At 50.2% G+C, this 125929-nt stretch overlaps 2 protein-coding genes across 9 annotated transcripts; both read left to right on the top strand.

Annotated features, from left to right (window-relative positions):
• The first annotated feature begins 572 nt into the window (after positions 1-572).
• Arfgap3 (ARF GTPase activating protein 3) lies at positions 573-61489 on the top strand. 8 transcript variants are annotated; one of them, XM_087213761.1, is made up of 19 exons: positions 657-848; positions 7273-7391; positions 18073-18145; positions 21132-21263; positions 22706-22789; positions 25887-25974; positions 27166-27225; positions 28789-28835; positions 29421-29563; positions 33470-33598; positions 34199-34321; positions 38403-38537; positions 40361-40484; positions 41691-41781; positions 42646-42767; positions 44999-55246; positions 58239-58316; positions 58650-59409; positions 60909-61489. In XM_087213761.1, the coding sequence occupies exons 1-16, from the start codon at positions 780-782 to the stop codon at positions 45014-45016; spliced, it is 1557 nt and encodes a 518-aa protein (XP_087069887.1). In that variant the 5' UTR covers positions 657-779; the 3' UTR covers positions 45017-55246; positions 58239-58316; positions 58650-59409; positions 60909-61489. The 8 variants fall into 8 exon arrangements, with proteins under 8 accessions (XP_004845511.1, XP_087069887.1, XP_087069888.1 ...); XM_087213762.1 differs by having other exon boundaries at positions 58650-58846; XM_087213760.1 differs by having other exon boundaries at positions 44999-48038; positions 51115-55246; positions 58650-61489.
• Positions 61490-71605: 10116 nt separating this feature from the next.
• Positions 71606-94403, top strand: A4galt (alpha 1,4-galactosyltransferase (P1PK blood group)). The gene is made up of 3 exons (XM_021258850.2): positions 71606-75214; positions 88576-88738; positions 89824-94403. The coding sequence occupies exons 1-3, from the start codon at positions 75075-75077 to the stop codon at positions 90973-90975; spliced, it is 1455 nt and encodes a 484-aa protein (XP_021114509.1). The 5' UTR covers positions 71606-75074; the 3' UTR covers positions 90976-94403.
• The last annotated feature ends 31526 nt before the right edge of the window (positions 94404-125929 follow it).

Consider the following 125929-nt stretch of genomic DNA (forward strand, 5'->3'; position numbering starts at 1 on the left):
GGGGGACCATTGATTGGATCCTCGCCCCTGACCGTCCGCGTGTGATCCTGGCCCCCGTGCACCGATCTCAGGCCGTGTTCCCCGAGTCCAGGCCTTGGGCTAGCAATGTCCCGGCGGCTGGCATGGCACCCAGGCGGTGACAACTGTGATCCAGCTTCTGGCCTGGCGGATCGTCGGTTCTGATAAAGCTGTTCTCCCCAACTCTGTCTGTTCCTCTTCGCGCTGAATGATAGATACTCAGACTACACTTAAGGAAAACCGATTTCCCAGCAGTATTTCAGTCAGGGCGCGGCCATTGCTGAAGGTGAGATTCCAAAAGGAAGGCGACAAGCGGCAATCCGGGCGAGGGCTTCGTGCTGTCGGTCAGTATGTGGAGCTCCCTTCTCAGGGCTCCTCCTTATTTGGAGTGGCTGGTTCTGAGCCAGCAGAGCAGGCTGTGAGAGGACCTTTGCCATGGAATTCCGCGCTCACCAGCCTGACCTCACGGTGCAGCAGGAAGGCGAGCTCCAGGAGATGCAGGCTACTCCTTTAAGACGCGCGGGAATACTGCGCACGCGTCTGCCGCCCGGAGGACAAGGCTGTAGCGGGGCGGGGACAGCGGCGAGAAGAGCGAGAGCCCCACTGAAGGATAACTACGCGTGCGTTTTGGCTGTGGGCGGGGCTTGGCGAGGCGAGGCGGGGCCGTCAGCCGTCACGCGCAGCCCCGCCCCCTGGGCGCTGTTGGCCTCCTCCCGAAGGCAACCGATTCTTGGCGCTGTCTCGGGTTAGCCTCGGTGACAATGGGGGACCCCAGCAAGCAGGACATCCTGACCATCTTCAAGCGCCTCCGCTCGGTGCCGACCAACAAGGTAACAGCGCCGAGCCTTCAGGGCTGCCTCCCGCACGGGACTCCGAGGGCGCGGTGGCCGCGGCCTGGGGGGAGGAGCCGGCCCAGCCGGGCCCGGGTGTGACACGTCGCACTGTGGGGCCGCGGCGGCGGGGCCTCCCGTGTCAAAGCTGCCCGCATCCCGGGCCGAGAGGGCGGGGGAGGGACAGCGCCCTGGGTTCGAGGGGAGGGGCCGGAGCGCCTGGGGGCGCCAGGCACCCGGAAGGGGTCTCTGGGGACAGGAGACAGAGCACCTGTGAGCTCCAGACACCTGGCGACCAGGCAAACACGGGCGAGGAGGGACTTGCGTGGGTTCCCGGGGGCTACGAATGGGTGGGCGGCCTAGGGCACCGGGAGCAATGAGAAGCAGGTAGCACAAGGTGCTGGAGGACGCGGCTCCCCCTCCCCATTCACCTCTAAAGTTCCAGCTGGGAGCTGAGGGCCAGGAGGTTGGAGTCTGGTTGGTTCTCTTTGTCCTTTAGTGGCAGCCTCAGCGTCCCTTACTAAACCTGTTAAAGTGGGCTCTGAGATGGCCTCCAGGTTTTGCCCTCCAGACCCTCAGTCTTCCCTGGCCATGGCTCTGTTTAGGTGCCCTCCCCCCCAGGATCGTTCAGCCCCTCTAACTTTTACAACTTTTGTGTGAGGTGTTGTGATGATGCACGGGGCTAAAGTGACAACCTGACTGAGGGTCACAAGGTAGTGTGGAGCCTACCTAGTGTGGAGAGCAAAGGGCTGCCTTGTCCCTGTAGGCTCTCCCCACCCTTCCTGGGACAGGAGTCCTGTCTGGTCACCTCCAGCATGCTCTTGGGGCCTGATGAGATGGCACAGAAAGTGTTCCAAAATTTAAGTGCTTTAAGTGGCGATGGTGGAAGGGAGCCTTTATTTCAACTGGAAGAAAGTGAGGTCGACTGAAGGGAAGTTAGCAGGGAAAGGCTTCAGGTTCCATTTCCTTACTGTTTTCTTTTTTTTTTTTTTGGTACCGGGGATCGAACTCGGGACCTTGGGCTTTCGAGGCAGGCGCTGGAACCACTGAGCTAAATCCCCGGCCCACCTTACTGTTTTCTTGATTTTCCATATGAGATGGATCTGTTTTCTAGAACATGGTCACTGTACTACTAGACAAGATTGGGCCTGCAGTTAGCTTTTTTCAGTTAGTATTTCAGTTAGTATTTTTCATCTTAGAACCATATCAACAACATGGTGGTCTCAGCTGCTTTTTTTTTTTGGTAGGTAGTGATACTGAGGTACTGAGGATTGAATCCCCAGCCTTCCACTGAGTAACATCACCCACCCTTTTAATTTATTTATTTAGAGACGAGGTCTCACTGTGTTGCACAGGCTCACCTGGAGCTCAAGATCCTTCTATTTCAGCTTCCCAGGTAGCTGGAATTACAGATGGGCATCATGGTGCCTGGCTCAATCTTTATTGTCTATGATTGAATTAACCAAAGGGAAGGTGTCTCTTGTCATTATATCAAGAGACACTTGAGGGACATGTGAGGGCTTCTTTGGAAATTATAATCATTATCCATGTGTGCTACTTTCTAGCTATGTCACCCTTGGGCAATGTCTTAAGTACTTTCTCATTGCTGAAACACAATACCTGACACTCAAAACTCTAAGGAGGAGAGGTTTATTTTGGGCCACAGTTTATAGAGGTTTTAGTCCATAGTCGGCTGGCTCCAAAGCAGGGGAGCCTGGCAGAGGGGTGTCACAGAGGACAAAGAGCTCATGGCATGGTGGTGGGAAGCAGAGAGAGAAATCAAGGGAGGCCGAGGAGATGCACCCTTCCAGGCTACACCCCCAGTGACCCACGCCTCCCACCAAGCTTCACCTCCCAAATCATATTTGGCTATAAACTCAGCCATGGACTAATCCACTGATATGTATCAAAACCCCATGAGCCAGTCACCTGCCAGAAGCTCCACCTAAGAGCACCTGAGGCTTTGAAGGGACATCCAGATATAAACCATTACATGGAGGTTACTTGATAGCTTTGTGCCTTACTTTCTTGTCTGAAGGTGGTGGTAGTGAACCAGACCTAGCTCCCAGGAACAGTGTGAGGATTAGATGAGATGGTCCAAGAAAAGCATTTAGAGAAGTATTTACATGTACTTGTTTTCCATATATTTCAGCTACTTTTGTTACTTTTATTATGAAGAACACAGCTGTGGGAAATTTTATATCCTTTAACAGGATTAACGAAGCAGTGTCCAAAAATGTTTTCTAATGGTGTTTACAGAAATTTGCTGTCTGTCCTGATTATCAGCTTGCAACCATTTAGCCCTTGCTTTGAAACCATTATCTGAACAAAGATCACAGCTTGCTTCGGACAACAATACACATTTTTTAAATGTCATAAAAAAGTACTCTGGGATACTTAAGACAGGAAAGGTAATTAAAGAAAAACAACTTCATTTCCTTTTAAAATAAGGTATACAATTTCATCCTGTTATATATAATGATGATTTATTCTGGGTCAAAGATTTTAACTCATGAGGGTCATTTTTCTGGTTTGTGAAATCCTTTGTGGCTATCCTATTCCTTAGTCTTATGTAGATTGCTCATGTTATTCATTAAACCACTGCAGCATGTTGGGCTAAGGGCATTCACAGTGATGAGTAAAGTTGGCCTTGCCTTCTGGAGCTTCTGGTCTCGAGGATGAGGAGTAGGTACAGCACTGCATGGCCCTGCTTTCTGCAGTGTGGCAAAGGAGTGAAGGGTGGGCACCAGGAGCACACTGCCTGGGTCCACTTTCCACGTTTAACTGATTCCTCAGTTGTCTCTAGGATGGGGATCAAGCCCAGCTACATAATTTATGAAGTGTAAAAAATGGAAGTATGAGGCCCTTATTTGAAAAGTATCAAGAATTTTTCTTTTGTTGTTACCGGGGATCAAACTTGGGTCCTTGCGCTTTCAAGGCAGGCACTGGAACCACTGAGCTAAATCCCCGACCCATTATCAAGAATTTCAAAGTGAAGCAGCAGAGCGTTAAATCCACTGGGAGCCCTGCTACATTGGGAGCCCTGTGAGTCCTTTCAGATCACACACAGGCCTGGCAGGCTGGCCCTGATTGGTGGTAATAATGCCTTTTTAGAGGTTATTATGAAGACATAAACCTGTAGTGTTAGCTGTTAGCTTTTCTATAATCATTACTCTCATCATCAGGCAAAATAAATTGTCAGTAAAAGCCATTTATTTTTCCTGTGTATAACTTTGATACTCTGCTTGGAAAACCTAATCTCCTTTGGTTTGGGATCATGTGTCAAAACACAGTGCAGTCTGTGCTCTCAGAGCCCAGTTTCCTGCCCCAGCAGGCCCATCAGAACCACATTGTGTGAGCCAGACGTGTGTTTCTTTTTTTTTTTTTTTTGGTACCAGGGATCAAACTCGGGTCCTTGCGCTTTCAAGGCAGGCACCGGAACCACTGAGCTAAATCCCTGGCCCAGACTTGTGTTTCTGACAGCCTCAGCCCTTTGAACTGTTCCCTGCCTTGGACTGCATGAGTGAAGGCCCGCTTTGTGCTTGTCACCTGAACAAGACTGGATGTGCTCTGCCCCACAATCCCTCAGCTTGGTTGGTGGATCAGGGATGATGCTGAAGCTGCTAGGCTGGAAACCCACTGCTGTCTTCTTGTCGCTGGCCTTGTGACCACCTCAGAAGTGACTGTCAAACTGCCCTGCTCTGGGCTGTGTTCACCAAATCTCTGCTGTCACCTCCACTGCCAAGGATGTTTCCTGCACAGGCCCTTGCCACTCATTGTCTTCCTTGACCCCACTCGTGAGATAGCAGATGCCTCTTTGGCCCTGTCTAGAAGAGTTTGGGAACCCCGTCCTTACTTGCTAGTAACTGTCTTGCCCTCTACGCTGAGGGCTGCATGGGGCAGACTGATCCTGGCCACCACTGTGGACCCACTCTCTGTGGGCCCACACAGTACCAAATGCCAAGTGCCCAGCAATTGCCAGATGAGTGACCAAGGAGAGTCACCACCGACAATGAGAGGCCTCCTCACCCTGCTTGGTGTCCCATGGAAGACCCTCCCTCCTGTGATGGCTCTTACCCTCAGGATGTATTGATGTCAGGGTCTGACTGCCCCACGCACAGTGCTCCTCAGAGACCAGGGAATAAGGCTCAGTATGAACTGGTGGGATCCGTAGCACTGTCTATTGCTGTGTCCTTCAGCACCCATCATTGTGCCTGGAACAGAGCAGGCAGGCAGTAGACACTGAAGCGAGTCCCTTTCACCCCCATTGTCACTCCATCCTCACTACTCATGACCATCATCCTGAGCCTGAAATGGTGACACTTGTATATTGCCCTCAGAGGCCAGAAGCCGTGTCTTTCTTGAGGGGGATAACGAGGACAAGCTTCACATAGGTGGCTCTGCCTTATAAAGTGTATCTAAAACTTTTTTAATTTTTTTATTTTTTGAGACATGGTCTTGCTATGAAGTTCAGTCTGGTTTTTTTAGGGGTTTTTTGGTTTTGGGGGGGTTTTTTTTGGTACTGGGGATTGAACTTGGGTCCTTGCACTTGAGGGCCAGGTGGTGGAACCACTGAGCTAAATCCCCGGCCCGGTTCAGGCTGGTTTTGAACTCACTGTGTAGGCCAGGCTAGCCTTGAACTCATGGGATCTTCCTACCTCAGCCTCCCAAGTGCTGGGATTACAGGCATGCAGCATCACTCCCAGTTTAAAACTCTTTTTTTTTTTCTGAAAAATTAAAAAAAAAATTCTCCTACTTTTAGAGTTTTAACAATTGTTCTGATTTTAATTAACTATACATCTTACTTTCTGTGATGAGACCTGTGTATTCTAAAATACACTTATGTTCTAGTTATCAGATAAAGAGCATTTGACTTCAGTGACAGTGTTGAAGGGATTACTGATAACTTTCAGCCGGCACTAAATTTCGTAGATTCTTAACTTGATTAACAAATATTTACTGAGCATTTATTATAAGGAAAGTACTGTTTTGTTTTGGTTTGGTTTTTTTGTACCGGGGATGGAACTCGGGACCTTGCAGTTGTGAGGCAGGTGGTGGCACCACTGAGCTAAATCCCCGGCAGGAGAGTCCTGTTTTTTCAGACTCTGAAAATATCTAGGTCTTCTTACCGAGCACTGGCTGTGCTTTTCCGTACTGCGTGTGGTAGCAGGGAAAGGAAGCAAGGTGACAGGGACAAGGCCAGACCCGTGGGGCTCTCAGGAAGCTTGGGGGGCAGAGGACACGTTCCTTGGTTGCGCACCATGTGCCTGACGGTGTTCAGAGTGACCTGGACAGATGGCGAGAGGGACACGGCGTCTCATAGAGGACCACAACTCTGCAGTAGTTACCTATTGTTTCATATCAGATTACCCCGAATTGAGCATCTTAGGGCCACAGATGTATGTCCTCTCACACATATGTGCGTGGGTCTTGTGGGCATCAGGATGGGAGTGCGCTGGTGACTGGTTTGGCCTCCACGTCTTAAAGAGGCTGCAGTCGCCTGAGTGGTGTGGGCAGGTGTCCACTCCCCACTGGCTGTCATCAAGAGCCTCACCCCCATATCCTGCCACCAGAGCCTCTCTGCAAGGCTGTCTGGCTCTCCTTGGGAGGTGGTATCTGGCTTCCCCCAGAGCCAGTAATCAGATGGACACACAGGGAGACAGAGAGGCAGCCACAATGTTTTTTATAACCGAATCTCGGAAGTGAGGTTCCATCACTTCTACCATATTCTCTTGGTCACTCAGCCCACACTGTTGAAGTTGGGCAGAAGTCACATAAGTATGTGAAAACCGGGAGTTGGGGGCTGGGGATTTATTTAGCTCAGTGGTTCCACCTCCTGCCTTGCAAGCGCAAGGTCCCGAGGTTGATCCCCTGTACCAAAAAAAGAAAAAAAAGAAAACCCGGAGTTGGGGGGATAGCTAGGGCCATCCGGCTGGCACATCACCTCCTCCTCCAGCTCAGGAGAGAGGAAATATGCCTGAGAGCTGCCATGTGGGACAAGCCACTGCCCAGGCCTGGGGTGAAAGAGCTGGGGTGTTCCCAGTAGGGCCGCATCCCTGCAGGGTCCTGCTGAGCCTTTAGGACAAGGAATGTCTAAGATGACTCATAGACTCCAGTCCCCTCCCTGGGGACAGTGCATAGTGTCCTGATAGATACATAACGATCAGAAAGTTAATATGATACAGTAATCTATGTTAATAACTTAGAGCTGATAATATATCATTATCATGAGAAGTAATATTCAGTATCATAATAAAAGATATGTCAACTTGAAGTTTTATAAAACCTACCTGAGATATTTTGTAATAGCCAAAGTTTAAGTTGTAAAGGTTAAGCAGTGTTCGAGCCAGTCAAGTACTGTGTCCCATGACTCATCCAGCTCATATAAATTAATTAATAACTGAATTTCGCATTTTTCTTTTAGGTATGCTTTGATTGTGGTGCCAAAAACCCCAGCTGGGCAAGCATAACCTATGGGGTGTTTCTTTGTATCGACTGCTCAGGATCGCACCGGTCACTCGGGGTTCACCTGAGTTTTATTCGGTAAGTGCGTCTTCCCACCCTGGGTGGGAGCCTCTGCTGTCACATGGTGTCCTCCCCCTTTCTCATTGTGTTTGCTTGGACATCACATAACATACTGGGTCACTTGTGAGGTATGGAGATTGGAGTCTTAGTATGTAGGCTGTGAAGTGAGGTATCTCCTATTCCGACCCTGTCTACAGAGATCTCGCCAGAGACTGGAGGCGCTAATGTTGAAAACAAAGTCAGAATGGAGTTTTCTTTCTTTCTTTCCAAGGGCCTTCACACTGAGCTACATCCTCAGTCATTTTTAATTTTTTATTTATTTTTGGTACCTGGGATTGAACTCAGGACCTTGGGCTTGCGAGGCAGGCGTGGGCACCACGGAGCCAAATCCGCAGCCCAGCCATTTTTTATTTTGAGTCAGACTCTCAGTCACTAAATTGCCTACGCTGGGCTTGAACTTGTGATCTTCCTGCCTCAGCCGCCCAGAGTGGTGGGGTTACAGGTGTGCACCACCACACCTAGGTAGAATGGAGGGTTTTGAGGCAGTGTTTCCTTTCCCTTCAATGTTTTCTCTTAAATTAGGGTACACAGCACCCACTCCAGGGAGAAGGGGCTCTGAGGTGTTGTGGGTCCCTCCTACACCCCATGTGGGTGGGGAGTTGATGTGACAGGGAAAGCCTTCCATGTAGCTGGTGTCACCTGTGGCATAAACCTCCAGTGCTGACTCCCACAGACAGCAGCAGTGCACACCCTGAGTAAATGACTTTGGTTTGATTTTTAGTGGCACTTTCAAATGTTCATAATATCAAGGTCTTCTCTCTTCCTCTGATGACCTGGGCAGCAAGTGAACTCTTCCACTTTTGACACCGTGGGGCTCAGTGGGCATCACAGAAGGTCACGCCCATGAATAGACAGTTCCCCCAAGGGAGGTGGAAAGGGTCCTCCGTGAAGTAAGAGAGATTGAAATCATAAATGGTCAGGGATCCCGAGTCAGGCTCAGGGCTTAGGAGCCCAGCAGGGCCTGTACACTGTTCCTCCCGTCCTTGCCAGGCCCTCCTGTGGGTCACCAGGAACAGCCTTACAGAGGTGTGGTATTCTGCCTCGTCTGTCCAACTCACCTATATCCTGGCCACTGCTTTTCCAGGGAAGAAACCCACTAGGCAGGCTATTTGGCACTGTGGCAAGCAGTTTATTCATATCATGACTTTAGGAAGATTGACGCAGATTAAAGAAGCAGGCTGGGGATTACCTCAGTAGCACTGCACCTGCCTTGCAAGTGCAAGGTCCTGAGTTCTATCCCTGGTACCAAAAACACACATACAAAAAAAAGACAAAAAACAGAAGCATCATTTCTATTGATAACATTGGTTACAGTTCATAAGGAGACATTTTGTATGGTAGTACAAAAACTATATAGTTGGACAGGGGATTTAGCTCAGTGGCATCACACCTGCCTTGCAAACACAAGGTCCTGAGTTCGATCCTCAGTACCAAACTATATAGTAATACTTACAGCACAGTTTTCTTTTTTGAATATTTTTAAAACTTCCTTGATGGGCTGGGGATTTAGCTCAGTGGTTTCGCTACCTGCTGCACAAGTGCAAGGACCCAAGTTCAATTCCCAGTACCAAAAAAAAAAAACTTCCTTGATACAGGGAGTTTTTTGGAAATCAGTTTATAAAGGCATGGTAGGCTAAATATTGATAACCGTATTATTCTGTCATTCCAAAGGGAACTATGTTGTGTCTCCTTCCTGGTTCCAGATCATGTGTCATTTTCTTCTTTCTTTTCCTTCTTTTGTTGCTGACTCTGGCCTCGGAACATTTTTTGTTTTGGTTTTGTTTTTGTTTTGGTACCAGTGATCGAACTCGGAACCTTGTGCTTACGAGGCAGGTGGCAGAACCACTGAACTAAACCCCCGGCCCTTGGAATGTTTTTAATACACTGTTCTGTCCTTGTTTGTTTGTTTTTTTAAGTTGAGGGATCTAGTTACACAGGCAAGTTTATTTATTTCAATTCTTTTTCTTATGGTAAAATTTACCATCTTAACCATTTTCTAGTAAATAGTTCAGTTTTACCGAATCCATTCATGATTTCTGTGACCATCACTACCATCCACTTCATGACTCTTTTCATCTCGTAAAACTGTAACTCTGTGCCCGTTACGTAAGAGCTCAGGGTGTCCTGTTCCCATCTCCATGGGCCCCACTAGTAGAACTATCTACTAATGATAGTAGAGCTAACATGCATATATATAAATATGCAGTCCTGCTTTAATGACCCAGTTCTGTTCCTGGAACTAAGTTGTTGAGTGAATTGGTTGCTCCCTGAGGAATTGTGTGTAGTATGTGCATTACAATATTCAGAGCAAAGAAATGGTCAAAGGACACTCCAACTTGATACCTTTGCTTTTACTTGCATAGCTCTTACATGCAGCACTGTAATGTATAACAACATCAAACTACAGAACTGTACTGAGCAGTGCAATCAGCAAAAATTACAAGACTGTATGAACACAGTGTACTGTATAAAAAAAAGACATTAAGGCTCTATCAACAAGATGTACAGATTTGTACAACAAAAAAGATGGGTCGTAAGTTGAAGCAGCAGGTCGTAAGTCCAAACAGCATGCCTCAGTCTAAGTCCAAACAGTCATTAAACAAGTAGGTCGTTAAACAAGGAGTATCTATATATATGTCTTGTTTTTTGGGGGGTTTTTGGTACTGGGGATTGAACTTGGGACCTCTTGCTTGTGAGGCAGGAGAGGTAACCACTGAGCTACATCCCCGGGCCTTTATTTGTTTTTGTTTTTGTTTTTGCAGTACTGAGGATCATACCCAGGGCCTTTGTGCTGAGCTACATCCCCAAACCCCTGCCCTTTTTTTCACTTTAAAAAAATTACTATTATTTAGAATTTGGTTTTTTTGGTACCGGGGATCAAACTCGGGTCCTTGCAGTTTCAAGACAGGTGGTGAAACCACAGAGCTAAGTTCCCAACCCAGTTATTATTATTTAGAAACAGGCTCTTGCTATGTAGTCCAGGCTGGCCTTGAACTCAGCAATCCTGCCTCAGTGTAATCCCTCCCGAGTGCTGGGATTACAGAGTTTACCACCCCAGCTTTTACTTTTTTTTTTTTTCCAGTGCCAGGGATCGAACTCAGGACATTGCACCTGCCAGGCAGGCGGGGCGCCACTAAACTATATCCCCAGGCCCCTTTACTTTTTATTTTTGAGACAGCGTCTTGCTAAATTGCCCAGTCTGGCTTCGAAATTTTGAATCCTCCACCTCAGGCTTGCAGAGTGCTGGAATTACAGACATGCACCACCATGGCTGATTTACCATTCTGTTTTCTGTACCTATGATTTTCATGTCTCTAAGTACCTTGCATGAATGGAATCATAAAGTCTTTTTGTCCCTGGCTTCACATAATGCCCTCAAGGTTCATCCACAGTGTGGCATAGGCTGGAATGTCCTTAAGATAAGCAACATCCCCTTGTGTCCATATATTACATCTGCTGCCCCTCACCCACTGGGAAATGTGTGGGCAGCTTCTGCACCCTGACCTTGGTGAATAGTGCTCCTTTGGATGCACCTATTCAAATGCTTCTTGGAGAACCTGTTTTGAATTTTTCTGGGGATATACCCAGAGTGGGATTACTGGGTCAGATGGTAATTCTGGTTTTAGTATTTTGAGGAGCCACACACTCTTTTTCACAGTGGCTGTACCGTTTTACATTCCACCAGCAACACACAGACTTCCTGTCTCGCTACATCCTCACTACCACTCATCCCTCCTTCCTTTCTCCCTCCCTCCCTTCTTCCCTTCTTCCTTCTTTCCTTCCTTCTATCCTTCTCTTCTTTGTGGTCCTGGAGATACGACCAAGGGCAAGTACTCTAAGCCTGAGCAACATCCCCAGCCCTGTTCTTTTTATTTTTTAACTTTTTGGTAACAGCCCTCCCAGTGGGTATGACTATGTATGATTAGTGAAGTTGATGTTTTCATCTTCTTATCACCATCTGTATATCTCTTTTGAAAAATATCTCTTCAGGTTCTTTGCCCATTTTTTAATCTAGTTGTTTGAATTTTTGTTGTTAAATTTTAGAAATTCTATACATTTTCTAGATATTTAATCCTCATCAAATATATGATTTGCAATATTTTCTGTATTTTGTGGGTTCCCTTTTTACTCTGTTGATAAGTCTTTTAATGTACAGACTTTGTTGGGAGTTCTTTTTGAGACAGGGCCTCTCTGTAGTCCAGGCTGGCCTTGAACCCACTATGTACCCTCAGCTGGCCTTGAACTCACAGCAATCCTCCTGCCTCAGCCTCCTGAGGGCTGGGAATTACAGGCACATGCCACCACGCCCACCACTGAGCAAACTTAAAATTTTTCATGAAGTTCATTTTCTCCATTTTTCTTTCTTTCTTTCTTTTTTTTTTTGGTACCAGGAATTGAACTCAGGACCTTGCGCTTGCCAGACAGGCGCCGTGCCACTGAGCTAAATCCCTGGCCCTCCATTTTTCTTTTGTTGCCTATTTTGGTGCAGTATTCAAGAAATCATTGCCATGTCTAATGTCATGAAGATTTTACCTGCCGCAGACCAGCTGCAGTCGATGTCGATGTAGGGTAGGAAGGGGAGATGTCCTGGGCCGGCGATGAGAAAAGAACCTTCACAAGCAATGTTCAGGCTCCCTCTGAGAAGTCTCAGGGTCTGATTTATTTTTATATCTTTAAGCAATAGCTAGGAGGCATTGGGCGGAGCATGTTTACATTTTAGGTTGCCTTAGCAATATCTATTGAAGTAAAGGTTATTTTTTGCTAAACAGAGTATATTTTTTCTAAGCGGATTCATTTCATTGAACATCATGAATACATTTTTAAAAATTACAATTGTCCCCTTATTTTCCCATACCTAAGCAGAACAGAAGGTAACTTAATCAAAATCTCTATATCAGTGGGGGTATAAGCAAGATTTATTTAATTAAATGTCAAACTTGTGGTCGCCAGCTGGCCCTTGAGAAACTGAACAGTGGTTAATATAGTTTACTATTAGCTCTCTATTTTTCTATACCTCTATTCATCTTAACTAAATGTCATTTAGGTTCATAGTCCATGAGCAGGAGATATTTACAGCACTTTGAGAAATATTGAGTAACTTGCCTCCTTAATGCATTTACCTGTCTTAACGTTCTTTCTATTTCCCATTTTCCACTATTTCTTACATCTAAAGTCTGTCCTTCCAATCTCTTTATAAGACTCCTTTAGTAAAAAGAATGTCAGCAACAAGACAGGGGAGTCATAGTAGTGGGGGAAACAGAGGGGGCTTTAGGAGAGGTTTCTTTAGGAGTGGATGTGGCAATAGAACTAAGAGAAACTGGAATTTGGGACTTGTGAGCCAGATCAGATTTCAGTGTATCATTACCAATTTGCCTCATGGAGAGTTTGTTGTTAGTCACAAACACAGTGACTCCTGTGATCAGAGTAACAATTGTAAACATTATGGCAAGAAAAAACATGAGGGTTCGATGTGTTCCACCCTTTCTTTCCCCCAGCTGGAACTTTGTCAGGCAGCATTGGAGGTCGGTTGGGCTTCGCCATTTACCTCATTTTCTTCTCTTTATTTACAGTTTTAGGCCTGCAATCTATGTCTGATCTATTTTCAGTTGATATTTGTTTGTGCTGTGCAATTTAAGAGTACAGCTTCATTTTCTGGCGTGTGGGTATCTAGTTTTCCCTGTGCTGTGTGTTGAAACACTATTCTTTCCTGTTTAGTTAGTTTTATTTATTCATTTTTGGGGCTGGGAATGGAACCCAGGGCCTCGCACATGCACAGCTACCGCTGGGCTGCACACTGGTCCGGATTATTTGTTACTTTTAATGCCCTTTTTCCCTGTGTTGATCAGTGAGTCAGCATATGGGAGCTTCCCGCAGGGCGTCTGAAGCCAGCTTGGGCCACACACCTGACGGGTGCTCTCCTTTCTGCTGGTGCTGTGCTCTTCCCTTTCTCTGGGCCAAGTCCCTCTCAGGAAAACCTGGCCCACCCTCTTCCTCCCCTCTCCCTTGCAGGAAATGGGGTGTTTTTCTGCCTTTTCCTTGTTGAGGGGAGGACTGGCCTAGAGCCTGAGAGGGCTGAACAGCAGGATCAGTTTGGGCCGGGGTGGTTTAACCACTAGACTTTTAAAAGTCAAGTAAATAAAACTGTATGACTCACAGTGCTTGTAAATGATTCAAACACAGCAATTAAAATTTGCTGTACAACTAGAGGGCCACAGTACAGATGTGAACAAGAGAAGGAGAGGTTGGAAAGGTATTCAGAGCTGGGTACAAGCGCACGCCTGTCATCCCAGCACTGAGGAGACTGAGTCAGGCGCCTTAGCAGCTTGAGGCCAGCCTGGGCGGCATAGGAAGTTCAAGGCCTGCCTGCAATACACAGTCTCTGGCTAAAAAAATACTCAGTATGGGTTTTTGTTTTTAGTGGAGAAGGGTTCCTCTTTAAAGTTTTTACTAGGAAGCATTACAAACTCTAGCTTATTGGAAAAAGTATATAAAGTAAGATAAAGTCCCTCCTCAAACCGCCTTTACCCTCCTCTCCCAAGTGCCTGCCTGCCCTGCAAACATCATCTCCCTTCCCAGCAGGGGCCCTGTTAACAGCAGAGTATAGATTGGATGTATTTAAGTGGAGTTTATGTTTTCTTCAGTAGAATTTCAAGGCAACAGTTTTACAAAGGAAAAAAAGTAACTATAAACTATGGCTTCTGCCAGTGAACGAGGGGAAGGCAGGTTAGGAGTGTGTGGAAATGCAGGCTGCTCTGGGAGCCCACTGCTTGTAAGCCTGATTTAGAAATGGCCCTGGCAACACCTCTGAAGGCCCAGCTCTTCTTCATGCTGCTAGGAAGTCGCCTGTCACACTGCACCTCGACCTCTGGCTGTTTCTTCTCAAGTTCCTGTTAAGTATTTCTTGAGCTTAGGGTCTTGTGGGAATGGGGCTAGGAACAAGCTCAAATACAGCAGACAGATGGGGCAGAATGTAAAGTTCTGCATGCAAGAAGGAAGCTAAGGTCTGCGTTTACGCCCCACCCCCACCCCCATTAAGAAACTCAGGAAATCAGGCAGAGTTTAAAAGCTGAGGTGTCATTTGCAGTGAACTTTAAAGATTGGTAAGATCTGACGGCAGAGAAAAGGAAAGTCTGCACTGAGACTCTGAGAAGAGATGTAGAGTTAGGAAAGGTTGAAATGCTTTGTAGTTGATTCTTTTCTTTCTCCCTCTCTCTGTCCCTCCCTTCTTTCCTTCCTCTTCCTTTCTTGGGTTTTTGAGACAGAGTCTCACTATACAGTTCAAATTGCCCTTGAACCCAGCATGCAGCCCAGGCTGGCCTCAAACTCACAGGGATCCTCCTGCCTCAGCCTCCCAAATGCTGGGATTAGGGGCGAGCACCAACACTCTTGGCTGCTGGTAAATGTTTAACCCTTCTCTCTTTGGGAAAGAAGGCCTGATGTAGAGCCAGGCTTCCTAGCTGATTCTTTTTTTTTTTTTTTTTTTTTGATACTGGGGATTGAACTGAGGACCTTGCGCTTTCGAGGCAGGCAGCACCACCTAGCTAAATCCTCAGCCCTCCTAGCTGATTCTTGTACACTGATGAAAGTGAGAAGAGATAAGTTTCCATGGGGAAGGTTTGTGTGATGTTCGGTGTCGAATTAACTGCCAGGCTGGAGCTCTCACTTCCCTCCTGAGGCCCTCCTGGGTGACACATGGGACAGGTGACCTGGCCTGGGCAGCTCAGGGGAGGGAGGCTGCCGGCACCGTTGTCTGGTTCATCCCTGAACCATCTGGGCTGCGCCTCTCCGTCTCTGCCCGTCGTGAAATCCTGTAAGCCCAACCGTGACCAGATGGGGTCCTCTGATGCCTGCTCAGGGCACACAACCCACCGAGGAGGAGCAAGGAGACAGGCGCGCCTTCAAGGGGTCCCGTTTTGTGACCTTGTATGATGCAGTCCGAAAGTTAGAAGTAAACAGCTGCCCAGAGCTGCCCTGAGCTTGTCTTGGGGAGGATTAACTGTGATGGGATTTATTTCATTTTAAATTTTAATTCCATGAAAACTTTGTTTTGTTGACTTAGTGAGATTCATTCTGGTTTCCTAAGTTTCTGAAATCTATTTAAAGCCTCTAACTACAAAACACATGCTGGGCCGGGGATTTAGCTTAGTGGTTCCAGCACTTGCCTTGAAAGCGCAAGGTCCTGAGTTTGATCCCCGGTACCAACAATATATATATATAGAAAGCATGCTGGGCTGGGGATTTAGCTCAGTGGTTCCGGTGCCTGCCTCAAAAGCCCAAGGACCTGAGTTCGATCCCCAGTACCAAAAAAAAGCATGCTGACTTTGGCAAAGCTGATTCATGGTATTTTGAAGGAGGTTGCGTTCAACACATAGATTTACGGAGGTTTGGGGAAACCCGTCTTCTCATTTACCTTACTGGTTAAGGGAGCTACTTTGTTAAAGGGACACTAACTCATCCCTTAGCTTTTCTTACCTTCTTTGCTTTATTTTTTTTCTCAGCACTCTCAGTTTTCACATATCCCTTAATCTGAGTGAACGGTAGAGCTGGGTGCAAAGCTCAGCGGTAGAGTGCTTGCCTGGCATTCGCAGGGCTCTGGGTTCGATTCCCAGTGCAGAAACAAAACCCTGGACTGAAGGCAGAACTCACCTGTGGAACACATCTCCTTGGCAGATGCAAGTCCAGGGATCTGAGAGAATTCCTAGAGCTCAGTTTGGGAACAAATTCCTGTCTAGTTCTTACCTTCATTTCTACAAAATGCACAGAGGACTCTCTGGCTTTCCTTTTGTAAAGGTTTGAATGAAGTCTGGGAAGGCAGATGGCCTATCTCAGTGGGTAGGCCCCCATGTTAGGATGCAGAGCCCCATTCAGGAACCCGCAGTGTGCCAGGCATTGTGCCAGGAACTCGAGGGACTTTGGTGCAGTGTGTAGGGTCACACCGTGATGAGTGCGACTTCTAGCCCTGTGGGGTCTACTGTGAGCCAGGCAGCATTCCCTGTACTCTTCAGATGTTAACTAATTCACTTTCTTCAATAAAACACCTGTCGTGCCTGTACTTCCCCAAGGAGGAAAGTAAGACACCAGAGGTGAAGTCACTTTTCTAAGATCGTACACCTGGTAAATGGCAGAGTTGGGACTTCCATGCTCTCAGTCTGTCCCCGAGAGCCTGCTGCCAGCCCCTACCCTGGGACAGAACTGGCTGGGGATGGCACATGACCGGGGGCGCCGAGGCGGTGGTAGCTGGTGAGACCGGCAGAGCGAGGGTCTCGTTATAGCCAGCTGCTCACCCTGAGCCATCGTATCCTTATCTTGCTGGTGGTCAGAAATTCTGACCAGAGAAGGTGTTGTTTTGTTTTGTTTTTCTTTTCAGGAAATGTTTTTCTTATAGAGTGTGGTTAAATCTCTACTTTGCGTACATCACTATGAAGTGGATTTGTCATTGTATTAGCATTAATCTGAAGTTAGTTTTACTTTCAAAATAGCTGCTTTTGGGCCGGGATTTAGCTCAGTGGTCCTGCCGCCTGCCTAGAAAGTGCAAGCAAGGTCCCAAGTTCAATCCCCAGTACCCCCCCCCCCAAAGCTGCTTAACATTTACAAAGACTGCCAGGGATGGTGGTGCACACCTGTAATCCCAGCACTCGGAAGGCTGAGGCAGGAGGATTGCCGTGAGCTTGAGGCCACCCTGGGCTACATGGTGAGTTCAAGGCCTGAACTAAGTAGTGAGCCACTGTCTCAAAAAACAACTAAAACGGCTGGGGATTTAGCTCAGTGGTTTCGCCACCTGCTGCACAAGTGCAAGGACCCCAGTTCGATCCCTGGTACCAAAAAACAACAACAATAACAAAAACAAAAGAAAAAAAATTTTTTTTAAATGTACAAAGGCTGAATGATACCAAGAGGCATAGAAACAAGTCAGTGGAGGGACAGCTTGAAAGGAAAATCTTTGTGAGTCTGAAGCCTCTTCTTGCCTTTCACTTTGTAAAGTGCATCCTGCCCATGGTTGTTCTGGACGTCCGGGTCGTTCAGGGCTGGCATGGGGCCGGCTGCTGTGTTTGAAGGAGCAGTGATGCTCTTTGCTTCTTCCTGGGACTCAGGAGAGGGGCCCAGGCTTGCACCAAAGTCCTGTCTGTCCTGTCCTCCCTGGTGGAGGTGGTGTGGGGCGGGACCCTCCTGTCCCATGACAGCAGCAGAACTTCTGCAGGCCCCTCATGAGCTCATGCTGTGGGAGTGCTTGCCTAGCCTGAGGGAATTCCAGACAGAACCTCCATCTTGAGCGCAGTCATGTCACCAGATTCTAGCTCAAAACCCACTAGGATGAGAGGCAGAGCCGGGCACCCCTATAGAGACCTAGAGGAGATGGTGACAGGAGCTAGAGTGACACAGGCGCTGCTGGCCTGGCATGCCTGCCCCCCAGCTGGGCACAGGAGAATAGGCCATTTGGCCATCGAGGCCTCAGCTGCCAGGAGGGACAAGAAGGGCTAGGGGCCACTTGTGCCAACTGTCACCCACCCAGAAGCCCGAGCATCCCAGAAGCCACAACTCCTTGGGATCCTAAAGCCCAAGGAAACCTGGTTTTTGGAAGCTCAGTGCTTTGGTTCTGGAGAACAAAGGTGTTAATATGAGGAACATTCTTTCCTTCCAGATCTACAGAGCTGGATTCCAATTGGTCATGGTTCCAGCTGCGATGCATGCAAGTGGGAGGAAACGCCAATGCTGTAAGTGCATCCCGGACGTCTGTGCCTTCTGCTCAGCACTGGGTTCCTCTCGGAAGAGTGGCCCACCCTGTGCCTTTGGAGCCCCATTGTAGGGAACAGGGGAAGGGGACGTTACCAGAACCTCTGCAGTAAGTCCTAGTCTCCTGTGAGCCACGGCAGCACACGGCGAATGACAGGAAAGGTAGACAAATGAGACTGAGAAGAAGCTGAGCTTTGGGTCTGACCAGTGCTGCTCTGGGCAGCAAAGACAAAGCCCCCCTAGCTTGCAGCACCTTTTATTCAGTACATGGGGAAACAAAAGTAACAAGTGAAATATAGAGTTCAGTACTTCACATTGGGATAAACAAGGTTTAACAAAAGGCTGGGGGCAGTGGAAATCTAAGAACAATGAGGATCTATGCAGATGAAGATTTGGTTCCTCCCTGGCCTCTCCGGCAGGTGTGGTCTTGTCCTGGAGATTATAGCATGGGCGGGGGGGAATCACTGAGGTCTCAGTTGTGACCGGAGGCCAAAATGCAATTATGTCTGGAAGGTCCTAGCTGGGCTGTAGGCAGGAGAACTAGGCCTACTCAAATGATTTTTCCCTAGAATTATGTAGCATTGCTCCCAACACCCCATGGGGCTGCTTTACAAATGAGACCTCTCTTGGGCCAGGGATTTAGCTCAGTGGTTTTGCCGCCTGCTGTGCAAGCGCAAGGACCTGGTTCAATCCCCGGTACCAAAACAAAAAAAACAAGTGAGACCTCTCCAGCAGGCAGAGAGGGTCAGAGTGTGGTTACAGAAGTAAACTAACCAGAAAATAGCATGATAGATGCTTTAAGAAAATTCAAGCACTGGGGATGTAGCTCAGTGCAAAGGCCTTGGGTTCAATCCCCAGTACTACCAAAAACAAACAGACAAACAAGATATGGCACCCATGTCCAACGTGTAGACCATCTTTTTTGCCTTCTTTTTATGTTATATATTTTACCTACAGCCCAAGATAATTCTTCATTCAAAAAAGAGGTAAAAAAGAAAAGACAAGGACAGTCTGCAGGCTTAACATGGCTGATAGAGGAACCAGAAGTATCTTTATGACCATAGAATTTTTCTACTAAATGTCCCTTTTATTCTTAGAAGGCATCATATGTATTTGAATTAGTATTTAATTTATTAAATCTGCAAATTTCAGAAAAACCTGTTCTTCAAATACAGCAGACAAGTGTCACATATTATAAAATAAGTGATTTTAATACACAAGTGACTTTGAAATGCTGGGTGAGCCAGGTGTGGTAGTTGCACCCAAGAGGCTGAGGCCGGAGGATCTCATCAAGTTCAAGGCAAGACCCTGTCTCAAAAAAAAAAAAAGTTGGATGAATTTACAAGTTTGAAGAGAAGATTTCCTTAACTGCATTTACAAACATACTTAACCATACACAAACATGTAAGCTTTAGGGCCGGGGATTTAGCTCAGTGGTGCTGCCGCCTGCTTCACAAGCACAAGGTTCTGAGTTCAATTCCCAGTACTAAAAACACAAACACAACATGTAAGCTTTATTTATAAATTCAATATATCTGATTCTCTCAAACATGGCCAGCAAAACCTTGTGAAACACTATTTATAATGCCAAGATAGCAGATCTTAAGCAAATGGAATTTCCTTAGACATGCTGTTAAAGTATAAGACACCCTGTTTGTATACATTTCAAATCAAAATAATGTCTAGCATCAATTATTTAAAATTGTAATTGTGAGTCTAAAGTGGTAGTTTTGGAATTACCAGATTCCCAGGTCAGCTTTTCTTTTCTGTTCTGTTCTTTTCTTTTTTTAACTTCAGTCGGGTTTAATATTTCCTAATGAGAGAAATTGAGTACTGAGGTTTGCAGTTCTGTGAGGTCCATTTTGGAGAGCCATAAACCATTGCAATAATGAAGGGAGTTTTTTCCTTCCATTTTCTTTCTTTCTTTTTTTTTTTTGTTACCGGGGATTGAACTCGGGACCTTGAGATTGTAAGGCAGGCAGCAGAACCACTGAGCTAAATCCTCAGCCCTTTCCTTCCATTTTCTGAGAAAGCATTTACTCTCCTCCTAAGAATGTGTGCCTTAGAGTTAGATGTGCTGAGCATCTTATTAGAAACCCTTGCCATTATCCTGATTCTCGCAGACTCGGCACGGCTCCCCTTCACACTGTGAGTCTGATCTCACTGTCCTTAGAGCTCAGCCTTCCCAGCATTTCAGAGCCCCCTCAGGACCTTTGCCAGTGGGGCAGGGCCAGGGCTCAGCTTGAGCAGCGAGTGGCTTCTTCTGGCCTTGAGCAAGCGCTGCTGCTCCTTACTCTCTGGGTGACCTTGGCCAACAGGTCCAATCTCTGTTCTTCCATTTCCTGATCTGTTCAGTGAGACGCCAGTCGTGGCTGGTAGTGTTGCTGTGAGGTGCTACCCATGAGGAGCACTGACCAGGCTCTGACACATGTGGGTGACTGATGCTATAACTGATCAGTTTAGGTTCAGCAAAGACTTCTTGTGCAAGCCCTGGAATTCGTGTCAGTGGGCGGATGGGTAGGCGGTTTAAGGCAGTTTCTTCTAATTGTTTGCAATTTGCTCTATCATCTTACTTTGTAAGATTGTTACTATCTGTGTTAATGGAGACAGTGTTCAACAAGGTAACAGCGTAGCTCCTAACTGGATTATCGAAAATCTCTAATTTTCTGTAATGCAAATGGAAAATGATTGCTCATGAATTCAAAACAGTCCTTAACTCAGAAGTGAGGGCCAGGTAATGCATTTCCTAATGGGAGTCTCTATCTAGTCTTACCAAAATGTGCTGTTATATTTATGTAGGGAATTCCCTCCTTGCAAGGGAAAAACTTACATTTCAACCTTTCATGGTGTTTAAATTATGTTAGTTTTCACTGAGATTGTAAAGATCCTGCGTTCTGGGTGGTTCGTTTTGGGCCAGGATGTCTGTGCCATGCAGTACCCTACCGACCTGCACGCTTTCCTCTGCAGTTGTCCTTTTTCCACCAGCACGGCTGTGCCACCAGCGACACCAACGCGAAGTACAACAGTCGCGCCGCCCAGCTCTACAGGGAAAAGGTCAAGTCAAGGGCGTCCCAGGCTGCACGGAAGCACGGCACTGACGTGAGTCTCCCAGGGTCCTGTTGCCTCAGGTGCATGTTCATCCAGTACAAACCATGCATGCTTTTATCCTGAACTTCCTGCCGCGCTCTCTCGTAAGGAGAAAGCTGACACTCAGACTTCCAAGTGGTTTCTGTCACCTCTCCCTGAACATGGAGTTAGGGAACCCTGAAGCATTGCTCCTTGAGGACCATCGGGGTAGGGTCTTTTATCCCGTGGTCACATTTTCCTCAAGTGACCAATACACAATCTTAGTTCATGTGTGTTTCTGTAGAAAGATACCTTATTTAAGAGGTAGAGCTGTACCTTGTGCTGCAGCGCTTGCCTAACTTGTGCAAGGGCCTACATTTGATCCCCAGCACTGGAGAAGAATGAATGAGAGTGAGTGAATGAATGGACCTCATATGATGTAATAGCAGTGACTCATGAACACTGAGCGGCTGCCTCAGTGCGGCCTCTGTAACACCCATGTCTGTATGGTAAATCACATCACGGCCTCCTGAGGTGAGGAAGTGTGTGGCATTTTACACAGCGAAATTACCTGCTAACAGCATAAATGTGGAAAATGTGGCACCAATAGTCTGAAAAGAGGACGCTTGTTGATACGTGTGAGAACTTACACCAGAAAGCAGAGTGTGCTCCACCAAGCCTGGGTGAGCGCTTGGTGCACACTTCACCTATAGGTCCATGCATATCTGGGAACCAGAGTGAAAACACCATGGGGACGGACTAGGGGCTGAAGGAAATTCAGCACTCAGGTGAATGCACAGGTGTGGAATCCATGAACAGCGAGGGCTGGGTGTGGGCTTGGAATCTGGACTTACAAATGAAGCTTTAAATTTTCCTTTTCAGAAAAGGTTTCTGGGGAGGGAGGAGGAAGGGAAAAGAGGGGGGCTGAAAAATGAATCAAGATGTGTTATGTGTCTGTACCGGCTCCCCACGATGAACATCAGCATTAGGTACTGCAAGTATGTACTAATAAAAATTTAAGCGGGCATAGTGGTGGATGCTTGTAATACCAGCACTCAGGAGGCTGAGGCAGGAGGATCACCATGAGTTCGAGGCCAGCCTGGGCTACATAGCGAGACCCTGTCTCAAAAAACCAAAACAAGGGGCTGGGGATTCAGCTCAGTGGTTCCCCTGCCTGCCTTGCAAGCGCAAGGTCCCGAGTTCAATTCCCAGTACCAAAAAAAACAGAAAAAAGGGAAAAAAACCAAAACAAAATTTTTAAATAGAAAGTATTTCTGAAAAAGAAAAAAAAAGTATTTGGATACTTGACTCCCTAAAGGTTTGGAAACAAAATGTACTGGACCAATGGGTTCCTGCACCACAGAGCCCTGAGGCTATAGTTACAAAAGCCCCAATTGCCAGGAATTAGGCCTCTATGGTGTGAGAGCCCCATGTAGGCCTGTAGAATGCTGAGCACAGCTTTGTTTCTGTTCCAGCTGTGGCTTGACAGCTGTGTGCTTCCACCTTCATCCCCTCCACCAAAGGAGGAAGACTTTTTTGCCTCTCATGTCTCTCCTGAGGTATGTATTATGCTTTACTTCATTTTAAAGTGTGCTTTTCTGAAAATTATGTAAGGTATATATTTAACATGTTTCAGTTAGGGTACAGGCTACGCTGTAGGAATAAGTGATTTTCAAAAGATAGGAATTAACTTATCACCATCCATTCAGAGGTGCCTGCCCAGGGTTGCCTGATATCTTAGTTATTTTCTCATTGCTGGGACAAAATACCCAACACCCACAAGTAAAGGAGAGGTTTATTTTGGCGCATGATTTGTAGAGGTTTTAGTCCATAGTTAGCTGGCTCCAAGGCAGGGTGGCCTGGCAGAGGAGAAACAGTTCATGGCACGGCAGGCAGGAAGCAGAGAGGCATCAAGGGAGGAGGAGGGAGATGCACTTCTAGGCTACACACCCTGTGATCCACCTCTTCCCATCAGGCTTCACCTCCCAACATCACAGCCCACTGTAAACTCATCAGTGGACTAATCCAGTGATGACTGTCATGCACCCATGACCCAGTCACCTCCCAAAAGCACCACCTACAAGCACATGAGGCTTTGGTGGGACATGCAGATGTAAACCATAACACCCAGTGAGTTTACTTTGCTGTCCCCTACATGTGACTTCCATGTCAGGGTCTAACATGACTCCTCCAGTCTAAGACCTTTCCCAGTGCACAGAAGAGGGTGAACATCTGGGAAAGCAAGCCCTGCCTCCCCTTTTACAGAAGCAGTCTAGAGACAGCACACACCACTTCTGCTGGGGACCTCTGACTGGAATGTGGTCGCCTGTCAGTTCTTAGCACCTAGGAAACTGGGATGTTAATTCTGGCAGTGCCACAGGGGACTCAGAGCTTTGTGTCTGACAGTTTCAGTAGGGGTTAGGATCTCAGCGCCCTGATTCTGCTGTGTGCAGAGTATTTATCTCCAGACTGTGGGAGAAGGCAGAGAGCTCACACAGGCAAATATGCTTAGTGCCCAGCACAGAGTGAGCTTTTAGCAGATGCTGTGAGGATCATGTTCCCTGCTGCTATGGTCTGACGGCAGCAGTGACAGTAGGCCTGGTGCCTCGGTGGGTCTTCCCACTTTCCCTTGCTAAGGGTCAGGAAGGCTACAGAGCCTGCAGCAGCTTCTGGCCAGCTCAGGAGCTGCTCCACCGTGACTTGGGGCCTCCTCCAGGCCCGTGGAGGGGCTACTGTTTGCTTATGTGCTGCTCAGCCTGTCTCACCATTTTCCAGTTGTGTGAAGCTGCATATGTGGCTGTGTTGCTTGCTTGCCACCACTGTCACAAATTCCTGACCTAATCTGCTTAGGAAGAAAAAAGATCTTGAAATTTCCAGCCATGGTTGATTGGCCCCATAGCTTTGAGGCCTGAGGCGAGCTAGCTCCTTGGTGGGGGTACAAGGCAGAGCAGGAATGCACCCCTCATTGTGGAGATGTGAGAGGAGAGGGATGGATATTAGCCCCATGGTCCCCCAAAAAGGCAGGCCCTCAGTGACCTCAAGGACATGCCACCACCTCCTGCCATGTCTCAAGTCAGGGCCCAGGCCTCTGCCTGACACATAGGCCTTAGAGGGACATGTAAGGTCCAGGCCATAGCGGTCACTAGCCTGTATATTTTGTTCAGTGCAGTATTTTTGCTATTGTAATTTTCATGTACATTTCACCACTGATCACTGAAGAGCCACCAGAAATAGTTACCAAAGGGGAGAACAGGAAACAAAAGACCCCTAAGTGGTCTTTTGTGATATGTTGCTCTTGTTTGCCATAGAACTAGATATAGAATAACTATGATTAGTAGCTGAGAAATACCATGAATGGAAATGATGGGCTGAAAAGATAAGAAATACAAAAAATAATGTTGGAGAGGTATTAGCAGGAATCATGTTTTTCGTTTCATGTGTCTGTGTACATGTATGTACACTCAGAGAGATGGACAGAAAACTACAAATACCCATGTAAGCATGGTGAGCACACACATATGTCACCTGGCTCTGTCCCTTGAGAGGACTGAGGGAAAGGTGACACCTTGGTAAGTACCAGGAGCACAGGAGGATCCAGATCTTGGTTTCTAACCACTGCTCTGCATTCACTGGAGAAGTTGCAGCTGAGGCCACCAGGCAGGCGGGCAGGTTGGGACTGGACCAGCTGGGAGAGTTCATGGTGGAAAAGAAGGATGCTGGGGTGACCCAGAGGGTCAGAGCACTCTCGGCCAACCTGGAAGAGCCTCCAGAGGTCCATCCTGTAGCAGTTAGAATGACACTATGAATAATGACACTGCTGAAAATTATAAACCCTACAGGAAAACAAACACTTGTGAATCCATACTGATATAAGTGAGTGATGGTGAACCTTTTAGAGCTTTCAGTGACTCAAACAGCCTGCTTCGGCACGTGTGTGCTAGGTTTGCCACCACTGGAGGAGATGAACTCATGGAGAGCAGCAGATCTCCCGAGGGGAAGAATCCAGACCAGGCCCAGGGCTTCCCTCTTCTCAGTGTGCGCTGGATGTGGGGCGTCCCCTCCCAAGACAGGAGCATGGAGAGGGAAGAGATCAGGGTCACCCGGGCCAGTATGGGGGCCCCTGATATTGTGTGGGGAGAGGAGCCCTGCTCCTCTGTGCCCTTCCCCAAGGGGTAACCTACAAAGCATGGGTGCAGTGCCCAAGCAAGGGACAGCTGAGCAACTGTCACAGTCCTGAGGAACCAAGGAGGCCTGGCCACCCATGCAGCGCAGGGTCCTGGGGGGAGAATCTGGTGGGAAAGCTGGTGGGACCCCAGACCATGGGGCTTCTGGGAGCCAACAGTGCTGCCCTGCAGTCTTCCTGGTGACAGTGATGGCTGTGCCTGGGGTTCAATGACAGAGAAGCCAGGTATACACGGGAAGCTCCTGGCAGTGTATTCACAGCTCTGTGCAAGTCCAGAAGTATTTCAAAATAAAAATTATATTTTAACAAAAGGAAGGAGCATCAGGCATTTGAGCACTGAAACAGAAATATAAGAATAGGTGCATTTGAATCTTACCATTTCCATGGAGCAGGACACGTGATGACGTGTCACGGCTTGGTTTTTCATGACTGTTCTGCTCTGTGTGCCAGTGACTTTCCTCCCCTTGATGCAGGGGAGCGGCTCAGCGTGGACATCAGCACAGCCGGAGCCATCACCTTCAACACCTTGGGTCCTGGGAGCCGATCCTGGGGATAATGAAGGTGGGGTCCTTAGAACTATCAGAGGGCACTGCTCCGAGGGTGGGGCATGCTGTGAAATAGGAAAATCAAGATGTCAGCCAGAGCTGGGCATGGTGCCACACACCTGTAATCCCAACAGTTGGTAGGCTGAGGCAGGAGAAAATATACTTCCATTTTAATAGACTTTCAGTGGAACCATATCAGTCCTCTATAGTGGAGTAGGAGAAATGTGGTTGACAGCAATTGTGTATTTCAGGATAGCTAGAAGAGAAGTGTTCCCAGTACAGAGAAGTGATGTTTGGAATGATGGTCGTGCAGGTTACATGTTGTATATGTATCACAGTGTCATACTGCATCCCATAAATATGTACAGTCATTGTGTGTCAGTTGAAAATAAACACCTTTCAAAATATGATAATGAGGGAGCCAGGGATTTAGCTCAGTGGCACCTTACCTGGCTTGCAAGTCCAAGGTCCTGAGTTTGATCCTCAGTACTGGAAAAAAAAATGATAATGAGCCTGGCCTGGTGGCCACTCCAGGCTGAGGCAGGAGGATGGCAAGTTTGAGACCAGCCAGAGCAATTTAGCAAATTAGTGAGACTCTGTCTCAAAATTCAAAAATTTAAAAAAAAGAGCTAAAGAGATAGCTCAGTGGAAAGGCCCTAGATTCAAAAAACAGTGCTGACGGGCCAGGGATTTAGCTCAGTGGCACCATGCCTGCCTCACAAGCACAAGGTCCTGAGTTCAATCCCCAGTACCAAAAAAAAAAAACAAAACAGTGCTGGGAAAAAAAAAATACTAAAAAGAGAAGCAATCATTAAAAATCAGTTAAGGGGGTGGGGATTTAGCTCAATGGTTCTGCTGCCTGCCTTGCAGGCACAAGGAGTTCAATCCCCAGTAACAACAACAACAACAAAATATCAATTAAGGGGGCCCAGGGATTTAGCTCAGTGGCACTGTGCCTGCCTCGTAAGTGAAAGGTCCTGAGTTTGATCCCTGGTACAGAAAAAAAAAAATCAAGATATGTAGGCCTGGGGCAGGGGATTTAGCTCAGTGGTTTTGCCACCTGCTGCGCAAGGTGCAAGGACCTGAGTTTGATCCCCAGTACCAAAAAAAAAAATATGTATGCCTGACCATGTTGCATTATTAACACATTCCAAAGCAAGTTTGATGAGTGCATTTTCTGCATTAAAGTCAATGTTTTAAACTTCAGGTGCCCCGAAACAAGGACCAAGTGTGGAAGGACTCAGTGCCCCAGCAAAGCCTGCTTCAGGTAACACATGAGAACCCCACCTCTGACTCACAGGGAGCCAGTATTTTGGAGTAGACCTGCCCTTCCATGTCTCACTGTATAAGGTAGCACAGCATTGTGCCCTTGATGGAAGCCTGAAAGCTGCTATCCCTTTCAGCAAGGCTGATGAGTCCAGAATGCTGAGGTTGCCATAGGCGCCTGCCTGGGGCCAGGCAATGTAGGTGCTGCTCAATGCCCGAGGTCTGAGGTGCCCACAGAGCCCTGACACTCTTGTCCACTGGGGAGCACACCCTTTCTTCTCCCTCTTTGTATCATGGAGAAATGTAAATGCACTTTTTCATTATCAGGGAATTATCATTTGAAATTGGTGCATATTATATTATGTTCATTGGAAAGAAGCCGCTTTGAAAACCACCCTGTCTAGAAATCTTCCTGTCCGGGGTCAGACTCATGGGAGGATGGGAGCAGTCATGTGACAGGCACAGTACAAATCCAAAAGCAAGTGATGGAAGAACAGCTCCATCCACGGGCAACTTCTTCTCATGGAAATGTGCTGTTCTTCGCTCTTACGGCTCAAGAGTGTCCTCGTGGTATTTGCGGGTTTATGCTCTGTTTTCCCATCAGAGCCCATTATTTGCTTTTTTTTTCTGTAGTGCTGGGGACCAAGCCCAGGCCTTGTATACAGTGGGCTGAGAAGTCACTCCCTGGCCTGTACATTGTGATCTTCGGAAGAAAAACAATAAGATTCTATTCTTTTTTTTTTTGGTACCAGGGCTCAAACTCAGGACTTTGCACTTGCAAGGCAGCCGTGGAAGATTCTATTATTGCTGGGTCTTTTAAACATAATTCTAAAACTAAAATATATAACCTTGCATTGAAATTTACTCTCACCATGACTCTGTAAGAATCTTTCTCTAAAATCTCATATATTTTTGTGACATTTAGGAAGCACCACTACCACATTTGATCTTAGCCAGAAGGCTGAGAAGCAATGAAAGTATGGTGACTAAACTATAGTGTGGTCTCTACTTCTTAGAAGCTAGTATGACAAGCTCTTTATATAAGTAAAGGTGGAAAAGCACTTCACTGATGGTTTTTGCTGTACACACATTCCTGTGCTAACTTTATAATTTAAAGGAATTTTTAAGGTGCTAGGGATATAGCTAAGTTTTAGAGCACTTGCCTACCATGCACAACGGCCTAGGTTCAATCCCCAGCATCACATACACACACACACACACACACACAATTTAAGAGTAGACCTTGATTGGAGCATTTGTTCTTATATGGATTTAAAGTCCCTCCTGAAGATAGTCCTAAGGGATGGGGCCAGGCGCTTTGTTTCTCTTCAGTATGGTAGGCAGAACATATCATTACTGAGCCTGTCACTGTGTGGGACCTCTGAGGTCCACAGTGACAGAACACACACATACACTCGAGCCTTCTGTGTGACAAACTACTGTGGAAAATCCTATAGTCCTTAGTAATATGTGGCCTATTAGACTTTTTAGAAAGGCACACTAAAATGGAAAAAATATGTATGATTTCTGTTTGCCTGATTTTTCAATTTTTATTTTTTGACAGAGGTTTCCTCTATCATAAAAAAGAAACCAAATCAAGCTAAAAGAGGAGTAAGTATTGTATATAAACTACCTGGTAGTTTTCTTCAAAGCTAAAGAGCCATTTGTCCTGTTAGTTTTATTTACTTTTTTATTTTGAGCCACAATAGAATAAATGTGGCCTTGATAATGTATGTTTTATTCAACAAGATGAAATTTATATTTAGTAAACATTTTTGAGAGTGAATGTCTAAGATTGTTTCTGTCTTTGATAAATGCTAAAAAGAAATCAGCAAGGCCTCCCTGGGCTCCTTCCTCTTGTGTTTCTTCATGGAATGTACTCCGGAGGCCGGAGGCCGGAGGCCGAGGGGCTTGTGTGGAGACTCTATGGCCGTCTCTGGAGCAGGGGCCAGGGTTTAAGCATTGGCCCCGCCTCTTACGGTGTGGTCTTGGCAACACCACTGGTCTCAAGTGAGCTTCACTTTCTTCATCTGTGACAGGGAGGACTAGTGCAGCGTCTCAGAGACATGGGGACTGAGCAAGAGAACACCTTGACGTCCCCACAGCGCCTGACAGGTTCCCATCTCAGTGGCCTTCAGCTGTAGTTAGAGTAGTTTTTGAACAGCAAGGCTAACACATAATCTTTATATGTTCCAGCTTGGGGCCAAAAAAGGAAGCTTGGGAGCCCAGAAACTGGCGAATACAAGCTTTACTGAAATCGAAAAGCAGGCCCAAACAGTAGATAGAATGAAGGAGCAGGAGGACCTGCTGGCCAGGGCTACACCTAAGGAAGAGTCCATGTGAGTTGAATTCCGTGACAGGGTCTGTACTAGGGACTAGGCCTGCTACTTAAGCAGCTCCGGGATTGCTTTCCACATGCCTCCATCTCCAGGTGTGGACGTGTGGGGTGCTGCACACTTCAGTTTTATAAAAGCTCAGGCTGCATTGCTTGCTGCGCAGTCCGGTGGCAGGGCTGGGGGTGTCGGTGAGGGGAGAAGGGCAGGGCTCCTCCGGAGGGCTTGGGACGTGCAGCCCCTGGCTCCAGGCACCTGGCAGCCGTGAGGAAGGAGGCGGGCTCGCAAGCACAGCAAGGCGCAAGGCGGGAGTCCTGGGTCACATGTGAGGGCGGACCCAGCTCTCCCCGCACACGGACACCCACACGGCAGCCCAGCCGGTACCCTCATTCAGAGCAGGGTTAAGCCCAACAGCTAAGACACAGCGAGAACGTGTGTTTGTCAGCTGGCGAGCAGCTCAGCAAGTTCACTATCACCACACAGTAGGCTGCACATGTGAGAGGAAATCTCCACATGCCCGGGAGACTTTCAAAGTCCGAGCCAAGAAAGGAGCCGGTCTCGGTCTCGGTCTCGGTCTCGGTCTCGGTCTCGGTCTCGGAGCGCCGCACCCACGTGGTGCTCCGTGGGAGACGTCCAGGCCTGCGCAGGCGCATGGGCAGCGCGGCCGCTTCTGACGTCTGCTTACATTTGTGTGGTTTCCCCTTACCTTCCTGTGTGTCTGCTGTGTGGGCTGAATTACCGTAGGCCGCACAGTGACGAGAATGGCCTGTTTTCGAGCTCACTGGAGGGCCTGAGCCCGGCCAGCACTCACTACCACGCCTCCCAGCAATCCTGGGAGGGGTGGGTGTGGTCCCCCAGCTCGGCGGCCCTCTCGGGCAACTCAGATCCTCTGTCGTTCACACGGGGGCAGCACTGGCCCGTGTTGCGGTGCTTCCTATGACTCCCAGAGGTGTTGGCACTGACTCATTTCTCTGCTGAGCTGGCTTTCTGACCCAGACGGAGAGAAAGATGACCTTCACTGTGTGGAAGCAGGCTCTGTCCCAACTGCATAGCCCCAGGATTTCTCGCGCTGCAAATCGGGGGATTTTATGAATTTGCCTTGGCAACCTCATTTGGCCACTTCGTTGGCCTCGCTCAGGACACCTGCGGCCCTGCCTGAGTCCCTTTCACTGCCTCTCAGGCCCGTCTCACGTCATTGTCACAAAGAATCGCTGTGATGTCCTGGGGAAGCAATGTGTGTTGTCCTTCAGACGCAGGACCTAGTCTAGGAGGTCGGTTTTAACAGCTGCAGAGAGTGAATTGTCAGGAGCAGCCTTGTTCCTTGACCCTGGGACAGAGCGGCCTGGTCACGCTCCCTCTCGCTGCTGGGCGCAGGGCGGGCTTGAGTGGGCACAGTTAGCAGGGGGGAAGGACACGGTGAGCTGCCCTCGCCCCTGTGCTGTGACAGCGCCCTAGGCTGTCCCTGGAGCCCGTTCCTGCACAGGCACTGTAGCTGACTTCATGGCTCTGTGAGTGCTTTTGGCGCAGCTCTCCAGTGAGTGCTGAGGTACGCGCTCATAGCAGTAAGACGCAGAGCCCCCGAGTCCTCCGAGGGAAGTGCCTGAGTGCCTGCTGAACCTTTCTGCTCGTCCTTCATCTTCTCCGGCAGTCTGTGGCTTCAGTCCTGTCTACTCGCAGTTTTCAGCAGGTCTGTTGTAAAAGCTCTCTTGAAGGATGTTAGGGCTGTGTCCAGATGTTCCCCAAAGCCTCATGCCGTCATAGGTGGGGCTTTTTCAGAGGTGGCTGGATCCACGGTGTGTGGCCCTGGGATTGATTTCTGGTACAACACTAGGATTGAGGGCTCTAGAATTAAGGCTGTGAGTGCTACCTGCCCTAAGTAGTCTGGATAAGAAGATAAAAAGGGGGCCGGGGGATTTAGCTCAGTGGGTCCACTGCCTGCCTCCCAAGCACAAGGACCTGACTTCAATCCCCGGTGCCAAAAAAAAAAAAAAGATAAAAAAGGTAGAAAGATGCTGTTAAGGTCTCTTGTTGCTTTTGCTGTCTTCCACCCACCATGAACTGTAGCCCCTCCGCCACCCTGCCTTGGAGCTGACCGATTATGGACTGAAACCCCTGCAAACTGTGAGCTAAATAAACCTTTCCCTCTTGAACTTTGGGTGTTGGGTATTTTGTCTCAGCAATGAGAGAAAAGTAACCAAGACAAAAGAATCTTATTCATTTGCTCAGGACTGTTCTGCAGTGATACTATATATATATATATATATATTTTTTTTTTTTTTGTACCGGGGATCAAACTCTGGACCTTGAGAGGCAAGCAGCAGAACCATTGAGCTAAATCTCCAGCCCTGCAGTGATACTATTAAAGGAAACAAGACCAGATTAAGCCAGATCAAGAAATCCAGGCTCATTAATGGAAGGATATGGCAAAAGCCAAAGTATTTTTGTATCAGTAAGAAATTCTGTTGTCAAAAAAAAGAAGAAATTCTGTTGTCAATCCTTTTTCCCATAGAAATTTATATTATGAGCCAGGGATTTAGCTCAGTGGTTCTGCTGCCTGCCTCGCAAGTGCAAGGACCTGAGTTCTATCCCCGGTACCAAAAAAAAAACCCAAAAATAAATTTATATTACAGAGGAATTTTTACAATGCCACTTTTATGAGGAATTCATGACATTTCACAGTTTCATTAATGAATAATTTAGAAATTTTTATGAGGTGTATATATATCACTTTTTAGAGCCCCAGGATTTTTTTGCTATGATGTAATACTACTATTATTGCCAATATAGGTATCGTTTTCTTTGTGAGAAGTTAGATATTTATTGCACATTTAGAAATCTCAGCATAAGGACAGTGTTTCATATATCTTTTGACACCTTTGGTACATTGCTATTTTTTTGGTGTGTTGTTACAAGCATTTGATAAATAGATGGTATGTGACGGGCTGCACTTAAGAATCCACTGGCTGGTGACTGTCGCAGTTTAAATATTCTTGGATGGCAAGTGTGGTGGTGCACACCTGTAATCCCAGCACTTGAGAGGCTGAGGCAGGAAGATTGCCATGAGTTTGAGGCCAGCCTTGACTACATAGTGAGTTAAAGGCCAGCCTAATCTGCATAATGAAACCCTGTCTTTAAAAAACAAAAATAAAAATTAATGTTCTTGGAGGCCTGGTTACTTAACAGACCCTGCAGGAAATTCTTCTGTAATTGTTTAAGAATGCTTATACAGGGCCGGAGATTTAGCTCAGTGGCACTGTGCCTGCCTCGAAAGCGCAAGGTCCTGAGTTCGATCCCTGGTACCAAAAAAACAAAGCAAACAAAAACAAAAAAGAATGCTTATACAGCTGGGCATGGTGGTGCATGTCTGTAATTCCAGCACTTGGGGAGGGTGAGGCAGGAGGATCACCATGAGTTCAAGGCCAGCCTGAACTACATAGGGAGACCCTGTCTCAAAAAAAAAAAAAAAAGAGAGAGAAAGAGAATGCTTATACAATTGATTGAGCCTTCCTTAATTTATCTGCTTAAGAATTCAGCTTTCTATATATTGTAACCTTAGGGCAGACTGGTGACACTGACACTATACTCTGGCTTGTCATGGGAAAGTATAATTGGGTCTCACTCCATGAGGGAAATCATGCCTTGTACGATCTTTAGAGAAGTCGCTGAGGTATAAGTTATGTCACTACACACGATCAGGCCCATACTAGCGCACAGCAGCAGCCACAAAAGGGCCGTAAACCCATTCACATTTTTTGAGTGAAAAGAAAAGGGCAGCTTACCTTCATAATTATCAATTATGGGAAGAAGCATGAAGCTAAGAGAATGTTGCAGATTTTATTTTGCTTGGTATCTTACTCTAGGTAAGAACCTAGAGTTGAAGCTGACTTACAGAGTGTCTGGTTTTTCTGCCAGTGTGTCGTCCTTACGATTAGCCTATAAGGATCTTGAAATTCAAAGGAAGAAGGATGAAAAACTGAACATGAATGGCAAAAAAAAAGCTGAAGTGGAGAGACTCGGCATGGGCCTGGGCAGTTGCAGGAGGTACGTGAGACTGCTTGCTCGGATTGCAGAACTTAGTCCAGTTCCCTAATCACAAGTGGATCTTCCTTCACTTCCACAAGTGGGCTAAAACATTTCAACTTTAGAGATATTTTCTTGGTATTCTTCCCCTGTGCCTTTTTTTCTGAGACACAGCCTCCCTGGGTAGCCCAGGCTGGCCTAAAACTTGTAGTGATCCTCCTGCCTCAGCCTCCCAAGTACTGGGATTTCAGGTATGTGCCACCACACCCAGCTCCCTTCCGTTCTTAAGTGTTTTGCTTTGCTGTGTCACATGGAAACTTGCAGACATGGCTGTGAGGGAAGGAAATGAGGACTAAGAGGTCACTAAGCTCACACTGGCACAGATGCCACAAGCATAACTGACACGTGTGACTGGGTATGTGTAGTTACAGTTCTGACAAAGATGTCATTTTTTCCCCAAGTTTACACTAAAAAATAATTGTTTTGTCACTTGTATTTTTATTCCTACTTATAAATTTGTCTTCATTTGGAACGTAGTGTAAAACATTCATTTATTTGCTGAGACAAAGATGTGACAAACTTACCTGGTGTAAAGTTTTCCTGTCTTACTGTTTTCTCAAGCGGCATTTCCCATTCGGTGACTTCAGATATGCAGACCATAGAGCAGGAGTCTCCCACCCTGGCCAAGCCAAGAAAAAACTATCAGGAGGACAATGATGATTCCTATTTGACCTCCAGCTCCAGGTAAATCTATTAAAACCATCATTAATGTGTTGTTTTGGAAAGCAGCTACTGGCACGGGTTTGCTTGTTGATTTGCATTAGGAGTGAGTAGCAATCGGAACTTCATTGTCTTTAAAGGCTTCGGCTATTGCCAAGCTGTGCTGTGGTACATGGCTGTGGCAGGCAGGAGTCGTGATGAGGGAAGAGAGGTCCATCCGTCTGCAGCAGGACAAGGAGAGCACCGGCCCTCAGGCAGGGAGGAGCCCTTGAGCCTCAGCCCTGCAGTGGCCACTCCCAGATCGAGGAGGCCAGGCCTCAGCTGTGCCCTGGGTCCTGCTCCAGCAGTGGGAGCCAGTAGGAAAGAAGCTATTGTGTGCTGACAGAGGAAAAGGCCCAATCTAGGACCTGTCCTCAGCACCCTGACTGATGGGAGGAAGTGCGTGTTCAGGTTCTGGCAGCCTTCAGACGGGGAAAGAGTATAGTCTTGAATTGACTCACTCTGCAACGTTCCCCCAAGAACCTGACCCATGCAGGAAGCAGGGCACCCAGATTTTCCTAGAGGTGGGAACAGCTGGGGCACAGAGGCCCCAGGGGCAGGAGCCAAGCGGCCCGGGTTTGAATCCTGGTTGTGCCACATAGTGGCTGGGCCAGGTTACTCCTGTTGTCTGTGCTGTGGCTTCCTCGCTGTAACCTAGGGATCCTAACAGCGCCCACTCCAGGGTTCATGAGGTTGGAGTGAGTGGCTGCAGTAGAGCCCTGCCTCTTAGGATGGGCAGCTGCTCTTTTTTCTTTTTTGGTACCGGGGATCGAACTCCGGGCCTTGCGTTTGTGAGGCAGGCGGTGGCACCACTGAGCTAAATCCCTGGCCCTGGAAGCTGCTGTAATGATACAAAACTAGGTCCTGGGCCAGAGATTTACTTTGCTGCACCTGCCTTGCAAGCGCAAGGTCCTGAGTTCCATCCTTGGTACAAAAAACTCAGAAAACAACAAAAAAACCTAGGTCGTAAGACATGTGGCTCAGTCTAAGTGCTTGCTTGCTGGACCTGTGGGGTTAGGAGTTGGTGACACTGGACGTGTGTCTGTCAGTGACAGGCACTGCTTCCTGGACATCTCTGAGGGTGCTGGAGCTGCCTGGCAACCATACAGGTCTCGGGGGCTTTATATGATGAGAGATATGTATATCCCATGGGGAGAGGTATAAATATGTCTTTCTTCTAATTATGGAATCATGTATTTTTCCTGTCAAGGTGAAGGAATTATGTAGACTACTGTCCTCACAGTTTTCTTTAAGCACAGCCTCAAATTATTTTGAGTCCTGGTGTTTTGCAAAGATAAAGAGCAGTTCCATGGTGCTCCATGGCAGTCTGCTCAGGGACTGTCGGGGTTTATATTTGCTGGTCTTATATAACCTGAACAGTGCACCTACCAGTTTCCAGTTTCCTACAGGATTATTTCCACATCATGCCCTTTAAAACCATTTAAGCACATTTCATACAGGCTGAAGTTAACATTGTAATTTGATTTGGAAATGACTGTCAAGTCATCTCAGATGGAGATCTCAAATGACAGCATGTGTCCCAGTCAGCATTCACCTGCTCAGAGATTTCACTGCTTGTCGTCTGCCTGCCGGTGGTCGTGTAGGGAGTGAAGAGGAAATTTCAAGCTCAGTGGGGACGTCACCTGGTTACAGCACTGGAAACAGAAGGGGCCCAAGTGAGGTCTCCTGTTGAACGGGGACTTCGAGGTCCTCATGGGCCTAAGTCATGGACAGGGTTCTGCCAGACCTGCTTTCTGCCTCTAGTCCTTCAGCAGTGCTTCTTCAAAGGTTTAATCAACACAGTTGGCCTGGCCTGCATTGCTGTGAAGCACTTCCTTACGTGGAAACCGGGAGTAAATCATACTTTGCTGTTGACCCGGCTGTGGGGCTCTGCCAGCGACCCTGGGCCTTGCTATCATGACCCACAGGTATCTGGGGACCTAAACGCTGCTCTAGGCCTCCTTGGTCCAGTCACCAGTTAATTGAGCAGGGTGCTACTAGGTCCTTTGGCACCTGAGGTAAAATAGACAGGATTCTCTGAAACTAGCATGTTAGTGCCATGTTTCCTTGCTTCCAATTACACATTAGCCATTAGAACTTGTGTATTATGAGTTACAAAGAGTGCTGCTTCTGTTAAAAAGAAGATCAAGGGCCGGGGATTTAGCTCAGTGGTTCTGCCACCTGCCTCACAAGTGCAAGGTCCCGAGTTCTATCCCTGGTACCAAAAAAAAGATCGAGCACATCCTTGGGTTTTATCTTTTATTGAGTTCCATTAAATCCAGGATATAAATGATGTAACTATAGACTGGGTTCTGAATGATGACCTGGGAAGGTCAGCGTGGCCTGGGATGGGACAGTGACATCTGTAACCAGCAGACAGTGTGCCCTTAGGGCCCTGGCACAGACGGGGAGGGGCGTCTCCAGTGTAGGAGCAGGACAGTTGGAGGGCAAAAAGGAAGGAAGAAGGGGCACAGAGGACGCGGACCCAGAAATCCAAGCATTAGGGCAGCAGGAGAGGTTGGCACTGGGGAGGCTGGTGAGTCTGTGCTGGGACTGATGGCAGCTACTCTGTCCTGCTGACCCTGACCCTGGCCTTTCCAGGCACCAGAGGCCACACTGTGCCAGAGCACAGAGAGCCCCTCATGGGGAGTGGCATTTGGGCTTGTGCGATTGAAGGCTGTCATTTCCTGAGCTACTCTATCTGCAGAGAAGCCCGGCCAGCCCAGTGCTGGTCCCCCCAGGGGTGCCCAGCCTCCTCCAGATGGTCCCTGTCCTCCAGGCAGCTCTGCCCAGCCCCACCCCTGGGATGTTCCCAAGCCCCATGAGGGCAGGGACAGAGGCTCCTCACCCCTATCTCCCGCCAGCACCGTGCCAGGCCCCTCAGAAGCACTGCTTCTGTGCCTTGGAAATTTCCAACGGAAGTGCTCTTAGTTCTTGTCCTGGGTCTGTCCAAATGAGTGGCTTGAAAATGAGACACGTGCAGTAGCTTTCCAGGCCAGCACACCCCATGGCTCCGGAGTTGTCCTCTGAGCTCCTGTCCCTTCTTGTCCTGGTGTGCTCTGAGCAAGCAGAGCCAGGGTGCAGCGCAGGTGCCCTCCTTGGTTTCTAGCTGGAAGCCGGATGCACTTCCAGCTCCCATTCCCCTCCCAAGCTTCTGGAAATGGCCAGTGTGGCATGATGCGACCTTAGCAGCCTTCTTGCCAGAGAAGGCAGGAGTCTGAGTACAAATTCTCCTTCCTCTCCACTGTTCCCAGAAGCCCCACCTCTGGCCTGGGCTCCTATGGGTCCTGGTCCCAGTGTCCCTCAGGCTCATCTGTGCCGAGTCCGACATTCAGGGTGCCTGTCCTTATACAAGCCTGTGCCTGCCTGTATCCCCTGTGCCTCCTGCCAGCCTTACTCTTCCGGGCAAGCCTCCTCACCCTTCCTTTCCTCAGCCTGAGCCCCTGAGCCTTCATCAGGGCGCAGATCAGGCTGGGGTCTTTCCCTCCTGACGTGGCATGGTCACTGTTGGTCAAGGCTCTAGCGGGGCTACCTCGCCTACCAGCCTCTGTCCTGTTCGGGCAGCCTTGCTATTCTTGATCAGGGGCGTTTCTCTGGCCACATGGAACAGAAGGCAGCCACTGCATGCTCTCAGAGCAGGGCTGCTCGGGGACCCTCGTCTGTGCCATCCCCAGAGAAAGGTCATGGGCACCACTTCCATTGTTGGCACCAAACATGCTTACTGATCGTGGCAGGCACTGCCAGCCAGGGCTCCTTGGGTGCAGCAGTCCCCAGGCCCAACAGTGGCCTTTGTCACTAGAAGACGAAGACATCTGTGAACGATGTTAACCACACTGAAGCTGTCCTGTCCTGTGCCTCCTCCAGCAACGCACTTCGGTGCAGTCAGCTGCAGCGTGGAGCTCGTCCTGAGCCACGTCTTCCAAGGGGCAGCATGGATGGCACAGACTTCTTGCAGGGGGCGGCGACGGACGGCCCGCTCCACCCGGTCACTCAAAAGGCCAAAGGCCATGGACCCCAGCAGGAGAGGACAGCTTGAGGACCCTACCACTGTCCCTTCCTGTCCCAGCAGGTACTTTGATGACGCTGTGGAGCTGCGAGGCAATTCCTTTTCGGACTGGGAAGACAGCTCCGATTCCTACTGGAGAAAGGAGAGCGGCAGAGATGCGGAGGCAGCCGGGAAGAGCGCAGGTGCCTCCGACAGGTGCGGTGGCTGTGTAGGGAAGCCCTGCATGTCTGGTCAGAAGCTGTGAGGCCTCTGCCTTGGGGCCCCACCAAGACAGTGACTGTATCGGGGGCACATCAGTGTCACCTGGGGTCCTCTCCACAGCACTTGTGGAGCCTCTTCCCTGAGGTTCTGAGCCCACAGCTCAGGAGGCCTGGATCAGGGCTGTGACTTCACCCTGCTGAAGTTACTGTTTATGTATGGTTGCACTCATCTTGTTTAAGTGCAGGTTCCACTGGATTTTTGTTTTGGCAGTACTGTTGGATTAAACCCAGGGATTTTGCACTGAGCTATGAGATATGATCGAGAACTACAGTGAATGTTTAATTTTTTAAAAAATTACTACAGTATCTGAGTGTGGTTGTACATCCCTGTAATCCCAGCACTTAGGAGGCTGAGGCAGGAGAATTACCACAAGTTCAAGGCTAGCCTGGGCTACACAGTGAAGCTCTGTCTCAAAAAAAAATCACAAAAAATTAAAAATTACTACAGTAGGTCCAGGAATTTAGCTCAGTGGTTCTGGTGCCAGCCTCACAAGTGCAAGGTCCCGAGTTCAATTCCTGGTACCCAAAAAAGAGAAAAAAAAATTACTACAGCAAAAGGCACAGTCATTAAATCCTCCAGAATATCCCTCCCTCGTTTTGAACACATTTATCCCATTGTTCTTGCCACTTCCTGAAACAGTCCTGGGGAGGATTTTGAAGAGGAATAAATAGCTGTATGTCTTCTGCTATAATAAATTTTTCAGCTGGGTGTGGTAGTACACACCTGTAATCCCAACACTCGAGAGGGTGAGACAGGAGGATTGCTACAAGTTGGAAGCCAGCCTGGGCTACATAGTGAGTTCAAGGTCAACCAGAGCTATATGGTGAGACCCTATTTGAAAAAAAATTTTTTAATTTAAATATTCATTTTATTTTTTATTACATAGCATGCATTTCCATTCATTTTTATTTTGAGACAGTCTTCCTAAGCCTCTAAGTTTCCCATGCTAGGCTCGAACTTACACTGCTCCTGCCTCAGCCTCCCAGAATGCTGGAATTACAGGTGACCACCAGCGCACCCCACTTGAAGTCCTACAGATTTTGATTGCACATGTAGTCACATAATGACCAGCAAGAGCAGGCTACAGACCATCCGTCACTCCCAGTATCTCCTCTGCTGATTGTAGCCAGCCCTGCCCACCGCGGGTCTGTTTCTGAGCCCTCCTCAGGATATCACGTGAATGCGGTCACCAGCCCCTGGCTGTCCCAGTCTGCCTCAGTGGCTCTTCTGAGCACACCTGCCCGGGCCTCCCTTCTGTGTCCAGTTCCCCTGGGTCGGTTTGTCTGCTCACCTGTTGCAGGACTCGCCGGTTTCAGTGATTGTGCAGGAAGGAGAGCATAGAGTGCTGTCCACACCAGGGACACAAGTGTGTGTGGGGACAGGCTCCGATCTTGGACCTCGAGACCTGAGCCTGTCCCCAAACCGGGGATGCTGGGGCCCCTGACAGGTGCATAATGCAGAGCAGTGCCGTCCCACCCCACACGCAGCGCCTTCGTGCTCAGCCAGTTCTGCACTGGGCAGTTGCACAGGTGTGAAAGGACAGCCCCACCGAACAGGGCGGAGCGCCCTGCAGTGTCGGAGCCTTGGGTGCTTAGGCTCTGCTTCCCAGAATGGTCAGGCTTTTCCAAATGACCCGAATCTTTTTACAAAATTACCGCTTCTGCCTCTTCCAACCCTAAACTGATGGATACAGGATGAATGAGAAATGCGTGGGCCTCGGCCAGTTAGTGTGACCTGCTTGGGTTCCTTCGTTGCAGACCTGCCGCTCGCCGCAAGCCGGACTCTGCGCCCTCAGAGAGCACGGACGAGGCCCAGAAGAAGTTCGGCGACGCCAAGGCCATTTCTTCAGACATGTACTTCGGAAGGCAAGCCCAAGCCGATGTAAGGCTCCAGAGTCATGGGCACCCTTAGGTTCCCTTAGGGCAGGGAGGGCCCGGACCCAGGGAGGAGGTGCCCTCTCTGGGCGGGGCGGTCACCCTCCCTGCTGCCGGGTTGCGGGCCCCACGCCTCCTTTCACTCTCCCTCTCTGGGCCTTGGAGTAGCCATTTGGTGAGAGCTTTTGGATACGTTTCCAGTGCTGCTTGATGCGGCCCTACTTGACTGGATATTTTCTAACCGGGGTTAAATGAAGAACACAGGTGTTTCTGGGAGGTGAATGTGTTCCTCTCAGGCTGCTGCCTCTTAGATCCCTGAGGAGCTCATCACGTGGGTCTTGGCCAGCTGGGACACCCACATGGGCTTGGCAGGGTTCGTTTCCCTCAGATTCTGCCAGGCACATCAGCCGTGCCTGGCTCCTATAGGGCCTTGTTAGTCCGAGGCTTCTTGGCCCCATGGGGAATTTTTTCCTAAGTGTGCTGATTTTATTTTGCAGCAGCACTATCAATTCGAGAGCACAGTGGCCTGTTGGCTATTCCTCCAGCCCCTCAAATCCCTTTTGTTTTCTCTCTCTCTTTTTTTTTTTTTGGTACCAGGGATCAAACTCGACCTTGTGCTTGTGAGGCAGGCACCAGAACCGCTGAGCTAAATCCCCGGCCCCTTCCCTTTGTTTTAAAGTTGGTCCAGGTGTGATGCTGCGTGCTTATAATCCCAGGAGGAGGGTCGCAAGTAAAGGGTTGAGGATGTAGCTCAGTTTAGAAGTCCTGGGTTCAATCTCCAGTACTGCAGCCAGTCAACCAATCCGTAATTGGTGGTAGGGCACTTGCCTAGCCTGTGTGGGGCTCTGGGGTCCAGCCCCGCAGCCCCAGCCACACAGGTGCAGATCACAGCTGATGGCGCCGAGCTGCTTCCAGATGGTGTGACAGGCACTGGGAGACAGGTCTAGGGGGGGCCTTAGCTGAGAGCCGCACACAAGAGAGTATGCTCTCCCTCGCTCTGGCCGGCCCTCGGTGAGCATAGTGGCTGTGATGTCATTTGTTGATCTGTATGCCTGTGACCTGCCTCCCCGTCAGAATGTAGGCTCTGCATGGTCCCCAGGGCCCAGCCTGGCAATGACACTGTGACCGGTGAGACAGAGTCTGGAGGCCAAAGTCATCATTCTTTGAAAGTGCTGTGACGGTAGGAGCCTAACATCTGTCCTTGTCTCCCCAGTATGAGACTCGGGCCCGCCTGGAACGACTCTCAGCCAGCTCCGCCATCAGCTCGGCCGACCTGTTCGAGGAGCAGCCGAAGCGCCCGGCAGGTGAGGCTCCTTTCTGCACTCGGGGTTGGGGCTGCATCATGGCCATGGGTTTGTCACACTCACAGCTGGGATCCTCATCCCGAGAGTCTGCTAAGGCCACCACATCGCTGGCCACCAGCTGCCTCGGAGCTGTGGCTGCCACAGTACATTCTGTCCCTCCTCTGGAAGCTGTTCTTGTCATCTCAGAAGCCCTGTCTCTTGATTTGTCTCAGCATCAGGGGCACTGGTGTCTGATACCACATTAGAAGCCCATTTTCCAGGCTCCCCGTGCCCTTGCATGTGCATCTGTCCTGCAGGGCCCCTGTGGCCCTGCCACCTTTTCCCATCCACCTGTGCTGTGGTCACACCTTGTGTGGCCTGGTGCCCCCACCCCACCTTCCTGCCTCATTTCTATCACTTCCCACTCGTGCCCCATCCAGCCGCAGCCTCCAGGGTTTCCTGGGCCTCGTTCACTGGACAGGGTGGCCTCACTAGGTCCCTCTGCACACCGTGCCTGGTGTGTGACCAGCTCCCCTGACTGGACCAGGAGTTCTTTCCGGGTGGGACCTATCCCTTCTCTTTCCTCTGTCTTGGTACCCGAAGGAGCCTGGAAAGGAAGCCCTCAGCAAGTGTTTGTTGAATGAATGAAGAGCTGGGAGTGAATGAACGAGGTGTTGTCTGACCCTGGCAGCCTGCCCCCTGGCCAGTGCAGGAGCTGCAGCCCTTTGTCAGCACCTGTGACATCCTGGGGCCAGGGCCAGGTGGCCACAGTGCTGCGTCCCCCTGCCTGGCGGCTGTTGGAGCTTTGGGTGGGGCTGCCTCCGTCAGAGGTGCTGCTTGGGGGAAAGAGGGCAGCTATGGACACCAGCTGTGATCTGTGTGCAGGCAACTACACCCTGTCCAGCGTGCTGCCCAACGCCCCTGACATGGCGCAGTTCAAGCAGGGCGTGCGGTCGGTGGCCGGGAAGCTCTCAGTGTTTGCCAATGGGGTCGTGACCTCCATCCAGGTCAGTGCTGGGACGGAGCATGCGCGGTGTGGCAGGGCAAGCCACTGGGCACACTATTAGACTGTGTATAATTGGCTGGGATGTTGGCTGCAGTGTAACCAGGACTCCGGGAGAACCAGAAATTACCATTTCTTATTTGTGCAATGTTTTCTCATTTATGACTAGGAGAATGATCACAGGAACTGTCATGATAATTATCTAATTTTTCCTAGATTGGAACAGAGAATGAGTAAGAAGAAAAATTAAAATGATCTACAGTCCCCTTGCTCAGGGTTAACTTCTGTTAATATTTTAGTACATTTTCTTTTAGTTCTAGATTTTTTTTTATCCTTTTATTGGTACATTTTAGGTGTACAATATAATGACATTCATCATTGGAGATTTGCACCTTTACATAATCTCTCTTGGTTCTTATTTTTCCCCCTTCCCCTGCCCTCCCTTCAACCCCTCCATCCCTCCCTATTTACAAAGACTTTGTTTCCATTTTTTCATTTTCTCATATTCCATTAGCTCTAGATTTTTATGTATAATTTCTCTGCATGGTTTTGTATCCTACTTTTCTCCATGGTGTCCTGTGCATTTCTATGTAATTAACTTGGAAGTCTGAGGCAAGAGGCTCGTGCATTCCAGGCCAGCCTGAATGATATAACAAGAACCTGTTTCAAAAAAGAAAGAAAAGTAGGGCTGGGGATTTAGCTCAGTGGTGCTGTGCCTGCCTCTTAAGTGCAAGGCCCTGAATTCGATTTCCAGTACTGGAAAAAAAATTTGGTACTTAGACTTTGGGCTGGGGATTTAGCTCAGTGGTGCTACGCCTGCCTGGCAAGCGCAAGGTCCTGAGTTCAATCCCCGGTTCAAAAAAAGGGAAAAAAAAAGGAAAGGAAAGAAGCTCTGTGTGGTAGCACAAGCCTGTGATCCTAACACTCTGGGAGGCTGAGGCAGGAAGGTCCCAAGTTCAAGGCCAGCCTGAGCAACTAAGCAACAGCAAGACTTTGGATAAATGAAAAATGAAAAAAGGCAAGGGGGGTGTAGCTCAGTGTGAAGGCTTGGGTTTAATCCCCAGTACCAAAAAAAGAAAGAAGGATGAATTGATTCTCTAGAATCCGTATTCTGCTGAGTGAAAAATGCATCTAGTTTACTTAACTGTTCACACATTGATGTTAGGTCTTCAGTCTTGTAAGTGAGGTCCAGATGAAGCTGACCATGTGTCACAACACAGGCCACCTCAGATTTGGGAAAGGCTTGTTTCTTGGACCCTCTTGTTGGCTCCTGGTTATTTTAGAAGGATCCCATTAACCTAAAACACGGCTCTGGGGGCTGGGCTGATTCGTGTTGCCTCTAGTGCCCCCAAGCAGGCTCCTGATCCCCAAGCAGGTGGTGCTGTCGCCGTGGCAGGAGACATGGTGACAGACACTGTCATAAGCCCCTCTCGGTGGGAGAGCTGTCTTGAGTCTTAGCTTCAGTCCATGGTCCGCTGCTGCACTGCTTCAGGCCTGTGGCCAGGAGAGCGTCACATATGGAGGGCGAGGCAGAGGACACAGGGGATGCTGGGGACCGAGTGCACCCTCCCAGGTTATGCCCCTGTGACCCACATCCTCCACCTCACCGCCCATTCGGCTCTGGACTCACTGGTGGGCGCAGGCATTCATGCAGTTAGTGTCCCACCATCCAGGCCCCCTCCAAAGCCCACCCCGGCACAGGAGCCTTCGGGGACATCTTTGACACAAACCAGAGCAGTGTGAAGAGCGTGTGGCACCCAAGGAGAATGCACTCCACCATTTCTACCTGCTTCCTCCCACTCCTCAGGCAGCTGTACCATGGTGGCCCTCCCGGAGGGTGGAGACCTTGCCTTGTGACCCTTTCCACAGTGACCGCCCCCATGCCCTGTGGCACAAGTGAGGAGGTGGGGGTGCAGAGGCCGAGGCGCTGTGCAGCTGCAGCAGCCGGCCAGCATTAGGGTTCCTGCCCCTGATGCGACCCCATGCCTCACAGCCGCCTAGTCCAGTGTTCCCTCACAGCTCACCCTGGGCAAGATGTGAACCTGCTGGGTTTGCAGAGCCCCAGCAGGGAGGCAGGGAGCTTGGCTGTGGGGAGCTGGTGATGCCTGCTCTGGTGACCTGCAGTGTCTCCGGACCCGCAGGAGCCCTGCCATGGCAGCTTTGGGGACACAACATTGGTGGTGCCAGGCTGACCCCAGCATCCCTGGTGAACCTGGGTCTTGCTTCTCTCTCTAGGATCGCTATGGTTCTTAGTCCCTTTCCTGAGAAGCTCCTCTCCCCATGGCTGGGGACCACGCACGGCACTGGGACCACGCACAGACCATCATGCACTTTGGCCACCTTTCCACATGGTATATGCACTCCTCTGCTTTAGTGTTTCTTCTGAGATATAGTAAAAGCTTTACGGTTATTTCTGCTTGGCGTCAGTTCTTGTGGCTGCCCTGTTTTTGCTGTGCCCCACTCTTGCTTTATCCCTGGAGTCTTCAGCTCCAGCCACCGCTCTCCACTCCCAGACTGGCAGCCTATGTGGGGAGCAGAGCCCTCTGGGGACCATGGGCCTAGGACCCCCAGGGCCAGCGAATACCACGTCGGCCTGAGAAACCTCACAACACCCACTTCGCATAGAAAGGGGGCCGAGGGATAAAAACAACAGACGACAAATGTCTTAGACAGATTTCCACAGATCAAGGTGATTTCAAAATAATGTTTAAAGTCATCTGTCTCTTTGTAAATTATTTTGTATGCTCTATAAATTTAAAAATATTTTCCAATGAGTGCTTTTAACAAACCTAGCCTTCCATACTGCCAAGGTGTTGCTGCTTGAATCTATGAAAAATGCAAGCCGAGAACTCCGTAAGTGTGTCAAGTCAGTACCCTGCACAGAATTAAGATTGAATAAGAAAAAAGGAAACAGCTGTAGGAAATAATTCAGAGTATGGGAAAATTGTAATTGGGTGGTTTTATTCTTTTTTATCTTAATCTTGGTTTTCAAAAAGTTACAGAAATGTGTAAATCAATAAAGACAAATAATTTGGCTGTGTTTTAGACAGCACTAGAATACATTGTTCAACACAGTAAAATATATTTGAAATTTGATGAATCAAAAAATGTGATTTCAAATGAATATTTTGTGATTCTTAACAGCTCAAATTTGTAGACTTCTAAATATAATAAACAGTTGCAGCAGATGGTGTTGCCTGCAATTCGTTTGTTTGTTTTTCAAAAACCTTTGAATAAGTCATGAAACAGGGCCCCTGGTGTACCATCGATGCACAGTTGAATCAGGGTGTAATTGCCCGTATATGTGGGCCTGGAGTGCTGTCCGTAGCCCAGTGGGAAGCGGGTGACCTCGTAGAAGATGAGGGCGAGGGGGTCAGGGCTGTGACAGCAGATGTTTATCTTGTCACCATTCTGGAGGCTGAAGTCTAGGCCCTGGGCCGTCGGGTGGATTCCTGGTGAGGCCTCTCCCCCGACCCCGCCCATGGACCCTGTCCCCATCCTCGGGTGGCAAAGGGAAGGCTCCTTGTTCTCTCCCTCACATAGTTGTGCTCTTTTGGTGCTGGCATGGAACCCCAGGCTTGTGCATGCTGAACCCCATGAAATCAGCGCCCGCTGGCGACCTCATTTAGCCTAACCACTCACTTCAGCCCATCTGCATCACAGGTTGGGCTTCCACATACCAATGTGGCAGGGCAGGGGCCACACTTCCACCCAGACAGTGTCCAAAGATCACAAACTGGGCAGACCCTGTCCTCAGCCCCTCTCTGCAGGTCCTCTTGTTACCAGGCTCTGGGGTTCTGGGGTCTCTGTCCAGAAGTGGTTTCTAGGTTCTTTCTGTCCTGAGCAAAGAATTGGGTAAGACCAGTGCAAACCACAGCGAGGCTTTACATACGGCAGGCTCTACAGAGCGAGTTTGGGCTAATAGAAGTAGAGAAGAAATGCACTCTACAGCACGACTGAATGACCGACTGGAAGAGAGAGCACAGGAGAGGGTAGCACAGGGGCCACCAGCCTTTGACTCTCCCACTCCTCAGGCTACCTCGGGTCTGGGCTGTCCCATCCCAAACCCTCTTGAGTTCTCGAGAGAAGTCCCCACACAGGGCTTTGGGAGCCGTTCTGCGCATTCCTGGGACTTTGCAGTCCCTTTAACAGGTCACACCGACTTCCCCAGCCAGCTCTGCCACGTCCTGGTCTCCTGCCTCATTTCCCCCTGACAGACACAAATCTAGTTCTTCATGAGCTGCTGAGGGAGCAGAGATCTCTGTCTTCCACACTTGATCTTAGCCAAAAGGCCGAGAAGCGATCTCTGTCTTCCTATAGCTACTTCTGCTGAAAGGGGCTGTAGGCCTTTCCTCCTGGGGGTTATGTGCTCTCCAACTACCTTGGGGAGTTGTGGCTCTCTGGCGGTGCTGAAGGAAAAAACTCTGGAAAGACAATGAGAAAAGAGTTCGTGGCTGTTGAGCTGTGTGTCTGATGGGAGAAAGAAGGTAACTTTGGGGCTAGGGATTTAGCTCAGTGGTTCTGCCACCTGCCTGGGAAGTGCAAGGACCTGAGTTTGGTCCCTGGTACCAAAAGAGAAAAAAAAAAGAAGGTAACTTTGCTATTAGGTTGGGGATGTAGCACCCAGATATGAGAAGGAGCAGGTCACATTTCCACACTTCCTGTGAAGGAGAATATATGGCAAAGAGGGATGGTAGATAAATTATCAAGAGCCTGAGAGCCGTAGCTTTAGCAAGATTACGCACATATGACTCTAATTAAAAACAGGAGGGGGGGCGGGGATTTAGCTCAGTGGTTCTGCCATCTGCCTCGAAAGTGCAAGGACCTGAGTTCGATCCCTGGTACCAAAAAAAAAAAAAAAAAAAACAAGAGGGGGAGCCAGGGACTTAGCTCAGTGGTTTCACCACCTGCTGCGCAAGTGCAAGGACCCGAGTTCAATCCCCAGTACCAAAAAAACAAAACAAAACAGGAGTGGGGTGGGGATTTAGCTTAGTGGTTCTGCCACCTGCCTGGGGAGCGCAAGGACCTGAGTTCAATCCCCAGTACCCAAAAAATAAATTAAATAAATAAATAAAAGATAAAAAAAAAAACAAACAGGAGCCTCGACACAGGTGCCCATGTAAGCTGCCGTGAATTAGGGTGATTAGTGACTGCTTATCTGCACCTGGAGTGGTGCTGGAGTCTCGCTTTCTGAAAAGGAGCCTCAGGTCTTCCAGAGGTTCTCAAGAATAGCTTTCTTCCTAGTCCTGTGAAAATTCTAGTGACCTTCTCCCAGGTAGGGTTTTTTGTTTGTTTGCTACCAGGGATCGAAGTCGGGACCTTATGCTTTCAAGGCAGGCAGAAGCACCACTGAGCTAAATCCCCAGCCCGTCTAGGGTTTTTACAGCTTTCACTGTGTTGCTTAAGGAAGCACCTGTTGGGATGGTTCCTCAGGCACGGGGAATAAGGCTAAGGTCTTGAGGGGCTGCAAGGCTGCCCTTCTTGCCTTCGTATTGGTCTTTTGATTTCCCAAAGAGACTTTAGCCATGTCTCTCTTTGGTGTCCCTTGCAACAAATGACAGTGACCTGCTTGGGGAGATAGACTGCCTTAAGGAGTTGTAGAAGTTCCTGCTTGTTTTATAGATGATTGCTTCTTAGTCAGCAAATCTCTTTCCAAATTGCTGCATGGGAGTGTAGCACCATAAAGAGTCTGCACAGATATTTAGCTTTTTGCCTTTTTCTTTTTTTCCAGTACCAGGAATCAAACTCAGGACCTTCTGCTTGCCAGCCACGCATGGCACCACTGAGCTACATCCCCAGCCCTCCCTTTTCTTAATATCAATAGCCAAGTAAGAGCTAAGAGCTCTGCTTTTTGAGCAGAGGTCCCTAGTCAAAAGAGGTTTGGCCTCAATCCTGTTCTCTCTCCAGTATGAACTAGAAAGTGGCAAAAGATGAATGCAGAATGGCAATCTGAATTATAGTAGTACTTTTCAGTTGAAGTTTTTTGCAAAAGGCAAGGAAAGTGCTGTGAAATCCCTTACGTTCAGGCTTTTATGGTTCTTTGTCTCTGGACAGGCCCAAGAACCATGGTACATAAGAGGCCTCTGAGGAGGAGGGAATTGATGTCATTGAAGATCCTGTCCTCAGACGCCCAACTGTTTCTCAGGGGGACATGGGTTTTCCCCCACTTGTTTTCTAGCACCCCAGAGAGACGCAGTATGTTCAAAGGACCCTAGTAGATTTCCAGGTGGGGCCTCCAGGCCTCGATGACCCTATTGCTGAACATGGCCTATTCTATGTTCAAAACTCAGGATCTAGATAAGGATGAAAGAGAAGGGCCGAGAAAAAAGACCGAAGTCATGGCTGTCTGGCCAGACATGGTGGCGCACACCTGCAATCCCAGCACTCAGAAGGCTGAGGCAGGAGAATCATTCCAAGTTTGAGGTCAGCCTAAGTTACACAGTTAGTTCAAGGCCAGCCTGGACTACATAGTGAGACCCTGTCTCAAAATTTAAAACAATTTTTAAAAATTGTCCCACTGTATTTAACTTCCTTACTAGGAAGATATTTACTAGCAAAATTAGAGGCAACTCTCCAATTCTGGCAAAGGCCAAAGTGGATTTTACTCATTGGGACTATGCTAGGCCATGCTTCTAGACACCTGAGGTTACTACAAAAACGTGTGCTCACTGAATCCTGCTTCTTTTTGCTCACTTCAGCAGCATAGGTACTACAATCCTCCTTCTTTGATGCCTGCAGGCTCAGAGGTTAGCCATTCTTGTGAACATGTGATCTGTCAGACTTTGCAAGCAGGCAGGACATCAGTGACTGCCCCTCCAAGGCCCTGCAGAGGTGTGGTCCACTGATGGGAATAGCTTTGTCCAGGAAGGACCTGAAAAGGCAGGTTATGTGGTTGTCAGCTCCCAGTAGACCACCCCCCCACACCTCTGCTAAAAAAGCAGAGTGCACAGACTTTACTTGACTGATATCAGGAAAAGGCAAAAAGTTATCTATGCAGGGCCAGGGATTTAGTTCAGTGGTTCTGGCGCCTGCCTCGCAAGTGCAAGGTTCCAAGTTGGAGACCTGGTACCAAAAAAAAAAGCTATCTATGCAGACTCCAAATAGGCCTTTTTAGTGGTGCACACCCATGTGGTAATCTGGAAAAAGAGACTTGTTGATCAATAAGCAGTTGTCTATAATCACAAGCAGGAAATTCTACAACTCCTCGAACCAGTCCATCTTCCCAAGCAGGTTGCTGGCATTCATTGCAAGTGACACCAAAGAGACCCATGTCTGAGATCTCCTTGGGAAATCAAAGGGCTGATACGAAGGCAAGAAGGGCAGCCTTGCAGCCCCTTGAGACCTTAGCCTTATTCCCATTTCCTAAGGAACCATTCTAGTCCTTCCTCAAGGGATCCAGTGACAAGCTATAAAAACCCTATAGTGGAAATGGGTCTCTTGAATTTTCACAGGACTAGAATTAGCTGCGACCACCTGACACGTCTGCAAAGCTTTCCCCACTCTGTGCTTCCAGTAACCCAGGCAAGCCCAAACCGCCTCCTTTGTTAGAACCAGTACAGAGGAGAGGGACACACCCTGGAGAGGACTGGCAATTAGAATTTGCCCACTTGCCACCATCTGGAGATTCAAACAGATATTGGTCCTAATTGACACCTTTATAGGCTGGATTTGAGGCCCTCCCTATCTGTTCAGAAAAGGATACAGAAGTAGTCAGGGTGCTCCTCAAAGAAATCATCTCCCGGTTTGGACTACCCCAGTCCCTTCAGAGTGACAATGAGCCTTGTTTTACCTCCCAACTCAGGGGGTGGCAAAGGGTTTAGGAATAAAGTTCCATCTCCAATTCTACATGGAGATCTCAGTCTTCTGGAAAGATGGAGAAAGCCAACCAGACCCTAAAGCCAACTCTGGCAAAACTTTGCCAAGAAATGTCTGAGTCCTACCTCCAATTATTATCATTTTGTACCAGAGATTGAACTCAAGACCTTGAGCTTTTGAGGCAGGTGTGGTACCACTGAGCTAAATCCCCGGCCCCTGGCTCCAATTATTGCCAGTAGCCCTCAGGATTCAAACACCCCAGACACTAAGCTAAATATCAGTCCATTAGAGATGTTATATGGGAGGCCTTTTCTATCTTCTGACAGGGTAGTGGACCCACACACCGCCGGACTCTTACAATAGCTTATTAATCCAGGTCCTGTACAACAGGCTATCCAAATGTATGGGAACAGAGTCCTGCCAGCTGGCCCAGGGGGCCACCTTGTGTCTGCCCTGGAAACCAAGTGCTCATTAAAGCTTGAAAAGAAGAGACTCCTGAGACCAATTAATACCAAAATGGAAGTGCCTTTTTTCAGTGATCCCTGTAACACCTACTGCAGTCACGGTGGTGGAGAAAGAAAGTTGGATTCACCTTGCTAGGATAAACCCAGCCCCACATGAACTGTGTGAAGACAAAGATCACCCAGAGAAGAAAGCAGCTCCTCTCCTCCTCCTCCTCAAAAAGTAAGATTAACTACTGCTACAAGGAGGTAAATGGGCACCTGTCTTGAGGCTTGTTTTTAATTAGAGTCATATGTGCGTAATCTTGCTAAAGCTACGGCTCTCAGGCTCTTGATAATTTATCTACCATCCCTCTTTGCCATATATTCTCCTTCACAGGAAGTGTGGAAATGTGACCTGCTCCTTCTCATATCTGGGTGCTACATCCCCAACCTAATAGCAAAGTTACCTTCTTTTTTTTTTCTCTTTTGGTACCAGGGACCAAACTCAGGTCCTTGCACTTCCCAGGCAGGTGGCAGAACCACTGAGCTAAATCCCTAGCCCCAAAGTTACCTTCTTTCTCCCATCAGACACACAGCTCAACAGCCACGAACTCTTTTTTCATTGTCTTTCCAGAGTTTTTTCCTTCAGCACCGCCAGAGAGCCACAACTCCCCAAGGTAGTTGGAGAGCACATAACCCCCAGGAGGAAAGGCCTACAGCCCCTTTCAGCAGAAGTAGCTATAGGAAGACAGAGATCGCTTCTTGGCCTTTTGGCTAAGATCAAGTGTGGAAGACAGAGATCTCTGCTCCCTCAGCAGCTCATGAAGAACTAGATTTGTGTCTGTCAGGGGGAAATGAGGCAGGAGACCAGGACGTGGCAGAGCTGGCTGGGGAAGTCGGTGTGACCTGTTAAAGGGACTGCAAAGTCCCAGGAATGCGCAGAACGGCTCCCAAAGCCCTGTGTGGGGACTTCTCTCGAGAACTCAAGAGGGTTTGGGATGGGACAGCCCAGACCCGAGGTAGCCTGAGGAGTGGGAGAGTCAAAGGCTGGTGGCCCCTGTGCTACCCTCTCCTGTGCTCTCTCTTCCAGTCGGTCATTCAGTCGTGCTGTAGAGTGCATTTCTTCTCTACTTCTATTAGCCCAAACTCGCTCTGTAGAGCCTGCCGTATGTAAAGCCTCGCTGTGGTTTGCACTGGTCTTACCCAATTCTTTGCTCAGGACAGAAAGAACCTAGAAAGAGGGCCGGGGATTTAGCTCAGTGGTTCTGCCACCTGCCTCAAAAGCATAAGGTCCTGAGTTCAATCCCCAGTACCAAAGAAACAAAACATAACAAAAACCAAAAACGTAGAAAGCACCTCTAGAAGGAGACTCCAGCACCCAGAACCCAGTGACACCTCATCTACCATCTGTCCCGCCAAAGGGTCGTGCAGGGCCCATCAGTGCCCAGGTCCCCACCCCACCCTTCTTGCTGTGACCTCCCCGCTGCACTCCCACCTCCTCTCTCCACCACCACCTTCCTCCTGGCTGTAATTGGTCTCGTCTCCTTCTGCACACAACACAGAGGTGGCATGGGGGTGGCAGGAAGGCCCTGGTGAGCACTGGCCCTGCATCTGGACCATCACTGCCACTGGCCACTCCCTCACTGTCACCATCCTGGTCCTCCTGTGTGGCCACGCCATTGTGACAGTCGGGGGAGAGGGTGTGCCGTGGGCTGGCGAAGCATGGCTGGTCCTGGTGTGGGTGCAGGGATTCTCTGGAGTCAGCTTCGCAGTGTTCCTAGGGCCTGATGGGATGGTGGCATCCATGTGGACACTGAGCCTGCCGCCTCTGAAGGAACAGTGCCCATGGCCACACAAATGGCCCTGGGACCATGCCCAGGGTCTGCCTTGGCCACCCTGCCCCTCCCTGCTGCTCATCTCCCAAACTTGGGCCAGGCGACGCTGGCTCCAGCCCAGGGCCATGGTTCGGAGCTCTTGGGGAACGGTCAAGCCCACAGCCACAGTCGGGGGATTGTGTTCAGGGTGTGATGCAGCCGTACCGTGTGAAGCTTGTTAATCTATGTGAAGCTTTTGTTCTCCTTTCCTCCCAGGCCAGGAGCTGAGCACCCTCCCTGTCCCACAACCCCAATCCAAGTTGGGAACGGCAGGACTGGTCTTGCAGGGGTCACCACGAAGCCACCACCAGGCTGGTCTCCCGGTGTTTCTTGGGGGACAGCAGCTCTCCTAGACAAGCGCAGGGTGCTGGGGACACAAGGCAGCCGAGGGACTTGGATTCATGTCAGTGACTATTCGGGGAAAGAAGGGAAGGTTTAGAGGCCAGAGCAGGAGCCCGAGGCTCTGCAACCCTGAGGCCTGCAGTGTTCCCATCCTCAGCTCAGCAGGCATGCTGGGGGTTGGGGGCGTGGGTGGCCTGTGGAGGTGAACTCAGAATCTTTGAGGGCCAAAGCCTGTGTTCACCCCACCACACCCTAGTCTTCTTGCATTCCCTCTTTTTTAGGTGTTTTTGTTTTCTTTTTTTTTTCAGTACTGGAGATTGAACCTAGGGCCTTTGCCTGAGCTAAATCCCCAGGGGTTTTTTCGTTTCCTTTTTGGTACCCGGAATCAGGCACCTTGCGCTTGCTTGGCAGGCACGGTGCCACTGAGCTAATCTCCAGCCCTTTTTATTTTTTACTTTGAGACAGGATCTTGCTACTTTGTCCAGTTAGGGTGGGTTTGAACTTCCAGTCCTCCCTCAGCCTCCCAAATGCTGGGATTACAACATGAACCACCATGCCTGGCTCTAGCCTTCTCTTTTAGGGGGCTTACACTTACTCAGTACACCAAAATAATGTGATGGCAGAAACCACAATAGATTTTTTCTTTCTTTTTTTTCTTAATTGGAAACAAGATCTAGCCTTGGCTAGCCTCAAACTCCTCCTGCTTCAGCCTCCCAATTGCTAAGCCCAGCAACTGTGCATTTCCCCCCATACCCAGAAGACACTTTCTCCAAGGTGAGTTGGGTTGTCCCTTCTTTAGGGAGGGCCCTCTAGGGAGTAGCATTGATAGAGAAAAGAACAAACCCATCTGTCACCTACATGTCACAAATGTGCAACATAGGACAGAGAAGAGCCCTTCCTGGTGGTTCCCTCTTTGTGTGCATTTTTTTATCATCTACCGGACTTGACAAGTGTGGCATCTGCATTACCTTTAGTATTTGGGGTAGCATTTTATCCCCACACCCAGAACTAAAGTGCCCAGCTTGAGGGTGATTCTGGCAGGCACAAGGAGCCCTGTGGTCCCACTGGTCCCACAAAGAGGGCTGATGTCATAAACACAGAGCACAGGGGAGCCCCTGTGTTCCAGCCAGCAGAGGCCATGGGCTGCAGGAACAGGAAGGACAGTGGGTTCTGCCGAGGTGGGAGGCTGACTTTGAAGAGCCCACTGGCTTTATGGGATCCACATAGCCCTGGCTGGAGCTTGAGGCCACATGTGACCTTGCATGAGTGGCCAGGAGCTCACTTCCAGATGGCGTGTCCTCCCCAGGGCTCCAGGGTGAAGCTTTTCCTGGCACCTCCTGTACCACGAACTTAGCCCTAAAGTCCTCTGCAGATGCCTTTGTAACCTGCTCCCTCCTTCTGTCGGAGGGGACAGGACAGGCGCAGTGGGGACAGGGGTGGTCTAAGAGCAAAGAGGAAGCTCCCGCTTGCTGCTTTCCGGAAGAGCCCCAGAGGGATGAAGCAGAGGCTTTTCTGAGGCCTGTGGCCTGTGCTTCAGAAGAGTGCAGGACGTGAGAATTGGAGACTCGAGTTCCAGCCTTCAGGGCTTTTCTGTTTCCTTGGGGACTTTTCTCAAGCCCAATCTTTAGCTCATCTAGGTCCTGGTCTTTACTTTGCTCCGTGTATTTCATGAGTTTATTCGGGCCCTAACCCACTGATCTTCCCTTTTGGCTGCTGGTCTCACTATGGGGGAGGTGGATGAGGAGCCCTCAGGATCACAGACTTAAGACCGTGAGTAAATCCACAGAAAAAGCAAAAAGAAAAATTCTTTTCAACATAAAATGATTAATTTTTTTTGTTTTTTTGAGACAGGGTCTCATTATGTCGTCTAGGCTGGCCTCAAACTCATGGCGAGCCTCCTGCCTCAGCCTCCTGAGTGCTAGAATATAGACGTGCACCACCACCACGCCTGGCTTGGAAAAAACCTGCTTCCCGGTGCCTCAGAATGTGCCTGTGTTGGAGTTAAAGAGGTAACTGAGGCACACAGGGTCATGTGCATGGGCCCCAGTGCAGATTACTGTAAGGAGCTAAATTAGGTAGAAATATTCTAGGCAGCCAGACAGGGCTGGGCCCATGATAAGGACACAGATGTACTGTGGCTGGAGGTGGAGGCGGAGCCACATTTGTCCAAGGCCAGGCCTCAAGTCAAAGAGACACCTACTTCCCCAGGGATAAACTGTAGCCACTGATATTCTAAATAGGCATCAACCACCTGGGTGGGGACCAAGACCTCCTGACCCACCCCTTCCAGGAAAGGTTCCGGTTCCTTCTGTTGGGATAGAGACGTGTAGGCAGGGAGAGATGAGGGACACCCTCCCCGCTGCTGAAGGAGTTCAGAGAGCTGGCAGAACAGGGTTAACCACCCATGAAAAGCGGACAGACTGTGGCTGCACCTCCTCTTCATGCTGTACCCTCCAAAGCTTGGTTTGCTAAAATCAAAAGGAAAAAACCATGGCCCTAACATGTAAAAGCCCCCTGAAAAGACCCTTCCCTGTTGTCCCTAGTAAGGAGTCAAGTTAATCACTAACCAATCGAGTAAGGGCACCCTCAGCCCGGAGCCAAGATAGGCCCCAACTACTATAAAACCAGCATCCTGAGCGCTCCCTTCAAGGGTGGGTCCGTTTCGGACACCCCTGCCTGTCTCTGAGAGAAGGCAGCCATACTCTTGCATGCTTGCTGTATAAAAGTATAACTTTGCTTCTATGCTTTCGGTCTCTGATCCTTCCACAACTTTCTGCGGCGTTAGGCCAGGGACTTCGGGGACCCTCCACCTGTCTCCGTCCTTGACAATTCCTTGTCTGCTTGCTTCCCCATCTGATCCCCATTTAATCAGTATTACCTAACGCACTAGACTTGTTGTAATCCTATTGGTTGACCATAGTTTTGCCCACCTTATACCCACCTTGTGATTTCCCACTGGATCAGTATTACTTAAGTGACTATACCTGTACCCTTATTAGTTGACTATAGTTTTGTCCCACCTTGTACCCCTGCCTTACCTATTGGTTTTGCTCTATAAAACCCCCTTGAGAAGTGGGGTCTCTAGCCACACACTTAGAACCACTTCTTTTTTTTTGGTACCAGAGATCGAACTCAGGTCCTTGTGCTTGCAGGGCAGGCGGTGGAACCACTGAGCTGAATCCCAGGTCCTGGATCACTTCTGTCTCTCTTAGACAGAAGCTATCTTTCTCTCAATAAAAACTTCCTACTATTGGGCTGGGGATTTAGCTCAGTGGTTTTTGTCGTTTGCTGCACAAGCCCAAGGACCCGAGTTCGATCCCCAGTACCAAAAAAAAAAAAAACAACTTCCTACTGTTAACCACGGTTGTTCCTAGAATTCATTCTTCAGTTTTAGAGAACACGAGCTCGGCATAACAGCCATCTAACAGGTTGGGAGTTATAATATTTCCCTTACATTATTTGAAGGTCCATATATCATCCCTATATCATAGGCCCTATAGCAGTATGGCTGGAGACCTTCTAAGAAGAGGAGATTAAGCCAGGAGTGGTTGTGCACCCTGTAATCCTAGCACTCAGGAGGCTGAAGCAGGAGGATTGCAACTCATTTTTTTTTTTGGTACTGGGGATCGAACTCAGAACCTTGCACTTTCGAGGCAGGAGGCGGAACCACTGAGCTAAATCCCTGGCAGGAGGATTGCAAATTGGAGTCCAGCCTGGACTACACAGTGAGACTGTCTAAAAAGAAGACAGGAGGGGGCTGGGGATTTAGCTCAGTGGTGGCACCGCCTGCCTTGCAAGCACAAGGTCCCGAGTTCAATCCCCAGTACCCAAAAGAAGACAAGAGGACAGACACACAGCAAAGGGTAGTAGAAGGACACAGGAAGAAGGTGGCATCTACGAGCAAGAGAGGCCTCAGCAGGAGCCAGCTCTGCTTATACCTCGGTGTGGGACTGGTGACCCCAGGACAGACAGGCAGGGTCACTTTCTGAGCACTTTGTTCAGGCAGCCTGAGCCAGAGCTAACGTCTGACACTGTTCTGAAAATACAACTTGCAAAGCTCCCCATGGAAGACAGGGGGGGAGGTGGCAGGATCGGCCCTGTGTAGGTGTGACAGGAACACTGATGAGGACACACCAGGGACAGGCTGGGTTTGGCATCTGGACAAACCCACGGAGGTCGCAGCCCTCGGCCTCCAGACCGGACATACAGAAGAATCCGGTGGCTCCAGACCCTGGGCAAAGCAGAGGAAAATCAGAGGGAACAGCCCTGAAATGGCCTTCAACATGGAGTCCGGAGGCCATGCTGTGGGACCCAGAGATCAGCAGACACCTAAGGACACTTTTCCTAAATATGTGGTTCTTTTCTGTATCTTTGGATTGTTTTGTTTTGTTTTGTTTTTTGCAGTTGAACCCAGGGCCTCACACAGGTCAGGCAAGCACTTTATAACTGAGCTGTAACCCCATCCCTTTGTTTTGAGGCAGGCTCTCACTAAGTTGCCCAAGCTGGACTTGAACTTGGGATCCTCCCGCATCAGTCTCCCCAGTGCTGGGATCACGGGCATGTGCCACCACAGCCAGCTAATTTCACTGGGTTTAAGAGATGCCCAGAGCTGGGCATGGTGATGCACAGCTGTAATCTCACCCCTCAGAAGGCTGAGGCAGGAGGATTGCCACTAGTTCTAGGCCAACCTGGGCTATGTAGTGAGTTCAAGGGCAGCCTGTGATACATAGTGAGGCCCTGTGTCCAAAGAATCAGCCAAGGATGGGACCTTTTTCCTTCCCGATACTACTAATTCCAGCAAAGGCTGCTTTTCTGATTTGATTTTATGTTTTGGTACCAGGATTCAAACTCAGGGCCTCACACTTGCCAGCAGGCACTGTGCCTCTGGTCTCTGATTTTTTTTTTTTTGGTACCAGAGATTGAACTCAGGACCTTACGCTTGCGACACAGGCGGTGGCACCACTGAGCTAAATCCTCGGCCCTTCTGATTTCTGATTTTAGATTGTTCACCACCATGGCATTCCTTAACCACAATGTACGAGGTCTTTTCCTGTTGCTAGTAACACAATACCAGAATAGGTAAGGAACAAGAAAAACATGTTTATTTTGGCTCACGGTTTGGAAGAGGGAGGTTGAGGGGCCCCATCTGGTGCTGGGCTTCATGCTGGGAGGAGAGTAGAGCCAAGCGAGCATGTGTGCGTCCTGCCCGCCTCTCCTTCCCAGGGTCCCTGAGGTCCTACCCCTCCCGAGCTCACCCAACCTGCCCATCTCCCTCTCCCAAGGGGGCCAATTTCAACCTCACAGTGGGGACTCAATTTCCATGTGCATTTCAGGGGAGCAAAGCATATTCAAACCAGGGCAAGTGTTTTGTTTCCGTCAATGCATTTTACAGCCAGATGTCTGGGCTTTCAGGCTTTCACATAAGGACAAGCGAGGAGCCCAACTGGAAGAAGATGGAAGACAGAAAGACTGCACAGGCAGCTCACCCTGGAGAGCTGGGCTCTCTCTTCCCCTACACTTCGCATCATAAAGTGAAATAAAGACTTAGTTGCCTGGCCTGGTAGGGCAGGCCTGTACTCCCAGCATTCCGCCTGAAGCAGGAGGAGCCTGTGAGTTTGAGGCTTAGAGATAACACAGGAAGGTCTGACTGTGCCAGGCACTGTTTTAAACACCTTACGTTTTCTTCTTTTCATTTTTATTGTTTATTTTTGTGGTACCGGGGACTGAACCCAGGCCTTTCTCACTGAGCTACACCTCCAGCCTTGGTTTTGTTTTTTATTTTCGGACAGGGTGTTGCTAAATTGCCCAGGCTGGGCTTGAACTTTTTGTTTTGGTACCGGGGATCAGACTTGGGACTTTGCACTTTCGGGGCAGGTGGTGGGACCACGGTACTAAATCCCCGGCCCTGGGCTTGAACTTTTGATCCTCCTTCCTCAGCCTTCCAGAGTGCTTGGATCACAGGTGTGCACCACCACCCCTGGCCTCAGAGCTGTTCTGCAACCAGAGAGGGGCTCGTGACTCCGGCCCAGCTCCCCTCATGGCTCTGGGTGGACAACACAGACAGGCCTAGGGTGGGGACCGCCACCCCTGGCTAGCAATTCCAGGGTGGTCTCCAGGGAGCCGGTGGCTCACAGGCCTGGGAGCAGAGTCTTCCTGGAGCCCAGTCCCCAGGGTACGTGGGAAATGGCAGGGTGTGCAGCTTTGATGCTCATTTCTTCTTAGAAAACCACCATGTCAGGCCGGGGGAGCCCAACCATGCGTCACGGGGACACAGGGCTCAGAGAGGGCAGAGCAGCCAGATGCCCCGATAATCTGGTTAGAGCTGAGGTAGCCTGGCCTGGGGAGGAAGGAGGCTGCAGGGAGAGCTCTTCCCGCAAGACCCAGGGGAACCAGCCAGTCACATCCAGCCTGCAGGAGGGATTGCCCTTCTGGTCTGCAGAGGAAGAAGCTAAAGTCTGAATGGCCCACAAGTCTTGGCCTGGCTGGCACCGCCCCCTTTCCCACGGAGTCCCACACCCAGAGCCCCCTGTTGGACCCCCTTCTGATCCCTTACCAGGCTCCCCTGCTAGGCTGAGTCACTTCCTGGGGACCTGCTGCAGCTGACCAGAAGTGCTCTGGGCACAGACTGGCACTGGCTCAGGTGATGAGGCCCCCCGGAGCGGGTAGCAGAGGGACCAAGGCCTCTCTCAGTTCCCAAATGTTGTCCTCTCGGAGCAGAGCTCTGCCATCCGTGCTCCTGGGGAAGCACTTGGTGTGGTTTTGCTGATGGGCTGGGGGTGGTGCCAGGGCTTCCCTGGTGCTGGACAGTGGTGCTGGCTCCCCTGGTGGGGGCTCCTTCTGTGCCCTCAACAGAAGAGCAGTGCCCTCTATCAGCATGGGCACATGGCACCCGGACCCTGGGGAGCCCACGGAAGGGTTCAGGAGGGCTCTGCACTCACCTCTGTGGGAGCTGCACCCCGCACCTGCCCTGCTGTCCCCACAGCCTTCCTGCAGCCACAGGGAGCCATCCCCAGCCCGGGAATTCAGGCGTTTGGAAGCTGTGTGCAGCTGCCCCCCCCCCCGACACACAGGATTCAGTTGCTGGGAGTTGAAAGCTACTTGCAAAGAGACTGCGTGTGTGTGCACATGGGCAGATGTCCCCTGCTGTCCTGGTCCCATGAACAGTCCTGAGGAACTCCTGTTCCCTAGCATTTCCATCGCATTAGGCAGCACAGTCATCTAGAAATGACTCAGCCAGGTCCCTGGAAGAGTATCCGCCCCTTGAGAGCAAGGCCGGGGTTCAGCCCAGCGCCCTACACCGCGGACACCCCAGGAATAGGAGGGGCTGTGATGTCTGGGGGTACTGCTGGGCTCTGCGGCACGGCTCAGCCCTGTCTCTGGGGCTTGAGTGCCAGGGAGTTCTGGGGCCCCGCCCTCCCCAAGGGTTCCAGGGACAGCTGTGCTGCATTTTGATCTTTGTAATACTTATCTGTGAATTTGACTGCACATGGTTACCTGTGAAATTTGACTGTGAAATTCAACCGAGGTCAAGTTCATCAGAACCCTAACCCTTCCCAACATTCCAGAGCCTCGGGATAGCTCTCCCTGCCCCTGCTCTCCTCCCTCCCTCAGTGTGTTTTCCCTCCCTCCTTTTCTATTTTATTTATTTACTTGTTTCTTTATTTGTGACAGGGTCTCCTTCTGTACCCCAGGATGGCCTTGAACTCGAGGCTATCCTCCTGCCTCAGCATCCAGAATGCAGAGATTGCAGATGCGTGCCACCACACCCCGCGGCCAGAGAAGTGGTCTCTAGCCTGAGGCGATCAGCAGCCCCTACAGAGAACAAGAGCCACCCAGAGTGGGGGCATCAGAGCCCCGAGACTTGGCTAGAACCTTCCCTGGACAGAATCTTCGTTCTGTGTGGGGAGGGAGGTTGAGACAACAGGCACTAAGGTAGGCACACGGAGGAGCACCCGGGCCCTGCTATTCAGGAACAAAAGGACATGCAGCACAAACTTGGGCCCTCAGTGCCCTTAGTATTGTACATAGGTAAGTTAATTAGTTATCTTGTAGGCAGTTAGACAGGAGCCACCCTCACGGAGCCAACACAGCGAGGAGCCAACATGGAGGACAACTGAGGCACATTAACTGGTTAGCATTATAAAGAGAAGAGAAGTGGGCCGGGGATTTAGCTCAGTGGTTCTGCCTCCTGCCCCGCAAGTGCAAGGATCAGACTTTGATCCCCGGTACCAAAAAAAAAAAAAAAAGAAGAAGAGCTCTACTTCCCCTAGAGATAGCAGTGATTGATATTCCAAATGGGAAACTTCTCGTATGTGACTTGTTTTCCCATTTGATCCCCATTTAATCAGTATTACCTGGGTCACTGTACTGAAGGACCCTTGTTAGCAAGACAGACTCCATATTGCTGCTTGACCCACCTGCCTGCCCTTTAGATGAACTCAGAAGGAGGAAACTTAAAAACCTCCTCCCCTTGGAGAGTCTCTTTAGAAATAACAGTTAATCAACTATTGTTTTATAAATGTTCTAACAGCAGGACGTTCTGCTTCTGTACCTTTTGATTGCTTTACTAGTTCTATCCCTTAGGGGGCCCTAGAAACTGTAGGCCTCAAAGGTGTATAAAATATGTTAATCTTCCCCCAGTTGGGCTGAAGTCCGATGCTCGGTCCCGGCTGGTAATAAACTCCTGTGTGGATTTAATATTGGTCTCTGGTTGGTTCTTTCTCACTGGGTGCAACAGTACTTGTAATCTTATTGGTTGGTCATGGTTTTGTCCCACCTCACGTCCACTTGTAAATTTCCATTGGGCCTTACAGTTTTGTCCCACTTTGTACCCGCCTCACCACGTGGCTTTGCTGTATAAAACATCTTTGAACCGTGGGGTGGGCAGGCAACCCACTTTCCAGTCCCCCTTCTGTCTCTCTTAGACAGAAGCTATGTTCCTCTCAATAAGTGTTCCTACTCTAAAAAAAAAACACACACAAAAAAAAGATAAAGCAGGGATTTAGCTCAGAGGTTCCGGCGCATGCCTCACAAGTGCAAGGTGCTGAGTTCGATCAAGGTGCTGAGTTCGATCCCGGGTACCAAAAAACCCAAACAAAACACATAAATGTTCCTACTCTTAATCTCCGTTGTTCCTAGAACTCATTCTTTGATTTTAGAGAACACGAACTCGCGTTTTGGATACCTAGCAGGTTTGAGAGTTACATCTTTTCCCCCTATATGGTTAGGGCCTGGTCCTCCCTCCATCCTACAGGCAGATTTCCCAGGTGGGCACCTGGGTGTGTTGCCACCTGGGGTCCCAGCTGCCCCGACTTGTGCACCCCTGCAGAGTTGTACCTCAGAGCAATGCATTCAAACCAAACCCAAGCTAGACATGGTGGTGCAGACCTGCAATCCCAGCACTTGGGAGGCTGAGCAGGAGGATCACAAGTTTGAACCCAGCCTAGGCAACTTAATGAGAGTCTGTCTCAAAATAATAAATAAGAGCTGGGGATGTAGCTCAATGGGAAGGTCTTGAGTTCAATCCCCAATATCTCCCTTCGGGCCAAATCTTGAAGTAGGCAGCTGTTAGGGTTAGTTCAGAGGCTCAATGGTGCGAGGTGGTTCCAGAACCAGAGATATTCTCTGTCTTTGCCTCATACTTGATACCTCATGGTTATGAGATAGTAGCTGCAGCTCTAGGCATCACACCCATATTCCAGCAGGAAGAAAGGGAAGAAGCAGCGCCTGTGTACTTGGCCCTGGGAGACAGCAGTGAGAGGCCTGCAGAGGGCTGGTATTTTAAATTATGTTTGTAGAGCTGGGCATGGTGGCGCACACCTGTAATCCCCACACTCAGGAAGCTGGGGCAGGAGGATCGTCATGAGCTGGAGGCCAGCCTGAGCTACACAGTGAGTTCAAGGTCAGGCTGAACTACACAGAGAGACCCTGTCTCAAAACAAGAAAAAGTTAGTAGGGTGTAGTGACTCTACACTGCATCCATGTTTAACATAGATAAGAATTAAATTAATCTTCATAAAAGAACAGATGCAGTGTCCCAGGAAGAATGGATGCAAAATATCATCTGAGTAAAGTTACTCTACTTTACAAAAAGAAAAAGAAGCCAGGGATTTAGTTCAGTGGTTTCACTGCCTGCTGTGCAAGCACAAAGACCCAAGTTCGTTCCCCGGTGCCAAAAAAAAAAAAAAAAGAAAAAGAAGAATTCCTTGAACACCCAGCTCAAAAGCTAATGCCACTTTGAACTATTAAAAATCAAAATATAAGTGATAATAGAAAAAAAAAAAGCTAATGCCACTCACGAGGGTGACCTCAGAATGTCCCGTCGCGGCCCTCAGTGCAGGGTGTCCCTGAAAGTACCTTTCCCGGGAGTCACAAAGGCTGCAGCCGAACAAACGGACTAGCAATAAACCCTGCACAGACTGCTGGACATGTTCATCGAAAGCACGATGCAGAACTCCGAATGCTTTCCCGAGATCGGGTGGAAGTTCCTAATATCTGCCACCAGGGACCAACAATTATTTTCCAGAATGAAAATTGCTATTTTACTTTTGATTGTAAAACTGAAACCAGGCATTTAACATGCAGTGAAAACACCAAGAGTCAACGAGACTGTGAGAGAGCGCCGCAGGGGCTCACGCCTCTCACCAGGCAAGTAGGGAGTTCATTTGTGGCAAATGGATGATGTAACTGCACTTTTTTTTAACCTGGAAGATAATTCTGATAATTTTTTCTGAGTACATTTGAAAAATTAAAATTTCCTGTGTACATAATTGTCTTTGAGTTAAAAAGGTAGAAGGATCAGTTATGGACCATAGATGGCAGTTTGCTTAGTAGCATCTTATACACTCATATATAGTTTGATTCTTCTTTTTGGTACCAGGGATCAAACTCGGGACCTTGCACTTGCAAGGCAGGTGCCAGAACCACTGAGCTAAATCCCCGAGCCTTGATTCTTAATAAATACACATTTTATGATAAAAGTAATAGATACATCAGTGAATGCTGAACTATCTTTATCAGTTACATTTTAAATTTTCAAACTAAATGTGCTAAGCAGGGTGGAGTGATGCAGGCCTGTGATCCCACCCCTTGGGAAGGTGAGGCAGGAGGATCGCTGTGAGTTCAAGGCCAGCCTGGGCTACAGAGCAGAACCTGTCTCAAAACAGGGCCAGGGATTTAGCTCAGTGGTGCTGCTGCCTGGCCTGCCTCATAAGTGGAAGATCCTGAGTTTCTCCCGGTACCAAACAAAAACAAAAAGACAAAATGCAAAAGAATCAGCATCGGAAGGGTGACGTCAATACTTTAAGATATTAACAGATAGGGCCGGATATTTAGCTCAGTGGTATCACCACCTGCCTTGAAAGCAAAAGGTCCCGAGTTCGATGCCCGGTACCAAAAAAAAAAAAAAAAAGAAATTAACAGATATTTTTCACAAATTCAATGAGCAAACAGCAGAATTTTCAATTATCAAAGGAAAAAAGTTTTGCTAAAGAAGAAATATGCCACTATGTTTGGAATGTTTTTATTATCTGAAGCTCAAAGGCCCCTATTAGGGCCTCAGTTGAACAACTATTTCTAAATTCCCAGTCCTTGAACTTTGGACTTTTTTTCTCCATTCTTTTTCTACAACAAAAATCTCCTTGCTGTCTGCAGAGATAAGTCTGTGGTGTCTCATGCCATAAAGTAGTTTAATGCTTTGGTTCTTTAGTTTTGAAAATCAGACTATAGTTCTTAAAGTATTTTATTAAACAACCGTTCTCTTATTAAATAAATGTAGCTTAAAAAAATAAATTAAGTAAGTAAATAAATAAATAAATAAGTAAAAAATGTAGCTTGGGGCTGGGGATTTAGCTCAGTGGTTCTGCCACCTGCCCCTGCAAGCACAAGGACCCGAGTTTGATCCCCAGTACCAAAAAAAAAAAAAAAAAAATGTAGCTCATAAATTCTTTGTGTAGAATGCTTTGAAGTACTGTACTTAGTTTAAATGGATTACTGGCCCCTAATTAGTTGTGAAAGTACATTGTGTTAACACTGTTTTAAAAAAAGTGCATCCCATAGCAGTGTTCAGCACTGTGCAGTGGCTTACATGGTCCTCAGGGCGGGAAAGTCGCACCCCACCTACCTTGATGTGATGTTTTGCTTTTGGTACTGGGGGTTGAACCCAGGGCCTTTGCACTGAGCACAACCCCAGCCCTTTTTATATTTTATATTTGGAGACAGCGTCTTTTTTTATCTTGTACTGGGGATCGAAATCGGGACCTTGCACTTGCAAGGCAGGCGGTGGAACCACTGAGCTAAACCCCCAGCCCAGGAGATAGGGTCTTGCTTGCTAAGTCGCTAAGTAGCCCAGGGTGGGCTCAAACTTGCAATCCTCCTTCCTCAGCCTCCCAGGTGCTGGGATTACAGGTGTGCAGCACCTTGGCCAGCTCTTTATTTATTTTTAGCTCCTCATTATTTTAACTGGTGACATCTGCAGAGGGTTTGTGCTGTGCATGCTGGAAGGCGGGGAAATGGCCTCTGTCTTGAAGGGAGGACCAGAGAAGAGAAGCTTCTACCACTAAAGTGCTACAGAGGCGCTCGGTGAGTGCTGAGTCCGGGCAGGGCAGCTTGGGCCACAAGGACGCAGGGGTGCTGAGGAGCTGAGTGCGAGGTAGGAGGATCGCCATGAGTTCAAGGTCAGCCTGGATTGCATAGCGGGAGCCTGTATTAGAACAAAAACAAAAAAACCGAAAAACTAGCCCAGTGCTGGGATTGCTGTTCAGACCTGCGCCACCACGCCCAGCCCTTCTTCTCTTCCTTTCTCTCTGCTGTTTTTCAGTTGGTTGTTACACGTTGTCAGGTAAAAGGGCCGAAAACCAAGACCAGACCAGGCCCCAACAAGCCTTTATTAGGGGAATAGATCTGCCAGGCTGTCTCTGAACAAAGGAGAGACAGAAGCAATGTGGCCGGGGCAGGGAGAGTCTTTTATAGAGACTGGGGTGGGGTTTGTAGGGGCTGAGGCGGGGTTGAGTGAGGTAGTGACTAGGGAATGGAGGAGCCGGTGATGTCACTAGGTGGTAGGAGGTGAGCGAGTATTAAGTATTAGGCTACTCTCTAGGTGGGAACAGGGGCATGCTGGGAAGAAGGGTTTGTTCTTTGGTGGGAGCAACCATCTTGGCATGACGTCACACAGGGGAGGGGGCAAGGCACGATAGGAAGAGGGCAGCTACTATACATAATAGCTGCTGAGGTGGTGGGAGACCTACCACATGTGTGGAGCATAGGATAATGATGTCATTCTGGGGACTCAGTGCAAATCTCTGTCATGGAGCCTCCGTTATTGCCCCCTTCTATCCTTGGAGAACCGAGGAGAGACGTCCCCGGGCATCTGGTTAAATCTCAGGTTAAAGGCCCCGGCTGTGACCTTCAGGCATCTGGGGTGGGGACAGGACATTCTGGAAGGTTTCAGAGCGGCCGCTTCCCTCCCCACCGCTACCAGCTACCAGGAAGACTCAGACTCGTGTCCTGCCCTGGGGACACGCGCCCTCCACCAGCCCCAGACACATGCTCAGCTGGATCTCCTGGGTCCCACCACAGCTATGCCCCTCTGTACCCACTCTCCCCTCCCTCTACAGCCCCCTGCCTCATCCTACACGCCACCATTCTAGGGCAGCCCCATGATACATGGGCAGCGGGAGGGTTATTTCAGCGCTGTCACAGCCCTCTCCTGGTGTTCCTGTGGGGTTGGAGGGAGTGGTGCTGGTAAATGTTTTTCTTTTTGTTTCATTTTGTTTCCTTGTATTTAACTCAAACTGGCCTTGGACTTACAGCAATCCTCCTGCCTCAGCCTCCTAAGTGCTGAGATCACAGGTGTGTGCCACTCTGGAAACCAGGGGTTGGACAGCAGGAATGAGGACCACAGCGGGCAGAGAGGTCCTGACACATGCCCTTGTGACAAGAGAAGGTGGCTGGGCCTTGGCCTCTGTTCCAGGAACACTGAGAAGTTCAGAAAGGAAAACAGGATTGCATGATCCCGAGCAGGAGAGCAGGGACCAGGGTCACTGGGAGACCTCCTTTCCAGAGCGTAGGTCTGGGTGCGGAGGGAGCAGGGGTCAGGGCAGAGGTGTTTGTCGTCTTCCCTGGGCTTCTCTGTGGTAGAGCCCACAAACCATCATGGGAAATTCCCTGACCTGGCCAAGGATGAGGAGGAGCCCCAGCCTGGTGGGAGGATTGTGTGAGAGAAATCAGTCTGCTGCATTGCTCGAAGAGACTTTTATTTCTAAATATTTATTTTTTATTTCATTTTATTTTTGTGGTGCTAGGGGTTCAATCCAGGGCCTTCCCACTGAGCTACATCCCCAGCCTTTTTTTATTTTTTATTTTGAGACAGGGTCTTGGATAAGTTGCTAAGTTGTCCATCCTGGCCTCAAACTCGCCATCCTCCTGCCTCAGCCTCCCAAGTGCTGGGGTTACAGGTGGGCGTGTGCGCCACCATGAGAAGCTGTATCCCCGCCCCCATGCGGGGGATCAAACTCAGGCAGGCACGCTGCGGCGCCACTGAGCTAAATCCCTGGGCCCTGAGGCCCGTTTTTTTTTTTTTGAAAGCTTTTAAATTTTTTATTTGAGGCTGTATTTTTAAAGTGACGAATGGACAGTAAGTTCTTGCAGCCCGTGGTTTAGCTAACAGATGTGAACAAAATTGACCGGAGCGGGTGGACTCAGCAGGTCGCTGTCACAGGCCAGAGTCCCCTCAGCAGGGGAGAGGAAGCCCCGAGAAAGGGATGGGAACTGGATGGGACCGGGTGGGACTGGGAAGGAGACAGCAGCTGCAGGTGACTCAGCTCAGCTGAGGAGACCCGACCCGACCCCGAGGTGCGGTGGAGGGAGGCGCTGTGCTGGGCTTTTTGCTTTCTCGCCCTTTTCTTCAGAAGGGAGGCTGCGCTTGCATCTGGGTGGAGCCCAAAATTTCAGTTATGAAAATGGAGTTTCAGGGTTCCCCGTGGTCTGGCTTCAGTGTCCCCTCCCCTCCTCTCTTCTTTCTGCTGGGGATTGAGCTGCATCTTGGGGCTTCTCACTGAGCTACATCCCCAGCCCTATTTTATTTTTATTTTGAGACAGACTCTCAATAAAATGCTCAATTGCCCAGGCTAGGCTGGAACTTGTAATCCTCCTGCCTCAGCTTCCCAGAGTGCTGGGACCGCGGTCCTGTACCACCACACTCAGCTACCGTTTTTCTTTAAAAGAAAAATATCAATAACCTGCCTTTTCTTCAACTCCAATTTTATTCTCATAATTTTTTTTTTTTGGTACCGGGAATTGAACTTGGGTCCTTGAGCTTACGCAGCAGGCGGCGAAACCACTGAACTAAATCCCTGGCCCTAATTTTTTTTCTTTTTGAGACAAGGTCTCGCTATGTAATCCAGGCTGGTTTTTGACTCACTATGTGGCCTAGATTGGCCTCAAACTCACAGCGATTCTCCTGCCTCAGCCTCCTAAGTGCTGGGATTACAGGCATGCGCATGCTCCACCACGGCCATTAAATTTTTTTTTTTTTTTTTTTTTTTGGTACCGGGGATCAAACTCAGGTCCTTGCACTTCTGCAGCAGGAGGTGAAACCAATGAGAAATTTAATTTCTCATCAAATTTAGAAATAATTTATTGGGCCGGAGATTTAGCTCAGTGGTTCTGCCTCCTGCCACAAAAGCTCAAGGACCAGAGTTCGATCCCTGGTACCAAAAAAAAAAAAAAAAAAAGAAGATACAAATAGCTTATTAACCTATTATTTTATTTTTTTACAGGTTTCTCATTTAGCCAGCTGTGCCGCACACCTGTGATCCCACCCTCGGAAGGGAGGCTGAGGCGGGAAGATAGCCGGAAGTTCAAGGCTGGCCTGGAATATATATAGCAAGACCCCGTCTCAAACAGACAAACAGGTTCACATTTACTGTTGACTCACTGGTGCTAATCACAGAAGCAAGATGAGGAGTCCCAAAGAAGCATGGCCAACTGCCCAGCCAGTGGTATTTTCTTAGCTTGATGTGGTAAGGTCACTTTCACCCTGCCACCGGGATGTCACCATGTGACTTCCAGGACAGAGAAATGTGCCCTCCTTACAGTCCCAGCCCCGTCCTCCTCCAGCGCCTGCTCTGTGAGTTGTGTCTCCTTCTATTACCAGTTTTTCTTTGAATCCATTGAGAAACAGGATAATTTTGCTTTTTTTTTTCTTTTTGAGACAGGGTCTTGCTATGTAGCCCAGGCTGGCCTCAAACTTGTGATCTTCCTGACTCAGCCTCCTGAGTGCTAGGGTCACAGAGCAAGTGCCTGGCCAGAAAGTTGATTTTTTTTTTTTTTTTGGTACTGGAGATTGAACTCGGGACCTTGCGCTTGCAAGGCGGAACCACTGAGCTGAATCCCCAGCCCAGAAAGTTCCTTTTGAATTGTGCAAATTGTCAGGAGTTTCTCTCTCCTTTGAAATCAGGGTTTGAAATCGGCTGTGCGGCCGAAGGCAGTAGGCTCCGCCCAGCGTAGCCCTGGGACAGCTGTGCTGTAATTAAGCCAGCTCACTCCATCCTCAGTGCAGATGGCCAGGCCAGGCCAAGGGCTTTCACCCACTCCTGTAATCCCAGCACTGGGGAAGCAGAGGCAGGAGGATTGCCTTGAGTTTGAGGCCAGCCTGGGGCAGATAGTTCAGGGCCAGCCTGAACGGCACACAAGACCCTGTCTCAAAAAGCCAAATAAAATAAAAAATTTAAAAAGAATATAAATGGAGGTCCGCGGAAGCCAGGAACATAACTCTTCTTCCATAACCATCACAGAGCTGTCCATCACTAGTTGGAACAGTTCTTAGCCTGCCACGGTAGTGCACAACTGTAACCCCAACTACCAGGAAGGCTGAGGCAGGAGTGTCTGAAGTCTGGGCCATTTAGTGAGTTTGAGGCTAGACCAAGCTTCATAATGAGACCCTATCTCAGAAAACCCAAACGAAGGGAAAACTGGTCCTTGGGTAGCAGGGGACCAGGTGGGCCCTGGGAGGGCAGGAAGGGCACTCCTTCCAGGCAGAGGGACCAGGCTGCACCTCCACTCGGTGTTTGCCGATGGGTCCTGTCCTCTGTCCCTGTCCCTTAACCCGAGCTCCCCAAAGGGGACACAGCGGTGAACAGGTCTACACCACATTGCAGTGCAGGAACTGGTGACACAAGCACGCAGAAGGAGCCAGGCGTGGCATTGCATGCCTGTCCTCCTGGCTTTTTTGGAGGCTGAGGCGGGAGACCGCAAGTTCAAGCCGTGCCTGGGGAATTGAGCCTCTTGGTGAGACCCTGATTGAAAAAGAAACTAAAAGGGCTGGGGATGTAGCTCAGTGTGAAGGCCCTGGGTTCAAACCCCAGTAGCACAAACATAAATAAATAAATAATAAATGCCACGAGTCGCGCTGCTGGGGCCGGGGGCGGAGCCAGTCCTGTGAGGGCGACTCCGGACGCCAGGGAGGGACCCAGACCCGGGCGGAGGGATGAGGGATGAAGGTCGAGTTGCCTACGAAGACCACACCCGGAGGAGGGGCTCGAGGACCAGATTGGAGACTGAAGCCCAGCTCAGGCGCCTGCGAATTCGGGGTCTGGGGAAGCGGCTCCCTCACACGCGGTAGCTTTGAGCAGCATCCTCGCCTGGTGGAAGGAGAAAGGGTCTCTAGGCCCTCATATTATTTATTTATTTTAAAATATTGTTTTATTTATTTGATATTGGGGGTCGAACTCGGGACCTTGAGCTTTGCAAGACAGGCGTAGTGCCAACTGAGCTAAATCCCTGGCCCTTAAAATATTGTTTTATTTATTTTGAGACAAAGTCTCGCTAGGTAGCCAGGCTGGTCTCTGACTAGTGGCGATCCTCCTGTCTCAGCCTCCCCAGTGCTTCGGTTTGAGAGATTTTTCAGAGAAAGGAGGAGGGAAGGGGAGGGGAGGGGAGGGGAAGGAGATCACAAGAGGGACTTTGTTTTCTTGGGTTAAGAGGCAAGAAGCAGCCAGGCGGGTAATCCCAGCGCTGTGGGAGGCTGAGGCAGGAGAACCTCAAATTTGAGCCCTGTCTGGGTAATTTAGCGATTTAGAGAGACCTTGTTTGAAAAGAAAGAGATAAAAAGAGACGAGGTTGTAGCCCAGGGCGCAGCTGGGGCCTCGGTCCCCAGCCCTGGCGCTGGCCGGAGGGGAGGGAGCTGGAGACGGGGCTGGCGGGCCGCGCTGACCCCGCCCCGGCCCTGGGCGGTGCTCCTGGTAGCAGCGGAGCTGAGCGGCGCCCGAGCTGGACGAGGTTGCGGTCCCGGCCCGAGGAGACCCGGGCCACCTGCTACGGAGCAACAGCTGCGACCCGACGCGCGCGCCTGCGACCCACCCCAGGTCAGGTCCGCGGGTCCCTGGGAGAGGGGCGTAGGGTGGGCAGTGACTACAGGGGTGACTCGGGAGACCCGGGCAGGCGGAGGAGACCCGGGCTGCTCCTCCTCCCGCCAGGTGGGAAGCTGAGGTCCAGGTGGGGCCCCATGGGCGGGGAGCGGCTTCCGCGGGGGCATCCGCTCCAGGAGGGCACGCTGATTCCTGCTAGGTGGGCTGTGTGCCTCACTTTCCTTATCTGTCGCCTAGGAGCAGAAGTTCCCACCTTCTGGACAGATTCAGCTGGGCCTTTGGCCCTGAGAAGGTTAAAGAGACATCTTCCACCTGGGCTGGCCAAGTAGCTCAGGCCGGTAATCTCAGCACTCCAGGAGGCTGAGACAGGAAGGTCTCAAGTTCAAGGCCAGCCTGGAGTATGTAGTGAGACCCTGTTCTGATCCTTCCCATTTGGCCCCTCAACTGCCCAGTGGCTTCCTATTTGTCACCCTCACCAAAGAATGGAGAAGCTATCCTGCTGGGGGCCACATGGCAGCCCCAGAGCACTCCCACTCCCAGCCTTGGAAGCTTGGAATCTTGTCCGGTCCCTAAATCTGACCACACCCACTGTGTCCATAGCCAGTGGCCAAGTGGGGGCTGCAAAAGGAAGCCCTCAAATCCAGGACCAAAATCCCAGGGAAAGGGAATGGGGGACAGAGAGATGATGACCTGTGTCATTGAGGCCTGGGTAACTGTCCCTGGTGTGGCTAGGACACTCAGGATAAAGGACAAACTCCAAAGTGCAGAGTCTTCATTTAAAAATGTGGTTTTGGGGGCTGGGGATTTAGCTCAGTGTTTCTGCCGCTTGCCTCGAAAACATAAGGACCCAAGTTCGATCCCCAGTACCAAAAAAATTAAAAAAATAAAAAAATAAAAATGTGTTTTAGCCAGGTGTGGTGGTGCACAGATGGTCTATTCCCAACACTCCAGGAGGCTGAGGCAGGAGGATCTCAAGTTAAAACCCAGTCCAGGGGCCGGGGATTTAGCTCAGTGGTTCCGACGCCTGCCTCCCAAGCGCAAGGTCCTGAGTATGATCCCCGGTACCAAAAAAAAAAAACCCAGTCTAGGCAATTCGGTGATTTAGCCAGACAGGACTCATAATTTAAAGATAAGAAAATCCTGGTGTGATGGCACAGGCCTGTAATCCCAGCACTTGGAGCTGACAAGACTCTGTCTCAAAAAACAAAACAAAAGAAAGAAAAGGAAAGAAGCGGGCAAGGAGCTCAGCGTGAAGGGCCTGTGTGTGTGTGTGGACACTGACTGCTACATCAGCCCCAGCCAGCCACCCCAAGACCCCTGGGGCATGGTGTCCCCAACCCGTCAAGGGCTCTTTTGCTCAACTCAATGGAAACCCTGAGACTGAGGCTGGGGACTCGAGGAGAAATCTCTTCCTGCCGCTGTGAGAGGCAGGGCTGATTAGGCCGGGTCCCCAGGTGAGAGACACAGAGGGCCTCAGCTTGGGAGCTGGAGGTGACTCCAAGGAGGAGCAGCCCAGTGTTCCCAAGCCTGGGAGGTGGGGCTGCTGCGGCCGGGATTGCAGTTCTCTGCCACCTCTCAGGTTGGCCGGCAGGGCCAGCAGCTGCGGGGCCCAGTGTGTGGCTCTGCTCCTGGTCTAGGGGTCTTGCTGGGGGATGGGAGACACCCCGGGTCCCCCCGCTGTGCAAGGCACCTGTTCCTTGTGGTGAGCACAGGGCCCAAGGGGGCTGTGGGTGTGCAGGTTACCAAAGGAGTGGAAAAGGGGGGATGTCCCCATCTTTAGTGGGTGATTAAGGGGCTGGATTAAGGCCTGAGAGGTCATGTCTCATGATGGTTCCCCGTCTCTTTGATTTTTTGAGACAGGGTCTGGCTGTGTAGCCCCAGTCTGGCCTCAAACTCACAGTGATCCTCCTGCTTCAGCCTCTACCAAGCCATGCCTGGATCCCCTGCCTGTCCTTTTGTATGTACTTCAGTGCTTACATCGTGTTGAGTCGTGTTTAGTTAATAGTTCTCCTTTGATATTTAAGATGTTTTTTGTTAAGCCTGTACTTATAGCCTGAGAACATCAGTTCTAACCCAGGTTCACTGCCTAGAATGGAAAATGAAGGATCGAGCAAACAAATGAGTGACGGAAATGGGAAAACCTAACAAAGATCAGCTCCCTTTGCAAACACCTCTCTCGGTGCAGGAAACCCTTGTGGCCCTGCCTGGCCTCCTGTGCACCAAGGTTGTGATATGCTGGGTGTCTGCCTCCCTGGACTGTGGGACCGGGGAAGTGACTGCCCCTGTGGTCTCGGCGTAGGGGCAGATGTTCACCCAGATCCTAACCCCTTCTGGGAACCACCCTGGTGGTGATGCAAATGGCCAGACATTTCTGTTGCTAATAATGCAATACCACAAGCTAAGTTAGAAAGAAAAGAGAGATTTTTTTTTTTAAACTGGGGATCCAAATCAGGGGCACTGGAGCCCTGAGCTACACCCCCAGCCCTTTTTAAATTTTAAGACAAGGTTTCTCTAAATTGCCCAGACAGGACCTGAACTTGAGATCCTCTTGCCACAGCATCCCCCAGGCTGGTGTTACCCTAGCACGGCTGTGAGTGCCTTTTTGCTGGCAAACTTAGAAAGTTTCTTGTTTTGTTTTGTATCACAAAGCGCCAAAATGTTACTGGGAACTCCTGTATCAAGGTAGCCTGGTCAGGAAGGAAGGAATGAATGAACTCTGTAGTGCACTGCTGGGCTTCTGGAGTGAGTCTAGCCTGCTGGCTCTGCAGATGGCTAGTGCTGTTGCACGCTTTGTACTTTCTCCGCTCTGGGGGTGCATTTCTCAGCACTTCCTGGAGCCAAGAAATTTGCAGGATCTTGTAGTGCGTGCTGTCCGTGTGTGGAAGCCCTGTGCATGGCTGGTGCGTGTGTCCAAGCTCAGGGTGAGGGCTGTGCCCGGCCCCTCTGTGTGGCGAAGATCTTTATCTGTCCGTCAGTGGCTGTGGGTTTTGCTGGCGTGTGCTTGTGGATGCTTGAGGCTCAGGCCTTTGCATTTTTACTTCACCTTCCTGCTTAGAGATGAGGTAGACCTGGCTGCTTTTCGTGTGGATAGGAGGAGCTGGACTGAGGCCCCAGGGGACCTGGGGTGGGTTGGGGAGGGGAGGACACCGCACTGCCCCAGGGAGCTACGGAGCAGGGGCTGGAGGTCTCCACCTCCCTGGGCTTTGGCTGGGTTGTTTACCCGGCTGTCCGCTGAGCCCTCTCCCTTGAGAGGTGGCAGGTGGTGCCATCCTGGTGTGGTGACACTCAGAAGCTGGAGAGCGTCCTCTTCAGGGTCACGGAGCTGAGTTCGAGTCCAGCTCCCTACTGACCACAGCCGCAGCCCCTGTGGTCACGTCCTCCCTGGTGCCCCGTTTCTAGTAGATTTCAGGGAAGCGGCTCCACCCAGCATCTGGACCCTGGCCAGTGTCCCTTCTTCCCTCTCCACCTCCTCATGTCCCTGTGGACGGATCTCAGCGCAGCCGAGGGACTGGAGAAGCGGCTGTCTGCCCGGCTGACCCCCGGAGCAGGACCACACCTTCGTACCACGCTGCTCACCTGGCTTGGAGGTGGCTGTCCCTTCCTGCTATCGAGGTGACTTGGGGACAGGGCTGTGCCTTCAGATGTCCCAGCCTCCGTGGCTCCTCTCTCGGGTCACACCCGGACACTGGGGCGATGGGGGTACTGGGTGCTCTTGTTTCCTGACCTGAGTCAGCCCTGCCCCTGACTCCCCACTTTACAGCCAAGGAAACTGAGTCAAGGCTGCTGCTGTTTATCACAGTGACATTGAGCCCCTACCCCAGTATAGTCTGGCCCACAGGCAGAAAACCCTTCCCCGCCAGCAAAGAGGGGTGGCGAGCCCCATCTCTGCACCCCTTTTTTGTTTTGTTTGTTTTGAAACTCGTTATGTAGTTCAGGCTGGCCTTGAACTCACTGTATAGCCCAAGCTGGACACAGACATGCAGCAGTCCTCCTGATTCAGCCTCCTGAGTGCTGGGATTTCAGTTTGTTTAATTTTGAGAATTGTTTAATCGACACATAATGTTTGTCCACATTCAGGAGGTACAGTATGATAATTCGATATAAGTACACTGCACAAGGATCAAACCAGAGTACGTAGTATTCCCATCTCCGCAAATGTTTATTCTTGCTAGGAGCTAGGAAACTGAACTCTTCTGGTTATTTTGAAATAGGTTGCAAGTTGCTGCAGACCGTGGTTACACTGCTGGGCCGCAGGGCAACAGAGTGGATGCTGACTGCCAGCTGGTGGCTGGTGGCAGCCATCATTCCCTCCCTCCCCAGCCTCCAGTTGCCTCAGTTCCACTTGCTTCTCTTATGAAACCCCCACTTTTGGGGAAGAGTATTGGGAATTGAATCTAAACTGAGCTACATCCCCCACCCCAGCACCTTTAAAAATTTTTCTTTTTAAATTTTTAGACAGAGTCTTGCTAAATTGCTAGATTGCTCAGGTTGGGCTCAAATTTACAATCCTCCTGTCTCAGCCTCCCAGAGAGCTGGGATTACAGGCATGCGTCACTGTGCCCAGCTGAGACCGACTTTAGTTTCCACAAACGAGTGAGAACATACAGTGTTTGTCTTTCTGAGCCTGGTTTGTTTCACTTAGCATAATGTCCTCCAGTTTTAGCCTTGTTTTGGCAACAGGCAAGAATTCATGTTTTTGTGGCTGAGTCTGATTTGGTTGTGTACATAGGCCAAATGTGCTACATCTGTTCATCTACGGTGTGCAGCCTGGTCAGTTCCACATCTTGGCTGTGGTTCCTCAACTCTTAAATACTAGTTAATAACAAGAAGGCGGGGCATGATACCCTATGCCTGTAATCCCAGCATATGAGAGGCTGAGGCAGGAGGATCTTTGTGAGTTCAACGGTAGCCTGGACTACATAGTGAGACCCTATCTCAAAAAACCAAAAGTAAGTGGGCTGGGGATTTAGCTCAGTGGTTTCGCCTCCTGCTGCACAAATGCAAGGACCCCAGTTCGATCCCGGTACCAAAAAACAAAACAAAACAAAACAAAAGTAAGTGGGCCGGGGATTTAGCTCAGTGGCACCATGCCTGCCTTGCAAGCGCAAGGTCCTGAGTTCAATCCCCAGTACAAAAAAAAATGTCAGTAAAATAAAATAATAAGAGGAACTTGCCAGGGCTGGGGATTTAGCTCAGTGGTTCCAGTGCCTGTAGCGCAAGCGCAAGGTCCCGAGTTCAATCCCCAGTACCAGAAAAAAAAAAACTTGCCACACAGGAATCAGGAGGATTAGAAAAGCAAGTGTGTGGCGATCACTGGATCAGAACCCACACCCTGTGGGCTCTCCAGTGCTCATGTTGTGAAACTACACAGCCCCTCCTGACGGCAAGCTTTTTTTGGTTGTTTTTCGGTACCAGGGATCGAACTCTGGTCCTTGCCGTTGGGCAGCAGCCAGGGAAACCATTGAGCTAAATCCCCAGCCCCCAGCCCAGCTTTTAATACAGGGTAACTGGTTGTGGGAGCAGACTTCAAGGGTTGCCAGCAGCACAGTCCATGCCAGGATTGAGGTTGTCACTCGGGAAGAGGGGACAGACATGCAGGTGGCGGAAATGACAGCCATCACTGTGGTGTCACTTATAAAAGCCCAACATAGAAACTGCATTTCCAGTGTCAGGACAGGAAAAAAGGACAGTGGAAACTGGAGCGGCTGAGGCCTTGAGGCTGCCCCGGAAACCCCGGGGGAGCTGTGGGCCTGACACTGGGGAGCCCTGGGGTCCGCCTCACCCTCACTGTCCCAGGGAGAGTGTCAGGTCTGGGTGCCAAGGACACTAAAGTGCTTGGCGCTAGAGTCCCTTAAATAAAAATATGCAGCTGGGTGTGGTGACTGGCACACGGCCCTTAGTGCCAGGCCAGCCAGGATCACTGACCACCTGGGCGTGTGTCCCTGTCACTGGACAGGGTCCTAGGAGGTCCCTCAACCCACTGACCTACAGGATGAAGTCGCAGATGTGCTGACTTGAACAAGTGTTTTCAGGATGCATCAGTTCGAGACAAAGGGATTTATTAGGCCGACAGTTAAGTACTCACTCTGGAAATAGAGTGTGAGAGGCATTATGTACGGGAGCTGGTGTACCCATCTCAGGATGATGGCACACTCCTGTAATCTCAGTGGTTGGGAGGCTGAGACAGGAGGATCTCTGAGAGTTCAAAACCAGCCTGAACTACATAGCAAGACCATGTCTCAAAAAAACAAAACAAAACAGGTTTCAATTCCGATTTTCCTGGTCTTCCTTCCCACAAACCCCAAAGGGCCAAGGGCACGGCCAGGTTCTCTCATCACCCTCCCAGCTGGGAGCAGAGGCCCAGTATCGCGGTCACCCCCCCCAGGGATCAGGGCCAGCACCGGGGCCCCTTATGGCTGTGACTGGAAGCTCCCGGGGACGTGGTGGGGAAAGAAGGAACTGCGCTGGCAGCTCGGGAGTCCCTGAGCTGGCGGTGCCCTCCCAGCTGCCCCGAGGCTGTTGCAGTGGCCTCAGAACTGCCGGGTCCCCCACCGGTGGGACCCGGAAGACCCCTTTCGGATGAGACCCCCTGGGCTCAACACAAGGCAGGCCACTCGGGAGAGTGAGACTCAGTGACCCCAGGGTGCCGCCTCCCTGTGAGCTCCCCCAGCGGTGCTGGTCCACACCAGGCTCAGGCCAGTCCCTGTCCCCAGGCAGCCCCCATGGGAGCTTCTCCGCAGTGCTTGTCCCCATCCGATGTGGTGCTTGGCTCAGTATTTCCCAGGGTGTCGCCATCTCTGCCCTGCTGGGCGCCACGAGGGCGCCCAGGCCTGGCCCAGCTTCTTCCAGGGTGACCTCTGGCGTCAGGCTGAGCAAGGTTTAATTTGAGACCTGTTTGTCCCGTCTGTCCCGTCATGCCCCCCCACCCTCCCCCCCCACCCCGTATCTCAGTGCCTTTGGCAGGGCAGGGAGGGGCAGGTGGCCTTGGGACTCTGTAAAAGGTCCCTAAAGACTACTCCTGACGGAATGAACAGCAGATTAGGGAGGTCTTTCTGGAAGGGTCCTAAGGGATCGTCTTTTCTAACTGGGTCACTATCTTACAGATGAAACCGCCTCAGGATGGGGAGGTCGTCCTGCAAGATCAAAGTGCAAGTTTGGGGATGGTAGAAAGCAGGGGTGTTGTTCATGCAATATCCAGTCCTGGAAGATTGTTAAAATAAGTAAGCCGAGTGTGACAGGCCATGCTTGTAGCCCCAGCCCTCTGGGAGGCTGAGGCAGGAGGATTACAAGTTTGAGCCAGTTTAGGCATTTTAGCAACTTACCAAGATCCTGTCTTTAAGTAAAAAAGAGCTGGGGCTGTACCTTGGTGGGAAGGCCCTGGGTTCAGTGTCCTGTACAGGAGAGGACAGGAGGGGAGGGAAGGGATAAAGGGAGAAAAAGGACTCTATTACTGATCCCATGGCGTCCTCTCACTGCCTGATTTGTTTTTGTGGTGTCAAGGACCGAACCCAGGACCTTGTACCTGCACTGTCCCCAAAGCCACACTCTCAGGCCTATTTTTAATCTTTAATGCAGTAAAAAGGAGAGAGTGAAGCACCATGGGAACTTTCTTTCAAGGAGAAGAAACCCAAGACTTCTAACTCGGGCTGGATTCCCAGCTGCCTTCGTGTGGACATTTCCATCGCCAGCGTGGTTGAGCTGATAAAGAGCACCGCCTGCTGCTTGGACTGCGTGCGGTGGGCAGAGGAAGTGACCAGGACAGCCATCCATCCACATGGGCTTCCTTAACTGAGCCTGAAAGTCGAGGAGGTCAGCTAGGCATGGTAATCCAAGCACTCAGGAGGCTGAGGCAGGGGGATCCCTGCAAGTTCAAGGCCAGCCCAGAGTACATAGTGAGACTGTTTTAAAAAACAGGGCCGGGGATTTAGCTCAGTGGTTCCGCCGCCTGCCTCACAAGTGCAAGGACCAGAGTTCGATCCCCGGTACAAAAAAACCCCCAAAAGTTGGGGATGGCTATTTCACTCTGCCCCTGAGAAGCCACCCCTACCCCCAGCTGGAGTTACCCTGGGAGGAAGAGGTGGACTCAGAGCAGCACGATGGGTGCTCTTGGACTGCTGAAAGCTCCGGTCCTTGAATATGGAGTGTGAAAGGCTTTGACCTCACCGAGTACCCTCCGATGGCCAGGCAGGGGATACTAATTACATTTCTAACAGTGATGATTGCATTTGCCCGCAGTTTATATTGCAGACAGCATTTCCTGGATTAGTTACCACTTTTGATCCTGGCCCCGTGCAGGGGGCCGGGATCAGTTCCACATTCATTGAAAGCACTGGGACCAAGCACAGCCTCCTGGCACTGGGCTGGACCCCAGGCTGAGCAGGGCCCCCACTGGTGTCTGCAGTATCAGCCTTGCAGTTGACTCAGCCTCTGCTCAGGGAGTCCTGAGCTTTTCTAATCTTTTGCTACTGCAAACAGATCTGTAACCTTGGCCAAGGTCGCATCTCTGGAGGACAGAGCGTCCGTGGCACAGCGTGCTGGTGGGGGGAATGCATGCCTCCCTCACCTTGATAGATGTGGCGCCTCTGGTCTGCAGCCAGGCCAGGCAGGAAGAATGCGTTGCTAAGTGTTTGGGGCGGATCCGACCAGCCTGAGTTTCCATCTGCCTCTCGGATTTAGGAGAGGACCCTGGTCCTTCAGGCTTGTTTGAGCTCGCACTTTATGTGTGTGGACATTAGGGCCCGTCTTCTTCTGGGGTCCTGGTCTTTTTCCCTGTGATTTCTAGAAACTCCATGTCAGGACAGTTAGACCCATGTGACCTGAGATGCAGGGAGTTCTCCTAGCACTCCTGGGTCTGTTTTTTTCCCTTTCCCCAAAGTGTTTGCTGTTGTTTAGCAGGAAGGGGCCATAGAGAAGTCTATTTCTTTCAAGTAATAAAATTTATTCCTCTTTTTTGGTTTCATTTTGGAGACAGAGTCTCACCATGTAGCTCAGGCTGACCTAGAATTTACGGCAATCCTCCTGCCTCAGCCTCCCCAGTGCTGGGATTACAGGCGTGCACCACCACACTCTGCCAGTTCCTCTTTCCTCTGGTTTCTGGATTTCAGACATAATTAAGAAAACTTTCCCAACCCCAGTAACAAGTGAATGTCTACCCACGTGTTGATGCAAACCCTTGAGGGTTTTATTCTTTACCTTTAGGGCTTATCCTGGGGCCTGTTCTGAGGCAGACCAACCCTGGCCACCCCAGGACATTTTGTTTAAAAGGGCAGCCTTTATTCTACTGATCTGAGACACTGCTTGCATTGTACTTGAAAGTTCGGTATCATTTCTGGGATTTCTTTTGTTTCATTGGCCTGTTTGATCATCTGCCAAAGGCTGCCTTGTTTTAGTTCCTGAAACTTTGATATTTTCATCTCTAAAGGGCCAGCCGGTCCTCCTTTCTCAGAGTTTTCCCGTAGATTCTTGCTTGTTTATTTTCCTTTTCTTTCTCTCTCTCCCTTTTTTTTTTTTTGGCTTGTTTATTTTTCACAATCATGTCCCACAATGTTTGCCCGCAATCGTATCCAATTTATAAATCGGAATGGAGCCCATGGGCCTTCTCATGAGGTGCATCTTTTCTTGTTTGCTTTTGTGCTCTTTGAGGGATTTAACATTTTTCTTGCATAGATTTTGAGCATCTTTATTTTTTTTGTGGTACTTGGGATTGAATTTAGGGCTTTTTTTTTTGTTACCCAGGATCGAACTCAGGAGCTTGCACTTGGGAGGCAGGTGTGGTGCCACTGAACTAAATCCCTGGCCCCTTTTCTTTCTTTCTTTCTTTCTTTGAGACAGGGTCTCACTCACTATGTAGTCCAGGCTGGCCTCAAACTCAGCAATCCTCCTGCCTCAGCCTCCCGAGTGCATGTGCTGGGATTATAGGGGATTACAGATATGCACCACCACACCCAGAGATTTTTTAAAATTTGAGAAAGGGTCTTAGAGAGGCTCCCGAAGCTAGGATAAGGAACATAGCGCACCCTATCCAGAGAATAGCTTCTCAGGCTCTTGGCTCCCATCTGGGGAAAAGAATTTTCAGGCCTCATCAGTAAGAGGCCTGGGAAGGGTTTATTAGGCAGAGATTTGATTTCAGTGTTCTCAAAGTGTGAGAGGCAGTGCGGTCCCTCGAGAGAGAAGCTCTCAAGAGAGACACGCATGCCAGGAATATTTATGTATTTGGTGGTAGTGATACAGGGCACCAAGTAATCCAAAAATGGTATCCAAATAAGCAAAACTAATCCAAACAAGGGAAATATTATAACTCCCAATCTGCTAGATACTCGAAACATGAGTTCATGTTCTCTAAAATGGAAGAATGAATTCTAGGAACAGTGGAGGTTAAGAGTAGGAAAAATTTATTAAGAAAAAGACAGCTTCGAGTACAGTCACCCAGGTCATATTGATTAAATGGGGATCAAATGGGGAAACAAGTCCCGTGTAAGGAACTTCCGGAAGGGAAATGGGCTATCGAGGTTGATGCCTAGAGAACATCAATCACTGCTGTTTTCCCCAGGGGAAGTAAGAGGGTGCAGTATTTTTCTCTTTTTATAATGCTAACTAGTGACTGTGCCTCGATATTTTTTTCTATCCCAAGGGATGGCTCTAACTGCCTTATAATAATTTCTAACTAATTTAGCTGTCTGCAGTAGTAGCAGTCTGGAATTTGTGATCCTATAGGGATCATGAGTCAGGGAAAGAGCCGCCCACCTAACAGCAGAGAAGCCTATTTTCCAGGTGGAAAGAGGCGCTCTGCTCTGTTCACAGCTGAAAGAAATCTATTTGCAGGTGAAAGGGAGTCACTCAGGCTCTTTGTGTTTGGGGAGAAAAGGAGGAAAAAAATTAAACTGGGCTGTGTCTTTTAGGGTTTTGTTTTGTTTTGCTGTTTTCATTTTTAAATTTGATTTTCCTTGTTTACTCTCTACCTGTCTTTATTCTGCTAAGTTGCCTGGGCTGGCCTCAAACTTGTGATCCTCCTGCCTCAGCCTCCCAAGTACCTGAGATCACAAGTGTGCTTGGCCACTCCTTTTTTTTTTACTTCAGTATGAGGGATCGAACTCAGGAACTTGCAGGCGAGGTGCTACTGAGCTAAATCCCCGGCCCTACTCCTTCTTGATATGTATAAATGAGTGTGTACACGTGTGCATGTATGCGTGTTCTACCACCGCTATCACATGATGGATTCAGCAGGTGTAACCCAGGCTCTCAGGTAGGACAGACAAGCAGTGAATTGCAAAGTGCAGCCCTGGGTACCAAGTGGCAAGCAGCTATATTCACTGCAGATCACAGGAAGCTGTGCTTAGGGAAAGTCCGGGGCAACAAAGTCACGGCACAGACAGAAAAGTGGTGCCGGGGTGGCAGGAAAGCAAAAGTACTGAACACCGCAGCCCCAGATAAATCAGGCTTTGGGAATTGAAAGGTTCTGCACCCAGCCCAGGTGTCCCCCCCATCTCCAGGTGTGACTGACAGGGGCTCCCAACATGCATGCGTCTCCCAGAATCCCCTCTGATTTTAATCACATGCCTGCCGTGTGGTGCATATTCATGGACCCTTAATGAGGTGGGAGAGGGGCAAAGGTGACTGAGGTCAGGCGAGGAGATCCCAGAGCCTCATCGGAGATCTCCTGGGGTTTTGTTGAGTGATTCTCTACCTCTCTCAGGGCGTTGCAAGGAGGAGCAGCTGTAGAGTAATCAGCACTGCCAAATGGAACTTTAAAAATTAGTTTCTGGAGCCGGGGGATTTAGCTCAGTGGTTTCACCGCCCGCTGTGCAAGCACAAGGACCTGAGTTCGATTCCAGGTACCAAAAAAAAAAAGTTCCTGCCTTTAGAGACGAGTGGCTTCCTGAGGCCTAGGGCCTAAGCAGCTCCCCAACCTCTCCTCAGCCCACGAGGGTGAACAGAGCATGCAGGTCCAACACCCGGAGGCCGAGTCCAGGGGCCCGTGAGCTGAAGGTGGCTGGCTGCTAATGAGAGCCGGGGTGTAGAGCCGCACTGTACCCGTGATCCCCTCCCCTCTGTTACAGGCATGTGCCACCTTGTCCCGCTCATTTGGTTTTGTTTAATTTTTCTCCTCTTACAACCAGCTTTATTTTATGATGGGCATCAGGGTTTCAGTACCGCCTAGAATCATGGAAGCCACTGAGGGCTTCAAGTCATTCTGAGGCTTTTTTGTGAGCCCATATAGAGTTCCAGGTGTTTTTGGTTTTCCTTTGGCAGGGTCTCCCTATGGAGCCCGGACTGGCCCCAAATTCGGTGATCTCCTTCCTGCCTCAGACTCCCGGAGTGCTGGGATTACAAGCAAGCGCCACTATGCTTGGTTAAAATATTTGTCAAAATTTGTTTGCTGAAAATTGACTTTTGTTGGCAACCATCTCTGTTCCTTAACTAGAAAAAGAGAAATTTGACTATTGTTCCTAAACTGGTTTCTTTTTCCATTGTTAGAGGCCTTGAAAGTAGAGTCAGGGTAATACTGATACAGGGCGGATGATACATGACCTCCAAATAATAAAAAGGAAATATAACTCCCCACCTGCTAGACGTCTAATGTGCAAGTTCCTGTTTTCTAAAACCAAAGAATGAATTCTAGGAACAACAAATGTTAAAGAGTAGGAAGAATTTATCGAGGGAAAGATAGCTTTTGTCTAAGAGAGAGAGACCCAGAAAGTGGGTGGTCCACACATTCTGCTTCTCAAGGGTGTTTTATTGACCCAATGGGAAATCACAAGGTGGGTATGAGGTGGGAAACCTAGGGTCACCCAATAAGATTACAACAAGTATAGTGGCTTAGGTAATATTAAGTGGGGATCAAGCGGGGAAGCAGGTCACTGCACGTTGGAGGACAGCCTGGGTCAACAAGGGAGTAACAAGCATGCATGGAAGGAAAAGGACTTGGCTAGGGAGATCTCAGTTCCTCACCCAAGGCGATTGCCCAAGGTGTTTGACGCCTATTTAGAATATCAGTCACTGCTGCTTGTCCCTGGGGGAAGTGTTTGGGTGTAGTCAGTTCTCTTTGTCTTGAAGCCCGGCCTTCAGGAATGCACCTCCAGCCACTGTTGTCTTCTGCAGTGATTTCTTCCATGGCTCAGCCCTGACTGCCTATATTTCCAACTAAGCTGTCTACAATAGTATTATAGGGAGCTGAGTTAGAAAGAAATTAATATACAGTCAGAGAGGGACTGGGCTCTGGAGGAGGTCAGCAGAAAATAAAGAACTGTAGCTGGAGGGGCCGGGGTTCTGCCACCTACTTCTTAAACGCAAGGTGCAAGGTCCTGAGTTCTATCCCTGGTACCAAAAACAAAAACAAAAAAACCTGTAGCTGGAGGTGCATCCGAAGAAGGCCGGTCCAAGATAAAGAGGCAGTGGCCAGACCTGCATGCCTCCCTGAGGGAGAAGCAGTGATTTGAGATTGTATTGTAATTAACACCACCTGGTCCAGGAAGTACAGATAGGGATCAGTGACCTAGGTAGGTGACCATCTGGACCCATCCCTTCCCCAAAATCTCTTTGTTCCTTCAGTGTACCCTAGCTTCCTCACTCTTCCCGACTGGATCAGTATTAGCTGAACAGCTATACTTACAATCCTGTAGGTTGATTAAGTTTGACCCACATTGTGACTCTGTATAAATAATCCCTGAAAAAGGGCCTGGGAGGCTTTCTACTTCCTGGACTCCCTATCCCTCAGGAGCTATCAATAAATCTTTCCCATTCTCTTAACCTCCTTTGTCCCTTGGAATTCATTCTTCCATTTGTGGGGCAGTGCATAAGCAGCTGGTCTGACACCCCAAAGGCTTCTCCTGTATCACTTCCGTGGTCTTGGTACTTTCTGGCACATTCTTGTCTGTGGGGGCCTCCCCCTTTCCCCTGTGTGTCAGGTGTATGGTCAGGTTAGTTGGTGGTCAGTGTATTTCACTGAATTTTTTCCCAATGAGCCAACTTGTTATCCCCCACTTCTATTTTTTTTTTTTTGGTACTGGGAATCGAACTCGGGTCCTTGCGCTTATGCCCCAGGCAGCAGGAGGCAAAACCACTGAGCTAAATCCCTGGCCCTTCCACTTCTACTGCTTATCTGTTTCAGAATTTACTTTTACTTTAATCTTACTATTTCCTCCTTCTTTTGGTTTAGTATTTTGTTTCATTTTTATAACATTTTTTAGACTATGCTTTATATTTTTGTTTTCACTGTTACATGAATTGGAAGCTAACCCTGTTCTTCTGATAATTTCCTTAGCTGTATCCTATAGATTTGCTTATGTGGTGTTTTGTTTATTTTTGTTTTCTAGAAATCCAACAAATTCAGTTTTTATTTCCTTTTCCTCATCCTTTTTTTTTTTTTTTTTTTTTTGAGACAGGGGCTCACTATGTGGTCCAGGCTGTCCTCGAACTCGCAGTGATCCTCCTGGCTAAGGCCCCCAAGTGCTGGGATTACAGGCACGGGCTACCACGCTCAGCTTGAATTTATATTTTTTGGCCATATGCTTTTTTATTTTACACTGTTTTCTTGACTTTGGTTTGTTTGTTTTGAGACAGGATCCTGCTATGTCCGTTAGGCTGGCCATGAACTCCCTACGTAGCCCAGGCTGGCCTCCAACATGCAGGGATCCTCCTGCTTCAGGGTCCCACACCTGGCTCTTTCTTTTTTTTTTCTGTATTGTTTTTTCTTTACGTAAGGTCTTCCTGAGTCATCAAATTAAACTGAACTGAAACTTGTGATCGTCCAGTGGGAGTGGGTGGTACATACCTGTAATGCCAGCACTTGGGAGACTGAGGCAGGCGGATGGCCATGAGTTCGAGGCCAGCCTGGGCTACATAGTGAGACCCTGTCTCAAAAAAACAAAACAAGAGCTGGGGATTTAGCTCAGTGGTTCTGCTGCCTGCCTCGAAAGCGCAAGGTCCTGAGTTCGATCCCTGGTACCAAAAAACCCCCCAAAACCAAGAAAACACTGTGACCCTCACCACATTTGCTTCTGTTTTTAAAAACTGTAGTCCTGATATTTTGGGAGGCTTGCTTTTGTTCCAGTGGCTTCATTACTGTTTCTGCCTTATGTCAATTGCTTCTTTTCTGTGAACCACAATGCCTGGGACTTGTTTCTTCCTCCCCTGTCCTTCCTGACTCGCCCCACTCCTGCAAGGCTCTGTTGAGTCATCTTGGGGACATAGAAATCCTTCCATTCTGTGGCTCTGGAGCCCTGTGAGGTGCTACTCCAGAAGTTGGCCTTGCCTTGTCACTCGAGGGCCTGAGAAGCAGGGCAGCAGCCGCACGGTGCTACAGATGCCAGGGACCTGCTCCCTGCACTGCCTTCACCCGGGCCCTTGCAGCTGGCCTGCAAGGCAACACAGTACGGAAAATCAGGCACGGTGCAGTGCGGGCCTAGCATGTGCCAGGGCAGGGTTAGGTACCTGGCACCACAAAAAAGGCATATTAGATTCAGTGAAACAGCCATATTGTCCTTCATTTTGGTTATCTATATACTTTAAATATGCTTGAGCTTTTATTGTTTGATTTTTTTTCTTTTAGCCCAGGCTGGCCTTAAACTCATAAAGATCCTCCTGCCTCAGCCTCCCAAGTGCTGGGGTTATGGGTGTGAACCCCTACACCCAGCTCAGGACATCTGCCTCTCAATGGCACCTAGCCTGGAGATGGGACTTGTGAGTCCCGTGTGGACTGGGGCTGACCATCCTCAGGGCTGGGCCAGGCCTGGGAGCCCAGAGAGGACAGATGGGCAGCTGGTGGCTGTGCCCAGTGCTGTCTCCACCAGTTCACACTTCTCCTCTCCCCTACTTCCTACCTGAGCTGCATCGGGGTCCTGACAACGGGAGCCACAGGAGGGTTCGGAGCAGGACGGGGACCACTGTGGGCAGTAGGAGGAGGCAGCAGGAAGTGCCAGGCTCAGGTGACAGGGGCCAGATCTTGTCTGCAGCACGAGGCCCATTGTGGGGGACAGGAGCATGCTTGGGGCCTGAGGTCACGGCGGCCTGAGCACAGCGTCTATTCCTGAGCTTTGGCTCCCGCACCAAATATGGTGTGGCCGAGTCTGGCACCAGACAGCAGCCAGGTGGCCGGGCGTGGGTCAGGCTGCACTTCCTGCCTGTGACGGCCCAGGGCCAAGCACTGGGACTCCCTGCAGTCAGGGCTCGCTCAGTGGCTGGCCAGCTGCTGCCCCCTGTCTGTCTGTACCCCATCACGGTGCCTCACCCTGGCTTCAAAGTGCTCAGGACCACAATACCCTCTCCCTGCAGGAAGACAGGATCAGGGCCCCGAACCAGGGGCGTGGTTGGTAGGCAAATGAGTAGAAGGCACCATGTGTGAGAACAGCAAGGTGTGATGGGAACTTGTGAATATTTAAGCTAAAAAAAAAAGTATTACAGGAAAAGACACATTGCCACGAGACCCCTGAGTATGCCAAATCCTCCCCCTTTCTTTGAACACACATCCCATCCTTCTTGGCGATGCAACTTTTACTGTAATCATTTTTTTTTTTTTTTTCTTTTGAGACAGGGTCTCATTTATGTATTCCAGGCGGGACATGAACTCACTATGTTGCTCAGGCTGACCTTTAACTTGCAGAGATCCTCCTGTCTCAGCTTCCCGAGGGCTGGGATAACAGGCGAGGGCTGGGATAACAGGCGTACGGCACCAGCCCTGACTTGTCCTTTTAAAGTATCCCTCAGGCTGCCAAGTGTGAGCTCGTCAGTGAGCAAGTGAGTCACTGAGGGAGAGAGCTGACGCCCTGTGTGCTGGGTCCCTGAGATACTTGCATCTTTCCCTGCAGTGCTTCTGGAAATGCAGAGCCCCCTGCCTCCTCCGTCTGACTCCCTGCCCAAGTGCCATTTTCCCATGCATCGTGTCCTGTCCTTGTCTGTTTCGGAAGGATCCACCCTTCCCGGGCAGGCCATGTCTTAATTCTTCCCCGCCCACTGACGTCTTCCCTCATCTTTTGCAGATGGACTTGCAGGTACCGAGAGGACACAGGCTGCGCTCCGACTTCTGAGTCAGGACGGTCTCTCAGAGGCCCGTGGGCTGCCCAGGATGGTCAGGTGCCAGCAGTGACGTGGCCGGGCTTCTCTGCCCTCCACCTGCCCACTGCTAGAGCCCTAGGCTCCCAGGTGAGGGATGGCCGCCCAGGGATTCTTCGGGGTGTTGGGGGTGGGCCCTTTTAGCACCCAGGCTGCCCCTGGTCAGTCCCTGAACCTCTTGGTGCCCAGGATTCCTGGGCCCTGCAGTAGAAATGGCACCACTGTCCCTCGGGGTTGCAGAGCTCGGAGGGAGCTGACTGGGGCCCGGAAGGGCTGAGTGAGTAGCAGCTGGGCTGCTGTCCATAGTAAGTGCCATGTGGGTCACCAGGCAGCTCTCCCCCTGTCTCCCAGGAGCTTGGGGCAGCATGAACCTGCCCTGCCACTTGCGGGCCATGGGACTCTGCGCCAGCTGCAGGACCTCACTGTCTCTGTCCCCTTGTCTGGGTGACCTAGGTGAGCACCGTCCCCCAGGTGGTTGTCAGGGTCTAAGGAGTTAGTGCGGTGAGACACTCATGCCATTTATCAGGTGGAGACTGGATGAATGAATGAACATAGCACAGGGGGACAGGGCCACCTGTCCCTCAACACTGGCCACATGGACGTCACCAGAACGCCGGGTTGAAAGCCATTAGTATTAGTCAAGGTCAAAGCCTGTGCTATGACCCCCCTGTCCCTTCCCACTCCACACCTGTGCTTCAGGGCTGAGTCCCCTTCAGCTGGGAGCTCCAGGGCTCCAAGTGCCCAGAGCCAGCCCAGCCGCCAGCTGGCTGCAGTCCACGCCAGTGGCCCCAAGCCTCACCGTGTTATCCGTGGGCTGTCTGTCCCCTCCTGGTCACGGCCGAGAGGGGCAGCACTGGTCCCTGATGACAGGCTGCCAGCCATAACAGGCAGAGGGGCACAGGCCTCACCAGGCAGAGGCCTGCATGCCAGGTGGCAGTGCCAGCCCTTTATGGTCCCTGCATAAGCTGGACCCCAGCTGCCCACTGTGGGCAACACTGGCCCAGTCCTCAGGAGTTCACACGTTATTGGAGAGTGAGAGGGACCTGACTGACATCTCGGTCTGTCATCCAGGGCTCCTGTTTTACTACATTCTCAGCCCATTTTTTATTTTTATTTCTTGCTGAGTCACAAGTTGCCCAGGCTGCTTTGACCTAGCTTGCAATCCTCTTGCTCAGCCTCCCAGAGTGCCGGGATCACAGGTCTGCCTGCCTGGATGCTGGTGCCCCTCTCTTGCAGACCAGCCAGTCCTGTGGTCTGGTGAGACCATGTCCCGGCCCCTAGACCGCCTGCTGCGACTGCTGTGGGGCTCCCCCAGGCAGCGGATTTGCACCCTCTTCCTCATCAGCTTCAAGTTCACATGCTTCGTCTCCATCATGCTCTACTGGCATGCCGGGGGAGAGCCCAGGGACCAAGGGCACCTCTATAACCTGCCTGTGGACATCCCCTGCCCCACGCCGGTGCCCCCTGGCCCTCGCAACAGCACCCCACTTGCGGGCAACATCTTTTTCCTGGAGACGTCGGACCGGACCAACCCCAGCTTCCTGTTCATGTGCTCGGTGGAGTCGGCCGCCAGGGCGCACCCCGAGGCACGGGTGGCGGTGCTGATGAAGGGGCTGCATGGCCGCGGTGCCCCCCTGCCCCGGCACCTGGGCATCTCGCTCCTGGGCTGCTTCCCCAACGTCGAGATGCTGCCGCTGGACCTGGATGCGCTATTCCGTGGGACCCCGCTGGCTGCCTGGCATGCGGCTGCGCAGTGGCGCTGGGAGCCCTACCTGCTTCCCGTGACCTCGGACGCTGCGCGCCTCGCGCTGCTGTGGAAGTTTGGTGGCATCTACCTGGACACGGACTTCATCGTCCTCCGTAGCCTGGGGAACCTCAGCAACGCGCTGGGCATGCAGTCGCGCCACGTCCTCAATGGCGCCTTCCTGGCCTTCGAGCGGCAGCACGAGTTCCTGGCCCTGTGCATGCGTGACTTCGTGGCCCAGTACAACGGCTGGGTGTGGGGCCACCAGGGCCCGCAGCTGCTCACGCGCGTCTTCAAGAAGTGGTGCAGCACCCGCAGCCTGGCCCAGAGCCACAGCTGCCATGGCGTCACCACCCTGCCCCGCCAGGCCTTCTACCCCGTGCCCTGGCAGAGCTGGAAGAAGTACTTCGAGGATGTCAGCCCCGAAGAGCTGGCACGGCTCCTCAACGGCACCTACGCTGTGCACGTGTGGAACAAGAAGAGCCAGGGCACACACTTTGAGGCCACGTCCCAGGCTCTGCTGGCCCAGCTGCATGCCCGATACTGCCCCATGACCCACGCGGCCATGACACTGTACCTGTGAGTGGCCCAGCGGTGGCCGCCACCACAGGGCTTGGCACAGCTGGAGGTGATGCCGAGGGACCAGGCTCAGGCCCCTCCTCCGCCCCCGAGCCTGACATGAGGGGGGGATGAGGGCTGGGGCAGGGGCCTGTGTCGGGTCAGAGGTCGCCTGGGCCATGTGAGCATCTGGGGCTCTATAGGCGACAGGCAAGAAGAGTGGCTGGGATCCCAGCACTTGGAGGCTGAGGCAGGAGGATTGCTGAGAGTTCAAGGTCAGCCTGGGCTAGGTGCCCAGAGCCTGTCTCAAAAAAAAAAGGCACAACTGGGCCGGAAGCATCTTTCTTCCAGGGGGCTCCAGGAAGCCAGGCATGTTGGGGCTGAGTGTGGGGAAGGGCCCAGGAGCCTGGGACAGGGCTGGAAGTCCTCTGGGAGGAGGACTGAGCTCCGTCATTCATGAGTGGTGTCACCAGCATCCACTCCCTGCACAGGCTGCAGTTCTTTTGGCTCAGGTGTTTTAAAGACACCCCCCCACCCCCGCTGTTGTGAGTGGACACAGAGGCTACTCTCGAAGCCAAAAGGCTCTCTGAGTTAGGCCACCCCGGGGCTCCGAGAAGTCGGTGCATCTGCAAACAAAGATCTCAAGAGGCAAGCAAGCTGTGGAATGCAATGATTTTTTTGTTTTGGGGTTTTTTTTGGTACTGGGGATTGAACTCGGGACCTTGCACTTGCAAGGCAGGTGGCGGCACCACTGAGCTAAATCCCCAGCCCTGGAATGCAACAGTTTATTGAGCATTTATCACATTTACAGCAAGACAGAGGGGAGCCCACCTGTGGCATAAGCTGGAAGCCGAGGTGGCATCAGTGGTGCAGAATCTGTCTCACCCAGTCATGACAGGCAGGGCTGGAACTCAGCAATCCGGACACTGGTGCAGCCGGGGAGCCGATGGGGCTCCGGACGGCACAGTGACGGATGGTCACAGCAGCACAGCAGCAGTTCTGTGAGGAGCAGCACCCAGGGCAGAGCCACAAGCATGAGCCAGAAGACCGAGCCCAGGGTTGGGGATTTAGTTCAGTGGTTTTGCCACCTGCTGCCTGCTGCGCAAGCGCAAGGACCCAAGTTTAATCTCCGGTACCAAAAAACCCCAAAAAACAAACGAACAAACAAACAAAAACAACAACAAACCCCCAGAAGACCGAGCCCAAGAGCAGCCATGGGGAGATTGATGCAATGTGTGCTCGTCTTATAATGTGTATAAATAACATGTGCTAATCCTGTGGTGGTAAAAAATATTTTTCTTTATGATAAAAATATTTTTTAGAAAACATTTTTATAAGTTTCTTGGAAGGGTTCACAAGATGAGTTTTCTGGGGTGCAGGCCATATGGTTATCACACAGGCCACATGGGTCACGTGGTTGTCACAAGTTTAGAGCCAGTTTAGTTTTTCTTTTTGGTACCAGGGATCAGACCTTGCGCTTGCGAGGCAGGCGCCTGAACCAGAGGTAAATCCCTGGCCCTAGACCCAGTTTAGAACCTGACAGAAGTGTGAGATGGCTTCTGCCCTGCTCGCATGAGCTCTTACCATGCAGAATATAATAAAGTGACTCACTGACGTCGAGTGCTCTCTGGTCCATGAAACGATTCCAGTTCACAGGCCCCGTTAGTGGCACTTGACAGCTGGGGAGCGGCCAGGCAGTGCACTGCCCCGGGGTCTCGACATTCACCTAGCGTCGGCCTTGGCTGCTGGCTGGCTCACCGTGTCCCCTCGGTCTTCTGCCACCAACTAGGGCCAGGAGAAGCCTGTTTTTCCCACCTCAGTTTTGAAGGTTCACAGAAAGCCTTGAGTGGGGCATGATGGTGCACGCCTATAACCCCAGCACTTGGGAGGCTGAGGCAGGAAGATCTTGCCATTGAATTCAAGGCCAGCCTGGGCTACATAGCAAGATCCTGTCTCAGCAAAAGCCTCAGTTGGGTCCTGTGAGTTTTCCCACTTCTACCCCGGTGTAAGCCTGGATCTGCTTTAACTTAACTGGGGCCAGAGTAGGAGTGAGCGAGCCAGGGCTGTCTGGGGGCCTGGCAGGCACCAGGAGTGCGCTGCTGGGTGGCTGGGGCTGGGCCAGGGGAAAATCTGAGCTCTGCAGGGCGCGGCCTGGGCTGGTTCAAGTTCTGGGTTTGGCCTCTGAGCCAGGCACAAGGTGCCATCCAGGACGGGGACCCTGCCAGGAGCTCTGCAGTGGCCACTGAACAGGGGAGGTTTGTCAGCCTCTAGACTCTGCTGGCTGAACTGCCTGGCTCCAGGGGTAGTAAAAGAGCAGCTGGGGCCGGGGATTTAGCTCAGTGGTTTTGCCACCTGCTATGTAAGCACAAGGACCTGAGTTTGATCCCTGGTGCCAAAAAAAAAAAAAAAAAGCAGCTGATATCTCTGCTGAAGACAAAGGAATGTCAGCTAATTATCTTTCCAACCATGACAGGATTTCACCTTTTAATGATTTTTAGACTTACTGGTTTTACTTTAAGAATATAAATAATATCTGCAACTATATATTTGAGGAGGTCAGGGCTTTAAAAATTATTTATTTATTTTGAGACCGGGTCAGATGTGGTGGGCATGCCTATAATCTCAACATTCAAGAGGCTGAGGCAGGAAGATCCACAAGTTTGAGGCCAGCCTGGAGTACATAGTTCAAGACTAGCCTGGGCTCCATAGCAAGACTATGTCTCAAAAACAAACACAAACGAAAAAACCATAGTGTTACTATACCACCCAAGAATACACAAGAGAAATTAAAATGAATGTGCATACAAAAACATACAGGAATCCCAGCACTGGGGAGGCTGAGGCCAGCCTGGACTATGTAGTGAGACCTTGTCTCAAAAATATAAAACAGGGCCGGGGATTTAGCTCAGTGGTTCCACCGCCTGCCTTGAAAGTGCAAGGTCCCGAGTTCGATCCTCAGTACTGAAAAAAAACCCGAAAAACAAAACCCCACCATACAGGAGTGTCCAGGCAATGTGATTTATAACAGCCAAGGCAGAGCCACCCCAGTAGCCAACAACTGGAGAAGAGCAGGGTGGTTAATTTCAGGTGTCTCCTGGTTCTGGGAGCCTGGAGACCTGGGAAAGATGCCCTTTTTGAGAGAAAGGAGGGTGATTCCATTTGGGAACATGGTGTGTTGGGTACCACCCATCATGGGGCCCAGTGAGGTCAGGTGCCCCGGGCTCCTCCCCCACAGCTGTGGGACGTACACCAGCACCCCTCATTCTCTGGCTTCTGGTCCTGGACTTCGAATCACACTGCTGGCTTCCGGGTTCCGAGGCCTTTGGACCTGCACTGAGCCACACATCAAAGATCCCAGGGTTTCCTGCTGGCAAAGGCCTGGGACCTCAGCCTCTGGACTGGCAAAAGCTGCCTTCCCTAAAACCCCACTCCTTGTACCCATTTACAGTCCCATGGCTTCTGGCTCTCTGGGAACCTGTAATCCAATTTTAGTATATGTGCTGCTGAAGTGAGCACACAGAACCCTTAATCCATGCAGTGGACCACCATCCAACAATATGGGGTTATTTGTTTTCTCTGAGAGAAAGAGATTCCTATTATGCTGCCCAGTCTGGCCTTGAACTCTTGGGCTCAATCGATCCTCCTGCTTCAGCCTCCTAAGTAGCTGGGACCACAGGCATATACCACCATGCCTAGCTATTAGCAATTAAAAAGAATGAGGTCCTGATACATCCTTACAACATGGGCAGACTTTGCAAACTTTCTTCTGAATGAAAGAAGTCAGAAAAAGCCACATGGGGTGTGGTTCCATTTCTATGAGATGGCTGAGGGGACATAGCCCCAGAGACAGAAAGCAGATCATAGGGCTGGGGGAAGTGGCACCCAGAGTTTCTTTCTGGGGGATGAGATGTTCTGAGATCAGTGGTGGCGCTTGTACGACTAGTGAATGTGCGTGCACACGGGGCAGACTGTGGCACATGCACTGTGCCCATGCTGTGTTACTTCAGACACGTGGCGCTTGTTCTTGAGGCTCTGTGATGAACCGGTTGTCCTGTGGGCTCTTGTGACTTGCTCGCACTGGGGCTCAGCTCCGAGCCCTCAGGACCCCAGCTTGGGCCACCACAAGCAGCGCTGTTTGGGAGGCTGGACCCCTGCCTGCCTGCAGATTAGGTTCTGATTTGACCCATTCCCGGGTCCTGAAAGTCACAGGCTGTCCTGTCCGTGTATGGCCCCCGCTGAGCCAGCTGACTCCCGGAGAGGGCATCTTAGGGACAAACACTCATGAAGGCCACCATGCTGTGCAGTCCCCGTGGGGTTGGTGACTTCTACACAAACTCTTGGGGCTGCCGGGCAGGCTCTGGGCTGCATCCGGGTGGCCACTGGCTTTGTCCCCAGCCTGGTCTAAAGTCTGGAGTGCAAACAGCTTGGGGGAGGAAACCACAGGGACAGGGGACAGGAGAGCTCAGTGAGAAGTGACAAACTCCTATCTCATGATCCTGAGATACAGGACTCAAAAGCAATGGCCCCCACGACAGGGTGAAGGGCTTAGCGCTACTGAAGTGTACCCTTAAAATTGGGTGCAGTGGCTGGACATGGTGGCGCACCTCTGTCATCCCAGCTCTCAGGAGGCTGAGGCAGGAGGATCACCACAAGTGGAGGCCAGCCTGGGCTACATAGTGAGAAGCTGACTCAAAAAAAAAAAAAAAAAAAAAAAAAAAAGGCAGAAATCCCAAACAGAGTTTCTCACATTTCAGGGAAATTAAAGCAATCCCAAAGTGAAATTAAAGCAATCCCCTTTTCGCCTTTTGCAATTCCTCATTCTCATAGCAGTATTATGAACTTCCTCATCTTTCTGTTATGAAATTTCTTCATCTTTTGGGGGCAAGGAAAACCTGTGACTCCAATGCGTAATCGTCTGTTTGACCAGAGAGGAGGTGGGTGCCGTGGTGCGCATCTGTAATCCTGGCTGCTCCAGAGGCTGAGGCAAGAAGATCACAAGTTCTCAGCCAACCTGAGCAACTCAGTGAGAGCCTGTCTCAAGATTTACAAAGAAAGAAGGGGAGGTAGGGGCCGGGGATTTAGCTCAGTGGTTTCACTGCCTGCTGCGCAAGCGCAAGGACCAGAGTTCAATCCCCGGTACCTAAAAAAAAAAAAAAGAAGGGGAGGTGCTGGGGCTCAGTGGGACAACCCTATTGCACCTGAGGCACTAACAGTTTTGAGCCAGGCCTGAGGAACTGCTCACTGGGCCCATTGCTCCTGCTTCACAGGTGCCATCTTTGCCAGGCCAATTCCCTGTGGGCAGTGCCATTTTGACTCTAGCCCTTAACCAACTGTGACTTCCATGTGTGGCAAGCTTGGCTCCTCAGTGAGCTGTCCCCATTCCTGCCTGTGCCTCAGTTTCCCCAGGGCCCGAACCCCCAGCCCTGACCCTCACCATCCCGTCCTCTGTCCCAGGGAAGTCCCAGCTGCCCCACGGAGCTCAAAGAAGCCACATAAACTTAAATATTTCTTCCCTAGGAAATGTTACATCCCAGACTTGCTGGGAAAATAAGGCTTAAAAAAAAAAATTAGCCAATAAAAAAATCCCCTAAATGAGTGGATGTCTGCTTATTGCAAAAGGGTCATGATCTTTCCTAGCGGTCTAGAGACCAGAAGGAAAATTCACCCAAGAAGAGCCTCTTCTGTTCCACTTGAGTTTTTTTTTTTCCTTCATTCCACTTGAGTTTTAAATGTAGCCCAACCCCAGAGCAATTACAGAAGTTTGGGACAAGGGAAAACAGTTCACATGGAAAAAGGAAGGAAAGAAAACTGCTGTGTGTTCTCAGCCCAGCCCTGCCCTGCCCCATCCCAAAGCACAGAATTCCAGGACTGAGAGGGCCGGGAACAGCTGGGCTAGGGCTACATCTTCCCTTCTGAGACAGTCTGTAAGCTATCATTCCATTTCAAATGTGGAAAGAAACATGCAATCAATAATAACCTAAAGAAGGGAGAGGCTGGTCTCAGGTAAAAAGGTCAGACTGATCTGCTCTGTAAAGTCATCCAGCATTCCTGGCTCCTATAACTTCTGTCCTGAGACATTTGATCTGCATCTCCTGGTCCAAAGTAGCTGCTCCAGCTCCAGCCACTGCACCCACACTCAGCCAGCAGACCTGTCCCAAAGATCACTCCTCGTAGCTCATCTGCTAGACCTTCCTTCCCATAGTTTCAAGAGGAGCTGGGAAAAACAGTTGCTAGGTGGGAAGTCAGACACTGAGCTAAAAAGACAGAGGCATGCCAACTGGGCAGAAGTTAGGTGTCTGCCACGGGGGTTTCCTGTCAGAAAACATAGGCCATTGTATGGCATGATTTTCAGGAATGTGCAATGTTAGGACATGAAGAACGTCACATTCTGTTGTCTGGAACTCACTGGCATCTTGAGCATAGTCCCCCTTTGTTGCTGACACCAAAATTGCGTCCCAAGACAAAAATTAGTTTGGAGCCAGACTGTCAGGTTCAACTCTGGGCCGCCTTCCTATTAACTATGTGCTCGCAGCAAGTTTCCTACTTACTTGTGCCTCAGTCTCTTCATCTGTAAAGTGAGGATAATTGCTTGTTCTCGGGGTGACTATTGTGAGAGCTCTGAGGCCCCAGTACAGTCCTGGGCACATGGGAAAGGCTTTTTAAACACTGTCATTTGTTTTTTTGTTTTTTGGGTTTTTTTTGGTACCGGGGGTCGAACTCGGGTCCTTGCGCGTGCACAGCAGGCATCGAAACCACTGAGCTACATCCCCGGCCCTATCATTTGTTTATGATGTTGGGGTTTTTTGGTTGTTTCGTTTTGTTTTTTTGAGACAGAGTCTCGATATGTATTCCAGACTGGCCTTGGGGATCCTCCTACCTCAGCCTCCTGAGTGCTGGGATTACAGGTGAGACCCTTGTTTAATCGCCTCTGTTACCTCATTGATGAGGTGGGTTCCTGCCCGGTGATGGCCGGGCATAGGACACTGGGCACTGGGCAGAAGGGTCCGCAGCAGTTTAGGAGTCCTAAGTACTCCCCGCTGTGCACATCGGACTCCTCAGGCCACACAGGGACACAAGAGTTGGGTGGGTGCCGTGGGAACTGCCAGGGACTGTGGCAGACCAGACAGGCTCTATAGCATTAAGAGGTAGACGTGTTATCCAGGCCTGGTGACACATGCCTATATGCCTATAGTCCCAGAACTCAGGAGGCTGAGGCAGGAGGATCACAAGTTCCAGCCCAGCCTGGGCAACTTAGCAAGAATTTGTCAAAAAAAAAAAAAAAAAAAAAATGAGGGTGGGGATTTAGCTCAGTGTTTCCACCGCCTGCCTCGTAAGCGCAAGATCCGAGTTTGATCCCCAGTACCAAAAAAAAAAAAAGAGGTGGAAGTGTCCCTGGTCCCAGCGAGTGGCTGTGATTGGGCTGTTTGTATAATTCCAGGGGGTGGCACAGAGCTGAAACCCACTAGCCAGGTAGGCAGGGATTGTGCTGGGTCCTGTGGATGAGGGAGGCTGGTGATATGCTGAACACCGCTGGCTGTAGAATTAAGAGGACACAGAAAGGAGCCAGGATGTGGAGGCTTCAAATGTGTCAGCTTTGAGGAAAGATCAAAATGTACGGTGAAAGCTTTGAAAAATTTATTACAGCCAGGCATGGTGGTGCATGCCGGTAACCCCAGCACTCGGGAGGCTGAGGCAGGAGGATTGCTTCGAGTTTGAGGCCAGCCTGGGCTACACAGTGAGTTCAAGGTCAGCCTGGACTACATAGGGAGACCCTGTCTCAAAACAAAACAGTAATGTTGAGACTAAAGTATGCAGGAGGATACGCATAGATTATATGATGCAGGGAACTTGAACGTCGTCTGATTTTGGTATCCAAAGGGGGTCCTAGAATCAAGCCACTTCGATGTACTTCAAGTACTTCTGAGGAAAAGTGAATCTTCTGTGACCCCTCAGAAGATCAGTCTCTGATGGGAGGGGAGGCTAAGGCAGCGCTGGTTTCCGGGACGTCCTCCAGGGTACCAGGGCCTGGGGAAGGAGCGAGTCAGCTCGGCCGGCGACACCCCTCCAGGTCCTGTTGGGAGTTTGCGACCCACACCCACCTGACTAAGGGTCACAGCTCGCCCCACTTTAGAGAGGAGGCTCAGAGAAGCCATCACACTGTCACGATGAGAGCACAGGATCCATCCTCGGGACCCCGCTTTCTCCCAGAGCCCCGGCCCTGTGACTACCGGGTGCCCCACAGAAGGCCCAGATGTGAGGTGGGGATATACAGGCCGCCAGGTGCACGTGATGGTTCTCACCTGCTGGAAGGGGTGGTGGCGCCCCAGACCCTAGACAGAGCGACCAGGCTGTCCCTTTGCCCGGCCACTCGGCCACTATTTCTGGAAGGGCACCCACCGTGGCCCAGCCCTAGTATAGTGGCCTAAATCCCAGAGTATCCTGTAGAGTGGGTTCCGTGAGGGATCACCGGGGAGTTTCTGGCCTCAGTTTCCCGCGTGTGACTGGCGTCTCTGTGGTGGGCGGGGCCACGGGCGCCTTCCGACGGGCGCATGCGCAGGGCGGGCAGTGGTGAGTGCTCTGGTTCTCCCATTGCCGTTGTTTGAGGAATGCATGGATGAACTTCGTTGCAAAATCACACGGTAAACAGGAAAGGCTATGATTCATCTCAGTTTCCAGGTGAGAAAACTAAGGCCTGAAGCCATGTGAAAGGCTGTGCGGGACAGAAGTGGTACAAGTAGACAAGTGGACGCGACTGGGGTTAAGCAAGGAGCTAAAGGGCCACGTCTAGACCCAAACCAAGGCCCGACTCAACTCGAGGGCCAGATCCCTCCTCGGACAGACTGACGGGTTGGGATGGCCCGGCTGTGCAGCCCCAGGCTGTGCCGGAAGTGTCCTGGGGACCCCTCCTCCCCCAGGGGGCAGGTCCCTGAGTGTCCCAGGAAGTCGCGACAGGCAGCACCAGAACAGCCCCCTTCCCCCACCCTGGAGTCGCGGAACCTGGCACTGGCCTAAAATGTGGGCCTCTTTCCAGTTTGCTGCTAAATCCTGCAACTAAGAAACGAGTACTATGTTCTTGGGTGGGGCGGCGGTTACTGGGAGTTGAAGTCAGGGCTTCGTGCTTGCCAGGCAGGAACTGTAACTGCACCACTGAGCTACATCCCTGGCTCCTAGTAAAATGTTCTTAAAAACCAGGTAGCCTGCAGAAGGGTGCCCATCTTGGTTTTAAATTATTGATTGATTGATTGATTTTCTTTTTTTTTTTTTGGAGACAAGGTCTCCCTATGTAGCCCAGGCTGGCCTTGAACTCAAGCCAATCCTCCTGCCTCAGCCTCCCAAGTGCTAGGCACACCATTCCATCTTGATTTTTTTTTTTTTTAGCAGTGGCGAAGTTTCGCATTTATTAAAGGTAGGAAAAAAACAGGCTCTGCTCTGTTTGGGCCAAGTAAAAGCAGGAAAAGAGGAGAGTGACTTTTAATAAAAGGAAGCAGAGTGTTTTTGAGCTGGGAAGAGTGGAAGAAAGGTCCAGAGTGTGCCGCCTTCTGTGTGCCAGCCACGTACTCAGCGATGACCAGTGTGATCCCTCTGAGCCCACGAGCTGGGGACTGTTCTCCTCGTCCGCTCTGGGGATACCGGTTCTGCCTCAGCCACCAGCACCTGAGAAGTAAAGGTTGGGCTGGGAATTTAGCTCAGGGGCACCGCGCCTGCCTGGAAAGCGCAAGGTCCTGAGTTTGATCCTCAGTACAAAAAAAAAAGTTTGATCCCCGGTACCCCCCAAAAAAGAAGTAAAGCCGCGGGTGTGGCACACGCCTGTAACCCCGGCACTCTGGGAGGCTGAGGCAGGAGAATTGCAAGTTCGAGCCCAGCCTGAGCAACTTAGTAAGACCCTGTCTCAAAAAAGGGATGTGTGGCCGGGGATTTAGCTCAGTGGTTTCGCTGCCTGCTGCGCAAGCGCCAGGACCCGAGTTCGATCCCCGGCACCAAAAAAAATGTGGTGGTAGCTAGCTCAGGACAAAGGCCCCAGGTTCAACCCCCGAAAAGAGAAAAAAGTAAAGTGACAATGGGATGGCGAAGGAAGGGCGGCTCCTCCCCTGCCCCGTCTCCCTCCTCTGAGGCCTGCCCTACCTGGAGAAGGTCCCCCTACCCCCCGCCTTATCGGAGCCTCAAGACCCGGCCGCGCTGCGACCTCCGCTCCCTGCCCCTTCCCGGCTGACTTTCCCCTGGCAGCACCAGGTACAGTGACGCAGGCTTAGTCCCGGCCAGGGGGGCCGCGGGGGCGCAACCCGCAGGCGGCGGTGGGTGGGGCATGGGAGGGGCCTGGCTCAGCGCGGCCAGGTGGCCTGCGAATCGTCCACTCGGCGCCCCCTGGCGGCCGCGTATGCACCGGCCAAGGACGCCGCCTGCGCCTACTCTGCCTTTGCTCCCCAAGCCCTCTCCGCGCCAGCGTGGTCCTAGTTTCTTGAGGGTCCCAGTTTCTTGAGTGTCGGCCCCAAGTCAGGGACAATGCATATCCGCTGTGGATCACGGCTGTACGTCCCGGTTTCGACCTCCGCCACACTCGTGGACGGTCCATGGCATTCGTGGAAACATGTACACACGTGTAGACGCTTACACGTGTGTGACTTCTGCCCTCCTTACCCCAGCCTCTGTGCCGCTTGGGTCAACAGAAGGGAGCCCGTCCCAGGAGTTTCTCCAGCCCCCCAAATCCCCAGGTGACTCCTTCCTTTCCCCCAGGTCCCGCAACTCCTGACTCGTGTTACCCTGGGTGTCAGGCGCCTGGGGGCAGAAAATGGGCCAGACTAGCACTGCTGTGAGAATGGGCGATGTCCCAGGGACGGAGTTCTGCATCTGATACAACCAATTTATTTAATTTGTTTTCTTTTTTTCCTTCCTTCTTTCTTGTACTGGAGGCTGAACCCAGGGCCTTCACGCTGAGCTATGTCCCCAGTATTTATAGTTTCTCAACCTTGCCGTCCTCCTGATATACAATAATATAACTCCCAACCTGCTAGATATCAGGTATGCCGAGTTTGTGTTTCCCAAAACCGAAGAATGAATTCTAAGGAACAACAGAGATTAAAAATAGGAAAATTTTATTGAGAGAGATAGCTCCTGAGAGACAAGAGGGGACCTGGAAGTGGGTTGCCAACGATCCCACTTCCCAGAGGAAGTTTTATAGAGCAAAAATCACCAGGTAGGAGGGCCAGGGATTTAGCTCAGTGGTTTCGCTGCCTGCTGCGCAAGCACAAGGACCTGAGTTCAATCCCCGGTACCAAAAAAAAAAAAAAATCACCAGGTGGGTACAACGTGGGTCAAAACTATGATTCAACCAATAAGATTACAAGTACAGCTGCTTAGGTAACATTGATCCAATGGGGAAGCAGCTCACATAACAGGTGTATATGGAAAGAACAAAGACCTTTTAGGAAGGGATGGATCAGGAGGTCCTGGTCACCCACCTGGGCGACTGATGTCTATCTAGGCTTTATTGGGTCAGATGATACCACTCATCCTTTGGGGAGGCATGTAGCATGGTCATTCCATCTTTATCTTGAGGCCTGGACTCCAACAGATGCACCTCCAGCCACAGTTGTGATGTGTGCTCATCCTTTGTACTTACTCCCTCGAAGGCCTAGCCCTGTCTGACTATATTTCTACCTAACTTAGCTGTCTATAAATATACTCCTGCCTCAGCCTCCCAGAGTGCTGGGATTACAGGTGTGTGCCACCACGCCTGACATTTTCCTTTTTTAAGTGGTATTATTATTATTATTATCATTATTATTATTTTGAGACAGGCTCTAGGCATGTTCAGGCTGGCCTTGAATTCACCATGTAGCCCAGGCTGGTCCCAAACTTGTGGCGATCCTCCTGCCTCAGCCTCCTAAGTGCTGGGATTACAAGCATGTGCCACCATGCTCAGCTAATTGATATATATATAAAAAATATATATATTTATATATATTTTTTTTTTGTACCAGGGATTGAACTCAGGACCTTGTGCTTTTGAGGCAGGCACTGGAACCACTGAGCTAAGTCCCCCGCCCTTGATTCATATTTTGATAGTCTTTTTAAAAATTAGAAATGATTGGGCCGGGGATTTAGCTCAGTGGGTTTGCCACCTCCTGCACAAGCGCAAGGACCCGAGTTCGATCCCTGGTACCAAAGAAAAAAAAAATTAGAAATGATTGTTGTATTTTAATAGTCTATTTTATTTTATAGGCAGAACCTTGCTGTGTAACCCAGGCTGGCCTCAAACTCATGGTGATCCTCCTGTCTCAGCCTTCTGAGGCATGTACCAGCTAACAATCCAGTTTAGAATGAGGAATGGTTGTTGTATTTGATCACCTATGGCATGGCATCTCTCAGGGTGAGCGCTTAGTGTTTCTCCTCTAATTAGTGCACTTGGTGATCATGAGTCTTCCCCATTCGCAAAGTCAGGGGTCCAGAGGGCAAGGGACTGGGCTGGGGTCACCCCATGGCAGGCACCAGGCAAGGTTCTGTCCGCCAGTCCATATTTACGACCCTGCCCCTGATTTGTGCTGGTTGCAGTGCTGCTGCCCTGCAGCCCTTGTGCTGTCCATGCACACCAGGTCCTTGTACAACCTCGTCCGGCTGTTGGCCGCAGTGTGCATGCCTCTGTGGCCCACAGGTCCTGTTGTGCAGCAGGGAAGGAGGCCCAGCCAGTGCCCACACACGTGTCACCCACGCACACACCTCAGAGCTACAGCAGCCAAGCCAGGCAAGTGGGCAGCCTGGGGGTCCCAGAACCTCTGACCCTCCCACCCAATAGAGCAGCCCATCCTCCTGCCCAGCCCCCACCCAGGCTCCGCCAAAGCCACGCCCATCTCCAGTGCCTCTGGTACCCTTATGGCCCTGGATTAGTCAGCCTTCCCACTGTGGGGACACAAAGCCCAACACCCACAACTTACAGGAGGAGGAGTCCAATATGGCTCACGGTTTCAGGGAGTTTAGTCCATGGTCACTGGTTCCTAGGCAGGAACATCATGGCAGAAGGGCCTGGTGGTGGAGCGAAGGGCTGGGTTCATGGAGCTCTGGGAGCAGAGCAGGGGAACAGCAAAGAGAGGGGTACCTGAGCTCACTCTCCATGAGCAACCATGCAGCCCCAGGGATGGTCTATACTAATCTGCCAGGCACCTCTGAATGGAATTAGGCTGACATATCAGGATGAGTGATCATGCTATTAATGAATAGAAGCCATGAAAGTCCAAAGGGATGGAGTTTGGGGAGCTTCTGCATTATTGTATACATGGCAGTTCCACAAGTGCATGGATTGGGAGAGGGCTGGGGGTGCCTGTCCTTCCCACATCCCCACCCTCTGGTTCCCATCTGCGTCTTTGGGGTCATCCTTCATCACATGTCACAGCCTGGGAGGTGCCTGAGCTGCTCTTGCAAATGAATCTCACCCCAGGAAGGGGCTTGACAATGCCATAGCTGCTTGGTCAGAGGCACAGGGCACAGTGGCCTTAGGGCTGATGTCCACGGTGGGGCACAGTGGGGACAGAGGCCTCCACGTGAGGATTGGATGCCGCTCTGGGTAGGTAGAGTTGGAACCAGATGCATCCGAGCACACCTGGCTGTGTCTGCTGCAGAAATGATTGCCTGGTTGCTGTGGGGGTGTTAAATGGTAGCTGGGTTCAGTGGCACACACCTGTAATCCCAGCTGCTCTGGAGGCTGAGGCAAGAGGATTGGAGGTTCAAGGCCACTGGACAATTTAGGGAGACCCTGCCCAAAAATTAAAAATAACAAAGGACTCTGTAGTAGAGACCTCCCTGGGTTCTGGGTTCAATCCTCACTGCTTAAAAAATAAATTATTGGGGGCCGGGGATTTAGCTCAGTGGTTTCAACGCCTGGTGTGCAAGCGCAAGGACCTGAGTTCGATCCCCGGTACCAAAAAATAAAAATAAAATAAAATAAAATAAATTATTGGGCTGGGGATTTAGCTTAGTGGTTCTGCTGCCTGCCTCGCAAGTGCAAGGACCCGAGTTCAATCCCCGGTACCAAAAAATAAAATAAAATAAATTATTAAAAAATAATTGTAGGGGCCGGGGATTTAGCTCAGTGGTTTTGCTGCCTGCTGCGCAAGCACAAGGACCTGAGTTCAATCCCTGGTACCAAAAAAAAAAAATTGTGGTGGTGCACACCTGTAATCTCCGCACTAGGGGGCTGAGGCAGGAGGATCACTGCTAATTCAAGGCTAATTTGAACTACATAGAGAGACGCTGTCTCAAAACAAGAAATAATTGTTGAATGGTATTTAAGAGCAGGAAAAACATTGAACTATCCCCGTCTTTTTTTTGGTACTGGGGATCAAACTTGGGTCCTTGCACTCGCGAGGCAGGCAGCAGAACCACTGAGCTAAATCCCCAGCCCTATCCCCATCTTTAATAGGTTGCATGTCACAGAAGGCAGGATGAAGGAAGCACCAAAGTAGAAGCAAGACAAGGAAGGCAGAGGCAGAAGCAGCAGTGGCTGGGGGCTGCTGAGCCTGTGTTTGGGACAGGTGTGTTTAGGGCTCCCCGGGGATGTTCTGCTTGTAGAAGCCACACAGGAAGTGGCTGACATGTTTGCCAAATCTAGTTAAATGAGGCTATAACAGTAAAATGAGATGGCGGAAGGCTGAAACAAAGCACCCTGTGTTGCTAGTCTTGAGAGATGAACCGGGAGGTGGAGAATCGAGGTGTGGAACTGCGTGACACTCCTGGGGAGGAACATGAGCCCCTGCAGAGGGGAGCCAGGGAGTTAACCCCAAAATGGTTGTTTTTATTTTAAACAACTGCACGTGGTTTGGAGAACTTTTTCCTCTGGAGCCCTGTGAGGTTCTCCAGAGCCCACTTCCTGTCATCTGCAGAATCCCAGGGTGTTTGCTCTAGAGAGGGCTGCCCTGCCAAAGCCAGGAACACATCAGGAAGCACAGCTGGGGCCCTGAGTTGGCCTCCCCTGAGGTGCAGGAGAGCCTGAGACTGGACCATTCTGTAAGACCATTGGCCTTACCAAACGCTCCGAGGAGCTGACTGTAGCGAAGAACACCCGGGAAGGAACAAACCGGACAAGTTGGAAAGTAAAACAGACCTTTATTAGTCTGGCCAGACGGCACTCCCAAAGCAAAGTAGCTGAGAGAGGCAACTGGCTCAGTAGCTGAGAGAGGCAACTGGCTCAGAGTCCGAGGCTGTTCTTATAGGGGGTTGAGGGGGAAGTTAACATATAGAATTAAAGAAAAGGGGACAAAGGTTAGTGGTCGACTGTCACGTATTGATGGTCAGCAGACATTTGCAGCTTGTTCTAAAAATTGTGGTGTCCGGAACATCAGTTCCGGGCAAACAAGGAGTTGAGTAGTTTACTTTGGGACTTTAGGTCTGTTACAGATTTTATCTAGTGTCCCCAAACTAACAAGCATCTTTATCCATTAACTCACATTTAATCACAATGGGGCTGGAGAAAAGGAACAAAGGTTATGCAGTCCCACATTCCCCACTGATTTTTGGAACTTAAGTAATCTTACGCACAAATGTAGGTGTCCATCGTATACAACAACATGACAATAATAAGCATGTACACACAACTATGATGACAAGAAAAAGTTGTTTTAACCATTGTAGGTTGGGCAACCAAGAAGTTAACCATTTGAACAAGTCCCTGCCATCCTCATTATATATTTTTTTAGCCAGATCTTCTAATTGTTTTACCTTTTCTTCGATCTTTGGACCATTATCGGTAAGATTGAAACAACACATATTTTTTACTCTTTTACAACCTTGGTGGTGGAGGACCAACAAATAGTCTATTGCTGCTCTATTATCTAAGATTGCCTGTCTCTGTTCCTGTAACTCTTGGTTAACTAATGTCAAGGCTGATGAGGTAGCATTTAACCCTTTGACCACCTTGCAAGCTAATTTTCGTACTGCCTTTTCAGCATGGACTCCTGTAGAAGGCAGGGCAACAAAAGATGCTATCATGGTTATTACTTCAGCATCTGTTAACAGACCTATGTCATCATCGCATCCTGGTGCAGTGTAAAGTGACCAACGTTTAGTTCTGTTAGGCACAATCAAATCAGTTCTGTCTGGCAACACTACAGCTAGACAACTCAAACAGCAACGGGTCTTGGTTAAATTTGCTGGAATATAATTAAAGGTTATTCCTTCACAGGTATAAAACCATCCTGTGGGCAGGGAGATATGGCAATTGTTACACACAATTTTTTGTTTTATATGGCAGGACATCCCTTTTGACCGTTTTATCCTCAGACATTTGGTTGTACAATTTTCATACATAGCACATTCAGTTTTGTTTGACATAATTACCTTGGATGTATATAATTTGACAGCATTTTTAGGTTTACGGCAGGTGTCATGCCCCCAATTATAACTATCCGTGTAAGTAAGATTTTTTTCCTGGGATGTCCTTAAATAGGGTATAGGGTTGTATTAATTCTAAAGAGGTGTATACCAGAGTGAGACAGCTTCCCAGCACATGATGGAAATTTACATCAACATTTAAGCAGAATTCAGACAAGTTAAGTGAGTTTGCCAATTGAATCCATACATTTTTTGTGTGATCTAGTCCTCTTGGGGGCAATAATGCCAGTGTCCCAGAGAATATTATCATTAAGGTGAAACATCTCTAACCCGTTCCAGTCTTAGCTTTTGGTCGCCTGGTTGGCTGATAGCCTTCCATTTGTCCTTTATGACATCCGTGGGGGGTCCTGCTTTTAGATGGTTGTGATGTATCCAGGCAGAATGTCCAGCCACCTTCACTGCCAAGGGAGTTGACAGGACAACAGGAACCAGTCCCTTTCAACGAGGCTCCAGGGTCTTGGAATCAAACCTGCAAATAAAAACCAAATCTCCCGGCTTATAGGGTAAAGGTTGTAACGGTTTTTCATTTGGACTAGTCATTTTCTTTCGTAATGTCTCATGTAGCTCTGACTGAAGCTGATGAACTGCTTTTAAGGATTTAAGGAGTCGTAGGTGGGAAATTTTTTTTTAAATTCTACATCTATTAATTGAATGACTGGGGGAGATCACCCATAAACAATCTGGAAGGGGGACAGATTGAGGGGAGGCTTGGGAGTGCACCTCATTCGGAGGAGGGCAAAAGGGAGAAGCTCTACCCAACCTAGTTCAGTCTCCAAGCATAATTTAGTCAGACTCTCCTTTAAAGTTTGATTTGTTCTTTCTACCTGTCCTGAACTTTGAGGCCTATAGGCACAGTGTGGATTTCACTTTATTCCAAGGATATTACTAATTAACTTAGATATTTTAGCCGCAAAGGCTGGACCATTGTTGGACCCCAGAGCTAAGGGCAAACCAAAACGGGGAACTATTTCTGTCAGGAGCCTTTTAACTGTTACTTCTGCTGTCTCCTTCTTAGTGGGGTATGCTTCTACCCATCCTGAAAATGTATCCACAAAAACTAGCAGGTATTTGTACCCATACATGCCAGGCTTTCAGTAAAGTCCAACTCCCAATGTTCTCCTGGAGTTAGTCCTCTGTGTCGGACCCCAGGGGGCCCGGATACCCGATTAGCATTTACCTTGAGGCAGGTGGGGCATCATCTCACCATGTCCTGGGCCTTTTGGGCTAATCCCTGGCTGACGAAATGAGGTTGCAGGGCAGCCATCATCCTTTTCTCACTGAGGTGGGTGGACTCATGTAGTTCTCGCAGCAACGTGTCTGCTACAGTGGCTGGGAGCACCACCTTTCCCTCCTTAGTCGTCCACCACCCATGTCTTCCTCGAGTCCAGCGTCTCCTGTTCATTTCAATTATCTCCTTGTCTGTATATTTAGGTTTTTCTGGGAGTACCGGTGTGGGAAGCAGAACCATTTGCTTCCCCACTGATTTTTGGGTGGCTTGTCTTGCTGCCTGATCAGCAGCATTATTACCAATCACCTCAGCGCTTGACCCCTTTTGGTGCCCACGACAATGGATGATGGCAACCTCTTGGGGCAACCAGATGGCTTGTAATAGCGCCAATATCTCAGTCTTATTTTTAATTTCCTTCCCTTCGGAGGTTAGCAGCCCTCTGTTCTGATAAATCTCCCCATGTACATGGGCGGTGGCAAAAGCATAATGGCTATCAGTGAATATATTTATCCTTTTTCCTTTTCCCAATTCCAGAGCCTTAGTTAAAGCAATCAGCTCAGCCCTCTGTGCTGATGTCCCTTGAGGTAGCCCCTGCTCCCATTCCACCTGTTGGTCCTGGTTGACCACCGCTGCTCCAGCATACCGCACACCATCACGAACAAAACTGCACCCATCAGTATAGAACGTTATCTCTGCATGGGGGAAGGCCTGGTCCGTCAAGTCCGGACATCCTCCCCTCGAGTTTTCAAGAGTCTTGAGACAATCATGGATGGGCATTTGTTCATCAGATTCCGGGGGTAGAGTAGCCAGAATGAGGCCAGCAGTGGTGGCAAACTTAATGCGTGGCTGTTCTAACAGAAGTCCTTGATATTGTAACAGTCTGGCATTAGACAGCCACTTGCTGGGTGAGCTACTCAACAAGGGCTCAATGGCATGGGGAGTGATCAAAGTCAAATCCTGTCCAAAGGTCAATTTGTCAGCCTCTCGGGTTAAAGCAGCTGCTGTTGCTACTGTCCTCAAACAAGTAGGCCACCCTCGGGCCACTGGGTCGAGCTTCTTTGAGAGGTATGCCACGGGCCGCTTCCATGGCCCCAAAAGCTGAGTAATCACTCCCTTAGTTACCCCATTTTTCTCTGCCACATACAGGGTAAAGGGCTTGTTTAAGTCTGGCAGTGCCAGGGCTGGTGCCGTTGCAAGTGTAGTCTTAAGCAATTGAAATGCCTGCTGGCGAGCCTCAGTCCATTGAAGGGGTGTGTTTCCTCCTACAGTGGCCTCATGTAGGGGTTTGGCAATCTCAGCAAAGCCAGGAATCCAAATCCTGCAATAGCCAACCGCCCCTAGGAACTCTCGCACCTGTTTCTTTGAGCCTGGCTTCGGAATCTGGAGAATTGCGGATACTCTCGATTCTGCCAGCCTCCTCTTTCCCTTTTCAAGAACATAGCCCAAGTAGGTTACCTTGGTTCGGCAGAGTTGAGCCTTCTTCCAGGACACCCGATATCCCAGTTCCTGGTGGGCTTTCAGGAGGCCCTCGGTGGCTGCAATGCATTCTTTATCGGTTGAAGTCGCCACCAGGAGGTCATCAACATACTGAAGAATAGTCGCCTGGGGAAACACTTTTCTTACCTCTTGCAGATCTTTGCTGAGAGCTTCCCCGAACAGAGTGGGGGAGTTTTTGAATCCCTGCGGCAGCCAGGTCCATGTCAGCTGTCCGGTTGTTCCGGTGTTTGGGTCAGTCCATTTGAAGGCAAAGAGGGGCTGGCTCACAGGTGCTAGAGGCAGGCTGAAAAACACATCGTTAAGGTCTAATACTGAGTACCACACATGACCGGGAGGGATGAGACTCAACAGAGTATAGGGGTTTGGTACCGTTGGGTGAACGGTCTCCACCCGGCTGTTTACTTCCCACAAATCCTGTACCGGTCTGAAGTCTGAGGTGCCAGGCTTCCTCACAGGAAGCAGGGGTGTATTCCAGACTGACTGGCAAGGGACCAGGATTCCAGCTTCCTGGAGTCAGTGGATGTGTTTGGATATCCCTACCTTGGCCTCCAGCCAAAGGGGGTACTGCCACACATGGGCGGGGGTGGCAGAGGCCAACAGCTGAACCACCACCGGGGCATGATATTTGGCCAATCCGGGTGAACTGGTTTCAGCCCATACTAGGGGAAACTTTTTCTGAAGGTAGTCCCATTTTTGTTCAGGAGGTTCTGCGCCCTCCTTTAGCAGCTTAAATTCATCTTCAAGGGGAACCATTACCATAATGGCAGAGGGTGGCTTGAGTTCGAGAGTCCCTCCTTCAGGCTCAAAGGAAATAACAGCCCCCAATTTTCGTAGTAGATCTCTTTCCAACAATGGGTATGGGCACTCCGGGATAACTAAGAAGGAATGAATAACAGTGCCCTTTCCCAGATTTACATTTCGTTTAGTGGTCCAAGGGTAAGAGGCCGACTGTCCTGTGGCCCCGGTAATGGAGGACTTTAGGGAAGAAAGGGCTCCAAGGGGGTCCTTCAGGACAGAATGGGCCGCGCCAGTATCCACAAGGAATTGGACATCTGTTCCCCCTATTTCCAAAGCCACCCTAGGCTCATAAGGGTCAAGCGGCCATGAGCCTCGGCCCTGTCAGTCTTCCTCATCTACCAAGAGAACTCCATCTCCTTCTTTCTTAGTCTCTTTCTCTCTCTTTCTTTTCAACTTTTCACAATCCCTCTTGTAATGGCCCTTCTCTTTGCAATATGCACATTGATCCTTCTCTAACAAGGGCCATACTTTACTTTTATTTTCTTTTTTAGTCTCTCTGTATTTCTTTTGGATAAAACCTCCATCTGCCAAGGCTGTAATGTTTGCCTTTCCTATCTTTTTAGCCATTCTATCCTCAAAAGGATCCCTATTGTTAAACACCTTCATTGCCACACTCATCAATTTTTCCCTATTCTCTCCCTCACATCCTTTCATCCGCTGTAGTTTCTTTCTAATATCTGGGGCCGACTGAGTAACAAAAGCCAAATTAATTGCCTGTCGATTTGCAGGGGCATCTGGGTCAATTGGAGTATACACACGGTATGCTTCCAACAGACGCTCCAGAAAGGCAGAAGGGGATTCCTCAGGTCCTTGAAGGACCTCGCTTACCTTGTTCAAATTGGTAGGCTTTCGAGCGGCTCCCCTCAAGCCAGCAAGGAGATGCTGACGGTAGTTTTGGAGAGCTTCTCTCCCGCCCGAGGAATTAGCTTGCCATGGGGGACGGGTGGACGGAAGTTGTGCCTCAATACGGGCCCGCTGTTGTTCATCGAGGGGGCCCTCTGTTCCCCCTAACACCGACTTTATGGCTTGCCCTCGGATCCTTTCTCTTTCCTCGGAGGTAAAAAGAGCTTGGAGAAGTTGTTGACAGTCATCCCAGGTTGGGTCATGGGTATGAAAAACAGATTCTAGGAGGGAGATCAAAGCCTGGGGTTTTTCTGAAAAAGGGGGATTTTGATGTTTCCAATTATACAAATCACTGGTAGAGAAAGGGATATAGACATAATGACCCTGTTCTACTTCCCTAAGAGGCAGAAGAGGAACTGAACTAGTCCCTTCAGTGAGAGCTCCGCGGGGACCATAAGCTGCCCCTGTTCTCGTGTGGGAGGGGGAAGTTATAGAATCTGGAGATTTTCCTTCTTCGGGAAGAGGAGGGGAGAGAGGGTTTCGAGACCTGGGGCTGGCTTTATCAGAGGAGGAGGAGGATGGCTCCACATAGGGTGGAGGTCTTATAACAAGATCTAAGGGGTCAGGATCTTGTGAGAGGACCGGCTTGGGAGCCTGGATTTTGGCCTCTTGGGGTTCCCTTGGGGCCATAACCAGAATGCGAGAGTTTGTTCGCAGGGAACAACACTGCAACCATGCCGGAGGCTCTTGACAAGCCCGGATCCAGATATTTATATATGGAAACTGATCAGGATGGCTAGGGTGCCCGGTGACCCTTCTCCAAACCGCCCTGCAGAGACTTGGGTCAAAAGAGCCCTCAGCTGGCCATCCAACTCCAAAGGCCGGCCATTCCAATTGACACAGGGAGCAAAGTTTTCCGCGAGAAAATTTAACCCCATATTCATTCTCCTGTTCGGGGGAAAAAGCCAATTTAAAATTAGTGAGAAAACAATCCAATGGGGTATTTCTGGAGCAGGATCCTCCTATCTCCGCCCTGATGGTTTGGAAAGAAATACAAAATTAAACACACAACGGACAGGGCACTAACATACGAATGACAAGACAGGCGCCACAACAAAACTGAAACTAAATCTTCCCTCATTCCTCGTCAGGAACCTTGGGGTCAGGGGAGGCTTACTGGCCCGTCAGCACCTCACTCCTGACAACAAACGGTTGCAACCGGCCAAAAACTTACCTCCGGAGGTTTTCTGAGGTCTGTGCCTGAGAGTCTCCTGCTGGATCCCGCCACAGAGTCTTGGCTGAACCGGGGTTCCTTACCCGGGGATCTCGCTGGGGCCTCCAAAATGTAAGACTGTGGGCCTCACCAAACGCTCCGAGGAGCTGACTGTAGCGAAGAACACCCGGGAAGGAACAAACCGGACAAGTTGGAAAGTAAAACAGACCTTTATTAGTCTGGCCAGACGGCACTCCCAAAGCAAAGTAGCTGAGAGAGGCAACTGGCTCAGTAGCTGAGAGAGGCAACTGGCTCAGAGTCCGAGGCTGTTCTTATAGGGGGTTGAGGGGGAAGTTAACATATAGAATTAAAGAAAAGGGGACAAAGGTTAGTGGTCGACTGTCACGTATTGATGGTCAGCAGACATTTGCAGCTTGTTCTAAAAATTGTGGTGTCCGGAACATCAGTTCCGGGCAAACAAGGAGTTGAGTAGTTTACTTTGGGACTTTAGGTCTGTTACAGATTTTATCTAGTGTCCCCAAACTAACAAGCATCTTTATCCATTAACTCACATTTAATCACAATGGGGCTGGAGAAAAGGAACAAAGGTTATGCAGTCCCACACATTCCACAGTGGGGTCTCATGCTAGGGGCCCCGGAATCAAACCAGATTCAAAATGGACCCCCTTTTTTCAAAGGGGGGAAATGTTTATTTTTGCCTTTTTGAGACAAAGTCTTGCTATCCAATTCAGCCTGGCCTTGAACTCACTGTGTAGCCCAGGCTGGCCTTGAACCTTTGGTGATCCTCCTGCCTCAGCCTCCTGAGTGCTGGGATTGTAGGCATGTGCCACCACACTGGACAGCTTTGTCATTTTGTCACCAGCCATTCAGGCCAGTGAAAATAAATGGTGAGGGGTGTGGAGAGGGATCCCAAAGTATGTGAGGGCTTGAACTACATTTTACACAGAGCCACACTGATAAGCCTGGGGAGGGCCTGGGGTCCCAGGGCAGGCACGCGGTGGGGGAGGACTGGATCCCAGCTGGCCAGCCAGGTTTCCTTCCCTTTCCGTTTTGGGTCGTTCTCATACTTGTCCACGTGGGGGCGCTGGCAGCACGGGCCGCTCTCGCCCAGGTTGAGACAGGATCTTGGCAGCACCCCCATCCCGGCCCCGCCAGCCTGCCTGGCTGTCTTCCCTGAGACCCACAATGCCTCCCGCTTCCCGGAGCCAGTTCACACCATCCCCCGACCTGACCCCTGGTGGCAACTCGAGGGTTCTAGTGCTTTCTATCAGAAGAATTAGACCGAAGCACCTGAGGCTGAAATACTGCCTCTTTGTTTGACGTACTGGGGTTGAACCCAGAGCCGTCATACTGGGTTACATCACTACATCCTGTGAGACCAAAAGTGACTCCATTTTGTGAATGTGAGACCAGAATGACTCCATTTTGTCCAAAATGGAGCAGTCTCCTTTGTTCTTTCAAATTAATGATTAAATGTGCTTAATCTGGGACAAAAGACATGATCTGTAACTCAAGATTCCTAAACTCACTACTCAGCCATCTGTTTGCCCTAGAAACAAGTGTCCCGGGCCCACTATCTATAGGACAATCTGTTAACGTGCTGACTATCCACACAAGGTGGTCATGACCATGAGTCAAGATGTCTACTGACCATCAGTACGTGACAGTAGAACACTAACCTTTGTCCCCATTTTTCTTGTAAAAACCTATACGTAATCCCCTTCAACCCCCAATGAGCCTAGCCAATCAAAATTCTACACTTCATATTTGCTAAATGTTAACCAATCATATGGCTGCTAATGACTGAAGCTTGCTGTAATCTCAATAAAAACCCTGCTAATTTGGAACTCAGGGCTCACAATCTTGATCCGCTGTGTCGGTGACAATTGAGAGTCCCTGCTTAAGCTTGCATAAATGACCCTCGTGTGCTTACATCGGAAACGGCCTCCTGGTGGTCTTTGGGACTTCGTAATCTGGGCACAACAATCCCAGGCCTTGGGATTTTTTGTTTTGAGACAGTGTCTGGCCAAGTTGCCCAAACGGGCCCTGAGCTAAATAAATCCCTGGCCCACAGGCAGGCATTTTTAAAGCACTGGCCTGTCATTAAGCTTTTCCAAGGGACTCAAGTTTATTTTCACGGGAGCCACTCACTTTAACTGTTTGCCCTTGAGTTTCAGCAGTTTACATAACACTTAATTACAGGGAGGATTACAATAGAGAGCACTCCAGGTACAAACCGGTTTGGAGACAAATACCCAGGATTTCAAGCAGGAAGCAAGTAATGCAGGTGTAGTGGTGGCCTGGAGAGGGACCGGAGGGTGGTGGGTGCCCTGTGGGGACAGGGATTCGAGATGCCTGAACCAAGCAGACCCTGCCCTTACCTGCTGTGGGGACCTTGGACCATCTCCCTGCTTCTTCAGGCTGTGCAGGGCCAGATCACCCCTGTTGGGCCCCAACCACCTCGCTCTCGGATTTTAGGACCCTTGTTCTTGTCACCAAATTCTCATACCACACCTGGCATGGAAAAGCCTTCTAAATGATCAGGTACCCTAAGACTCGCAGTACCCTGTTCCTTCCTGCGGCTCAGGGCTGGGACTGGGGTACAGCACAAGGAGGGGCTCAGATGCAAACCTGAACAGGACCCTAAAAATCAGTCACCAAGACAAATGACCTGATTAAAAATGGGCAGAGGGGGGCCGGGGATTTAGTTCAGTGGTTTCGCCGCCTGCTGCGTAAGCGCAAGGACCCGAGTTCGATCCCTGGTACAAAAAAAAAAAAAAGGGCAGAGGATCTGCATAGACACATCTCCAAAGAAGCTGTACAGACAGCCAGTGAGCACATGAAAGGATGCTTTGCAGCATTTGCCAAGAAGAAAATTCAAATCAATGAGGCCGGGTGTGGCCGTGCACACCTCAGAAGGCTGAGGCAGGAGGATCCCTGGGAGTTCCAGGCCAGCCTGAGCTACATAGTGAGACCCTGCAAAAAAAAAAAAAAGAAAGAAAAGAACAGCTGGATCCTGCAATTTGGGTCAGAAAGGACAAAAGTGACTTCATCTTGCCGGAACGTGGGTTCATCTTAAGCTGATGTCAGAGCCAGGTGCACTCCTGAGCCAGGGCCTGTGTACAGCTCTACGTACTTCTCCGGTGGTTTTATTTCTTTATGATTTGTTGGGAAACTAGGCAGGAAAAACATACAAGTTCCTCAGGGGCAGTCATGGTGGTAATGGCTTCAGTTATGTGAGGCTACATCCCTACACTAACAGACAAAAAGTGGAACAACAAGAATAGCTATAAAGTGATAAATAGATAAATAAAGTCTATCCATAGCATGTGACAGCCCTCAGGGAGACCTTGGTATGTGACATCAGTCTCCAGTGGGAGGAGCCAAGGGCCAAGGAGAAATAGCTACTCTAGGACCAGGACAGGAAATACACAAAATAAGCCTGCAGCCGGGCGTGGTGGCACATGTCTGTAATTGCAGCGCTCAGAGGCTGAGCCAGGAGGATTGCTATCAGTACAAAGCCAGCCTGGGCTATACAGCAAGACCTTGTCTTGGAAAACGAATAAGAAAAACAAAATAACAAGCCTGGAGCATCTTGCAGGGAGGGACATATGGGGAGGAAGTGCCTAGACCCATACAGGCAGACATGCACACTGTGTGCAGGGGCGCAGGCTGCTGGAAGAGCTACCGGCAGGCAAAGACCTGAGCAACAAAGAGGCATCAGACTGGAACCCAAAGTAGACAATTGAAAAATATCCCCATGACGGGCTGGGGATTTAGCTCAGTGGCTCCGTTGCCTGCCTTGCAAGCTCAAGGACTCGAGTTTGATCCCCCGTACCAAAAAAAAAAAAAATCCCCGTGAATCCATAATGATTTAAGCAGATGAGTGAATACATAAAGGAGTGGGAGTGAAGGGGACACTCTCCCTTGCAGAATTCCAAGTGACAATGTCTAATGTCACACTCGAGGTGAAGCACCACTCCTTAGGTATGGGCCATGAGTGCCATCTTCCTTCCAAATGCACATCTGCCTGGATCATGTCAAGAACTCCATCGGGTCGAGCACACACCTACAGTCCCAGCTACTTGGGAGACTGAAGCAGGAGAATTGCTTGACCCCAGGAATTCAAGGCCAGCCTGAGGAAAATAGGGAGAGGATGTCAAAAGTAAACAAATAAATAAAGCCAGGCATGGTTGTACACACTTGCAATCCCAGCACTCAGGAGGCTGAGGCAGGAGGATCACTATGAGCTTGAGGCCAGTGTGTGCTACATAGTGAGTTCAAGGCCAGCCTGAACTGCATACCAAGACCCTGTCTCACAAAGTCAAGATGAAAACAAAGTGGCTTTATCAAAAACAGAGAAAAGGGGCCGGGGATTTAGCTCAGTGGTTTCGCTGCCTGCTGCACAAGTGCAAGAACCCGAGTTCGATCCCTGGTACCTAAAACAACAACAACAACAACAACAAAAACAGAGAAAAAAATTCAACTGTTCACTACTATTACCCTGTTATAAATGAGGGAGAACTGGATCTCAGAGAGCCAAGTGCTAGGTCAGTTGTGCTGGACCACACAGCTAGAAAACGGGGCACTTTTGAGCTGTGCCAAGGCTGTCCGCCAGCTCCCCGGCTGTGCCCTGGGATCCAGCAGGATGTGATGGCTGTAACTGGCACCTGAAGTTGTGAACAGAGGGCTGCAATGTAGCTCAGCAGTAGAGCACTTGCCTAGCACATGTCAGGCCCTGGGTTCAATCCCCAGCACCAATAAAAACTAAATAACTGAAGTGAAGTGAGTGAAGGACAAGCAGAAAGGGCAGCAGGGGAGGTGGAGGCAGAGCTGGGTGCCTCTGGCTCACCTTCCTCCCCTGTAAGACAGGGAGTGGCTTGCTGGCTTGCTATGTCCTGGGTGGATGGGAGAGTAACATGGATCCTGGTGTGTGCTGGTCAGGAATTACACTCCACGAGTGCAGTTGTGCAAGAAATGATTTGTGTTTCCTACAGGACAGTTTCAGTCTCCAAGCCAAGGTCTCTTCGAGGTGGGCAGGAAATACGACACCAGTTCTAGAGCTGTCTTAGTTACTTTTCTCTTGTGGCTGAGACAAAATACCCAACCCTCAAAGTTAAGGGAGGAAAAGTTTATTTGGCTCAGTTTGTAGAGGTTTTAGTCCATAATGGGCCAGCTCCAAGGCAGAGTGGCACATGGCAGAGGGGCATCACAGAGGAGAAACAGTTTATTGCAGGCAGAAGACAGCAAAAGCATGCAGGAGACCTCAGTGGCTTTTTTCTGCCCCATTTATACTCTGTCTAGGCTCCCAGGCTTAGGGCAGTGCCAAACCAATCAGTGGACTGATTTAGTAATCACCCACCTTTAACCCCAGCACTGCACTATGAATCAGTCACACACCCTAGATACAGCTGCCTCTGAAAAAGCTCCACCCGTGACAGCATGAGGCTTTGGGGAGACATCTAAACACAAGCTGTAACAAGAGCCTTGGGTGTTTCAAGCTGGGGTTGGTCCTCATCCTCCAGGTTCCTGTGGAGACTGTCACCCTCACAGATCGCAGTGCCATGGCTGAGCTGTGAGCTGTGTCCTCCCCCTGGGTCCTACTGGCCTGGAGTCACCCACAAAGCCCTGTCCCTGGTAGGGGGCTCCTCAGGGAACCCACTTTCCCTGTTGCACAGGAATGGAACAGTGCAGCTCAAAACCCAGCTGGCCACTGGCCAAGCCCCAGATCCCAGCACGGGAAGGGGACACTCCACCCCTGCAGCTGGGGCAATTTTCTCAGGTGGCACAAGAGCATCCTACAGGCCAGGAGCAGCATACTTGGGCTCCAGGGTCTCCAGCCCTCCCCTGGCCTCTCTCTACTACGTTCCTCTCTGTGGCCAAAACAGGTGCCTGTCACCCTCCAGGTCACCAGGAGCTCTGCCCAGCAGAAGGAACCTCTCCCCACTCGCTCGGGTGGCAGCTTCCCAAGCCCACAGCCTTTCCTGGGGCAGCCAGCTCGGGGAAAGGGAAGGGGGAAATACAAGGGAAAACCGAAAGCTGAGCCCAGATCAACATCTCTGATCCTATCTCTCCACCTGGGCCCTGTGCCCAGACCACTCGCCCCGCCCCACAGAGCTTCTCTTCCTCTTGAGTTTGCATAAAATCCTGAGGGTTTAGGTTCTCAGAGCGCCTTCCCATCCTCTCCACTGCCCAGGGCACAGAGCTAATCAGGGGTGGAGCCTTTTCCAGCTCTAGCACCCTGTGATGATCCCCACTGCGGGCCGGCTGTCTCACTGCCTCCCTCCTGGTGGGCCCCTTGTACTGGTCCCTTCTCCTACACACCACACCCACCGCCTCCTGCACCAGCCCTGGGGTCCTACAGGAAGTTAGCAGCTCTCCACTTGCCTCCACCCCCTTCCCACAGTGATTGGCTAAAGAGTGGGCACCTGCCCCAAACTGAGCCAATTAGAATACACCAACCTTTTGGCCATGCTGATTGGGCCAAAAGTGAGCTCCTGGCAAGACAGACCAATTAGGGCTCTTCCTGAGGATGCATGAGATCAACCTTCAGGGTCCAGGATTCTTAGTGCTCAGGTGTCAAGATGCCCATGGTGGCGAGATAGAGAAAGCTCTGTGGTAGAGAGGTGGGGAGTGGCGGGCGGTTGAGGTCCTGGCTCTGGTCCATTTTCCAAGTCCCTCCTTCCATTGATGCTACCTAGGGACCTTCAAGTAAATCCCTTTCTGTGTTGCTAGCTTGAATTAGGTTTCGGTCCCAGGCAGTTAGGCCTCACGTGAAGAACATGGACACCGTCAACCAGGCTGGCTGTTGGTCTTCTCCAGCACTCAGGACATGCGACCTTGGGGAGGTTACAGCCTTGGTCTCCCCAGGCGCACCCCACAGTGGCTTAGTAGATGAAATGTAACAGCACCCAGCACGCAGAAGGCTTCTCAACTGGGAGCACTCAGGGTCCTATACTTTCATTTTTTTGGTACCGGGGATTGAACTCGAGACCTTTCGCTTTGAGGCAGGCGCCAGAACCACTGAGCTAAATCCTCGGCTAAGGGGCCTATAGTTTCTAGCAACTCCCTGACATGGTGGGTCTCAAAGCGTGAACTTGTTTTGAAATAAGGACTTTGTAAATGTAATGATTTCAGGATGAGGTCATCCTGGATTTAGGGTGGGCTCTAAATCCAATGATTGGTGCCAGTGAAAAGAGGAAGGGGCCAAATGACAATAGGGACCTGGATTTGGGACTTCAGTGCACCTGAGCTGTGACATAACTGGTTTGTGGTCATTTAAGGTGGCTCTAGGACAGTGATACAAGCTGACATCCAGTGACCCTTGGCTCTTGGGTTGTATGGCTGGGAAGCTTTTAAGGCTTTGCTCTCTGTTTGGCCCAAGCAATTTCATGTCTCAGCATGAAATCCCAAGGAAGAACGGGAACAATGCAAAGTTGTCTTCTCCAGGGCACGCCCACAGTTCTGCTCAGGACGAGACTTTAGCAGAGAACTAAGTGCTGATCGGTGGACATTTCTGGCCTGCAAAAGCCGCCGTTACGGGGAGACACAGAGCACACACACCTCACCTCGCCCCTGGCCCCACGTCTGCCCTGCTGTCCAGCACAGGTGTCCCAGGCAGACCCCAAAGAGGAAACCAGACGGCTAATTCCAAATCCACAGCTGGTGCCCGAGCTGGAGGGTGAGGCAAGTCCCAGAAGCGGACAGATCCTTGGCTCGAACCCCAGGGTCACCCTCTCCAGCTGTGCAACCCTTGGCCTATGTGCTGTCAGGGGAGACAAGATGCCCTGGGAGAGGGGTGACTTGTTCTTGGGCTCTGCCATCTGGGCGGGTTCCCTACCCTCAGGGGTCCTGGCAGAGTCCTCTGCCACCAAGGGTCATGGGTCCTCCAGGACAGTGCAGGCTCCGAGCCCTCTGATGAGAAGGGTTGATAAGGCTCCTGTTCCCACAGGACCAGCTCTGCCTTCAGACACTGCCCAGTGGGCACCAAGCCTTCCAAGGAGGACTGGGGTCAGCCTTGGGACTCCCTGCCTTGGAGCTCTTCCCACACTGAGCGTCCCTCTTTCCCGCCCCTTCCCTCCCCTTCCCTCCCGCCATTTTTTTTTTTTTTTGCAACACTGGGGATTGAACCCAAGGCCTTCACACTGAGCTACATTCCCAGCACTTTTTATTTTTCATTTTTAGACAGGGTCTCACCAAGTTGCTAAGTTGCCCAGCTGGGGCTGGAACTTTCCATCCTCCTACCTCAGCCTCCAGAGTGCTGGGATGACTGCTCCTCTCTCCCTTTACTACACTTGATCTTAACCAAAAGGCCAAGAAGCGATTCCTATCTCCCTTTACAAATAAGATCTCTCTCTCCATTGCAGGAGCTGGGGAGAAGGAATCATTTCACGGCCTGCAGGGCCCTGCCCCTTTGCTTCCCCTCAAAGAGGTGGAGGCCTTGTCCTCCCTCTGGGGCTCCTGTGGGCTTCTTTGGAGGAATCACTTGGGCAGGGACACCTCCCTTCGGGGTCCCTCAGAGCCAGGCCCGCCCTACCCCTGCTTCTCTACAGGCGGGCCTCTCCTTCACTCCCCGGCCCCTCTCCCCCTCAGGGGCCCCTCAGCTCCTCCTTTAGCCCGGTGGCCCCTGACCCAACCTCCCTGGCACCTGGGCCTCCCGCCCCATAGGTCCTGCTCCTGAAAGCTCTTTTTATCCCCTGGTGCTGGCCTGATTTGACCATATTGCCAGCCCCTGTCCCCTTCTGTCCCCTGCCCTGCGCCCCCCCATGGCCAGAGGGAGCTTTCTGGATGTCTGGCACAGGCCCTCCAAGCTCTGCCCTTCCTCCAGGGCCCCCAGCTACTCCCTGAAGGGCAGCTTATCCTTGAGTTCAAGGCCCCACTGACTGGGGGACTTCATCATCTGATGACCCCTGCTCCAGAGTTCGCCCACCACACTTGAAGAGAAAAGCATTCACTGTTGGCCTGAAATTCAAATTTAACTGAGCATATTCTGTATTTTATCTGGCAACCCCAGCCCCTGTGCAAACAATGCAGACATTGTGCATTTTTAGTACAACAATTTTAGTATAAAATGTTCTGAGCAACATTTGGGATGTACTTAGGCTAAAACATGACTGTTTGTCTGAATAAAGAATTTAGCTGTGGGTCCGGTTTATGTTTATTTTGTTTTTGTGGTACTAGGGATTGAACCTGGGGATTGAACCCAGGGCTTTTTTTTTTTTTTTTTGAGACAGGGTCTCACCATGTGGTTTGCACTGGTCTTGAACTCAGTATGCAGCCCAGGCTGGTTTGAAGCTTGTGGTGATTCTCCTGTCTCAGCCTCCTGAGTGCTGGGATTAAAGGTGTGTGCCATCACGCCTGGCTGAATCCAGGGCTTTTACACCAAGCTGCATCCCCAGTCCTTTTTTATTCTTTTATTTTGAGACAGGGTCTCGATAAGGTGCCCAGGCTGGGTTTAAACTTGCAATCCTCCTGCCTCAGCTTCCCAGAGTGCAGGGATTATAGGCATGCTCCTATGCTAAGCCTGGCAATATAATACCCTCATCCTAATGGGGACCTGGGGGACTGCCAGGGACCCAGGACAGCTGACCCTGACCTCCGACTGGGCGCCTCCTTCCCCACCATCTCTGGTCCACGGAGGGCCGAAGCACTGAGGCTCCTGGGGCGAGTTGCTTCATGTCTCTGCTCTTGGCATGAGCTGGGCTGTGTGGAAAGTGGAGGTGGTGGTCTTTGCTCACCCACCTTCCAGGCTCCGTGGAGGATTCAAGGCCTGGACCAGGCCTGGAAGTCCCTGGCAAAGCCCCAAAGGCAAAGGAATTTGTGTGCCTCGAAGGATTAGGACAGGAGTGTTTCCCCGGCCAAGAAAAAGTTTATAAACCACTCTGATGGTAACTGATGAGCATTAGGGTCACCAGCAACACTGAAGTCACCAGAGGGAGTTTGCGGGGGTCAGGACACGGGTTGGTATCAGAGTGAAAGGTTACCTCCCAGGGGACTGTGACACCTGGCAGGCACCAGGGCCATGGAGGCGGGCAGACGTCACCAGCACCTGATCTGATCGGCCTTCGGATTAACGACGAGACTGCCAAGTGACATCAGCTTCCCCTCAGGAGAGTCCAGAGCAGCAGGAGGAAGAGCAGTGACTCTTATTGGCCCCAGACTCCACAATGGCTTAGATCAATGTTGCATGTCCTGAACTTGATAATTACACTTCTTAGGACAGTGACCTTGTTCTAGGGAGATATTCTGGGATAAAGAGTCAAATATCTGCTAACTCACTCTTTCCTAGTCGCCCCCCAAAACAAATAGGGAGATGGGGGGAAGGGCAGGGGGGAAATGAGAGTTGATAAATCTAATTATTCCTGTACTTTTCTTGTAATTTCTCTGTACATAGATATTTTTCAAACACAAGGGCCGGGGATTTGGCTCAGTGGTTTCAGTGCCTGCCGCGCAAACGCAAGGACCCAAGTTCGATCCCCGGTTCCAGAAAAACAAACCCAGCACTCAAACACAAAATCTGGGGGAATCCACACAGCAAAGAAAATATCAGAACTGGAAGGGGGCTTGTTAATTCAGTGGCCCCCATAGGCAGTGAACGGTGACCTAATTTAATATGGCAACAACCTGAAACCTGAGTGTTTTCTTTTAACAAATCCTCCTCTCAGCCAATCACAGGCTGCAAACTGCCAAAACAGGTCCAAACTGGGCATGGTAGTTCATATCTGTAATTCCAACACTCTGGGAGGCTGAGGGAGGAGGTGTGTAAGTTCAAGCTCAGTCTGAGCAACTTAGTGACTCAACAAGATCTGTCTCACAATAAAAAATTTTAAAAAGGGCTGGGGATGTAGCTCAATGCAAAGGCACTGGGTTCAACACACACACACACACACACACACACATACACACAAAAGGTCTACATAAAGCAAAGGGAATTATAACTAATGAGGCTATTTCTGTATGATGCCTCTGGTTTTTCTGCCTATAAATTCTGCCTATCCTGTTGCTGCTCTCTGGTTCAGGGTGCTGCCCAATTTATGAATTTTTTCTTTGCTCAAATAAGGTCCTAAATTTAATTTTTCTAATGTGTTTTTTGTTGCTATTGTTGGTTTTTTGAGATAGGGTCTCAATATGTAGCCCAGGCTGGCTTTGATTCTCCTGGTTCAGCCTCCCAAGTGCTGGGATTACAAGCGCCTGCCACCACGCCCAGCTCTAAAGTGTTTTTTTGTGGTACTGGGGATTCAACCCAGGGCATTCACACTGAACTAAATCCTTAGTCTCTTTTTATTTTTTTGAGACAGGGTCTCACTACGTAGTTTACACTTGTTCTTAGCCAAAAGGCCAAGAAACGATGACACTATGTAGTTTAGACTGGCCTTGAACTCAAAGGGATCCTCCCGCCTTATCCTCCTAGCCTCTTTTTTTTTTGGTACTGGGGATCGAACTCAGGATCTTGTGCTTTCGAGGCAGGTGCCAGAACCACTGAGCTAAATCCCGGCCCCATTCCTAGCCTCTTTTTAAAAACTTTTCTTTTCTTTCTTTTTTTTTTTTTTTTTGGTATGGGGATTGAATTTAGGACCTTGTGCTTTCGAGGCAGGCCGTGGCACCACTGAGCTAAATCCCTGGCCCCTTAAAAAACTTTTGAGACAGGGTCTCAAAATACTAGGCTTGAATTTGCAATCCTTCTCTCAGCCTTCCCGAGTGCTGGGATTATAGGGATGCACCACCATGCCTGGTTTTGCTTTGAACAGTCCTTAGGTCCTTGCCCTTTCTCAGACCAGGACTCTGAGAGGGGAAGAACTTGGCCAGAAGTCATAGTGAGCAGTTGCAGAGCAGGTTAGACCCTGCACAAAAAGTCCATTTAGCTCCGTGGTTCTGCTGACTGTCCAGCGAGCGCAAGGTCCTCAGTTCAATCCCCGGTCCAAAAAAAAAAAAATGTCCCTAGCCCACCCCTATGTTTGAGCCCCAACAACAGAAGAGGGGTGCTGGGTCAGATGGGAGGGGAGGGGGGCTGTGAGAAAAGGGGCCACAGGATTGTAAGGGACAAGCCTTGGGGTCTCCCTCACCCACTACAGGCAGATCCAAGCCCCACAAAGAGAATTAGCCAGAATTTCAGACCCAGACCAATAAACAAAAACAAAAACAAGTAAACAAATCCCCCTGCTGGCTCACTTCTTGCCAGAGTTGGGGGCAGCCAGAGAATAGGATGGCAGGGCCTGGGGACCAAGCCAGCTCCAGGATGTGGGCAGCAAGGGTTCTCTGGTGACTAAGCCTTCATAGCCCAACAGTGACTGCAACCTCCTGGCCACACAGCACCTCAGGCAGATAAAATATGACCGTTTCACTATCAGTTTCCGTCCTTCCCCACTTCTGTGTCTGCCCTGCCTTATTGAGTTTATGTGTGGCTGTCGGCCTGGAGCTCACACAGCTCATCAGGAATTGGCATCAGGGTAAGGCCAGGACTGGTACCTGGGTCACTTCTTACAGAAGCTCCCAAGTTCATCCAGGAGGGAAATCTCCTTTTGTGCTTTCCTTTTTTTTTGAGACATACAGTTCAGACTGGCCTTTAACTCACTATGTAGCTCAAGCTGGCCTCCAACTTGTGGCAGTCCTCTTGCTTCAGGCCCCTGAGTGCTGGGATTACACGTGTGCACCATTACCTACAGCCATGTGCTTTACATTTTGAATGATGTTGAAGCATGAATGCATTCAGGATTTACTAGAGGAACAGAAAATGCTTCCATAATCTATACTGATTGGGAATGGTGTTAATTTTATGTACAAGGACAATCATGGTGATAAGGACAACATGCAATAATGCACAACAGGGCAGGCCTTTGCCCCCCACCCCGACTCCATGTTTTTGCCATAAGATGTTTTGCTCAAGCAATGTAACTGTGCCGCAGGATGTTTCTAAGGTTTCATGAATGTTCTGTTAACTCCGCCCATCTGCTTCGGTGAGCATGCTTGCCCAGTAGGTTGGCCCACTCCCCTGCCCCCTAGATC

The sequence above is a fragment of the Heterocephalus glaber genome, unplaced genomic scaffold (assembly GCF_053883595.1).
Source record: "Heterocephalus glaber isolate CG9 unplaced genomic scaffold, H.glaber_assembly_v1.0 deba00001444, whole genome shotgun sequence".
Taxonomy (NCBI): Eukaryota; Metazoa; Chordata; class Mammalia; order Rodentia; family Bathyergidae; genus Heterocephalus; species Heterocephalus glaber.

Coding starts and splice junctions, on each gene's coding strand:
- Arfgap3 (XM_087213759.1), top strand. CDS start 780: ATGGGGGACCCCAGCAAGCAGGACATCCTGACCATCTTCAAGCGCCTC. Junction 25,975..27,165: donor CGATCCTGGGGATAATGAAG/GTGGGGTCCTTA, acceptor TTTAAACTTCAG/GTGCCCCGAAACAAGGACCA. Junction 40,485..41,690: donor GAAGGCAAGCCCAAGCCGAT/GTAAGGCTCCAG, acceptor TTGTCTCCCCAG/TATGAGACTCGGGCCCGCCT.
- A4galt (XM_021258850.2), top strand. CDS start 75,075: ATGTCCCTGTGGACGGATCTCAGCGCAGCCGAGGGACTGGAGAAGCGG. Junction 75,215..88,575: donor TGTCCCTTCCTGCTATCGAG/GTGACTTGGGGA, acceptor CATCTTTTGCAG/ATGGACTTGCAGGTACCGAG. Junction 88,739..89,823: donor CTAGAGCCCTAGGCTCCCAG/GTGAGGGATGGC, acceptor CCTCTTGCTCAG/CCTCCCAGAGTGCCGGGATC.